Source organism: Lutra lutra, chromosome 5 (genome assembly GCF_902655055.1).
Source record: "Lutra lutra chromosome 5, mLutLut1.2, whole genome shotgun sequence".
Classification (NCBI taxonomy): domain Eukaryota; kingdom Metazoa; phylum Chordata; class Mammalia; order Carnivora; family Mustelidae; genus Lutra; species Lutra lutra.
Window position 1 is genome coordinate 93,611,506 of NC_062282.1, and position 144,179 is coordinate 93,755,684.

General features: G+C 36.7%; 1 long non-coding RNA gene across 2 annotated transcripts; it reads left to right on the forward strand.

Moving 5' to 3' along the window:
- The first annotated feature begins 10,646 nt into the window (after positions 1-10,646).
- LOC125100945 (uncharacterized) lies at positions 10,647-77,284 on the forward strand. Of its 2 annotated transcripts, XR_007127710.1 has the most exons (5): positions 10,647-10,697; positions 59,077-59,127; positions 69,071-69,121; positions 74,238-74,309; positions 76,625-77,284. It is a non-coding gene; the product is annotated as an uncharacterized LOC125100945 (long non-coding RNA). The 2 variants fall into 2 exon arrangements; XR_007127709.1 differs by lacking the exon at positions 69,071-69,121.
- Positions 77,285-144,179: the final 66,895 nt, after the last annotated feature.

A 144,179-nucleotide genomic window follows, 5' to 3' on the forward strand; every position in this document is an offset into this window, starting at 1 on the left:
TTGTAAGCCTTTTTGTATAGCCTGTCATTCTGTCATGTGAAATAGACAATTTTACTTGTTTCCAATTCTGATACCTTTTATTTACTTTTTTTTTTTAAAGATTTTATTTATTTATTTGACAGAGAGAAATCACAAGTAAGCAGAGAGGCAGGCAGAGAGAGAGGAGGAAGCAGGCTCCCTGCTGAGCAGAAAGCCCGATGTGGGGCTCGAACCAAGGACCTGGGATCATGACCTGAGCCGAAGGCAGCGGCTTAACCCACTGAGCCACCCAGGCGCCCCTTATTTACTTTTTTTGCCTGACTGCTTTATTTAGGACTTCCAGTACTAAGTTGGATAGAAGTGTTGAGAATTGGCACTCTTGTCTTTTTCCTGATCTTCGAGGAAAACTTTGCAACTTTTCATTATTGAGTGTGATATTAGCTGTAGAGTGGTCATATGTGGCTTTTATTTTGTTGAGATATGTTTCTAACAGACCTGATGTATTAAGAATTTTTATTACCAGGAATAAATACTGCTATATGCCAACAAACTGGGCAATCTGGAAGAATTGGACAAATTCCTAGAAACATAAAAACTACTAAATCTTAAACAGGAAGAAATATAAAATTTAAACAGACCCATAACCAGCAAAGAAATAGAATCAGTAATGAAAAAATTCCCAACAAAGTGCAGGGACGGATGGCATCTCAGGGGAATTCTACCAGACATTTAAAGTGGAGTTAATACCTATTCTTCTCAAATTGTTCCAAAAAAAAGGGAATACTTTCAAACTCATTCTGCAAGATCAGCATTATTTTGATTCCAAAACCAAACAAGGACCCCACTAGAAAAGAGACTTATAGGCCAATATCCTTGATGAACAAAGATGCCAAAATTCTCAACGAGGTACTAGCAAACCAAATCCAGTGGTACATAAGAGAATTATTCATCACAATCAAGTGGAATTTATTCCTGCACTGTCAATCAGCATGATACACCACTTTAATAAAAGAAAGAACCATATGATCCTCTCATTAGACCTAGAAAAAGCATTTGACACAATATAGCATATATTCTTGACAAAAACCTTCAACAAAGTAGCGATAGAACCTCAGCATCATTAAGGCCATATATGAAAGACCCATAGCTAATATCCTCCTCAATGGGGAAAAACTGAGAGCTTTTCCTCTATGGTCAGAGATCATTAGGACTGGGTACTCTATTCAGTAGCAGATGGGGCTACGAATAGCTTCCAGGCCTTGGCAGGGTTGCAAATCCAGATCCAGGGTGTAGAGCTCATTTCAAGGGCCAGAATTTTACTTTTGTGTGCACTGAATTTCCTAGTCACATGAGGCCACTGTTTTTTCTCTATAGACAGGGGAAGTCATAGCTATGCTCTATTTTCTATTGCCACTGTATATGGAGCTATTGAATCAGCCTAATTACTTCCCAAAGGATCTTTTTAGGGTCCCTGGTCAGACTGGCTAAAGGCTAAATTCAATTTTGAGCAGGGCTGCAATTAGATTCCCTATCTTGGTGCTGTGGGAGAAAGAGCTCTAAAGTTCTTACAGCTCTTTGTTGTCCTAATGAGAGCCCCAGCCAGTGCCATGTGGACTTAGTACCTTGCCTGGGTGGCAAGGGGTGGGGCTACCTTGGGCTATTACCAGTTTTCCAAACAGGAACACCATTTCAGAAGGGCTGAGCTTTGCCTATGACTGTATTCTCCTCCCTGTGCATAGCACACAGGAGCCCACTATTCCAGCTCTTGGCTTTGCTCTGGAGGCAGTCGGTTCCCTCTACATCTCGGGTCAAGTATTGCTGGGTTGCACTACATCCAGGAATTGTTATCAGGCTTTCTGGTTGAATAAGTCTGGCAGTCACTCTCCAAAGCTGGTGGGGCTGTGACTCAGTGCCTTGCCTGGGCATGGGCAATGGGCAAACCAGGCTGTAGGGCTGGCAAAACTCCCCACTTAAGGCTCTCAGACAGGTAAATCAACATCCTACCAAGTTCCCTGGTCAGAATGCATCCCTCCCTTCTGCAGATGAGCAAAAACTATTGTTTGGGATTTCTCCTTGGGCACTACAGGTACGAGCTTGGTTTACCAAGATCCATGTGCTGGTTATTGCACGTCCTTTCCCTTCTCTCTGTCACAGTGAGATTCTCCGTGGTTGAACTGCCCAGATTCCCCTGTGGTCTCCGTGGTGTGAAATTAGAGTACAGGCTACCAGAAAATGACCCACAATACCCGGGGTCTGGTTGTCAGTCCTGGGTTTTCTTTTTCTGTTAGAGGTATTGGGTGTTCAGGGGCGATCTCTCTACATGGTGCTGTACGGGCCTGGATGAGGTACAGTGCGGTCCACGTGTGGCCAGGCCTCTTACCCTTGTATGTAGTCTGTCTTGGTCTCTGAGGGCAGGGCAGTGCTTCAAAGATTTTCTCAGTGCTGTCTTGTTCGAACAGTTGTTTGTTCCTCTTGTGAGGGGAAGCAAAGTCAGGAACAACCTGTATCTCCATCTTGGTCAAATTTAGTGTCTTTTGACTTGAATATAACACATGGCTATTTTTTTTTTCTTTCTGGATTCAGAATATTTGTAGAAAAAGCTCTTCACCCTCTGCCTAAAACACTTTTAAAATAAGATACTTCTAAGCTCAATTTCAAATTGGTTGTGATTTCTGTAAACTTTTTTTTTTCTTCATTAAGGACCTTTTAAAACTGCGTCATGTTGCAGGAGTCTAGGAGTTAGGATAAGCTCCGGGAAGAGACAAACCAGTACTAACCAAGTAATTTAGACGGCTTTTCTCCACCCTTTATAATAAGAACTCTGCTCAGAAATCACTTGGTGTACCATGGATTTCAACCTTTTGGCTTCCCTCTGAAGGATTTTATTATTGGAGAAATCAGAATGATCTCAGTACAAGCTTTCTTCACTAACACCATGCTCCTTAAGTTAGATACCACTTCATTCCGACAGTCTCATACCACTTCAAGGACTGCTTTCTCTACCTTCCAGGTGTTTGTCATCAGTTGCATCCTATTTCTTTAATTTTAGTATATATCATGGTGATTTTGCACCACAGTGGGTCTGCTTTTCCACACTTAAAGTTGAAAGATAGTTCTAAGAATGTTCCCTAGTTGACACTTAACTGTCAGTTAAATATTTTTCTGGCCTAAATTATGCAAAGCTCACATTATCTTCAGCCCTAAATATGGTTTATCGCTGGTTTGTATTCCCAACTGGTGCTCATTGCTCATGCCATAATTGCTTTCCCTGCTAGAGTTATAGATTTGAATCATGGTCATAATACCTAGTTATTTACGGAAATGAAGGTAAAGTATGAAAGTCTGATTATCTAAAAAAGAAGATCCAATAATTAGGCTATAGAAAAGCTGGGATTGTTTGCAGAGAAACTTTTGCCCAAATAAGAACTCAAAAGTTATTTATCTTTAAGGTTTTACTTTTTTTTTTTTTATTAAAAAACAGCAACAGCAAAGCTCAGAGCACTAATTCTTCCTAGCTCTTGGTTGTTTTAATGATTTACTTTATGTCACTCTAACCTCTGGAGAAAACTCAAGATTATGCAGTTACCACTGAATTAGCTTGTTCATAACTTGCAATAAAACAAACACCTCTGTTAAAATTAAATACAAAATGAAGACTGGACTTGAGAAAATCCTGAGCAGACAGACCATTTAAACCACATAAGCAGAACTAAAGATAGCTGATTTTATGATCATAAGTGCCTCTGACAATTATAAAAGAAATTTATCTCCTATATGTTTAGAGACATCACTTTAAACCTATCCCTGCCATCTGGAAATTCCTATTGTATTAACCAATCATTGTAAAGGTTAACAGCTTCCTCACTTTGATTTAATAAGTCATCCTATAACTTCATGCCCCTGAGCTTCATGTCCTTATTTTTAAAAGCTCCCAGTTTGTGACATGTGTCATATGCACAAAAATCTCTTACTACTATTTGTTAATGAGGTGGTTTTCCTTGTGATGTTTCTAGATTTCTAACAACTTAAACTGAGGCTTATTCATGAGTAAAAAGGGGAGAAATGTTCTGTCTAAATTCATCCTGCTGAGATTTATCCTGATTCCTTCCTTTTGCTAGAATACAATCCACAATGTCATTGTATTAAAGGTAACAGTAATTTTATTACAGTTTAAATCAAATATCAGGTAAAAGTTATACATAGTTTTGATATCAGAAAATAGGTAAATGAGACAGTGTGGTTCCTATTAGAAACAGGAAGCATTTAGGAAAGAAGAGGTCAGATAATCTGTCAAAAGTCACAAAGCCAGTCAGAGCATCTTACATTACTCATTTAGCTTAGTCCAATTTGAAAACATGATTCTACTTAAACATGTTCTCTTTGAGGCATGTTCTCTTTCCTTCTAAGCTGGAATCACTCTCTTCTCTTGCTAGGTCTCCAAAGTTTCATAGTAAATTCAGATTCATACATTCATTCCAGAAATAAATAGCTTTTATTCTATAAACAAAGGATACTGATGTCCAGCCATGTGCTAAGTACTGAACAGGTGTGAACAATCAAATAATCTCATGAATAAGTAATTATTAATTGTGATATAGATTTTGAAAAAAAAATGCTTTTAGGCTAGGGAGTGAGGATTTGATGAATGAGCTGATATGGGGAAAGTTTAAGAATGAAAAGGTAGGGGGAGGAGGAGGAATATTAGGCAGATGGAACAGAATACTCACTTTCTTAAAGTAGGAGAGAGCATGGGTTATTCCAGGAGTGGAAAGAAGGCCGAGTTCTTGTAAATGGAAGGGAGAAGAAAAAGCAGAACATGATGAGGCTTGAGGCAGGGAACAGTACATTCAGGTTTTAGTCTTTAGACTGAGAGTGTTATGGCAAGAATAATGGGAAGGTTTTGAAGAGCGAAAACAGAAAAATGTCAGAATTTCATTTGTTTAAAGAAGATGATTCCAGCACGGTAAGGAAGATTAACTAGAGAGGAGCAGAAGGGAAGCAGAGAAACTAGTCACTTATCTACGGCACAGGTCAAGAGAAATGATGGAAGCATGGGCCAGGATGGGGATGGCACAGAAGACAAAACAAGAGAGAAGTCCGTGGTATTTGAGTATTGGCACTGAATAAATTTTAGGGCAGTTAAATGCTTCTCACAAATTATATATTTATGATGAAGCAGGCACTGTTAGAAGTATAAATAAATATATCCACTTGGGAAGGTAATTGGTACAGAACAAAACCTTAAAGTACCCAAGGCTTCTGTGGAGAGAGAGGTTTCCTAGTGCATTCATTACTTAGTAGTAAAAGTAATTACTTAACGTATTCAAATCCAGAAAGATTAATTTAAATAATTGATTTAATCCATTACGCCTTTCTAGTTTTTAAATAATTTCTTACATTGAAAATGTCTTAATCAGAAAAATTACTTTTTGCTCCACATCACTCAGCATCAGGGAAATACAAATCAAAACCACAATGACATACCACCTCACACCAGTCAGAATGGCTAAAATTAACAAGTCAGGAAATGACAGATGCTGGCGAGGATGCGGAGAAAGGGGAACCCTCCTACACTGTTGGTGGTAAGGCAAGCTGGTGCAACCACTCTGGAAAACAGCATGGAGGTTCCTCAAAAAGTTGAAAATAGAGCTACCTTACGACCCAGCAATTGCACTACTGGGTATTTACCCTAAAGATACAAACGTAGTGATCCGAAGGGGCATGTGCACCAAATGTTTATAGGAGCAATGTCCACAATAGCCAAACTATGGAAAGAACCTAGATGTCCATCAACAGATGAATGGATAAAGAAGAGGTGGTATATATATACAATGGAATACTATGCAGCCATCAAAAGAAATGAAATCTTGCCATTTACAACAACGTGGATGGAAGTAGAGGGTATTATGCTCAGTGAAATAAGTCAGTCGGAGAAAGACAACTATCATATGATCTCCCTGATATGAGGAAGTCGAGATGCAACATGGGGGTTTTGGGGGTAGGAAAAGAATAAATGAAACAAGATGGGATCAGGAGGGAGACAAACCATAAGAGACTCTTAATGTTACAAAACAAACTGAGGAGGGCCAGGGGGAGGAGGTTAGGGAGAGGGAGGCAGGGTTATGGACATTGGGGAGGGTATGTACTATGGTGTGTGCTGTGAAGTGTGTAAACCTGGTGATTCACAGACCTGTACCCCTGGGGCTAATAATACATTATATGTTTATAAAAAAATTAAAAAAAGAAAAATTACTTTATAAGGGCGCAGTGTCTCATCAGCTATCCATAATATTATGTTTAATTTAAAACACCACACTTAAGTTTTAATGCTTTACCTTTAGTCTGCAGTTTTCAAGGATTGGGTGGATGCTAAAGAAAAGTTAAGACTTAAGGAAGAAACCTTGCTGAGAATATTTTATTAACCATAAAACAGTAAGCACTGATAAATGGGTATCTCTCTTTAATGGCCCAATTGCAAAGTCTGAGGTGTGCAGCAAGTGTATATAAAATACTCATGAAGGTGTATGAGTACCTAATAGATTTTATGGAAAGCCAAGTAAATGACAATTTGGGCCTGATGACTGACCTCCAGTTCTGTAACAAACCCCCTCTCAACTCTCACCCTCCCTGAGGTAGGTACCAGATAAAACTTTCATTTAAAGTAAGAGTTTTTTCTTTTCTGTTTATATCTTGGAGCTCTTTTTTAATGTTCATTTAGCCAGCATATAGCGCATCTTAAGTTTCTGTTGAAGTGTTCAGTGATTCATTAGCTGCGTATAACACCCTGTGCTCACCCCAACACATGCCCTCCTTAATACTCACCACCTGGTTACCATGCAAGGAAAGATACAATTGAAGTCCACAGTCTGGTGGAGGGTCAGCAAGGCTAAGTGGAACAATAGGAGGAAGGCAAGGGGCATAATATTGCACAGAATATAATGCATCCCATGCATTTGGCATTGTCTCTACTGGGCATTTTTATACAGCTCTAGGGAGAAGAAAATATATAAAAAGAGTTAAGTACACAGAGTTTCTGTTGTATATGTAAGATTGGAGCATGCACAGGAGCTTTAAACAATAAACAATATCAAATTCTCTTACTTGAGGATTAGCTTTTTATCTTGATGTATATGTGATGGATTACAACTGCTGGGCTATATAAAATTGTGAAACTTCTGTCTTCTCAATCTCCTCATGATTGCCTCTGATGTACTTCACATGCTGGTGTGACACTTCTTCTGTTTCTCAAGTAATTGTGACCATGAGGAAATCCAGTTTAAAGATGAAGCCAACCTCTGGAGAAAAAAGAAGAATTTAGAAAATTACAGAATATTGGAACTGATGACTTGTTGAATATTTTGATTTCCTTTAAACTTAATTATATCAGCCACGACATTCCCTTAATGGTTGAACCTAGACTGAACCCTTAAGAGTTCAAGCCAGATTCAAGTAGGCATCTTGTTGCCCATAATTGAAAGCATTTGGGGGCAGTCCTCATATATATTTATCAAATGGGATGAGAATGTGAAATGCCTGTGCACATCTTGCAGGGTTGAGGTTTTATAGAACACATTTTAGGAAATACTTTTTAAAAATTTTTTTTAAATTTCTTTTCAGCATAACAGTATTCATTGTTTTTGCACCACACCCAGTGCTCCATGCAATCCGTGTCCAATACCCACCACCTGGTTCCCCCAACCTCCCACCGCCCCGCCCCTTCAAAACCCTCAGATTGTTTTTCTGAGTAGTTTTTATTTTGAAGTTATACCATTATTTAACCACTTCACATTTTACACAGTACTGATTTTTTCCTACTATTATAATCAACCTACACTTACAGCCTTTTGTTGTTTTGCATTTCCATATGCACATCAGTGACTTTGTCCTCAGGATAAATTTCTAATCGTGAATTTACTTTATTGAGGTAAAATTGATATATGACACCGTACTACATTATAACTTGATATTTGGTATAAAGGTCTCATCACTAGAAAAAAATCTGGAAGTATAAAATGTGACAAATGTCAACTAGATTATTATGGTGATCACTTCAGAGTTTAAAAAGTAATGACCACAATAAATGTACCTACTGTCACCTTCCAAAGTTACTGAATTTGTATTTTTTGTGATAAGAACTTTCAGCATTTACTCAGTAAGCAATTTCCACATAGGCAATCAGTATTTTTAATAGTAGTCATGTTTTATATCACAGTCTTAGGACTTAATTATTTTATAACTGAAAGTTTCTACCTTTTGACTCCTTCATCCATTTCACCCACCCCGTCTCTAGCAACCAGAAATCTCTCCTTTGTATTTTTTTTTTAAACATTACACATAGAATTGAGGTCATACAGTATTAGTCTTTTCCTGCCTTTGTTCACTCAGCATTTTGTCCTCATGATACATCCATATTGTCACCCATGGAAAGATTTTATTCCTTTTTAGGGCTGAATAAAATTACATTGTATGTGTGTATATATCATGCTTACTTTATCCATGCATCCATAAGAGGGAACTGAGGGTGTTTCAAAGCCTTTGGCTATTGGAAATAATGCTGCATTTAACATGGAGGGAATACATCATTTCAAATTATTATTTTTGTTGTTTTTAGATGAATACCTAGAAGTGGAGTTGATGGATAATTGGGTGGTTTTTCATTTATTAAGCAATGGCTATCCTGTTACCCATTATGGCCATGGCACGTTACACTCTCACAGGTTTCTGTTTTTTTCCTACATCCTTTCTTGTCTTTTGGATAATAGTTGATTTTAATTGATGTGATACCTCATTGATGATTAGTGACCTTGAACATCTTTTTGTTGTTGTTGTAAGTTATAGGAGTTCCTTATATATTTTGGCATAACTGCTTATCAGATATATAATTCACAAGTATTTTCTTTCATTCAATAGATGGCCTTTCATTGTGTTTGCTTCCTTTGCTGTACAGAAGCTTTTTAGATTGATGTAGTCCCATCTGTTTTTTTGCTTTTGTTGCCTTTGTTTCTGGTGTCAAATAAAAAAAAAAAATCATCACTAAGACCAATGTTAGGGAGGTTACCGCCTTGTGTTTTCTTCTACAAGTTTTACGGTTCCAAGTCTTAAATTCATTGTGTATCCATTTTTAGTTAATTTTTGTGTAGGGTATAAGATAGTATTCCAGTTTCATTCTTGTGCATGTAACTGTCAAGTTTTCCCTGCACCATTTTCCTTATGGTATATACTTGGCATTTTGGTCATAAATTAATTTAACATGTAAGTGTCAGTTTATCTGTGGACCTTCTATTCTGTGCTGTTGATCCAGGTGTCTGTGTTGAAGTCAATACCACACTGTTTTGATGACTATACCTTTGCCATGTAGTTCGAAATGCCAATGTACTTTGAAATCAGGGAGCATGATGCCTCCAGCTTTGTTTTTCTTTCTCAGAATTGTTTTGGCTACTAGAGATTTTCTGTGGTTCTGTACAAATTTTAGGATTGTTACATTTTTATGGAAAATGCTATTGGAATTTTTATAGGGATTACACTGAATCTGTAGATGGCTTTGGTTAATATGAATATTGTAACAACATTAATTCTTTCAATCCATATGCATAGACGATCTTTCCATTTATTAATGTCTTCAATTTTTTTAATCAATTATGTCTTACAGTTTTTAGTTTTCGTATGCCTAGGTTTTTTTTTTAAGATTTTATTTATTTATTTGACAGAGATCACAAGTAGGCAGAGAGGCAGACAGAGAGAGAGAGGGGAAAACAGGCTGCCTGATGAGCAGAGAGCCTGATGCACGGCTTAATCCCAGGATCCTGGCATCATGACCTGAGCCGAAGGCAGAGGTGCCCCCGTATTTTTTTTAAAGATTTTTTTTTATTATTTGACAGAGAGAGATCGCAAGTAGGCAGAGAGGCAAGCAGAGAGAGAGAGGGAGGAGGAAGCCGGCTCCCTGCCTAGCAGAGAGCCCGATGCGGGACTCGATCCCAGGACCCTGAGATCATGACCTGAGCTGAAGGCAGAGGCTTAACCCTCTGAGCCACCCAGGCAGCCCACCCCCGTATTTTTTTTAATCCTAGGTCTTTTATTAGGCACCCCTGGTATTTTTTTTAATCCTAGGTCTTTTATTCTTTCTGGTGCACTTATAAATTAGGATTGTTTTTCTTAATTTTCCTTTCTTTTTTTTTTAAAATATGTAGAAACATAAGAGTGCTGTATTTTGACTTTGTATCCTACAACCTCACTAAATTTATGTATTAAATCTAAGAGGTTTTGGTGGAGCCTTCAGGGTTATTTTAATATAATGGATCATGTCATTTGCTAAGAGTGAAAGTCTACTTCTTCCTTTCCAATTTCAGTGACTTTTTAAAATCTTTTCCTTGCCTAATTGCAGTGGCTGGGACTTCCAGTTCTTTGTTGAATAAAGGTAGTGAGACTGGGCATCCCAGTTTTGTTATTGATCTTAGAGGAAAAGTTCACTGCTGAGTATGATATTAGTTTTGGACCTCTGATTATGGCCTTGGTTATGTTGAGGTACATTCTCTCTATTCTTATGTTGCTGAGAGTTTTTATAAAAAAAAATTATTTTTGTCAAATGCTTCTTCTGTGTCTACTGAGATAATGATATGGTTTTTAATACTTCATTTTGTTAATAGGATGTGCTATGTTGATTTTTTTGCAGATGCTAACGTATCCTTACATCCCTGGAACACATCACACCTCATCACCAGGTATGTTCTTTATAGTGTTATTGTTGAATTCACTTTGTAAATATTTTGTGGAGAATTTTTGTATCTCTGAACATCAGAGATCTTTGCCTATAACTTCCTTTTCTTGTGGTATCCTTGTCTAGTTTTGGAATCATACTAAAGCTGGCCTTACAAAATGAAGTGTTCCCTCCTCTCCTATTCCTGGAAGAGTTTTAGAAGGATGAGCCTTAACTCTGAAAAGTTTGGTAGAATTTACCAGTGAGGCCCATCTGGTCTAGAACTTACTTTGTTGGGAAGATATTGATTACTGATTCTCCATAATAGTAATTGGTCTCTTCAGATCTTCTATTTCTTCATGGTTTTTGGAAGGTAGTAAGTTCTTAGGAATTGCTTTATTTCTTGTAGGTTGTTCAATTTGTTACCATAAAATTCTTTATAGTAGCCCTTTAAGGACACTCATACTTCCTTGGTATCAGTTGTGATACCTCTTGCATTTCTAGTTTTATTTGAGTCTGTTTTTTTCTTGATGAATCTACCTAAACACAGATGGATTTTATTCATCAAAGAAACAGGTTTTGTAGCTCTTTTCTATTTTTTAAATTTCATTTATGTCTGCTACATTTTTTTGTTGCAGCCGTCCTTCTACTGATGTTGAGATTTGTTCTTCTTCTCCTACTTGAGGTATAAAATGAGGTAGTTATATTTGATAAAAATTTTTTTTCAGGTAGGCATTTATTAATATGACCTTTCCTCTTCAAACTGCTTTTGATGTATTCTGTGAATTTTGATATGCTGGATTTCCATTTTCATTTGTCTCAAGGCATATTCTTTTTTACTCAATTTTTTTATCAACCCATTGGTTCTTCAGTATCATGTTTACCATGTTGTTTAATTTCCACGCCTTTATTTTCTAGTTTACTTCTTGTAATTAATTTCTAGTTTCATACCATCATGGTCAAAAAAGATGCTTGGTAGGATTTTGACCTGCTTAACTTTATTAAGACTTGGTTTGTGGCCCAGTGTATGACTGACTGTACTGGAGAATGATTGTGTACTTGAAAGAATGTGTTCTGGTCTTTTCAAATGGAATATTCTGCACATATCTTTTAAGTCCATCTGTTCTAATGTGTCTTTTAAAGCCAACGTTTCCTAATTGCTTTTCTGTCTGGATGATCCATTTATTGATGTCAGTAGGATATTAAAGTTCTCAACTGTTATAACATTGTTATTTCTTTAGGTCTATTCATATTTATAAATATTTATATACTCAACATGGGAGCATCTAAATATATAAATGCTCTCTTCTTGGATTGACCCCTTTAACATGATGCAATGCCCTTCTTCGTCTACTTTTAGTCCTTGTTTTAAAGTTTGTTTTGGGTAAGTATAGCTGCCCCAATTTTCTTTTCCTTTCAGTTTGCATGGAATATCTTCTTCCATCCGTTGACTTTTAGACTTGTGTTTCCTTGAGTGTGCAGCTTGTAGGCAGTATATAGAGGAGTATTAATGTTATCCATTCAGCCATTCTTTTTAAAGTAAGTATTTATAAGGATGTAGTTCTGGGGCTTTCATTGTTCTCTGGCTGTTTTGTACATCTGTTTCTTTATCTCTTTCCTTCTTCCTTCGTGGTTTTATGACTTTGCTGAGTACTATGTTCAGATTCCTTTCTCTTTTGCCTATCTGCCATAGGTTTTTGCCTTGTGGTTATCATAAAGGACATATATAATAATGTGTAACAGTTTATTTTAAGTTGATAACAACTTAGGATGTATTCACTTAAGGCTTTATATATATATATATATATATTTTTTTTTAATTTTATAAACATATATTTTTATCCCCAGGGGTACAGGTCTGTGAATCGCCAGGTTTACACACTTCACAGCACTCACCATAGCACATACCCTCCCCAATATCCATAACCCCACCACCACTCTCCCAACCCCCTCCCCCCATCAAACCTCAGTTTGTTTTGTGAGATTAAGAGTCACTTATGGTTTGTCTCCCTCCCAATCACATCTTGTTTCATTTACTCTTCTCCTACCCCCTCAACCCCCCATGTTGCATCTCCTCACCCTCATATCAGGGAGATCATATGATAGTTGTCTTTCTCCGATTGACTTATTTCGCTAAGCATGATACCCTCTAGTTCCATCCACGTCGTCGCAAATGGCAAGATTTCATTTCTTTTGATGGCTGCATAGTATTCCATTGTGTATATATACCACATCTTCTTTATCCATTCTTCTGTTGATGGAAATCTAGGTTCTTTCCATAGTTTGGCTATTGTAGACATTGCTGCTATAAACATTCGGGTGCAGGTGCCCCTTCGGATCACTACGTTTGTATCTTTAGGGTAAATACCCAGCAGTGCAATTGCTGGGTCATAGGGTAGTACTATTTTCAACAATTTGAGGAACCTCCATGCTGTTTTCCAGAGTGGTTGCACCAGCTTGCATTCCCACCAACAGTGTAGGAGGGTTCCCCTTTCTCTGCATCCTCGCCAGCATCTGTCCTTTCCTGACTTGTTAATTTTAGCCATTCTGACTGGTGTGAGGTGACATCTCATAGTGGTTTTGATTTGTATTTCCCTGATGCCGAGTGTTATGGAGCACTTTTTCATGTGTCTGTTGGCCATCTGGATGTCTTCTTTGCAGAAATGTCTGTTCATGTCCTCTGCCCATTTCTTGATTGGATTATTTGTTCTTTGGGTGTTGAGTTTGCTAAATTCTTTATAGACTTTGGACACTAACCATTTATCTGATATGTCATTCCCAAATATCTTCTCCCATTCTGTCAGTTGTCTTTTGGTTTTGTTCACTGTTTCCTTTGCTGTGCAAAAGCTTTTGATCTTGATAAAATCCCAAAAGTTCATTTTTGCCCTTGCTTCCCTTGCCTTTGGTGATGTTCCTAGGAAGATGTTGCTGGGGCTGAGGTCGAAGAGGTTGTTGCCTGTGTTCTCCTCAAGGATTTTGAAGGATTCCTTTCTCACATTGAGATCCTTCATCCATTTTGAGTCTATTTTCGTGTGTGGTGTAAGGAAATGATCCAATTTCATTTTTCTGCATGTGGCTGTCCAATTTTCCCAACACATTTATTGAAGAGGCTGTCTTTTTTCCACTGGACATTCTTTCCTGCTTTGTTGAAGATGAGTTGACCATAGAGTTGAGGGTCTATTTCTGGGCTCTCTATTCTGTTCCATTGATCTATGTGTCTGTTTTTGTGCCAGTACCATGCTGTCTTGATGATGACAGCTTTGTAATAGAGCTTGAAGTCCGGAATTGTGATGCCACCCACTTTGGCTTTCTTTTTCAATATTCCTTTGGCTATTCGAGGTCTTTTCTGGTTCCATATAAATTTTAGGATTATTTGTTCCATTTCTTTGAAAAAAATGGATGGTCCTTTGATAGGAATTGCATGAAATGTGTAGATTGCTTTAGGTAGCATAGACATTTTCACAATATTTATTCTTCCAATCCAGGAGCATGGAACATTTTTCCATTTCTTTGTGTCTTCCTCAATTTCTTTCATGAGTACTTTATAGTTTTCTGTGTATAGATGCTTAGTCTCTTTGGTTAGGTTTATTCCTAGGTATCTTATAGTTTTGGGTGCAATTGTAAATGGGATGGACTCCTTAATTTCTCTTTCTTCTGTCTTGTTGTTGGTGTAGAGAAATGTAACTGATTTCTGTGCATTGATTTTATATCCTGACACTTTACTGAATTCCTGTATAAGTTCTAGCAGTTTTGGAGTGGAGTCTTTTGGGCATTCCACATAGAGTATCATATCATCTGTGAAGAGTGATAGTTTGACTTCTTCTTTGCCGATTTGGATGCCTTTAATTTCCTTTTGTTGTCTGATTGCTGAGGCTAGGACTTCTAGTACTATGTTGAATAGCAGTGGTGATAACGCACATCCCTGCCGTGTTCCTGACCTTAGCAGAAAAGCTTTCAGTTTTTCTCCATTGAGAATAATATTTGCGGTGGGTTTTTCATAGATGGCTTTGATAATATTGGGTATGTGCCCTCTATCCTTACACTTTGAAGGGTTTTGATCAGGAAGGGATGCTGTACTTTGTCAAATGCTTTTTCAGCATCTATGGAGAGTATCATATGGTTCTTGTTCTTTCTTTTATTAATGTGTTGTATCACATTGGTTGATTTGCGGATGTTGAACCAACCTTGCAGCCCTGGAATAAATACCACTTGGTCGTGGTGAATAATCCTTTTAATGTACTGTTGAATCCTATTGGCTAGTATTTTGGCGAGAATTTTTGCATCTGTGTTCATCAAGGATATTGGTCTGTAGTTCTCTTTTTTGTTGGGATCCTTGTCTGGTTTTGGGATCAAGGTGATGCTGGCCTCATAAAATGAGTTTGGAAGTTTTCCTTCCATTTCTATTTTTTGGAACAGTTTCAGGAGAATAGGAATTAGTTCTTCTTTAAATGTTTGGTAGAATTCCCCTGGGAAGCCGTCTGGCCCTGGGCTTTTGTTTGTTTGGAGATTTTTGATGACTGTTTCAATCTCCTTACTGCTTATGGGTCTGTTGAGGCTTTCTATTTCTTCCTGGTTCAGTTGTGGTAGTTTATATGTCTCTAAGAATGCATCCATTTCTTACAGATTGTCAAATTTGTTGGCGTAGAGTTGCTCATAATATGTTCTTATAATTGTCTGTATTTCTTTGGTGTTCGTTGTGATCTCTCCTCTTTCATTCATGATTTTATTTATTTGGGTCCTCTCTCTTTTCTTTTGATAAGTCTGGCCAGGGGTTTATCAATCTTATTAATTCTTTCAAAGAACCAGCTCCTCGTTTCGTTGATTTGTTCTATTGTTTTTTTTTTGGTTTCTATTTCATTGATTTCTGCTCTGATCTTTATGATTTCTCTTCTCCTGCTGGGTTTAGGGTTTCTTTCTTGTTCTTTCTCCAGCTCCTTTAGGTGTAGGGTTAGGTTGTGTACCTGAGACCTTTCTTGTTTCTTGAGAAAGGCTTGTACCACTATATATTTTCCTCTCAGGACTGCCTTTGTTGTGTCCCACAGATTTTGAACCATTGTGTTTTCATTATCATTTGTTTCCATGAATTCTTTCAATTCTTCTTTAATTTCCTGGTTGACCCATTCATTCTTGAGAAGGATGCTGTTTAGTCTCCATGTATTTGGGTTCTTTCCAAATTTCCTCTTGTGATTGAGTTCTAGCTTTAGAGCATTGTGGTCTGAAAATATGCAGGGAATGATCGAATCTTTTGATACTGGTTGACACTTGATTTACGACCAAGAATGTGATCTATTCTGGAGAATGTTCCATGTGCACTAGAGAAGAATGTGTATTCTGTTGCTTTGGGATGAAATGTTCTGAATATATCTGTGATGTCCATCTGGTCCAGTGTGTCATTTAAGGCCTTTATTTCCTTGTTGATCTTTTGCTTGGATGATCTGTCCATTTCAGTGAGGGGAGTGTTAAAATCTCCTACTATTATTGTATTCTTGTCGATGTGTTTCTTTGATTTTGTTATTAATTGGTTTATATAGTTGGCTGCTCCCACGTTAGGGGCATAGATATTTAAAATTGTTAGATCTTCTTGTTGGACAGTTCCTTTGAGTATGATATAGTGTCCTTCCTCATCTCTTATTATAGTCTTTGGCTTAAAATCTAATTGATCTGATATAAGGATTGCCACTCCTGCTTTCTTCTGATGTCCATTAGCATGGTAAATTCTTTTCCACCCCCTCACTTTAAATCTGGAGTTGTCTTTGGGTTTAAGATGAGTTTCTTGTAGGCAGCATATAAATGGGTTTTGTTTTTTTTATCCATCTGATATCCTGTGTCTTTTGATTGGGGCATTTAGCCCATTAACATTCAGGGTAAGTATTGAGAGATATGAATTTAGTGCCATTGTATTGCCTGTAAGGTGACTGTTACTGTATATCGTCTCTGTTTCTTTCTGATCTTCTACTTTTAGGGTCTCTCTTTGCTTAGAGGACCACTTTCAATATTTCCTGTAGAGCTGGTTTGGTATTTGCAAATTCTTTCAGTTTTTGTTTGTCCTGGAAGCTTTTAATCTCTCCTTCTATTTTCAATGATAGCCTAGCTGGATATAGTATTCTTGGCTGCATGTTTTTCTCGATTAGTACTCTGAATATATCATGCCAGCTCTTTCTGGCCTGCCAGGTCTCTGTGGATAAGTCTGCTGCCAATCGAATATTTTTACCATTGTATGTTATAGACTTCTTTTCCCGGGCTGCTTTCAGGGTCTTTTCTTTGTCACTAAGACTTGTAAATTTTACTATTAGGTGATGGGGTGTGGACCTATTCTTATTGATCTTGAGGGGGGTTCTCTGAACCTCCTGGATTTTGATGCTTGTTCCCTTTGCCATATTGGGGAAATTCTCTCCAATATACCTTCTGCTCCCCTCTCTGTTTCCTCTTCTTCTGGAATCCCAATTATTCTAATGTTGTTTCGTCTTATGGTGTCACTTATCTCTCGAATTCTCCCCTCGTAGTCCAGTAGCTGTTTGTCCCTCTTTTGCTCAGCTTCTTTATTCTCTGTCATTTGGTCTTCTATATTGCTAATTCTTTCTTCTGCCTCATTTATCCTAGCCGTCAGAGCCTCCATTTTTGTTTGCACCTCATTAATAGCTTTTTTGATTTCAACTTGGTTAGATTTTAGTTCTTTTATTTCTTCAGAAAGGGCTTTTATATCTCCCGAGAGGGTTGCTTTAATATCTTCCATGCCTTTTTTGAGCCCGGCTAGAACCTTGAGAATCGTCATTCTGAACTCTGGATCTGACATATTACCAATGTCTGTATTGATTAGGTCCCTAGCCTTTGGTACTGCCTCTTGTTCTTTTTTTTGTGGTGAATTTTTCCACCTTGTCATTTTGTCCAGATAAGAGTATATGAAGGAGCAAGTAAAATACTAAAAGGGTGGCAACAACCCCAGGAAAATATGCTTTAGCCAAATCAGAAGAGATCCCAAATCATGAGGGGGGAGAAAGCGGATAAAAAGGGGTTCAGAAAGAAAAAAGAAAAAAAATAAACTATTAAAAAAAGAAAGCCAATAAAGAAAAAATATAAAAAGAGGAAAAATATATATATATATTAGATAAACTATTTAAAAAACGTTATAAAAAAGAAAACGGTAAAAGTTAAAAAATTTAGCAGAAGAAGAGAAAAAGAAAAGAAAATGAAAAAGAAAAAAAATTAAATTAACTGCAAGGCTAAAAAATCATGGGGAGAAAGCCATGAGTTCCGTGCTTTGCTTTCTTCTCCTCTGGAATTCTGCCACTCTCCTTGGTATTGAAACAGCACTCCTTGGTAGGTGAACTTGGTCCTGGCTGGGTTTCCCGTTGATCTTCTGGGGGAGGGGCCTGTTGTAGTGATTCTCAAGCGTCTTTGCCCCAGGCGGAGTTGCACCGCCCTTACCCGGGGCCGCGCTGAGTAATCCGCTCGGGTTTGCTGGGTTTGCTTTCGGGAGCTTTCCGTAGAGTTCTGGAAGACAGGAATGAAGATGGCGGCCTCCCGGTGTCCGGCCTGGAGGAGCCGAGAGCCCGGGGCCCCACTCCTCAGTGCACCGTCAGAGAACAGTGCCCAATGACTCCCGTCACCCTGGCCTCCGGCCATGCTCCGAGCTGACCGAGCCTGGGACCGGTTCAAGGCAACCCCGAGCTGAGAGTCACTCCTCGGTTCTGTCTCTGTAGCCGGCTTCCCGTTCTAATACCGGCAAGCTCTGCGACACTCAGACACCCCCGATCCTTCTGCGACCCTGTGGGACCTGAGGCCGCGCTGACCCCGCCCGGGCTTCACCCCAGTTAAGCCTCTGGAGGGATGTCCCTCAGCGGAACAGACTTTTAAAAGTCCCGATTTTGTGCTCCGTTGCTCCGCCACTCGCCGGGAGCCATCCCCTCCCCCTGCGGTCTATCTTCCCGTCGCTTTGGATTCACTTTTCCGCCAGTCCTACCTTTCAGATAGTGGTTGATTTTCTGTTTCTAGAATTGCTGTTCTTCTTGTCTTCAATCTCCCGTTGGATTTGTAGGTGTTTGTAATCTTTAGATAAGCTATCTAGCTGATCTCCTGCTACCCGAAGTAGTCTCAGCCTGTTACTTTTCCGCCATCTTGACTCCTCCTCCCTCAAGGCTTTATATTTTTACTCTTTATTTTATTTACTTTATTTTGTTTTCTTTGTCCAGTTTTACATTTTTATTTTTAGTAAGTGATGTAGCAAGTTGGGGCTCAGAGCAAATGGTCAAGAACAATATTATTTAGACATGTCAGAAAGGTGGTTTTATTAAAGCCCAGGGACAGGACCTGTGGGCAGAAAGAGCTACACTGGGGTTGTGAGGCAATTATATACTTTCAAGGTAGGAGGGGATTATGGATATGAGGTTTCTAGCACCCTCAGAGGGCTAGTTATTGCTAGGAAAAAGTTAATTATTTCTGTTAAGTAAACATAAGACCCTAGTGATATATATCAGGGGGCCACATATCGGGATGAGGATTGCTAACATATATCTTGGGGGCTAGCAATAAAATAAGTTTCCAAAAGAATTTCCTTCTGTTTAAAGTAGATTCACAGGCTCCTGGAGGTCAGGATAATGTTAAGATTGCCTTTTGCCCTTACTCAAGTGTCAGCATTGAGGCAGCTGAGCTATCAGAGGAAAGGCACTCTGCCTCTTTTTAGGTCTTGTCAATGGGCTGTAGGCAGTAAAGAAATTTAGTTTTTTCTTTTGCCTTTGTATCCCACATCACTAACTTTCTCTTTTAATCTTTATACCAAATTTGTAAGTGATTAAATCCACTACTTTTGCTGATTTACCTTTACAATGAGATTTATACTGTAATAATTTTTTTTTACTAATTAACACCATTTCTCTGCAGCTTAAAGAAGTCCTTTTTATATTTATTTTAAGACTGCTGTAGTGCTAATGAACTTACTTAGCTTTCGTTTGTCTGGAAAACTGTTCAGTCTCCTGAATTTCTGAATAACTTCCCTGGGTAGAGTATTCTTAGTTGGGAATTATTTCCTTTGAACACTTTAAAGATATCATGCCCCACTCTTCGGACCTGCAAAGTTTCTTCTGAAAATGGCGATTCTCTTGTATGTAGCAAGTTGTTTTTCTCTTCCTTTTAAGATTGTCTCCTTGCCGTAAACTTTTGATATTTTAATTATAGTGGGTCTTTGTGTAGGTCTTGTTTTATCTTTCCTGGTACTCTCTCGGTTTCCTGGATATGGATATGTTTCCTTCCTCAATTTAGGGAAGTTTTCAGCCATTATTTAAGTAGGTTTCCTGCCCATTTCTCTGTTTTCTTCTAAAAGTCCTGCATTGTGAATGCTAGTATGCTTGGGTAATTCTCTTTGCCTTTCTTTTGCTGCATCTACTCTATTGTTGAACACCTGTCTTGTGTTTTTCAGTTCGGTTGTTGTATTTCTGAGTTCTGTGACATCTTGTCAGCACTTCCATTTCTATCTCTTTGTTCAACTTTTCACTGTGTTCATTCATTCTTCTCCTGACTTTGGTGAGTATCTTTTTTAAATATTTCATTTGTAACACATTTCTCTATTCACATTGCTGGACTTTGTGTTGGCTAATGTGCATTAGATGAAACTGCCTTCTTTTTCAGTCTTAAAACCTGGGCCTTGAGTAGGAGATAAACCTGGCTATTCAACCCTGACTCAGTTCTTGGTTGTACATATCCAAATAGTCAGTTTTAATAGTTCCCAGGAGTTGAGTGTGTGCCAAATTAGTCAGTGTTGTAGGTGGGGATCTTAGCTTCTACATGGAGCTTGGTTGGAATTCAGGCCCTCAGGAAGCAGCTTTTAAGGAATGTAAATATATGCAATCCTGTAAGACCACAGTGGAATACTACTGGCCACCAGAGAAAAGCAATTTAGAAATAAGCACAAGGCAGTAGTCACAGAAATGGAGCTTCAAACTGTAATGAAACAGAGAGAGCATAAATGTGATGTCCACTGGTTCTGTTCCCTGCGAGCACCTCCTATTGCTTCTGGATGTGTGCCAATTCTAAAGTCTGCCCCAAAGCCAAAATTCCAGGACAAGCGATTAGGCCTCTTTCACAGAAAGGCTGGTGATATAACAATAGCCATCAGATCTAGATGAACAGGGGGTATTCCTTGGGTGGCAACTGGAAAAACCAGAGCACCAGACACATTGAAGAACTTTTCTCCAAGAGATACTGGTGCCAAGGCAAGTGGTAGTGGGAGAATGGGAGGATCGTACCCACTTTGCAAGGTCTATGTAAAGTTTATAGTCAGCCCTTAGATGTATTTTTAATGAGAAGCCTGTCCCTCAGATCACAGCTCTGATGATAAGTTCATAGGCCTCTTTCACAGAAGCCTGAGTTCCTGCATCTGTTGCTTCTTTGTGTATACTGAGGGTAGTAGCTCTTTCAGAATCTCACCATGGGCTTTAGCAAGTCAGAAGAACAAGAAGATGATGCCGACCAGCCTTCATCCCTGTAGAGTATAGCAGACTAATACCTTAAAATTCTTAAATGAGTCTTTTGCATATAAAATCTAGGTGCTTCTCAAAGGATTGATTTGGTGTTGAGCACTGGAATATGTGAATCTGCATATAAGCACTTTATGACCACAGGTGTCCAGGATATGTGTCCTGTTGGTTTTCAAAGCCAGACGTTTTGGGGGACTCTCTCTCATGTGCCAATCTTAAAAGTTGGGGTGCCTAATGTGGGTTCCTATGCCGGCTGTGGGGTTTATAGCAAACCTGTGTCTCAGCCCTTCTTACCTGCTTCTATGTATCTCCACCCCTACCCCATCTCAAGGACATTGCTCCATAGATAGCTATAGGCTTGGGGTGTCTGTTGGAGGAGGTATTTAAAGTTTTCTGGCATTACCATCTTGAACCAGAACCTAGAGCTAGATTTATTAGACTGGAGGATATACAAACTTTCATAGCTTCTTGAATATACATTTTTAAATATCAGGGGAAAATTGGACTCTAGTATTAATTCTCATGACTCAGTAGCCTAAGACCATTAGGAATTAATGTTGAGCACATTAACATGGTAATATACATTTTGCTATAATAAAAGCATGAAAAAATGAACAATGCAAAAATAAAGTAGTAAATAATCCCCTTAGCTATTCTGCATTTAGGAAGCCTGGGTTTATATGTTTACTGGTGATCCTCTCAGTGTATAGTGCCTGCTAATTTGGTAAGAGCATAATCTGTTTTATCGATACCTCAAATATTTTATTTTTGCACAATCTTTTCAGAAGGGCTGTAGTGAACTGGATCAATATAACAATGCTGTTTTTTTTTCTATTTGCTAATCAAAAATAAAAATTAATAATTTTACCCATATCCTCTCAAAATGATACTTCAGGAATTTCAAGATTTGCTTTAATTTATGAGCAATTAAAAACAAATGTGTGTTCATAGTGAGACAAACATAAATCACTTGATGATAAACATGGTTCTGTTCTTTACCCGTGGTTTTGGGAATAGATTTTGAATGGAGCTGTAAGTTAGTTAGAATCTTTGCTGCACTTAACCTATCACAATGTATACCAAAAGTGAGCACAAAATACAACAAAACGTCTCATCCTGCCCAAGTGAATAATTTTGGTGAAGTGAACAGATATAGTCACAAGCCCAGTGGTTAGTGGCAGTTTTTAGAAACAAATTTATCATGGTCATGAGACTATTAGCTTTCAGTTCTTTGGTTAACCTCTATGCATCCTGTTTTCATACCAATATATAATGAGGGTGTGGAACGCTAATTTTTGAGGGCTTTTGTCTTCATTTTTCTACTTGGTTCAGGAATATAGATGAAGAAAATAGAAATTCTATCAAGGATATACTAGGAAATACAGAGGAGATGGGAGCTATGTTCATTATTGAAGAATGTATAGGATTTTAAGGGGCACAGGTATACATGCATAATCCCTCAATGTGAATAGATAGAACTAACACAAATAGGTGAAAATGCTAGTTAAGGGAGGAAATAGCAAAAAGAAACAATAATCTTTGTTGGAGATTGACGGTAGTATTCCAGGTTGTTTTAATTTTTAATATTTTCTTGGTTTTCAAAGCTTTTAAAATTATGAAATCATACATTATTTTTATAATCAGAAAATAAGTAAAACAACAAAAATATTAATTATTTATAATTTATGAGTTGTATTTCCAATCTCATTCTGGAGGGCTGTGGTAGTGTTACAAACAGCAGCAGCATTACCTGAAAACTTATAGAAATGCAAATGTTTGAAATCCCCTGAACCAGACTCTCTAGGGGCATAACCCAATAATCGGTGATTTTACAAGGTTTCCAGGTGATTCTGATGCATCTCAAGTTTGAGAACTATTGTGAAAAGGTATCATTGGTTTTTTTTAAAGATGAGGCAAATGGAACTCAAAAACAGTGGGTAACTTCCTAAGGTCACTCAGAAGGCAAGAGATAGAGCAGGGGTTACAAATTAGCCTAAGCATGTGCATTTCCTATCAAGCCCCATTACCTTCAATATGAGTGTATTTTTTTTAAAGGAAGCAAGCAGATGTAACTATTACTGGCCTAATTTTGACATTCTATCCATAATTTTACAATTTCTGGAATGGGTTGTTAAATGAGGAATTAAAGTTTCCTTACAATTATAACTTGCACAAGGAAGGTTCAAAAACTGACCTGCAGAACATTTAGTATATTCCTGAAAAGTATAATGAAATGAATAGGAAATTATCTTGTCGGTTTGGGCTACTGTAACACAGCACCCTAGACTTGGTGACTTTTACAGGAAAACCCCAAAATTTCTTTCTTAACAGAGGTGGCACCTAGAGGTCCAAGATCAGGGGCCAGCATGGTTGGGTTCCAGTGAGGACACTCTTACGGGTTGTATATTGCCCTGTTGACTTTGGTTATCCTGCTAGCTCTCCCCACTCTCTTCAGTACTAAGGTCTCTACCATCATGATTTAACCACTTCTCAAAGTGGTTAATACCTCTAAATGCCATCCCCTTGGGGGTTAGATTTTGAATATGAATTTGAAGGGAACACAAGTCTCCACCCTGTACTAAGTACTTAGTACACACTTTATATTCCTTACAGGCTATCTGTGGGGACCATGAGATTAAGAATTGGCCTAATAGTCCCAGTAAATCCTTTATAGGAGCTGGATGACATAATCCATAAATGTGGGTGGATGTGAATGTGGCAAATTTTGGCCAACAGGAGAATACACATGGGAAAGAGCTTGCAGTTAATACCTTGCCTTCTTCCTCCGCCCACAAATGGCTCCATGCAAACATGCTAGAGATGTCTGTCCTTTGAGACTGGGCATAAAATTTAAATTTCTTAACACGTAGTAAAAAAAAAAAACTGTAAAAAATTATGGGTAAAGATCTATTTCAGATTTGTTCATAGTCCATCTCTTTGCTATGTAGAAGCAAAATTTGTAGAAATTGCGTTCTAAAATATGCATACATGCAAGTAAAATCCTGAGTTTGTAATTCAGTCAGATTTAAGAAGTAACCACTGTCCTAATTCTAATCAGATTTCATAAGCTCAAATCTACTAGATAACTGAGAAATTTAATTAAGCTTTGATGCTTACCCAATATGTTCATCATTAGCCTTATCAGTATAATTCAGTATTCAGGGATATAGAATAAAATATATCTCATTTTTAAAACATAGTTAGAAGGGAATATATGTTTCTTGATTACGAGTCTATACTAGTTATGAGTTTTTAGACTAATTGTTTGCACAAGTGGCAGGAAGACTTGCATTTTCCCATCCCTTCTGCTTTGTGGGGAAAGCTATTTAGAATTTATGAAAAATACGTTATTATTTTTCCCTTTGTCCTGCATTTCTGATTAGAAACCTTGTGTGACTGTAGTACAAGACTTCATTATAGTCCCCACTGAGGGATGATTTTCCTTCCTGTCATTTTGAAAAGGGCAAGATCTAAGGACTTCTGACCTATGAGGTGACAGATTGAAATAGCTTGGAATGACATGGGTGTCTCTAGGGTGCTTCTCTCAAAGACTCTTCTTTTAAGATGACTGAGAATATAAACAGTATCCTAATTTATGCTGATTTATTTGTATATACCAGGAAAAAGGTTTATCAATAGATATTGACCCTGCTTTCAACTGCTAGAACAAGCAACTAATATTAAACTAAAATCATTTTTTCAGGTATTCTCAAAACTACATTGGCTTAGATACTGCAACTCTATACAGAATTACACTTCATGTTGGAAGGCTCAGAATTATTTACTAAAAAATAATTTTGGCCCAGCTTTCATGCCTCTCAATTGATGAATCCCAAGGAGTAAGATAAATGATCATTTTCAAAAGAATATACTGTAAAAAGAATATAGCATTATCATTCCTTTACTTGCATTATAATTTTGAATATTGACATACAAGCAGCATTACAGAATACATATCACTGTAGCTTTTCACTGAACCATAGGCCTCCAAGATCTGTCTACCTTGTCCTCAAAACCAGTCATGAAGATTACTATTACTGTCATCTGTAAATATTTTTTGTGGAATTAAGATTTATTCTGATAAACAAAAAACATATTAAAAATGGCAAATATATCATTTGGGAAGGTAGAGTGGTAATATGGTGGCTTATATTTGCAAAAAATGGAAGTATAGTAATCTTATTTCCTGTGTTCTTTATAGGTCAGTAACTATCTTAAATTTTTTTTTCTGTAATGGCTATCTCCAAAGTAATGTATTACATGTAACGATCCAAGAATAAAATAAATTAGGGCTAGTAATTAAATTGAGTTCAAAGTTCCCAGTAGTCTTATAAAAATAATCTTCTAATTTCCTCACTGTTTGAGAAAGTACTTGAAAGGATCTTATAACCAAGACCCCAAGAGACCCAGAAGAGAGGATGTTTGACATACTCTTTTGTGGTTCCTTTTCAAAGAAAATTTCAAAACTCTCAGCATAGCAATCAGCTTGGAAATTTACCAAACCTGTTTTTATACGAAATGGTAAATCTATAATTAGGAGGTGAGGACCATCATTTTATGGTTTGCCCCATTGCATACCCTGGCATGATCCCTTTAAATTATGAACTGGGACTGTGTGTGAAGTAACATGACAGATGATTACACATTGTCTCTACTAGTCTTATTTCAGGTTAGTCTCTACTAGCCTGTTTTTTTTTTTTAAGATTTTTTTATTTATTTGACAGAGCTCACAAGTAGGCAGAGAGGCAGGCAGAGAGCCTGATGCGGGGCTTGATCCTGGAACCCTGGGGCCATGACCTGAGCTGAAGGCAGAGGCTTTAATCCACTGAGCCACCCAGGCACCCCTAGCCTGGTTTATTTTTTTAAGGAAATAAAACATTGTACATACATCTGAAGTTCCTTATGTTCCCCTACACAAACCAACTTTCTCTACTCCTTCCTTCAGAGTGAAACCAGTATCATTAGTATACTGATGTCTAAATTTTAAAATTCCTATTATATATTCATGAAAAGATAGCACTCTGCTTACTATGTTTTTAATGTATGTAATGGTATTACATTCTGCACATTATATTGTAACATGGTTTTGGTTACTTGACATCATGTTTTTTAATTACTCCATGAAACATCTAGATCAAGTGACTCTCACTTATTTTGGTTACTATCCAGTATTACATTGATATATGCACTATGGTTTAGTTTTCCATCGCTTTACTGATAGATATTTATGTTGTTTCATTTTTCTCTATCACAAATAATGCTCTTGGGTACGCTGTGCATATTTCCTGCACACAGGTATGAGAGAATGCTAAGAAATGGAATTGTTAGGCTGTAGGATATGCTTCTTTTCAACTTTAAGAGATACTACCCTCCATATCCAGTTTATACTCCCAGCAGCTAGGTATCAGATTTCAATTCTCATATCCTCTGAAAATTTGAAATTTTAACTCTTGTCAACATAAGCGTTTGAAATGATAACTTGTGTTTTCTGTTTTTTCACAATTCTATTAGTATTGTGGTTTCTGTTTCATCCTTACTTGCCTAATTGTGTTTTCTCCTATTACCAGTACATATCCCTTGCCCATTTTCTCCTGGATTATTATATTCTTATTAACTGATTGGAATTATTTTGGGTTTTTCTATTGCCTGTAGTACATATTGGTTGTATTCTCTAGGTTACTGTGGTTTCTTTAATATTATGGTTTCTTTTTACTTTTGAAGTTACAAATCTTAGAGTTGGAATTACTGATCTCTTACTCTATTATTTATATCTTTTGGAAAGAAAACCTCCCCTGTCTAAATGTTAGAATACTGTTAGTCTTAAATTAGAGTTTTAAAGTTTTTCCCTTCATGTTTAGTCTATATCATATACATAGTATATATGTTTCTTTTCCTAATATATATAACAGTCCCACAAAGTCTCTTGAGTGCTTTAGTTTTTCCTATTGATATGTCTTTCCCTGAGCAAAGCATATATTTTAATAAGCTTAGCTTTATAGGAAGGCTTGATATTTTATTAAAGCAAGTCCCCCTTTAGCTCTATGATATAAATATTATAAGTCACTTGAGAAATTATAAGAAATTTTGATTATAATTGCACTGAATCTTGTAGCTAATTTGGAAAGAATTTTCATCTTTAATCATACTTGTCACCTAAAAGTTGCACAGATATCTTAGCATTTATTTAGGCATTTTATAGGTCCCATATATATGTTTTTACCTCAAGTTTACTGACGTATAACTAATACAGAGTAAAATACATCCCTTGTTCAATTTTGACAAATGCGTAAAGTCATGTCACTACTACCTCATAAGACAGAACATTTTCATCACCTCCAAAAGTTTCCCTGGAGGCAGCTGTACCTACTGTGCTCCCCACCCACTTCCCCTTAGCAATGACTAATATGATAGCTGTCCCTAGTGTTTCTCCTTTTTAGCACTAAATATTATTTCTTTGAGTGAATTTACTATGATCATCCATTCACTTGCTGATATACATGTGGGTTGTTTCCAGTTTAGGTGATTATAAATAAAGCAGTCATGAATATTGACTTACAAGCTTCATGTGGATGTATTTTTGCACTTCTGTTGGGTAAATATCTATGTACTGATTGGACTGCTGTGTCATAAAGTAAGAGTATTTTTTTTAAAAATCTTAGTTTCATGATTTATAGTCTCACCCCTGCCACTGAAAAATGCAGTGGGGCGGGGGGGATTCTTAGGAGCTATGAGCAGATTCATCTACTCTGGGGCACAGAAAAAAGGCCATGATTTGAAAGAGCAACTAAAATATAAAGGAACTCACTGAAGAAATTTGTTAAATAGCAGGGAAACAGCTAGAACTATCTCTAGGGTTTGGGGGAGCTAGCAACTGCTAGAGTTTACTCCCCACTTCTACCGCCAGAGCTCAATGATAACACTGAAAATAGCAACATCTGGGATCCCTCGCCAGCCCCCTGTATTAGTAAGCTTTGGGCACTTACCCTATACCAGCTACAGCCATTTCACTAGGAGGGCTGTAGTGAGGCACAGAAGGGAACTTCCCTGAACAGTGCTCACTACAGCTCCAACTATCTCACCAACATGACATATGCACAAAGCACACCAAAACACTCCAGGCCTGTGTCATTTCAGGTCCAGAGAACTCACATGCTTCATTTGTCCCACCAGACTCCAAACCCTTCAGCACCCAGAGACAAAGACTCTAAAAAGAGGCAAAGGCATTATATAATGGTAATAGGGTCTAGACAAGAAGAGAATATAACAGTTATAAATATCTATGTACCCAACAATGGAGCACCTAAATGTATAATGCATGTGTTAACAGACGTAAAAAGAGAAATTGACAGCAATACAATAATAGTAACGAACTTTAACATTCCACTTATATCAAGGGATAAATCTTAAGGAAACAATGACTTTGAAAGAAACATTAGCCCACATGAACTTCACAAATGTATACAGAAAATTCCCTGAAAAAACAGCAGGATACACATTCAAGTGCACACAGATCATCCCCCAGGTAAGTAAATTTCAAAAGATTGAAATCATATCATTTCTGACCACAACAGTATAAAACTAGAAATCAATTGCAAGGAAAAAAACCCACAAAAACACATAGAGGCTGAATGACATGCTACTAAATAACCAGTGGGTCAATGAAAAAATACATGGAGACAAATGAAAATGGAAACAAAATGGCCCAACATTTTGGGGATACAGGAAAATCAGTTCTAAGAAGTTTATGGCATTACAGGGTCTACTTTAAGAAACAAGAAAAATCTCAAACAGCCTAACTATACATTTAAAGAAACTAGGAAAAGTTCAAAGCAGGTAGAAGGAATGAAATAATAAATATAACAGTAAAAGTAAATATAATAGACACTAAAAAGAATACAATCAATGAAACCCAAAGATGGTTCTTCAAAAGGTAAACAATTTTAATGAATCTTTATCCCAGACTGACCAGGAAAAAAGAAAAGAGGATTCTAATAAATAAAATTATATGTGAAAAAGAGAAGTAACATCCAACACCATAAAATATAAATTATGATAGACTAGTATGAAAAATTGTGTGCTAACACACTCGACTACTGAGAAGAAATGGATCAATACCTAGAAATACACATTCTTCCCAAAGTGAATCAGGAAGAAATAATCTGAAGAGGCTAATTACCAGTAACAAAATTGAATCAATAATCAAAAAACTATCCCCCCACCAAAAAAAAAAAAAAAAAAAACCAACAGATAAAAGTCCAGGACCAGATGGCTTTATAGGTGAATTTTACTAAACATTTAAAGAAGAGTTAATATGCATTCTTCACAACTTATACCAAAAAGAGAAAAATATTTCTCTATTAATATTACAAGGCCAGCACTACCATGATAGCTAACAAATTCAGATAAAGACATTACCAGAGAAAGAAAATGACAAGCCAATATCCCTGATGAACAGATTTCTCAATAGCAAATTAGCAAACCATGTTCAACAATACATTAAAAGAATAATTCACCAAAATCAAGTGGGATTTGTTCCAGAGATGAAGGACAGTTCTCTGTATCTATACAACCATCAGTGTTACACATCACATTAAAAAATTAAAGGATAAAAAACATCAAAATTCAACATCCATTCATGATCTCAACAAAATAGATTTAGAGAGAACATCATATAACAAGGCCATCTATAATGAACCCATAGGTAACATCACAATGGTGAAAATCCAAAAGATTTTCCCATGCAGTCAAAGGACAAGATAAAGATGTCCACTCTCATCAGTTGTATTCAACATAATATTGGAAGTCCTACCTACAGCAATCAGACAAAATAAATAAAAGGTATCAAATTTTTAAGAAGAAGTTAAAATTTTACTCTTTGCAGAGAACATGATATCAATGGAAAAAAGATAGTCTCTTCAATAAATGGTGCTGGGACAGTTGGACGGTCAGATGCAGAATGAAATTGGACCATTCTCGTATGCCATACACAAAGATATACTCAAAATGTATGAAATACCTAAATGTGATACAGAAAACCATCAAGATCCTACAGGAGAACATAGGCAGTAGTAACCCCTTTGACGTTGGCCCCAATAACAACTTCCAAGATACATCCCTAAAGGTATGGGGGAAAAAAGCAAGAAATGAACTATTGGGACTTCATCAAGATAAAAACCTTCTGCACAGCAAAGGAAACAGTCAACAAAACTAAAAGGCAACTGATGGAATAGGAGAAGATTATGTGACATATCACATAAAGGGCTGGTATCCAAGATATATCAAGAACTTATCAAACTCAACCCCTCCCCACAAAGCAAACAATCCACAAATATGTGGAATATAAGGAACAGTGCAGAAGACCACAGGGGAAGGGAGGGAAAACTGGGAATAAATCAAAGGAGGACACAAACCTGAGAGACTCTGGACTCGGAAACAAATTGAGGGTTGCAGAAGGGAGGGGGCGGCAGATGGGGTAACTGGATGATGAGTATTAAGGAGGGCACATGACATGATGAGCACTGGGTATTATACACATCAAAAACTAATGATGTACTATATGCTGGCTAATGGAACTGAATAAAAAATATACAAAAATAAATTCAAAATGTATTGTTGGATTTGGTTTCCTAGTATTTATGCAGCCATATCCATCATAGATATTGGCAGGTATGCCCCATTGACTTGAAACGATAATACTCCTAAGAAAAAAACACAGGCAGTGTGATCTGGGACATCAGCTTTAGCAACATTTTTCTAGATATGTCTCCTCAGTCAAGAGAAACAAGAGCAAAAGTAAATTGTTGGGACTACACCAAAATATAAAGCTTTTGCACAGTGAAGGAAACCAGCTACAAAATTAAAAGGGAATCTATTGAATGAGAGAAGGTATTTGCAAAGGACACATCTGATAAGGGCATAATATTAAAAAATATATAAAAACAACACAGACAACCTAAATTGTCCAATCAAAATGGGTAGAGGACATTGGTAGACATTTTTCTTTTTTTTTTTTTTATTTCTTTTCAGCATAACAGAATTCATTGTTTATGCACCACAACCAGTGCTCCATGCAATATGTGCCCTCCATAATTTTCTAAGGAAGACCTCTAGAGGGCAAGGAGACACATGGAAAGATGCTCATCATCACTCATCCAACAGGGAAATTTAAATCAAAACCTCAATGAGATACCACCCCCACACTAGGTAGAATGGCCAATACCAGAAAGAAAGAACAAGATGGGAGAGGATATGGAGAAAATGGAGCCTTCATGCAATGTTGGTAGGAGGGTCAAATTGTGCAGCCACTGTGGAAAATAGTATGTAGGTTCTTCAAAAAATTAAAATCAGCAATAGTCCAAAATTCACAAATTCCACTACTGGATGTTTACCCAAAGAAAAAGAAAACACTAATGAGGGGAGGAGTCAAGATGGCGGAGAAGTAGCAGGCTGAGACTACTTCGGGTAGCGGGAGATCAGCTAAATAGCTTATCTAAAGATTGCAAACACCTACAAATCCAACGGGAGATTGAAGAGAAGAAGAACAGCAATTCCAGAAACAGAAAATCAACCACTTTCTGCAAGGTAGGACTGGCGCAGAAGTGAATCCAAAGCGACGGGAAGATCGACCGCGGGGGGAGGGGCCGGCTCCCGGCGAGCGGCGGAGCAACGGAGCAAAATCAGGACTTTTAAAAGTCTGTTCCGCTGAGGGACATCGCTCCAGAGGCTTAACTGGGGTGAAGCCCAGGCGGGGTAAGCGCGGCCTCAGGTCCCGCAGGGTCGCAGAAGGATCGGGGGTGTCTCAGTGTCGCAAGGCTTACCGGTATTAGAACGGGGAAGCCGGCTGCAGAGACAGAGCCCAGGAGTGACTCTCAGCTCGGGGTTGCCTTGAACCGGTCGCAGGCTCGGTCAGCTCGGAGCGCGGCCGGAGGCCAGGGTGACGGGAGTCATTTGGCGCTGTTCTCTGAGGGCGCACTGAGGAGTGGGGCCCCGGGCTCTCGGCTCCTCCGGGCCGGAGACCGGGAGGCCGCCATCTTCATTCGCGCCCTCCGGACTCTACGGAAAGCGCTCAGGGAACAAAAGCTCCCGAAAGCGAACCCGAGTGGATGACTCAGCGCAGCCCCGGGTAAGGGCGGTGCAACTCCGCCTGGGGCAAAGACGCTTGAGAATCACTACAACGGGCCCCTCCCCCAGAAGATCTACGGGAAACCCAGCCAGGACCAAGTTCACCTACCAAGGAGAACGGCGGAATTCCAGAGGAGAAGAAAGCAAAGCACGGAACTCATGGCTTTCTCCCCATGATTTTTTAGCCTTGCAGTTAATTTAATTTTTTTTTCTTTTTCAATTTTTTTTTCTTTTTCTCTTCTTCTGCTAAATTTTTTTTAACTTTTACCATTTTCTTTTTTTTAACGTTTTTTAAATAGTTTATCTAATATATATATATTTTTTCCTCTTTTTATATTTATTTCTTTATCGGCTTTCTTTTTTTTAATAGTTTTTTTTTTCTTTCTTTCTGAGCCCCTTTTTATCCCCTTTCTCCCCCATCACAATTCAGGATCTCTTCTGATTTGGCTAAAGCATATTTTCCTGGGGTTGTTGCCACCCTTTTAGTATTTTACTTGCTCCTTCATAAACTCTTATCTGGACAAAATGACAAGGCGGAAAAATTCACAACAAAAAAAAGAACAAGAGGCAGTACCAAAGGCTAGGGACCTAATCAATACAGACATTGGTAATATGTCAGATATAGAGTTCAGAATGATGATTCTCAAGGTTCTAGCCGGGCTTGAAAAAGGCATGGAAGATATTAAAGCAACCCTCTCGGGAGATATAAAAGCCCTTTCTGGAGAAATAAAAGAACTAAAATCTAACCAAGTTGAAATCAAAAAAGCTATTAATGAGGTGCAAACAAAAATGGAGGCTCTCACTGCTAGGATAAATGAGGCAGAAGAAAGAATTAGCGATATAGAAGACCAAATGACAGAGAATAAAGAAGCTGAGCAAAAGAGGGACAAACAGCTACTGGACCACGAGGGGAGAATTCGAGAGATAAGTGACACCATAAGACGAAACAACATTAGAATAATTGGGATTCCAGAAGAAGAGGAAACAGAGAGGGGAGCAGAAGGTATATTGGAGAGAATTATTGGAGAGAATTTCCCCAATATGGCAAAGGGAACAAGCATCAAAATCCAGGATGTTCAGAGAACCCCCCTCAAAATCAATAAGAATAGGTCTACACCCCGTCACTTAATAGTAAAATTGACAAGTCTTAGTGACAAAGAAAAGATCCTGAAAGCAGCCCGGGAAAAGAAGTCTGTAACGTACAATGGTAAAAATATTAGATTGGCAGCAGACTTATCCACAGACACCTGGCAGGCCAGAAAGAGCTGGCATGATATATTCAGAGTACTAAATGAGAAAAACATGCAGCCAAGAATACTATATCCAGCTAGGCTATCATTGAAAATAGACGGAGAGATTAAAAGCTTCCAGGACAAACAAAAACTGAAAGAATTTGCAAATACCAAACCAGCTTTACAGGAAATATTGAAAGGGGTCCTCTAAGCAAAGAGAGACCCTAAAAGTAGTAGATCAGAAAGAAACAGAGATAATATACAATAACAGTCACGTTACAGGCAATACAATGGCACTAAATTCATATCTCTCAATACTTACCCTGAATGTTAATGGGCTAAATGCCCCAATCAAAAGACACAGGGTATCAGAATGGATAAAAAAACAAAAACCATCTATATGTTGCCTACAAGAAACTCATCTTACACCCGAAGACACCTCCAGGTTTAAAGTGAGGGGGTGGAAAAGAATTTACCATGCTAATGGACATCAGAAGAAAGCAGGAGTGGCAATCCTTATATCAGATCAATTAGATTTTAAGCCAAAGATTATAATAAGAGATGAGGAAGGACACTATATCATACTCAAAGGAACTGTCCAACAAGAAGATCTAACAATTTTAAATATCTATGCCCCTAACGTGGGAGCAGCCAACTATATAAACCAATTAATAACAAAATCAAAGAAACACATCGACAAGAATACAATAATAGTAGGGGATTTTAACACTCCCCTCACTGAAATGGACAGATCATCCAAGCAAAAGATCAACAAGGAAATCAAGGCCTTAAATGACACACTGGACCAGATGGACATCACAGATATATTCAGAACATTTCATCCCAAAGCAACAGAATACACATTCTTCTCTAGTGCACATGGAACGTTCTCCAGAATAGATCACATTCTTGGTCCTAAATCAAGTCTCAACCGGTATCAAAAGATTGGGATCATTCCCTGCATATTTTCAGACCACAATGCTCTAAAGCTAGAACTCAATAACAAGAGGAAATTTGGAAAGAACCCAAATACATGGAGACTAAACAGCATCCTTCTAAAGAATGAATGGGTCAACCAGGAAATCAAAGAAGAATTGAAAAAAATTATGGAAACAAATGATAATGAAAACACAACAGTTCAGAATCTGTGGGACACAACAAAGGCAGTCCTGAGAGGAAAATATATAGCGGTACAAGCCTTTCTCAAGAAACAAGAAAGGTCTCAGGTACACAACCTAACCCTACACCTAAAGGAGCTGGAGAAAGAACAAGAAAGAAACCCTAAACCCAGCAGGAGAAGAGAAATCATAAAGATCAGAGCAGAAATCAATGAAATAGAAACCAAAAAAAACAATAGAACAAATCAATGAAACTAGGAGCTGGTTCTTTGAAAGAATTAATAAGATTGATAAACCCCTGGCCAGACTTATCAAAGAGAAAAGAGAGAGGACCCAAATAAATAAAATCATGAATGAAAGAGGAGAGATCACAACGAACACCAAAGAAATACAGACAATTATAAGAACATACTATGAGCAACTCTACGCCAACAAATTTGACAATCTGGAAGAAATGGATGCATTCCTAGAGACATATAAACTACCACAACTGAACCAGGAAGAAATAGAAAGCCTCAACAGACCCATAACCAGTAAGGAGATTGAAACAGTCATCAAAAATCTCCAAACAAACAAAAGCCCAGGGCCAGACGGCTTCCCGGGGGAATTCTACCAAACATTTAAAGAAGAATTAATTCCTATTCTCCTGAAACTGTTCCAAAAAATAGCAATAGAAGGAAAACTTCCAAACTCATTTTATGAGGCCAGCATCACCTTGATCCCAAAACCAGACAAGGATCCCATCAAAAAAGAGAACTACAGACCAATATCCTTGATGAACACAGATGCAAAAATTCTCGCCAAAATACTAGCCAATAGGATTCAACAGTACGTTAAAAGGATTATTCACCACGACCAAGTGGGATTTATTCCAGGGCTGCAAGGCTGGGTCAACATCTGCAAATCAATCAATGTGATACAACACATTAATAAAAGAAAGAACAAGAACCATATGATTCTCTCCATAGATGCTGAAAAAGCATTTGACAAAGTACAGCATCCCTTCCTGATCAAAACTCTTCAAAGTGTAGGGATAGACGGCACATACCTCAATATTATCAAAGCCATCTATGAAAAACCCACTGCAAATATCATTCTCAATGGAGAAAAACTGAAAGCTTTTCCGCTAAGGTCAGGAACACGGCAGGGATGTCCGTTATCACCACTGCTATTCAACATAGTACTAGAAGTCCTAGCCTCAGCAATCAGACAACAAAAGGAAATTAAAGGCATCCAAATCGGCAAAGAAGAAGTCAAACTATCACTCTTCGCAGATGATATGATACTCTATGTGGAAAACCCAAAAGACTCCACTCCAAAACTGCTAGAACTTGTACAGGAATTCAGTAAAGTGTCAGGATATAAAATCAATGCACAGAAATCAGTTGCATTTCTCTACACCAACGACAAGACAGAAGAAAGAGAAATTAAGGAGTCCATCCCATTTACAATTGCACCCAAAACTATAAGATACCTAGGAATAAACCTAACCAAAGAGACTAAGAATCTATACTCAGAAAACTATAAAGTACTCATGAAAGCAATTGAGGAAGACACAAAGAAATGGAAAAATGTTCCATGCTCCTGGATTGGAAGAATAAATATTGTGAAAATGTCTATGCTACCTAAAGCAATCTACACATTTCATGCAATTCCTATCAAAGGACCATCCATTTTTTTCAAAGAAATGGAACAAATAATCCTCAAATTTATATGGAACCAGAAAAGACCTCGAATAGCCAAAGGAATATTGAAAAAGAAAGCCAAAGTGGGTGGCATCACAATTCCGGACTTCAAGCTCTATTACAAAGCTGTCATCATCAAGACAGCATGGTACTGGCACAAAAACAGACACATAGATCAATGGAACAGAATCGAGAGCCCAGAAATGGACCCTCAACTCTATGGTCAACTCATCTTCGACAAAGCAGGAAAGAATGTCCAATGGAACAAAGACAGCCTCTTCAATAAATGGTGTTGGGAAAATTGGACAGCCACATGCAGAAAAATGAAATTGGATCATTTCCTTACACCACACACGAAAATAGACTCAAAATGGATGAAGGATCTCAATGTGAGAAAGGAATCCATCAAAATCCTTGAGGAGAACACAGGCAGCAACCTCTTCGACGTCAGCCGCAGCAACATCTTCCTAGGAACATCACCAAAGGCAAGGGAAGCAAGGGCAAAAATGAACTTTTGGGATTTTATCAAGATCAAAAGCTTTTGCACAGCAAAGGAAACAGTTAAAAAAACCAAAAGACAACTGACAGAATGGGAGAAGATATTTGCAAATGACATATCAGATAAAGGGCTAGTGTCCAAAATCTATAAAGAACTTAGCAAACTCAACACCCAAAGAACAAATAATCCAATCAAGAAATGGGCAGAGGACATGAACAGACATTTCTGCAAAGAAGACATCCAGATGGCCAACAGACACATGAAAAAGTGCTCCATATCACTCGGCATCAGGGAAATACAAATCAAAACCTCCATGAGATATCACCTCACACCAGTCAGAATGGCTAAAATGAACAAGTCAGGAAATGACAGATGCTGGCGAGGATGCGGAGAAAGGGGAACCCTCCTACACTGTGGGAATGCAAGCTGGTGCAACCCCTCTGGAAAACAGCATGGAGGTTCCTCAAAATGTTGAAAATAGAACTACCCTATGACCCTGCAATTGCACTGCTGGGTATTTATCCTAAAGATACAAACGTAGTGATCCGAAGGGGCACGTGCACCCGAATGTTTATAGCAGCAATGTCTACAATAGCCAAACTATGGAAAGAACCTAGATGTCCATCTACAGACGAATGGATAAAGAAGATGTGGTATATATACACAATGGAATACTATGCAGCCATCAAAAGAAATGAAATCTTGCCATTTGCGACGACGTGGATGGAACTAGAGGGTATCATGCTTAGCGAAATAAGTCAATCAGAGAAAGACAACTATCATATGATCTCCCTGATATGAGGGAGAGGAGATGCAACATGGGGGGTCGAGGGGGTAGTAGAAGAGTAAATGAAACAAGATGGGATTGGGAGGGAGATAAACCATAAGTGACTCTTAATCTCACAAAACAAACTGAGGGTTGATGGGGGGAGGGGGTTGGGAGAGGGGGTGGGGTTATGGATATCGGGGAGGGTATGTGCTATGGTGAGTGTTGTGAAGTGTGTAAACTTGGCGATTCGCAGACCTGTACCCCTGGGGATAAAAATATATGTTTATAAAGCTGTAAAAAAAAAAAAAAAAAGAAAGAAAGGATGAATCCCCAAGTTTTGTAGCAACATGGATGGGACTGGAAGAGATTATGCTGAGTGAAATAAGTCAAGCAGAGAGAGTCAATTATCATATGGTTTCACTTATTTGTGGAGCATAACAAATAGCATGGAGGACAAGGGGAGATGGAGAGGAGAAGGGAGTTGAGGGAAATTGGAAGGGGAGGTGAACCATGAGAGACTATGGACTCTGAAAAACGATCTGAGAATTTTGAAGGGGTGGGGGGTGGGAGGTTGGGGGCACCAGGTGGTGGGTATTGTAGAGGGCACGGATTGCATGGAGCACTGGGTGTGGTGCAAAAATAATGAATACTGTTATGCTGAAAAAAATAAAAAATTAAAAAAAAAAAGAAAACACTAATGAAAAAGATAAAAAGCTTCTGCATAGCAAACAGTCCTTTGCTGTATGGAAACATACAATAAGCAAAATGGGTCAAGGGGAGTGGGAGACATAGGCTTCCAGTATGGATTGTGTAAGTCATGAAGATGCAACATACAGCCTAGCAAATATAGTTAATATTATAATTACAGTATTGTATGATATGTTATGCACAGTTTACGATACAGAGTTGTTGAATCACTATGTTGTAAAACTGAAATTAGAATAACACTGTATGCCAACTACCCTTCAATAAAAGAAGATCAGAAACAAGGCAAGGTTGCCTACTCATACCACTACTATGTAGTACACTACTGGAAATCCTTGCCCAGCAGTCAGAAAGGAAAAAGAAATAAAAAGCATTAGAATTGTACATGAAGAAGTTAAACTGTCACTATATGAAGGTATGGTTTTACATATAGAAAATACTAAAGTCCACACCTAAAAACTGTTTTATCTCTACAAACTCAGTGAAGTTGCAGGAAACAAAATTATCATGAAAAAAGTAGTGTTTTTATACACTAACAATGAAATATGTGAAAATGAAATAAAATGATCCCATTTATAATAGCATAAATAAACCTATATAATCCTTAATAAAAAACTTAACCAAGGAAGTGAAAGATCACTACTCTGGAGACTTCAAGATATTGCTGAAAGAAAGAAGACATGAATAAATGATTGGTAGTCTCTGTTTATGCACTGGAAGAATTAGTATTGTTAGAATTTCTATACTATTAAATATACTGTGTAGATTCAATATAATCTTTGTGGAGGTTTTTTTAAAAAAAGATTTTACTTTTTTATTTGACAGAGAGAGAGTACAAGCAGGAGGAGCAGCAGGGAGAGGGAGAGGCAGACTCCCCACTGAGCAGGGAGGCAGACACTTAACCATCTGAGCCACCCAGGCACTCCTCTATCAAAATTTTAATTGAAATTTTTACAGGAGTAAAAAATTTAGTCCTAAAATAAAATGAAACCATAGCACCCTGAAATAGCCAAAGTCATCCTCACAAGAAGGAAGAAGCAGGAGACATCAAACCTCTTGATTTTAAGCTACACTATCAAGGCATAATCTATTAAAACAGTGTAGTACTGCTATAAAAACAGGCAAATAAAGCAATGGAATAGAATTAAGAGCCCAAAAGTAAATCCAAGCATATATTATCAATATTTAATAATGGAGCCAATATAGTTCAATGGAGAAAAGACAGTCTTTAATAAATGGTGCTAAGAAAATTAGGTATTCACAAGTAGAAGGATAAAACTAGAGCCCCATCTTATGCAACTAACAAAAATTAACTTGAATTAAATGTGAAACTCTTAGAGGAAAACAGGAAAAATGTTCTTTGCTATGGGTCTTGCCAGTGATTTTTTGGATGTGACACCTAAAGCATAAGCAGCAAAGTAAGAAACAGTGAGACTACATTAAACTAAAACTACTGCATAGCAAAAAATTATCAACAAACTGAAAAGACAATCTACAGAGTGGGAATATATATTTGCAAACTCTGTATCTGAGGGGGGGATAAAGTTTAAAATGTATAAAAAATTCATGCAAATAAAAATATAAAAGTAAACAAATAATCTACTTAGACAATCTAAAGGGGAAAAGACCAGAATATACATTTTTCCAAAGATGACTTACAAAAGGTCTGCATGTACATGAAAAGATATTCAGTAACAGAATCATCTGGGAAATGCAAAATAAAAATACTATCAGAGATTTCCTTATGCCATTACAATGGCTATGATATATATATATATATGTGTATATATATATATATACATATATATATATATATGTGTATATATATATATATACACACATGTAGTTCTGCCCATCATTGCACCTACAATAGTTGAGACTGGCAGTGCAGTCAACCAGGGTGGGGGCCAGCCCCACCTACCAATGTGCCCACACTAGTCACAGATCATTCACAACAGGAGAGTACATGCAGCCCATGGGGGACACTCTCAGAGCATCTAGTACTCATGACCAGTGGATATGGTGCTCCTAGGCCACACAGGAGGGCTTCTGTAGAAAACCACTACTTTCAAGATCAAGAGGTGTAGCTGGCATGCTTAATGCAAAGAAACAAACACAGAGGATGAGATGGATTAAGGAGACAGAGAAAAATGTTCCAAATAGAAGTATAAGAAAAAACCTGAGAAAAAGATCTAAATTAAGTGAATCAATCTACTAAAAGAGAGTTAAAAGTTATGACCATAATAATGCTTATTGGAAATGAAAGAAGAGGGGTGCCTGGGTGGCTCAGTGGGTTAAAGCCTCTGCCTTCAACTCAGGTCATGATCCTAGGGTCCTGGGATTGAGCCCTGCATCAGGCTCCCTGATCAGCAGTGAGCCTGCTTCCCCCCTCTCTCTCTGCCAGCCTCTCTGCCCACTTGTGATCTCTGTCTGTCAAATAAATAAATAAAATCTTAAAAAAAAATGAAAGAAGAATGCATTAAGTCAGGGAGAAGCTAAAAAAAAAACAGAAAAATCAGGGGCACCTGGGTGGCTCAGTGGGTTAATCCTCTGCCTTTGGCTCGGGTCATGATCTTGGGGTCCTGGGATCGAGCCCCACATTGGGCTCTCTGCTCAGTGGGGAGCCTGCTTCCCCCTCTTTCTCTGCCTGCCTCTCTGCGTACTTGTGATCTCTGTCAAATAAATAAAATCTTAAAAAAAAATCATAGCTGAAAAATACACTAAATGAAATTTTAAAAATACACTAGAAGAAAACCACAGCAGAGTGGAGAAAGCAGAAGAATGGCTCATCAAGCTGGAAGACAGGAAATAGGAGAATGGAAATCACCCATACTGAACAGGGGAAAAAAAAGAAAGGTAATAGGTTAATGGATTTCCGGGACAATATCAAGTGTACTAACATTTGCGTTGGTAAGGGTCCCAGGAGAGGACAGAGTAAGGCACAGAAACCTATTTGAAGAAATAGCAGCTTTAAACCTCCCTAACTTGGGGAAGGAAACAGACATTCATGTTTAGGAAACAGAGAGCCCCAAGTAAGATGAACCCAAGAAGGTCCATACAAAGAGACAATAATTAAAATGTCAAAAGTCAAGAAGAAAATCTTAAGAGCATCAAGAGGAAAGCAAAGATTTATGGATAAGCAAAACTCAACTATCAGCTGATTTTTCAGCTGCAACTCCATAGGCGGTAAGAGAGTGACATGATCTATTCATAGTGCTGAAAGGAAAAAATCATAAAACCAAAAATACTCTACCTGTAAGACTGTCATTTAGAATTAAAGGTGAGGTAAAGTAGTTCATTACCACTAAAAAAAGGAGAGTTAATACATACCCTTCACAAACTATTAAAAAAATAGAAGACAAAGGAAAGCTTCCAAAGTTATTCTATGAGGCCAGCATTACCCTGATTAAAAAAACAAAAAAACATTCCCACCAACAGTGTAGGAGGGTTCCCCTTTCTCCGCATCCTCGCCAGCATCTGTCATTTCCTGACTTGTTAATTTTAGCCATTCTGACTGGTGTGAGGTGATATCTCATAGTGGTTTTGATTTGTATTTCCCTGATGCCGAGTGATGTGGAGCACTTTTTCATGTGTCTGTTGGCCATCTGGATGTCTTCTTTGCAGAAATGTCTGTTCATGTCCTCTGCCCATTTCTCAAAATGTTGAAAATAGAACTACCCTATGACCCAGCAATTGCACTGCTGGGTATTTACCCTAAAGATACAAACGTAGTGATCTGAAGGGGCATGTGCACCCGAATGTTTATAGCAGCAATGTCTACAATAGCCAAACTATGGAAAGAACCTAGATTTCCATCAACAGACGAATGGATAAAGAAGATGTGGTATATATACACAATGGAATACTATGCAGCCATCAAAAGAAATGAAATCTTGCCATTTGCGACGACGTGGATGGAACTAGAGGGTATCATGCTTAGCGAAATAAGTCAATCGGAGAAAGACAACTATCATATGATCTCCCTGATATGAGGGAGAGGAGATGCAACATGTGGGGTTAAGGGGGTAGGAGAAGAGTAAATGAAACAAGATGGAATTGGGAGGGAGATAAACCATAAGTGACTCTTAATCTCACAAAACAAACTGAGGGTTGATGGGGGGAGGGGGGTTGGGAGGGAGGTGGGATTATGGACACTGGGGAGGGTATGTGCTATGGTGAGTGCTGTGAAGTGTGTAAACCTGGTGATTCACAGACCTGTACCCCTGGGGATAAAAATATATGTTTATAAAAAATAAAATTTAAAAAAAAACCAGAAAAGATACTACAAAACAGAAACAAAAACAAATGAAAAAACTATAGGCCAATACCCTGATGAAGATAGTTGTAAAAATCCTTAACATAATAACAAACCAAATACAATATAATAAGAATCATTCATCATAACCAAGTGGCATTTTATTCCAGTAAAGGATGGTTCAGTACTCACAAATCAACATGATTCATCATGTTTACAAAATGAGGGATAAAAACCATATGGTTATCTCAATAGAGTCAGAGAAAGCATTTGACAAAATTCAACATCCATCCATGATAAAAATGTTCAGCAAGGTTGATTTAGAAGGAACATACCTCAACATAAGAAAAACAATATATGATAAGCCCATATTTAACATCATACTGGATGGTAAAAATCTAATAGCTTTGCCTCTAAGATCTGGAGCAAGACAAGGATGTTCATTCTTGCTAGTTTTATTCAGCCTAGTACTGGAAATCATAGCCTAAGCAATCAGAAAAGAAGAAGAAAGAAAAGGCATCAAATCAATAAGGAAAATGTTAAATGATGAGTAGTAGCAGATGACATAACATTATATATATAGAAAACCCCTAAAGATTCCAGAAATAACTATTAAAACTAGTAGTGAACTCAGTAAAATTACAAAATATAAAATTAATATATAGTAATGTATTGTTTCTATATAATAGTAATAAACTATGAGAAAGAAATTTAAAAAAAATATTTACAATTGCATCCAAGGAATAAAACACCTGGAAATAAATTTAACCAAGGGAATTAAAGACTGTAAGACAATGATGAAGGAAGTTGAAGATAGAGGTGAGTGGGTGTCTTAGACTCTTTGTTTTGGCTCAGGTCACGATCACATGGTTGTTGGATGTCAGGTTCTACACTCAGCGGTAGACATAAAATTCCAGTTATCAAATATGTAAGTCATCCCCATATGTAGCACAGGGAATATAGTAAATAATCTTTAAATAACTATGGTAAGAGATGTTACATATACACTTACCATGATGAACATATTTCATAATGTATGTAATTGTCCACTCACTATGTTATATACCTGAAATTAATACCTCAATTAGGTATATATATTTATATCAACTATGTCTTAATTAAATATACATCTATCTTCATATATACACACATATATACACAGAAAAGATAATAAAGGCTGGTGTGGTGATGGATAAAATAAATTCATATACTTCTGATGGGACTATAAATTGGTACAGTTACTATAAAAAAAGTATGGAGGATTTTTCAAAAAAATGAAAAGCCAAATTACTCTATGATCCAGTAGTTCAACTTCAAGTAATATATACAAAGGAAATGAAAACACTACTTTAAAAAGGATATCTGCTTCCCTATGGTCATAGTAGCATTATTGACATAACCAAGATATGGAAACAACTTAAACATCTACCAAGAGATGAATGAATAAAGAAGTTGTGGTGTATATACAATGCAGTATCACTCAACTATTAAAAAAAAAAAACAAATAAACAAGGCTACCCTGCCATTTCTGATAACATGGAGGGACCCTAACAACATTATGGTAAATGAAATGTCAGAGAAAGACAAATATTGTGTGATCTCTCTTATATGTGGAAACCTGGACTCTTAGAAAGAGAGATCGTATTTGGAGTTACCACAGGCATGGGGTGGGGAGAAGCAAATCAGAGAAAGCTGATTGAAGTGTATACACCTCTAGTTAAAATATAAATAAGTATGATGTCTGTACTTAACATGATCTAGGTATGAAAAAGTTAAGAGACTAAATCCTGAGAGTTTCCAATAAAGATTTTTTTTTCGCTTTCTTTTACTTATAGGAAGTGATGGAGGTCAGTAAACTAACTGCAATAATCATTTTACAATATCAAATCATTATTTCTATATACCTTATACAATAGTGTATCTTAATGATATCTCAGTAAACCTGGGGGTATAAAAAAGAAGTGCCATGAAACCATGAGGCAGATTCACTCCTGTTTGGGAGAAGAGGGAAGAAGGAAGGTGGAGCAGGAAAGACATTAAGACTAGAGCACAGTTCTAAAATAATCTTGGCCGGGAAAAAAACTGAGGGTTTTAGAAGGGAGGGGGGTGGGAGGATGAGTTAACCAGGTGATAGGTATTATGGAGGGCACAGATTGAATGGAGCACTGAGTGTTATATGCAAACAATGAATCATGGAACACTACATCAAAAATTAATGATGTACTCTATGGTGACTAACATAATAAAAAAGTTAACTAAATAAAAAATAATAAATAATAATTTTGGCAAAGCTGATAAGGAGTCTTCAAGCCAGTTTTCCTGTTACCATAATCCTGTATCTCTCAGGAGTGTCTTCCTCAGGGTACCTGCGAAGCTTGGTTACTGGATGGAAATAGCCTTTCAGAAGCATGGCCTTGGCACTAACTCATTGGTGGATTTCAGAGAGAATCACTAGGGCCCAGTTACTTACACTTCCTGTGGTGGGAGAGCTGAGAGCACATTTTCTTCTTCACCACATTCATTTGTTTTGGCAAGTGAGGCAGATCTTGTGAATCAAAATAAGGTATCAGCTCTGCCTATATTCTTCTTAATGTAGCTGGTGAAAGATAACACACTCTGACAGTTCTAGAAGGCTCTACTGACCCTTTTACCTACAAGAAAAGGGAATGTTCTCCTCCTCCTGGAGAGAGCATACGTTTCCCTACTGTGGAACCACAACTGGCACAACTACCAAAATCCAACATTGTTCCAGCTCAGCTCTAAGAAGTATCTAGAAACACCCTGGATCCCGAAACAGGAGAACCTCAGAGGAGTAAACTCTATCCACAAGGTTTATTTCTATATCCGGAGCATCTAGCCATTCACATAATACATGTTTTGCTGGCACTCACCCTACTATTAACACTCTTTTGCCCCTCAAAAATGTCCTTTTCCTACATTGTTTCCTGGATTCTTCAGCAAACATCCCTCATCTTTACAACCCAGTCTTGTTAGCTATTACAGAACATCTGGTATTTTAGCTTCTCCCATTCTAGTTGGCTTCCATTGGCCCCCACCACGTAGTTGCTTCCTGCAGTGTTTTGTGGGGCTCTGGAGATGCCAAACATGTGTGAATGCTTTGGTGAAAAACAGCCACCATGTATTTTTGTAAAAATGAAGAGAATGGCTTTCCCTTTTGTAAGTTGTTCACCTACTGTTTTGAATATTTTAATTACTTTGTAAATATGATACCTAGACGAATATGTAAGTATTAGAATACCTAGATTTTATACAGATTTCAGTGACAAAGCTTTTACCAGCACTTCAGTATCATTCCCTTTCCTCTTTATTAGATGGAGATATGAGTTCATTTGGAATTAGACCAAAAGCCTCCTCTTGGGAAAGACACCATACTGTAACTCATGATTGCCTTTCCCTTTGTTGACTAACTCTTACGGGGCCAGCCTTATGTGCCCTATTACCTCTTTGCTGAGAGTGACTTCTGCCCTAGGAAACTTCCCAGTCCTTGGTGCAAATGTATCCTTGCTAGCCCATCCTACTAGTTTGCTAGCCATGCCCTGTCGTGCTACAGTCCCTGTGGTAGATAGGCTCCAGAAGCACTCTTTGCTATATATAAGCACCTCCAGGGACTATTCTAGACAACTCATATCCTTTCCTATCTGGGGCAGCATTTCATTTCTTCCCATAAAGAGCTCATTTTTTTTTTTTTTCCAACCAGAGTTATCAGAGCATTCACTAACTGATTATTTCTCTGAGCACAGTGATAAAAATGTATTCTTAACTCAAAGGGAGATAACCCATGTCAAATTGATTCTACTTTAATATATTTGGTGCTCCTTTTTTGTCTATGCCCTCCTGGAGATATCCAGTCGAATTCTTACATTCATCTTAAAAGCAATGGAACACAAAAATGGGAAAGTAACAGTTGGTCACTCATCACATAAAATTGAGCAAAATGTATAGTGTACTTTGGGCTCAGATCATTGTATTTTTATGAAATAAATGCCAGTAGTCATGATGATGAGAATAGCAGGTACCTTTTTCTGATCTCTCCTTTGTGCTGGGTGCCGATGCACATTTTATATGCACTATTCTAATCGTTAGTGTTACCCTGCAAGTTTTAGGTGAGATGATCATCCCATTATTCTAATGTGGAAATGGAGGGCTACTTCTCCCAACTTTGCAGTTGTTTATATGCTAGTATTTGGCTTGTTCTCCAGTCCTTCACATTGTTTTATTTAATAAACACTAGGCACCTAGGATGTGTGAGGCAAACTGAATAAACTACAGTTGAATTACCCTGAAGATCTTTTTCAAGATTGATAGTCCAATTGCTGGTGAGTTTCAATTTGTGTTTTACAGAATCCCTGGGGTCTACTGAGGTATCTTGGGAAGCTGCCAGGGTCTAAGGGACACATTTTGGTGGAGTATTCAGTGTTTTGTACTTACTACTTCAAGTAGACAGCTCTAGTTTTTATTTAACCTAGTATGTATATTTATTTATATTTACTACAGTGAGGGTCCACTTATTTCATTTTAAAAATCTGAAAGCCACTGATAATATGCAATGTATTACAAAAATTTAGAGAAAAAAAAATCTCAAAATTATTTCGGTTTTTCTCTAAAATTTGTATCTCATTTTGTTTGGTGTCCCAATTATACAAAAAAGAGTCTTCCACATTCAAATTCCCTCTCTCTTGTTACCTACTAACTTGCTGGATGAGAGATTTAGGTAGTGGTGAAGAGCGCAAGTAATGTATTACACTGTATTAGAAGCCTGCCTTTACTACTTACCACTCTGTGACTTGAGCAGTTCACTCAGCCTCCCTCCCTCACATGTAAAAAGGAGTTAATAATAGTACCTTTGTCACAAAGTGATTGTAAGGATTAAATGAATATGAAGCCAATATCTCTTACATTTGGTAAGCAATCATTATTTATTAAATGTCTGTCTAACTCCAACTATCACCTTGAATAATGTCTGAAGCATTAACACACAACAGTAAGGCCATCTTCAATAGGCATCAGTAGACCTCAGTTTCAGTATTGCATTGGATTACTTTGTGGTTACAGGATATGTGCTTTCATTGGTATCCCAAACTGATAGAATTTGCTTTCCTATTGCTCTCATTGTAGTACACATACCTATCTTACTTTGAATGTAAATGGACTAATGTTCTGATCCGGAGACATAAAGTGACTGAATGAATAAGAAAGCAATAGCTATGTATAGCCTGCCTATAAAAGACTCACTTCAGAGCCAAAGACCCAGGCAGACTGAAAGTGAAGGGGTAGAAAATCATTTATCATGCAGATGGAAGTGAAAAAAATGTAGAGGTTAACAATACTTATATCAGACAAAATAGACTATAAAACAAAGACTGTGAGAAGAGACAAACGGAAGACTGCATAGTCATAAAGGGAACAGCCCAACCAGAAGATATAACAATTTTAAGTATACCCAATATGGGGGGGACATAAAGAAAAGAAAATGGTAGTGATGTAGTAATAGTATGGGATTTTAATATCCCACTTACATCAATGCATAGATTATCCAGACTGAAAATTAACAAGGAAATTGTGGTTTTGAATGACACATTGGACCAGATAGATATAACAGATATGCTCAACATTCCATCCCCAAACAGCAGCAAACACATTCTTTTCAAGTACACATGTAACATTGGTGAGAATAGATCACATGTTAGGCCATAAAAACAAACAGGCAAAACAAATCTTAACCCAATTCAAAAATACAACTTTTCTAGTATAAAACTAGAAATCAATCACAGGAACATGTCTGGACAGAGTACAAACACATGGAGGCTAAAGAACATGTTACTAAACTATTGGGGTATCAACCAAGACATCAAAGAGGAAATAAAAAAACACAAGGGGGCAAATGAAAACACAATGGTCCAAAATCTTTGGGATGCAACAGAAGATTTCCTAAGAAGGAAGAATACAGCAATACGGGCTAACCTCAAGAAAAAAGAAAAAACTCAAACAATCTAGCCTTACACCTAAATGAGTTCAAAAAAGAACAAAGCCCAGAGCCAGTGGAAGGAAGGAAATAATACATATTAGAGCAGAAATAAATGAATAGAGACTAAAAACAAAATAAACAAACAAAAAACCCCCAATAGACCAGATCAATCAAATCAGGAGCCAGTTCTTTAAAAAGATCTACAAAATCAATAAACCTTTAGCCAGACTCATCAATAAAAGAGAGAGAAAGGCTGAAAGAAAAAAGAGAGCTCAAATAAATAAAATCCAAAATGAAGGAGGAAAAGAACTGATACGACTGAAATACAAAGGATTCTAAGACAATGTTATGAAAAATTATATGCCAACAAATTGGACAACCTAGAAGAAATGGATAAATTCCTAGAAACATATTACCTTCCAAAACTGAAGCAAGAAGAAATGGAAAGTTTGAGCAGAATGATTATTAGCAATGAAATGGAATCAGTAATTTAGAAACTCCCAACAAACTTAAGAAGAGGACCAAATGGCCTTACAAGTGAATTCTACCAAATATTTTTTTTTAAGATTTTATTTATTTATTTGACAGAGAGAAATCACAAGTAGGCAGAGAGGCAGGCAGAGAGAGAGGAGGAAGCAGGCTCCCTGCTGAGCAGAAAGCCCGACGTGGGGCTCGAACCCAGGATCTGGGATCATGACCTGAGCCGAAGGCAGCGGCTCAACCCACTGAGCCACCCAGGCGCAACCTCTACCAAATATTTTAAGAAGAGTTAATACCTATTCTTTTCAAATTATTCCAAAAAATACAAGAGGAAGGAAAGCTTCCAAGTTCATACTAGAAGGCCAGCATTACCCTGACACCAAACCCAGGTAAAGACTACAAAAGAAGAAAAAGAAGTATGTGCTTTATTGTAATATTCTGTATAATTTCCTTGTCATATTTATAAGCACTTTAGAAATATGAATAACATTCCTTCAATTTACATTCAATCTCTAGACAGGTGGGCACATCATTTAGTAACTATAGATCTCAGTCTTATTTTTTTTTCAGACTTCTGTCTTATAATCATTTACTTCAGATACTTTTTTTTTTTCTCCCAAAATACTATCTTTTAAAGAGAGATTCGTTGGAAATGGGCTGGATATGCTTCACAGTTATTCACTGTTTAATGGAAGGTCCCTGCCTAGGAGAACAAGATGGTGATTGCTTGACAATAATCCAGTATGTCTTCTAGTAGTGGGGTTTCATTCAGTAAAAGCAGAAACAAAACAAAAACCCCCTTTACTCTTAAAAGATATTTATTTAAAAAAACTTAAAATTTTTTAAATGTTTGTTTTTCATTTGAGAACTTGCAGCTTCATTTTCTGGGGCTCTATGTATAATGCTTCTTCCTAGGCCTCCTGAGTTTTTTGCATTTCATTCCTGAACTTCATAGATATACTCCTATTTATTTTGTGCTTCTGAATACTGCATTAAAACAACAGAACCCAATTGCCACACTATTTTTCTTAGAAAATACTATCTCATATCCCAGATCATCTACTTTCCCACATGCAATCATTCAGGAAAAAAAAAAATTTTTTTTGTTAAGAACCATACCCATTGGATTTTAACTTTCAAATCATTGAAAAATCGTCTAAAAAATGTTAGAATTAAAATGAGCTCTTTTACTTATTGTCTTATTACCTATCCTTTTGTAAGTTCATAGTTCTATTTCTTTTTTTTTTAAGATTTTATTTATTTATTAGATATAGGGAGAGCACAAGTAGCCAGAGCAGCAGAAAGAGGCAGAAGGAGAGGCAGGCTCTCTGCTGTGCAGGGAGCCCAATGTGGGGCTCAATCCCAGGACTGGGATCATAACCTGAGATGAAGCCATTTAACCTACTGAGCCACCCGGGCACCCTTGTAGTTCTATTTCTTAAGCTAAACTGGTACTAATTGTTATTTGGGGAATTGCTCTTATTTTTTACTTTAAAGATGGTGTATCCCACTGCCTAACATACCTACATGTACCAGCCTTTTTCATGATCCTGTTATACGCATCAAGATTATTCTTGGTTTGGTGATCTACCAACACAGGATAATGGACTTAAAACATTTTTCCTTCTGGCTACTATTTGTACACATAGGAAGATTTTCTAAGCACTAAGGGAAGCTTTAGTAAATAGGTAAAAAGACCACATTCTTTTTTTTTTTAAATTTTTTTATTTTTTCAGCATAACAGTATTCATTATTTTTGCACCACACCCAGTGCTCCATGCAATCTGTGCCCTCCACAATACCCACCACCTGGTGCCCCCAACCTACCACCCCCCCACCCCTTCAAAATTCCCAGATCGTTTTTCAGAGTCCATAGTCTCTCATGGTTCACCTCCCCTTCCAATTTCCCTCAACTCCCCTCTCCTCTCCATCTCCCCTTGTCCTCCATGCTATTTGTTATGCTCCACAAATAAGTGAAACCATATGATAATTGACTCTCTCTGCTTGACTTATTTCACTCAGCATAATCTCTTCCAGTCCCGTCCATGTTGCTACAAAACTTGGGTATTCATCCTTTCTTTCTTTCTTTTTTTTTTTTTTTTACAGCTTTATAAACATATATTTTTATCCCCAGGGGTACAGGTCTGCGAATCGCCAGGTTTACACACTTCACAATACTCACCATAGCACATACCCTCCCCAGTATCCATAACCCCACCCCCTCTCCCACCCCCCTCCCCCCATCAACCCAGAGTTTGTTTTGTGAGATTAAGAGTCACTTATGGTTTATCTCCCTCCCAATCCCATCTTGTTTCATTTACTCTTCTCCTACCCCCTCGACCCCCCATGTTGCATCTCCTCTCCCTCATATCAGGGAGATCATATGATAGTTGTCTTTCTCTGATTGACTTATTTCGCTAAGCATGATACCCTCTAGTTCCATCCACGTCGTCGCAAATGGCAAGATTTCATTTCTTTTGATGGCTGCATAGTATTCCATTGTGTATATATACCACATCTTCTTTATCCATTCGTCTGTAGATGGACATCTAGGTTCTTTCCATAGTTTGGCTATTGTAGACATTGCTGCTATAAACATTCGGGTGCACGTGCCCCTTCGGATCACTATGTTTGTATCTTTAGGGTAAATACCCAGCAGTGCAATTGCAGGGTCATAGGGTAGTTCTATTTTCAACATTTTGAGGAACCTCCATGCTGTTTTCCAGAGTGGTTGCACCAGCTTGCATTCCCACCAACAGTGTAGGAGGGTTCCCCTTTCTCCGCATCCTCGCCAGCATCTGTCATTTCCTGACTTGTTAATTTTAGCCATTCTGACTGGTGTGAGGTGATATCTCATGGTGGTTTTGATTTGTATTTCCCTGATGCCGAGTGATATGGAGCACTTTTTCATGTGTCTGTTGGCCATCTGGATGTCTTCTTTGCAGAAATGTCTGTTCATGTCCTCTGCCCATTTCTTGATTGGATTATTTGTTCTTTGGGTGTTGAGTTTGCTAAATTCTTTATAGATTTTGGATACTAGCCCTTTATCTGATATGTCATTTGCAAATATCTTCTCCCATTCTGTCAGTTGTCTTTTGGTTTTGTTAACTGTTTTCTTTGCTGTGCAAAAGCTTTTGATCTTGATAAAATCCCAAAAGTTCATTTTTGCCCTTGCTTCCCTTGCCTTTGGTGTTGTTCCTAGGAAGATGTTGCTGCGGCTGACGTCGAAGAGGTTGCTGCCTGTGTTCTCCTCGAGGATTTTGATGGATTCCTTTCTCACATTGAGATCCTTCATCCATTTTGAGTCTATTTTCGTGTGTGGTGTAAGGAAATGATCCAATTTCATTTTTCTGCATGTAGCTGTCCAATTTTCCCAACACCATTTATTGAAGAGGCTGTCTTTTTTCCATTGGACATTCTTTCCTGCTTTGTCGAAGATGAGTTGACCATAGAGTTGAGGGTCAATTTCTGGGCTCTCTATTCTGTTCCATTGATCTATGTGTCTGTTTTTGTGCCAATACCATGCTGTCTTGATGATGACAGCTTTGTAATAGAGCTTGAAGTCTGGAATTGTGATGCCACCAACTTTGGCTTTCTTTTTCAATATTCCTTTGGCTATTCGAGGTCTTTTCTGGTTCCATATAAATTTTAGGATTATTTGTTCCATTTCTTTGAAAAAAATGGATGTTACTTTGATAGGAATTGCATTAAATGTGTAGATTGCTTTAGGTAGCATAGACATTTTCACAATATTTATTCTTCCAATCCAGGAGCATGGAACATTTTTCCATTTCTTTGTGTCTTCCTCAATTTCTTTCATGAGTACTTTATAGTTTTCTGAGTATAGATTCTTAGACTCTTTGGTTAGGTTTATTCCTAGGTATCTTATAGTTTTGGGTGCAATTGTAAATGGGATGGACTCCTTAATTTCTCTTTCTTCTGTCTTGTTGTTGGTGTAGAGAAATGCAACTGATTTCTGTGCATTGATTTTATATCCTGACACTTTACTGAATTCCTGTACAAGTTCTAGCAGTTTTGGAGTGGAGTCTTTTGGGTTTTCCACATATAGTATCATATCATCTGCGAAGAGTGATAGTTTGACTTCTTCTTTGCCGATTTGGATGCCTTTAATTTCCTTTTGTTGTCTGATTGCTGAGGCTAGGACTTCTAGTCTCAACCGGTATCAAAAGATTGGGATCATTCCCTGCATATTTTCAGACCACAATGCTCTAAAGCTAGAACTCAATCACAAGAGGAAATTTGGAAAGAACCCAAATACATGGAGACTAAACAGGATCCTTCTAAAGAATGAATGGGTCAACCAGGAAATTAAAGAAGAATTGAAAAAATTTATGGAAACAAATGATAATGAAAACACAACGGTTCAGAATTTGTGGGACACAACAAAGGCAGTCCTGAGAGGAAAATATATAGCGGTACAAGCCTTTCTCAAGAAACAAGAAAGGTCTGGTACACAACCTAACCCTACACCTAAAGGAGCTGGAGAAAGAACAAGAAAGAAACCCTAAACCCAGCAGGAGAAGAGAAATCATAAAGATCAGAGCAGAAATCAATGAAATAGAAACCAAAAAAACAATAGAACAAATCAACGAAACTAGGAGCTGGTTCTTTGAAAGAATTAATAAGATTGATAAACCCCTGGCCAGACTTATCAAAAAGAAAAGAGAAAGGACCCAAATAAATAAAATCATGAATGAAAGAGGAGAGATCACAATGAACACCAAAGAAATACAGACAATTATAAGAACATACTATGAGCAACTCTATGCCAACAAATTTGACAATCTGGAAGAAATGGATGCATTCCTAGAGACATATAAACTACCACAACTGAACCAGGAAGAAATAGAAAGCCTGAACAGACCCATAACCAGTAAGGAGATTGAAACAGTCATCAAAAATCTCCAAACAAACAAAAGCCCGGGGCCAGATGGCTTCCTGGTGGAATTCTACCAAACATTTAAAGAAGAACTAATTCCTATTCTCCTGAAACTGTTCCAAAAAATAGAAATAGAAGGAAAACTTCCAAACTCATTTTATGAGGCCAGCATCACCTTGATCCCAAAACCAGACAAGAATCCCAACAAAAAAGAGAACTACAGACCAATATCCTTGATGAACACAGATGCAAAAATTCTCGCCAAAATACTAGCCAGTAGGATTCAACAGTACATTAAAAGGATTATTCACCACGACCAAGTGGGATTTATTCCAGGGCTGCAAGGCTGGTTCAACATCCGCAAATCAATCAATGTGATATAACACATTAATAAAAGAAAGAACAAGAACCATATGATACCCTCCATAGATGCTGAAAAAGCATTTGACAAAGTACAGCATCCCTTCCTGATCAAAACTCTTCAAAGTGTAGGGATAGAGGGCACATACCTCAATATTATCAAAGCCATCTATGAAAAACCCACCGCAAATATCATTCTCAATGGAGAAAAACTGAAAGCTTTTCCGCTAAGGTCAGGAACACGGCAGGGATGTCCGTTATCACCACTGCTATTCAACATAGTACTAGAAGTCTTTTTTTTTTTTTAAAGATTTTATTTATTTATTTGACAGACAGAGATTACAAGTAGGCAGAGAGGCAGTCAGAGAGAGAGAGAGGAGAAAGCAGGCTCCCTGCTGAGCAGAGAGCCCGATATGGGGCTCGATCCCAGGACCCTGGGATCATGACCTGAGCTAAAGGCAGAGGCTTTAACCCACTGAGCCACCCAGGTGCCCCCCAAAAGACCACATTCTTAGATAAATAGACCACATTCTTAAATCAAAGGTGCATGTATCATGATACTGAGGCAAGGCAAGAATGGAAAGAGTAACATGTTTAGAATGAGTATAGAAGAAATCAGTGTCATAAAATCCATAGTTTTGGGTATACCAGGGATGTATAGTAAGAAAATTGCAAGGACTACAAACCAGGAAAATAACTGGGATTAGACAACAGAAGAGTCAACTATCAAGAGCCACTTGCATGGTTTGATTGCCAGAAAGCTTGTTAGACTACATTTAGTGATTGCCTTTTTTGAATAGGGGCATTCCAATTTGGTCATTCCAGTGTTTGTTTGTTTTTTAATGTGTTTTTATTTCTTATTTTTACTTAAATTCTATTTAGTTAACATACAGTCCAATACTGATTTCAAGAGTAGAATTCAGTAATTCATCACTTACATACAACACCCAGTGCTCATAAGAAGTGCCCTTCTTAATACCCATCACCTATCTGGACCATTCCCCACCCACCTGCCTCCATCACCCTTTCCTCATTCTCGTTTCTGTCGCCTCTTAAAAGTAACCCTGGGTTATTGAATCAGAATCAGTTATTTTTTCAGACTCATTTTAAAGGAGTTCTAGTCTTTAATCCCTACCAGTCGTCTTCTAAGCCAGTCTTTTTCACTAATGAGAGCATTCTTCTTAATCAGTGCTATTTTTCCATCCTGACAATATCCTTGACAGTGCAATAATGGCAACAACTGTAGGGCTTCAGTTCAGCCTTATATTCAGAATTCACATTAAAATAATGGTGCCTAGAGATCTCCATGTCTATAGTAACTAATACAGATCTGGGACTTAAGTGCCATAGGCTTTGAAAAACAGCGGGAAGCAGTTGGAATCACAGTGTGAGGGACTCTGTTACAAATCAAAATTCCCATTGGTGGCCCAGAAAATTAATATGGATTCTTGATCAGTGTTCTTAATCACTCTCTGTAAAACCATAGGTGTAGATGCCTGGGGTAAACTGCAATAGCTTTGCATTGGCTATATTAATCATGCATGACAGAATTACGTGGGTCAGCAAATTTACTTTAGAGACTGTATTTATGTGAACAGTTACTAAATTTTCTTCATGCAGTGTGGATCACAGTGATTTCTCATCTGAAATAACCATATTTGCTTATGAAAAGAAATTTCATGATCAGGTAACTCATACCAACCCTAATAACTGACATGAAATTCTCAATTTGTCTACTACCACCATATCAACATCCCATGATTTGGGTATAAACTTACTTGTGTAATTCAATAAACCTACCAAAACTTTAGTAATGTAGATACAACAAAATCAACACCTGGCAAGGTAGATGACATTGGATATTTCAATCACGTGTTGCTTTTTCCTGACATAAATGTATACAAACGGTGTTCATACATACAGGCAGGAGTCTCCAGCTGATGGGTTTAATGGCAGTATTTTCTTTATAAAAAGGGAGTGATCATTAAGAATGAAGAGACATTGTCTTAGCATATATGTCTCATTTCTAAGAATAACAAAAAGGGATTTTTTTGTTACTGCTTTTCTTTCAAACAAAAGCATTGTTAAACAGTATTGATAAGATTAAGTGCCTATGAATATTCAAGCATTTTTTCTAGGTTCTAGCAATATGTATAAAATGCTGCTTTCAAGCAGCTTATAGAAATAAAATCATTAACTACCTGAACCATTACAGTACAATGGCAGTGGATTAAGACCACAGGTTAGGTACAGTAAAAATTGTGATGGGGCCAAGAAGGGAAGCTTCTGGGGTGAGGAAGTTGTACATGAGCTAAGTCATGAAAAACTAACGGGGGTCATCTACAAAAAAGAGGGTTGTATGGATGGTGGTGTAGCGGGAGGCACACCTACAAAAACAGAAGTTAAAAGAAAGTAGGGTACAATGAAAAATGTAAAAGTTGGTTAGCGTTAAGGAACATGGGCATCCCAAAAGCTTTCTTAAGTATAGAGAAAGTACTTAATAAAACACTGAATATCCTTCTTAAAACTGGAATACCTAAAACGATTAGCTGTAGGTAGCACTGACAAAAATCTGAAGAGCAACAGAAATTCTCAAAGGAGAGGCTTTAACTTAGAAGAGAAAGGCTGCTTGGATTTCTTTTTAGTGGCTTTATTTATTTATTTATTTAGTTAGTTGAGAAAGATCAACAGGTGCCCCCAAAAAGGACTTCAAGGAATTTGTAGACATCGTATCATGAATAAGGGTGGATTTTAGTACCAGCGTATGAAATGACTTTAGAATCTCACTTAAATATTCCATGTTAGAACTCACAAAGTTCTTTGACAAAGTATCACCAGTACAAATAATATTTTTAATTCTATTCCACAAAAGCATTTATTGAACACTTGTGCAGAAAGTATGCCAAAGACAGAGATACAAAAGGACACAGTATATGGAAGTTTCTTCCTCAGGGAGAGTTAATAGCAAGAAAGAGAAGAATAGTACATAATATGTAGAAGTAAAATACATGAGAAATGAGTAAATGCTATTAGAGATTTGGGAAGACTTAGAGAGGTAGCGTTTAAATTTAACCTTGGGGGACTTTGAAAGGCAAATGTTGGGACCAAAAACAATTTTAGGAGTATAAACAGAGGTTCCAAGATTGATTAATTCTTATTTTCTATGTAGCAGCCAAAGTTGCATGAAACATTAATCAGATAATATTGCCCTTCTTCTACAGAAGAAGGAGAAAAGAGATGAAGGAAACTTTGTTCTGAATCATAGATAGCTAAATTTTTCAGGTTCTTATGCATCTGTTAGGGACAAAATTTCATTTCTAGTTTTAGATAGAGTTAAAACCCAGAATCCAATGGAGCAAATTAAACTTTTACTTAAGTCCACAATTGTTTGCAGCTAGGACTTCCTAATAGTCTGAATGCCTTTGACAAAGATGACCAGGAGAATGTTTGTTCTTTAATTAGCTTTTGTCATACTGAATGTTCAACAGCACAGCTTCCAATAATACTAGTGGAGCCAACACAGACAAAACTCCAAAAAGTTTTGATCCTTTTGAACTAAGTTGAAAATACGGCACTACTCAGAAATGTTTGTCTAAATCACCTTGTGAATGTGATTCTCCTTCCAATCCCCACATAGTTAAGTGAAAAATTAAGACCATTAGGCTCTATATAATGGAAACAACCTTCACAACTTGCGACTATTTTAATGGATTGTAAAACACCTCCTTGCTTCAAGTGACACTATCTACTACAGAAATGACATTATGTGCACTTAAACTGGGAAAGCATTCATGGACACAAAGTTTCACATCTTAAGCAGAGAATGGCATTTCTAAATGGATCTGTGAATATTCTACAGCATTCAATTCTTGTTGCCATGAACTTTCTACTAGAACATTTCAGGAAACATTTGCCTTAGAAGATATTCCTTTAGTCAATGACATATATTGATTGGTATGGTCTAATTTGAGGTATTATAAATATTAAATTTGATTAGAAAAATTTCACATATCCAACCTATCTATGAAATCAACAGTTCAAAATACCTAAGGAATTTCCAGATTTCTTGTTGGAAGATGGAACAATACTGTGATAGAAGCAGAACTGCCTTAGAGGTCTTTTTATTTAAAAAAAATGTATTTACTATGTTCAGTTAGCCAGCATATAGTATATCATATGTACCTGATGTTTCTGATGTAGTTTTCAATGATTCATTAGTTGTGTATAACACTAGTGATCATCATAACATGTGCCCTTTTTGATACCCATCACCCAAGGTCTTTTGATTTTTAACTGATAAGTCACTAAATCCTGATTCTTGGTATAAGTGAGGAATGTATATTTAGTTATCTTAGATTGTTTAAACATTAAAGTTAGGACCATATATGACATTACTATTCAGAGAACAGCTATTTTCAAGGATTCTTTTCTGCATGCTTGCAGAAAGAAAAAAGGTGTCAGGTGTACGAACTACAGGAAAGAGTTTTTGCAAAACATCTCTTCAATAATAAAAGAGTATCTCCTTAAAATAAAAGAATATCTTTCATGGAGATAGGACTTTATTTTTACAAAGTATTGTACAGTATTTACTATTCAAGGCATACATTAAAAATGAAAAAAATTAAAAATTAAAAAGAATTGAATGAGATGAAGTGATTCACCTTTGGACTAATTACTAGTAAGCTGTATTTACTGGTACTAGAATTTAAAGTGTTTTCTTTAGAAAAGAATGTTTCTAAAGCATTGTTTATGCTTTAAAATGTTTGTGCTTTAGCATGTTTATTTTTAAATAACCCATATTTCTCCAGCTTCTGTGTTTCCTTAGCTTTAACAGCCTGCACCTGGGACTCTGGAGGATGCCACAAGGCTATAGGAGGTACTTTCCCTGCATAGAAAGCAAAATGTGGGGGATTTTATGTCTCTGCTGGGATGGTACAGAGTCAAGGACTAGGGCAGGGAGCCCAACCCCGCTCCTTACTTGAGTCAGGAAAAACTGAGTCATAATTTCTTACTCTAGAGCTCTCTGTGAGTCAGAGTGATGCTAGGACTCTTTCTGTAATCATAACCTTGGCTTTTTCCATTTCTTAGTTCTCTTTCCACCAGCCCTTACTGTATGTTGTTGAGAGTGCTTCCTTAATAAATCATTTGTATAGAAATCCTCATCTCAGAGGCTTTTTTTTTTTCTTCCCCAGAACCTAGGCTAAGAAATTAAGTAGAAATTAAGTAGAAATTGAGAAATGTCAGGTTTTAATAGCCAGTCTGGGAACACATATTTCAAACATGAGGGAAATAAAAATCAAGCTTAAGCACCATCATTTTTCTTTCAGTTGGTTCATGACAAAAGACTGGATATGGGAGTTGAAGTTTTTACTTTGCCATAAATTTACTTAACCATTTTAGGCCTGTATGTTCATCTGTACACTGGGAGATAATAGCAATTTCTCAACTGTTGAAAATAGGTATTGTAATGATCAAATAAATAGAAAAGTATTTTATAAACTGTAAAATATTCAGTGGTCCTCAAAAGTTAAAAACAAAATGTACGTTCCTGGACTCAAAAAACCCTCTCCTCAAGATTCTCATTCACAGATACTATAGATTCGCATTCAGATACAGTAAAATTAGGGAACCTGCATTTTTAACAAGCAATTCAGCTCAAGAGTGTCCCAAGGTACATACTTTTAAAAACACTAAACTATGGAAGATGACGTGGTATCATCATCATCATCATAATCTACACAGAATAGTCTTAATCTCCTTCAGACTTCTCTGTATAAAATCTCATGTTTTGTTACAGTGTTTTAACATTATTAATTGATTTTCCCCATCATCTTCCCTTTACTTCTTAGCTGACACTAGCAAAACTTTTGTATGTTACCAAAATAGGTAAAATAAACAAATCCAACAGGATGACTAAATGAACATATCAAAAAACACTTGAAAATGACCAGAAGGAAGTTCTTAAACATTAGTTTTGAATTATTTTTCATACAGATGGTGCTTACTAATGAGCCATTAATATTAAAACATTTAGTGAAAAATAGCACTCTTCCAGTTTAAAAAATAAATTCACCTATAGCTCTCATCAAGTCAGGAACATAGTCATGCAAGAGTTAGATAAGAAATATGTACAGCTTGCATTAATTATAGTTTTGTATCTTGTGCAACTTCTGTAATTCAAACTTACTCAGAGAATTTATATTGACATTAGGATTACCAGTTAGAAATAATAACTGCCTGGCTATTATTGCCAACTGGTGCTTTCTGTCCTTCTATATACTAAAGAAAAGTAGGTTTATGTTTACTTGACTTCAATTCTTTTTTTTAAAGATTTATTTATTTACTTTAGAGAGGGAGAGAGAGAGAGCACAAGTCCGGGGAAGAGCAGAGGGTGAAGAAGAATGTTAAGCAGATGCCCTGCTGAGCATAGAGCCCAGTCTCACAACCCTGAGATCATGACCTGAGGCAAACTCAAGAGTCAGATGCTCAACTCACAGAGCCAGCCAGCCTAGTTGACTTCATTTCTATGTATCCGAACACCAAAAACACTAAGAAAAATATTCGAAGGTCTACTTGCAAATATATATATATATATATATATATATATATATATATATATATATATATATTTAAATTTACATGTGATACAAATTATTCCAGTTAGTAAAATTTTGAACTGTTAAACTGCAGTGCAACAATTTAAATTTTTTTTTAAAATATTTATTTGACAGAGAGAAATCACAACTAGGCAGAGAGGCAGGCTCCCTGTGGAGCAGAGAGCCCGATGTGGGGCTCGATCCCAGGACCCTGAGATCATGACCCAAGCCGAATGCAGAGGCTTAACCCACTGAGCCACCCAGGCGCCCCAACAATTTAAATTTTTAAAGGGGAATAAATGCAGTATATACTGTTAGACAAATTCAGTGATTTCATGCTTTTTCCATGCTGACGCCTCCCAAATTCCTATGTCCAGCTCAGAATTCTGTATTCCAGACTCGTATAACCAACTGCTTAAATAATGTGCATTATAGGCATCTCAAAACCAGCTTGTCCACAACTGCTACATGTAACATCATTCTACCACTTGATCATGACCAACTGAAAAGCCAAATGAAGGAAAAGCCAAAACTAATAAATTTGGATTCTTCAGTTACTCCCCCCTTTTCTCATACTGAATAATTTATCTTATTATCATGATCTATTAAAATATGTAATACATATCATGCTGTTTCCCAAAACTTTTCAGTGACTCCCCATTTCACTCAAAAGAATCATTGTAATGATCTACATATCTCTCAGTGATGCAAAACCATGTCCTCTATTGCTTTTAAGACTTTATCATCTATGACTTTCCAAATGAACTGACTACTGGCCCTCCTTACCCAAGTCTTCTTACATGTTATTTCTCAACATATCTATCACTATAGTATTATTTGATTACTATTATATATTCAATGATCCTGTATTTTCATCTGTAAACTGAGATAATAGCCTCTCATCTTCCACTTTTGCTTTTTTCACAATAGCTTGATCATCTTTTCACATCCTACAGAATTATGTTATCATATTTGTTGTTTACTTTCTGCCCACTTCTTTCAAATATAAATTGATTGAGGAAAGGGATTCTTTTTTTAAAAATCCTAGCTACTGTATTTTTAAGCACCTAGAAAAATGATTAGCACATGATAACTAATCAATGAATATTTATTGAGTGAATGAATTCATGTAACTAAGGAACTAAAGAATTCATGGAAATGAAGGAACACCATACATTTGAGAAAAGCAAGTAATGATAGAAGAGGTCCAGAATAAATAGAAGAATTTGTTCTGATGGAAATGGATAATCTGGGTAATATAAAAGAACATTAAAATATTCTAATTAAAATCCTTAGTTGTCAGATATTATTTAACTTATCAGTATTGGTAAGCTTTAAAAGGACCAAATGAGAACAAGAAAAAGATCTTGAAATAAACTACAGATGAAATTAAAACAAGCTAAAAAAAAAAATCCAGAAGAATTTGAGGAAACGTTATTGAAAACTTCTCAATATAAAGCTGCACAATAGGAGAAGCAAAATGTAATAAAAAATTAAGGAACACAGAAAATGAATTTAAAAGGTCCAATTTTCATAAGAGGGGTTCCACAGAGGGGACAGAGGTGAAAATAAAAGGAAGGAAAATGGGTAAGACTTCCACAATGGAATATAAAATAATCAGATTGAAAGAGGCCAGAGAATTTTACTCAGGATAAAGATACATAGCACCTCTTGAAAATTTTCAGAACAAAAATTATCTAATGCATACTCTCTCCCATTATCTATGTATATATCATCTATTTTACACTTGCACTAAAAAGAGTACTTAGGAATAAACTTAGGAGGTGAAAGACCTGTACTCAGACAACCATGATACATTGATGAAAGAAATCGAAGACAACACAAATAAATGGAAAGATATAACATGCTCATGAATTGGAAGAATAGTGTTAAAACGCCCATAATATACAGAATAATCTACAAATTCAATGCAATCCCTATTAAAATACCAACAGAATTTTTCACAGAACTAGAACAAATAACCCTAAAATTTGCATGAAATCACAAATGATCCTGAATAGACAAATCAGTCTTGAAAAAGAAGAACAAAGCTGGAGGTTTCACAATCTCAGATTTCAAACTACACTACAAAGCTGCAAAAATCAAAATAGTTTGCTACTGACACAAAAACAGACACATAAATCAATGGAACAGCATAGGAAACTCAGAAATTATTCCACAGTTACATGGGCAATTAATGTGCTAGTAGGAAACAAGAATAAGCAATGAGAAAAAGACAGTCTCTTCAACAAATGGTGTTGGGGAAGCCAGAGAACTACATGCGAAAGAATGAAACTGGACCCCTCTTTACACCATACACAAAAATGAACTCAAAATGGATTAAAGACTAAATGTGAGACCTCAAACCATAAGATTCCTAGAAGAAAAAAAAATGCAGTGATCTTTTGGACATTGGCCTTAGCAACATTTTTTTTTAGGTATGTCTCCTCAGGCAAGGGAAGCAAAAGCAGAAATCAACTATTGGGACTATATCAGAATAGAACACTTCTGAAGAGCAAAGGAAACCAACCACAAAATGAAAAGGCAACCTACTCAAGAGGAGAAGATATTTTCAAGTTGATATAATCAATAAAAATGTATAAACTGTACAACTCAACACCAAAATAACACATAATCCAACTGAAAAATGGGCAGAAGACCTGAATTATCAGAAAATATGAATAAAAACCACAATGAGATAGCCCCTTAAGCCTGTCGGAATAGCTAGAACCAAAGAGGCAAGAACTAAGTATTGGCAAGGATTTAGAAGAAAGTAATTCTTCTGCCCTGTTGATGGGAATGTGAATTGGTGCACTGTGGAAAACAGTACGAAGTTTCCTCTAAATATAGAATTACAATACGATCCAGAGATTCCACTAGTAGGTATTTACCCAAAGAAAACAAAACATTATTTTGAAAACATATATGCACCCTTATGTTTATTGCAACATTATTACAAAAGCCAGGATATGGAAACAACCCAAGTACCTAATGTGTTTAGAACACATTAAGAAGATGTGTAAGAATTTTATGTCTTCTTAATGTGTTCTAAACATACAATGGAATATTACTCGGCCATAAAAAGAATGAGATCTTGCCATTTGCAACAATATGGATGGACCTAGAGAGTATTATGCTAAGTGAACAAAGAGCAAGGCAATACCAGATGATTTCACTCATATATGGAGTCTAAAAAACAAATGAACAAACAAAATCAGAAGCAGATATAGTACAGTGAAACTGGTGGTTTCCAAAGGGATATGGTGACAGGCAAAATGGGTAAGGGATGGTGGGAGATACAGGCTTCCAGTTATGGAATGAATGTCACTGACATGAAAGGGACAGCATAGGCAGTACAGCCAATGTTATTATAATAGTGTTGCATGGTGACAAATGGAGATACACTTGTGGTGAGCATGGCATAATGTATAGACTTGTGGAATCATTCTGCTGTACACCTGAAGCTAATGTAACACTGTGTGCCAACTATACTTAAATAAATCGAAAGAAAAAAATAACAAAGTATCTTTAAAATCCTTAAACAACAAAGCAGAATTACATACTCAGTGAAGATTTCTTCTAAAAAATTAAGGTGAAATAAAAATTTTAGGAAAATCTAAGGAAATGTATGATTAATAACTAACACTACAAGAGATAGTAAAGTTCTTTCAACTGAGGAAAAATGATTCCAGATGGAAGCCTAGATCTTCAGAGATAAACATTACTGGAAATTCTAAATATACATATTTTTTAAGACTAATGATTGCTAAAACACCAGTAATACTAGTGGTATATAGTTTATAAATGTAAGATAAAATATAAACAACAATAAGATACAGGCAGGAAGGTAGTTAAATGAAATTTTACTGTTATAAGTCTTTATGTGTTATGTAGTAAAATATTAGGCAAAATGTCCTCTAATACATAAAGGATGTATTTGCAATTTCCATAGCAACCTAAATATAATACTTATCCAAAACACTAGAAAACAAAAAGATTGTAAATGTAAGCTGGTGCAGATCAGCAATTACATAAAATGGTAATTGTGATTATGCACTGATGACATAATTTTATACAAAGAAAATCTATATGTATCTAGAAACATAGTAAGTACAGTACTCAAGGTAAATAGATTTTTAGGTTGGTACAACAAAAATATTTGAAAACTGAAAAAAATCACATCTGACAGCTTCAAATACTCTTTCAAATACATGAACATAAGTTTAAGAAATGGAAAAAACTTTTACACTTAAAACTCCAAAAAATTGCTGAATGAAATTAGAGAATATTTATATAAATGGAAAGGTATTTTATGTTCATGGATTGGGAGAGTCAATATTATTAAGATGTTGATTTTCCCCATACTGATTTGCAGACTTACCCTACAATCCCACTCTAAGCCCCAGAAGGACATTGTTTTGTATTAACAAACTAAAATTTATATGGATGCATAAGGGACCTAGACAAAACAATAATGGAAAAAAGAAATAACTGAAGGTCTTACACTACATGATTACATGATTTCAAACAGTCTGTAAAGCTACAAGACTATATAATTGGCAAAAGGATACTTATATAGATCAATAAACAGAATGGAGCCCAGAAATAGACCACAAATTATCTTCAACATAGATTAAACAAAACTATTTAAAAGAAAAAGTAAAGGACTATGTGTATGTGTATGTAAACACATAACTTTGCTTGTATCATATGTAAAAATAATTTTACCTACATCTGAAAAAAAAGAATATATATTCTAGATATAAACATAAGTGAATGTTTTTCTGACCATCAAGCAGGCAAAGATTCTTAACACAGAAGAGATACCATAAAAGAGAAAAATATGAAAAATTATAATTTACAATTTAGGATTTCTGTAATCTGAAGACATATGGAAGAGTGAAAATGCAAGCTACAGACTGGACATTATATGAGATACAGGATATGAAACAAAAAAGTGATACATAAAATACATAGCAAATTTCTACCAATTAGGAGAAAACAAACACCCTAAATAAAAAAAATAGTGGAGAAAAATATCCACATAGGTACTTCAGAGAAGAAAATGTTCAAATGGTCAAAGAGCATATGAAAATTTGGTAAGATAGAGCAGAGAAGTGAGTTGGGGAAAACTGGAGGGGGAGACAAACCATGAGACTGTGGACTCTGAGAAACAAACTGAGGGTTTTGGAGGGGAGGGGGAATGGGGTTGGGTGAGCCTGGTGGTGGGTATTAAGGAGGGCACGTATTGCATGGAGCACTGGGCATGGTGCATAAACAATGAATGCTGGAACCCTGAAAAGAAATAAAATAAAATGGAAAAAAAAAAGAAAAAAGAAAATTTGGTAAGCATTATTATTCATCAGTGAAAAACAAAGCCACAGTGAGATAATGTTATATTAAAAATTCTGATGAGTAGAAATGTGGAACAAAGGAAATTCTCATAAACTGGTAATATTGTAAAATGCTATAGACTTTTGATAAACTAGTAATTTCTTTCAAGCTTACATACAGACATGCTCTATGGCACAACAGATCCACTCCTACGTACTGGAGAAATAAGTCCATTTGTCTACAAAAAGACATGCATGAGAATCTTCTCAGCAGCTCAATTTGTAATAGTCTTTGACCTGAAATAACCCAAATGCCCATCAATAGGAGAAAATATACATGAACTTTGGATATTTGTAACAAAGGATGACTTGTCAACAATACCACAAAAAAAAGGTACTATTGATACACACATAGCTGAATTTCAAAAACATGTTGGATGAAAGAAGATAGACATAGAAGAGTATGTATTATATTATTTCATTTTTAAGATGTTTAGTAACATGCAAAATTAATTTGTGAAGACAGAAATTAGGCTATTGGACCAAGTAACAAGGATGCTTTGTGAAGTGATTTAGATTTCTTTCTTTTGTGTTTTGGGTAATGGTTTTATCATGTGTACATTTCTCAAAATTCTTCAAGCTTTACACTTAAGATCTATGTATCTAATGAATTATAAATAAAAACTCAAAATATTACTAAAACAAAAATGATATCTAGAATTACTTATCACATGCTATCTGTGAAGAACTCTAGAATTAAATGTCAGACCTAAATACTTTATAAACTCTTAGGAAGACAAATAAGAAGGGTAGCTGTAGACTTTGATAGAATTCTAAGGTGGTCCTTCCCCCAGCTTCTGCTCTGATTTTGTTCTAGGCATATTTAGGGTCAAAAGAGGGCTGAATTTTCTTTGGAAGTATTTGGAGTATGGCCCTGAGAATTAAATGAATTTAATATTTGGTCACTGTAAGGTCATCAGGAGACTCTCATTTTAACCTTGATATCAAAGAGAAATTTCCAGTAATTTTTCTCAACAAAACATTATTTTCAGGTACTTAAAAAAAAAAAAGAAACAAACCAACAAACAAAAAAACCCCAAACTTAAACTAACTCAAACTCAAATTTTTCTAAGGCTTTTTCCTGTTGGTTCATACCCAAAATTTGAATTTAAGAAGCATTTAAATATTTAGTAATAGACACATGTATCTTAGCTTGGAATTATTCCTCAGTTTGTGGGTACTAATTTATAGGAGGGAACATATATTTTCAGTCTCTGACACTATTATATCTCTTGAAATTTCTTGTTATTCTTTATGTAGACCAAAAAAATTCACCTTGATGCTATGGGGAAAAAACCTTATTATTTACTCTGTTTTTCTGATAGTTGCTGAGCAACATTTGTTAATAATAGATACTGTTTCTTTACTCATCTCTTTTCTACTTAGAGTGGGAAGAAAATGCTTTACATCTTCACAGTCTGGGGTACTGGTTCTCCAGACACAACTGGTAGTAATTATTGTAAGCAGCTCTAGTGCATTTCAAATGTCAGTGTTCCCCAAAACTGTTTTCTGAAAACCAGCACTGTTGACTTAGCTGCTTGCCATTCATTTCTCATGGTTTTGTCAAGGTTTGTAATCTCTCTATCACATTTCAAGGTCAAAATCATATTCTTTTCTTCTAGATTTCTTACACAGATTATTTCAGAGCCTATGAGGTTCATTATCTCTTACAAAGTAAAATATTTTCCTGTTTATTGATGACAATTAATGGCTAGGACAATTCTATGAAATGCAATTCAAACTTAACACAAACTGAATTCATACTTATACCAAATCCTCTTTCTCTCTTTCTCTTGGTTTCTTCACCTACTGAGATAGGTCTGACTATTGTTAAGAGTTTCAACAAAGCTTCAGGGTAAAGACCTCCAATCTAGAAATGACATGGGAATCAACACACTCTCCTTTCCCCTATCAACCATGTAGAGTGTAGAGAAATCCCTAGAAGAGATAGAGAATAATACAGATTCATTTTTTTATTCCCTAGCTACTTATAACTGTTGACACAGAGGCTGTCTGCTGAAATTTACCAGATTGAGATAACTGATTAATGGTATCCCTAAAGAGAACACTGCTTGTTTAATCTACGGGGAAGCAATGGTGTTTAAGAATTGGTCAGTGCCTACGCAGCAGCTTCCAAGTAAGACCACTACAAACCTCATTTTCCTTTCCTTTCATTCAGTAGCAACTTACAGGAATAAGACAGCCGTAGAAATGATACTACCTCACACTCCATCTTGAATTGCCCTGCAAAGCTGTTCATCAAAATTAAAGTAAAATTAAATCATACACTTAACAGCCTAATCACCTAAGCCACTGAATCACAGTTAAAAAATTTTAAGCATACCCAAGGTGATCTCATTATAAAACTTGAGGTTTCTTGGGGATATATTAACACTTTGATATTTGTAGGATACATCAACTCCTTTACTCCTGTTCTTATTAAATATGAATATACATGACATCAGTGTTTTGAAAATATCCCATGTGTTATAAAGCAAATAAGGGGTTTCTCCAAAAGGAAAGCATTACAATAATTCGCTTAGAGAAATTACGGTTATGGATTTTTAAAAAATAAAATTAAATCCATGTATTTAATCTTTTTTTTTTAAAGATTTTATTTATTTATTTATTCGTCAGAGAGAGAGAGAGAGGGAGAACACAAGCAGGCAGAGTGGCAGGCAGAGGCAGAGAGAGAAGCAGGCTCCCCACTGAGCAAGGAGCCCGATGCGGGACTCGATCCTAGAACCCTGGGATCATGACCTGAGCTGAAGGCAGCGGCTTAACCAACTGAGCCACCCAGGCGTCCCTACCATGTATTTAATCTTTATAGAAATGGGCACCAGAGTGAAAACAGGGAGACAGGAAGCCAGTCAAGAGACCGGTAAGTGCCATTAGATGCAATGTAAGACATGCAGTGAAGTGAATGGGTTCAAGATATATATATTGTGGCCAAAATAGCTTGCTATTGAATATAACACAGAGGATGAGGAAAAGAGGATTCCTGGTTTAGGAATTGGGAAGACTAAAACAAAAACACTTTGGATGTGACACATTTATAAGCTGTGAAGAAAGGTTTTCTTTTTTAGATCACTTCATCTCTGAGGACTCATCAAGTTCTCCAGCAGGCTACCAGCCTTTCATTAAAGAATGGGAGAGTCAGGGTGCAGTCTGAAATACATAGACTGGAGCCCTGGATTCAGCTGTGGGAACTTGAGGACACATTTTACCACTCAGCCTTGTTTCCTCACCTGTAATACAGGTCAATGACCATGTCTCTACAAAGCTCTTTGTAAAGGTCAAAAGAGACAATGCATGAAAAAATGTCATTTGATGGAAGTTAAAGTTGTAATAATTGTGCCTTTTAACTTTCCTGAGTACTGCTTATCATATTGTCATATCCAAACAGGGACTTTTTGAATGTTCAGTTTATTTTGATGTAAACATTTTAGTGGTATTAAGGTATATAAATTCACTTAAAGGATATATAATTATTTTATATTACTTATATGACAATATACATAAACAAGTATTTGTGTAGGCTTATACAAACTAACCAAAAACAACAGAATGAGAAATAAATTTAACCAAGGCTTTTTTTTTAAATACACATAATACATCCAGAAATAAATAAGAAATATGGTAGCAAAGATAGATCTTTTTCAGAATTATTTATTCTTTTCAATGCTAGATTGGTCAAGGAATGCCTAAAGTTTTACAGCTAGCGTCTCTGGAGCAGATCAATTTTCTGATCTCCTTTACCGCCCCCCCCTCCCCTGCTAAAGCCTGTGTCCATGGAGAAAGGCAAAGGCCTCATTTTTCATACTGACCTGATCATTCATTTGAATCCGTAGCACTATTTAAATAGGATTCAAGAGAGTGAAAATCAAGAGAGCTTCCAGTTGGAAGAATTTTTTTGTTTTGTTTTGTTTTTCTGCTTTATCTCCAGTAGCAACATATTAGTCACTCTCAGTACTTTCCACTGTCATTGTAATATACATGTGCATGTGTCCTATCACACACATATACATATGTGGATATGTATGTATACCCATTCTATAGCACATGTATTGTACTGTGTATGTTAACGTTCTTTATGTATACCATCACTTTCTAAGTTAATACTTTCTGTAATAATCTAGCACCTGTTTTATACTGAAAGGTCAAATTTATTTCAGATGAACAAAAGAATTACTGATCACATGGATGGCTAGATAGATGAGTAAAATATTTAGGCAAAACTCAAAACAATTGGAAAATATGCTGATTATGTTATTTTAATGGTATTTTATTGCCTCTCTTTAACCTCATGTTTAGAAGACTTTTTTATAGCATTCACATTCATTAATTCATTCAGTAAATATTTTTAAATAAATGCTATGTCCAAGGTACTCTGCTAGATATTGGGAATAGTAAAAATAAAAATAGTTTCTGCCTTCATATTATCATCTTTCAAGATATGTCCTTGACCTAAAGTGTGGTTTGCAAAATAAGCTAATCAAAGATACCCTTTGCTTGGACTGTCCTCCCTCACCCCTGCCACACCTTCCCAATGACTACTCCTCAAAGTTTGTGGGCCAGGTTGACATCTGCATTGCCAATGCACAATTATAATATTTACTTATGAGTTTGAAGGTTTGCCTTCTCTCCAAGATACAAATAAAGTAAACTTTTCCAAACTTTAGGAACATTACTAATTTTTCTTAAAGTATTGGAGGTAGCAGATGAAATAAACTAAGTCACTTCATTATCTCCTATCCTATGTAAATGATTTTTAAAAGAGTAATATATTAGGTGGAGTATGCTTCATTGGATACTTAGAAGAAGTATACTACATATTTTCCTATCAAAGGAATGAGGCCACAATGGTTTAATGTTAATAAGGGTTTAAAATGTACACAGTAAGTTTTAAAGCATTTCCTCTAATAGACCATAAAATTAAAAGTTATTTGTCTCAATGGCCTAGAGGAGTCAGTGAAGTGAGAAGGTTGTATGGCAAGCAATTTATCTTAATCCTCTCTGGCCTAAAAATAAGTTACATGGGCTGATTCAAATTTTACCTAAGATTTTTTTTTAACTTCCATTAACTTTCATTGCTTTTATGACATTATTTGTATAAACCAAACATCTTGGAAAAAATACGTGAACCAAAAATCAAGGTAGGAAAAAGGCCAAAAAGCTGTTAGAACTTCAATCAACGTGTACATGAATGGTAAGGGAGTAGAGGCAGAATGATTGTATTGAAAATATCTTGGAGCCAGGCAATCAGAAAATATGGATTTAAGTCTTGACTTAGCCATTTTCCCAGTGGTTTTAGCCTAATCACAAAATCTCTTAGCCTTTGTTAGTTCACCTATTCACAGAAGGTGTGACACCATTCACTGTATTGCTGCAAGGGTAAACAGGGTAAAGGGTTAAGTGTATATAAACATCATTTGATAAACTTAGTAGAAATAGTAATTATACCTTCAAGAAGCTTTCTACTAATGGGGAAGTGAGAGCTGGCAAAGAAGCTCAAAATTTTAAAAACTTTCTAAGTAGGGGCTATGTGTTAAATTGTGTCCCCCTCCAAATACCTATGTTGAACTCCTAAACTCCAGTACTTATAATGTGACTATATTTTTAATAGGGTTGGGGCAGATGTAATTAGTTAAGATGAGGTCATACTGGAATACAGTGAGCTCTGACTGTTGTCCTTACACAAAGGGGAATTTGGACACAGACACACATACAAGGTAGATGACAGGAAGACACACAGGAGAAGATAGCCATCCACAAACCCAGGAGAGAGGCCTGGAACAGATCCCTTCCTCACAGTTCTCAGAAGGAACTAGTTCTGTGGTTGTCCTGACTTCTGACTGCTACCCTCCAGAACTATGAGACAGTAGACTTACGTCGTTTGAACTACCAGTTTGTGGCACTTGGTTAAAGCAGTCTGAACAGACTGATACAAACAGAAAAACCTAGGCCATTCTATAGGGTGAGGAAAGTAACCAAAGAATTGGAAGAGAGTGTCCTTCCAATTTCATTTTATTTTTGTCATCATTTTTAAATAGTGACTAAAAATAGGGGATGGTTACCCAATAAAATCGACTGCAATATTTCAGACATGACACAATCTCTGCTGAAGCTATCTACCTACTGTGCTATAGTAATTGAAAAGTTAAAAAAAAAAGGAATAACTTAAGAATAACAATACAAAAAGATTCACAAATATGAAAAAAGAAAAAATTTAAGTTTTCACATCAGTCTATTTTATAGAAAAAGGAAAACTATTAATATTGCAAAATGGGCACCGGGGAGGCACAGTGAGCTGAGTGTCTGACTCTGGGTTTCCACTCAGGTCATGAGCTCAGGGTCATGAGACTGAGCCCTGCACTGGGCTCCATGTTCAGCATAGAGTTTGCTTCAAAGTTTCTGCCTCTCCTTCTCTGTCTGCCCCTCCCCACACCTGCCCTCTCAAATATCAATCCATCAAAATTAAAAAGAATATATATCCCAAGAAGAGTCTTAGAAAATCAGTTCCTTTGCCCTATTCCTGTGGTAAATTGCTTACCATGGTGCCTTAGTTGAGGCATTTGTCCTCCCCCCCCCTTTTTTTTTCTTTTTTTCTTGGATATAGGAAGTAAACAATATATTCATATACTGCTGCCATCCCACCACCATTATTGTAAAGGTGATTACCTATGGCAGGAGAATAGAGCCAGTTATTGTAGCTAATGAATGCTGGTTCACTCAAATTATCATTCTATGAATAAGAGTTAGACTGGGAAAATCAAGGTCGTATCTTTTGCTACGAGGACACTCACATCACCGACTACGGACCAATCTCAGCATTTCTTGGCTGTCATCAGTAATGAAAAGTGGCTGCACCAGTTAGGTATGGTAATTCTAATCAAAGGAGTCTATTGAATGATGCATTTGCTTTCTATCAGGGCACCTAGTGCAGCATTATAGGGAGTTAGACTTTGCTATTCTGTCGTACATCAAAGTCAGCTTGCCAGTGTTATATTTATTGACCTGTCCAACTCTTTTTCCATGATTGATCACTTTTGCCACCCAAGGGTTTTCCCTGTTGCCCTGTCAGAGCAAAGTTCTCAACAGTGCTTTAAAAATTTAAAGTCTCTTTATTTTGTCCCTGGGAAAATCTCTAATTTCATAGCAGCTAGGGACATCCACTATTGGAGCAGACATTGCTTTTGCTCGTCACACACATTCCCCCTTCATCACCACTGAAGGAAATCCCTGTGTTGTCGAAGGATGCAAGGTATTCACCTTCACATCTAATTTTTCAGACTTTTTTTTTTTTTTACAGATTATCAGTAGTTTTGTGACCTAATTCTGACCAAAATAATATAAAAAGTGTTCCATTGGCTGGAGCTTACAGAAAAGGATTGGTTTCCTCATAAACAAAGGACAAATCATTCATTCACCTTTGAGTTCACTGGGCCTACTTTTTTTCCCTGGCATGTGAACATGATACATTTTAGAAAAACAATTTTGTGAACATGAAAATGGAACCGCTCAGTAGAGTGGCTGATGTTAAGTCCCTATGGTACTTCCAGGAGCCAACCTATCAGCTCTGGAATGGTTACCTCTGATCTTGTCAAATGAGAAAAATTGCTCCCTGTTACATTTCAGTCACTGGCACTTGAGTTTTCTGCTACAGACAGATGAACACGGTGCTAAAGGAGTTCACAGACTCAGTGAGTAGGAGCAACCATTCTAGAACAGTTGGGCTTTGTAATGATATTTTTATCAGGCAATAATTTTTTCTGCCAATCAATTTCAAGATCGAAATATCATATTTTAAGAGTTAAAACTTGTAGGTTTTGGGGAAGAATTGTATATGTAGAGCATTAGGTCTGTTTTCCTCTTTCCTTGTATAATTAAACATGTCACAAGAATCTGAAGTCTTAATACACAGAGCATAGAAAATGTTAGTTCTACTGACCTTCAGCAAGATACTAATATGGTGTGCTGGTCTTCCTTCTCTCCAGGTCCCAAGGCACTCTCTAGCTATAATTTAGTCCTCAGAGAGGTTCATATTGATGAATTCCACAGTATGAAAGGTAAGAGGGAGGGAAGAAAGAAGCAACAAGCAATAGACTGTCCACTTCCTCAGTTTCAGGAATTCGCATTAATAAATCTTGGCAACACATGGATATATATGTCATGCATATGCATATAATGCTATGTATAATATATAATATGTATTATGTATAATATATAATAAAGCATTATTATTTTTATGTGCTCTTTTATGGAGAAACAACTCTTCTCTATGTCATATTGCTTTACTTTCCTAACTAGTTCACATATGTTCAGTGGCACAAACCCAGGGAAATAAGCCATAGGCATTTGCTGATAAAAATAAATATATCTTGACTTCTTCACTGGTAACTATCTCCAAAAGATAGTTTCTTAATTCTGACACCTGAAAAATGACTATAACAATTTTTTTTTCTAATGTATGTATTGGTAAGTAGAGTTACCACTACCCATTTTATTACATCCCTGAAAGCAAAGCTAATTATCGTGTGGGTCCTTTAAATAGATGGATAATTAAATATATATGTAAAATTTACAGATAATGATCTTCATATTAACTTGAAATTCTCTTGAAGATTTATGAAAATGGTATTTTTTTCAACTTAGATAGAATGCTGGAGCCACAGACTTTCCAGAAAATAACTGATATATTAATGATAAGGAAATGAAACCAGTGAACTGATTCAGTCTCTAAATGACCACGCTGGAACGTAAACAGGTAAACTTATTACCGCCTAGCTTACTTTTTATCAGTCACTCTGGGCACCCAACAAGATTAGATACACATAGAAATAATTTCAAAGAAAGAATAAACACCATGATGGATGTACAAAATTCTCTAGGAATTAAAATAATTTGTTGATTCTTAGTATGTCCTCCTAGGAGTTTCACTTCTCTTTACGTGGCTATTGAATGTAGAACAGAATCTTACAAACTTAGGAGGTTTGTGAATTTTACATTTAATTTCTCCCAGTTCTTTGCCCGTTAGATGCTGTGGTCTCCTTTTTTGCTTTGCTTAGAAATATAAAGCCTGAAATCTAACACATACTCTCAGATCCTTCATTCCAGTTAAGGTAAAAATGGTTGATGGTATCTAAAAAGTTTCTCTCCTGGGGGTACTTACATTTTAACAATAACTAAAATCTAGACTGAAATGGAAAAAAAGGTATTTCAGGCAAGGACACCGAAGTGGCTCCAGACCAGCACCAATGAACATTTTTAACACGAAAAGTAAAGCAAAGGAAGGGAGAATCTTTTGCTAGCATAATACTTATCATTCAACTCATAAACAAAGAGATTTCATTCAGTGTCCATAATAAATATTTATCATCTTATTACCCTATTGCTATGTAACTGCCTTCAAGTGTAGAAGTTTAAGACAATTTATTATTATTTTTCACGGTTCTGTGGTTGATTGGCACTTCTGGGTGATCTGTCTTAGTGACTCTCATGCAGTTGTAGTCAGAGGGACAATGGAACTGGAGATATCCTAAAGCTTAAATGGGGTGCATATCCAGAATGGGTCACTGATGTGGCTAATGATTACTATTCACTACATACCTAGATGGGCTTGTTGACTCAAGAACTTACATATGCCTTCTCTATGTGCCTTGGACTTTTTAAAAAATTCTTTATTTGAATTCAATTTAGTTAACATTTACAGTATTAGTTTTAGGGGCAGAATTTAGAGATTAATCATTTGCACATAACACTCAGTGCTTATCACATCAAGTGCCCTCCTTAATGTCCATCACCCAGTTACCCCAACCCCCCACCCACCTCCCCTCCAGCAACCTTCTGTTTGTTTCCTAGAGTTCAGCTTCTCTTACAGTTTGCCTCCCTCTCTATGTTCATCTTATTTTTCCTTCCCTTCCCCTATGTTCTTCTGTTTTGTTTCTTAAATTCCACACATGAGTGAAATCATATTTCTTGCAGGAAGATGGCTTAGTTTCCCAACGGTGGTCCCAAAAATGAGTATTCCATGAGACTTAGGAAGAATCTCTAAAGGTTCTTATGACAGCATCAGATGTCACAGAAAGTCCCTTCTTCTACCTTCTATTGGTCACATATCCCAGAGTCAGATAAGCTTTTAATTCTATTTTTGGATGTGGGAGTGGCAAAGTGACATTGACAAGAGGGTATGGGATGAAGTACAGACCATCTTTTGAAAAGGCAGCCCCCATATCCTCTATGACAAGACGGTCATTGCTTCACAGTTTCCATTCCGTCATTACATTATAAAATGGATTTCTAGAATTATAACTGGGCCCATAAGTATTTCATTAGAAACAGTATTTTCTAGTTTTGGGTTTCTTTAAATTTGTTTGTTTTTTAGGCTCACTATAGATATTAGATCAAGTTCCAGGCAAGGAATGCGAGTGGAAGAGATATATGCATGTTCCAGACCTTCTTAAAAGGGACACTGCTTGTTTGCCATGGACTTCTCTTACACAGTCTCTCCTAACTTGAGAATGATGAAGAGCAGAGCAACATTGGAAGCCTCATTTTGGTAACAGGAGTGTCTCCCTAACAGCCTTGAGCTCTCAATCTTGGAATTATTCCATGGGAGAAAAGTAAAGTAGCTATTGTAATTAAGTCACTGTATTTATGCGTCTTTCATTATAGCAGCTTGAGCCAACTGTAGAGACTGTACCCTCATATACTACTTTCCAAATCCCTGGAAATAATACATTATAAAATGGCTACTTTACTGATTTGTGCCTAAATCTTCTAATGCAAGAGAGAGTGATATGGTGGGTAATGGAATGTGTTACTGAACTATTAAGTAAATTACATATATGCTTAGTCTTAAAAGAAGTATGGATGTCCTGTATCACTGATAAAATCACTGGTCCTTTTTCTCACCAATAATAAATAACTTTATTTTTTTATTTTTATTTATTCTTATTTTTTTGTTGGTAACAGTTTCTCCAAGGATCTAGGTGAGTGTGGCCTGTGCAGACATGGAGAGAAAGGGGATAGATAAAATGGGAACTGCTTTTGATCTTTGTGTATCAATTATACCACAATAAAGCTATTTTTAAAAGGTCCTTCAGTGAAGCAAGAAACAAAACCATGGTAATAGAAAAGAACGAACATATCTCAAACCTTAATAGTGTTAGAAGGGGGAAGGTGAGAGAAGATGAAGAATCATCTTATATCTTTATATCTTTATATCTTGTATCTTATATATCATCTAATATCTTTATGAAGATCATAAAAAATTAGTCCCAATTTTTCAACCTTCCCTGGATCCTTACAGTTGCTCTGCACCATTTCAGTGCTCTCACATTGCGACTGGGACATTCTGCCCTAACTCTCTAATCATGGCTTACCTCCCAGTCACAAACACAATAGCTCTCTTTCACACACAAAGATTGAAGACAAGCATCAATTTTAGAAACTAAAAACTATGATTTTGTTTCAACTGTAAATAATTATTACTGTTCTTTCTGTTCACAAAATCTTTTTTTTAAGATTTTATTGATTTATTCAATAGAGAAAGAGAGAGAGATCACAAGTAGGCAGAGGGCAGGGCGGCGGGGAAGCACTCTCCCTGCTGTGCAGAGAGCCTGTATGTGGGGCTCGATCCCAGGACCCTGAGATCACGACCTGAGCTGAAGGTAGAGGCTTAACCCACTGAGCCACCCAGGTGCCCCTGTTCACAAAATCTTTGAAACAAATTCTGTTTATGTATATTTCTCACAATTACAATTTTCATCAATAAAGCTAAAGCACTGTATGTATGACTTGCTAATATTTCAGTTGTACTTTAATTTTTCCCCATACAACTTCTAATTTTCTCTGTCAAGGGTATTAACAAGAGAAGAGCTTTCTGGACTCCACTGCTGAAAAAAAAAATCTGTTTATTCTAACTGTAGGAAATGTGCTTTAGAGATACCAGCCCACATTTTCACTTATGTCATTTAATCCATAAATATTTCAATTCAATATTAGAATTTTTTAAAAAATAGGGAATTTCCAGAGAACTGCTTTTGTCCTTGGACTTCTGAGTATATATATCAAATTAACAAGGAAGGATACCTATGTGCCTTCCATTCTATATGCTGCCTATACGTACTCTAATTTTCCCAGTCACAAACACAATAGCTCTCTTTCACACAATAAATTATACTTATTAATCCTTTTGGCCAAATCACATAACTTGGGTAAGCCACGATTAGAGAGTTAGGGCAGAATGCCCCAGTCACAATGTGAGAGCACTGAAATGGTGCAGAGCAACTATAGGGATCCAGGGAAGGTTGAAAAATTGGGACTAATTTTTTATGATCTTCGTAAAGATATTAGATGATATATAAGATACAAGATATAAAGATATAAGATGATTCTTCATCTTCTCTCACCTTCCCCCTTCTAACACTATTAAGGTTTGAGATACGTTTGTTCTTTTCTATTACCATGGTTTTGTTTCTTGCTTCACTGAAGGACCTTTTAAAAATAGCTTTATTGTGGTATAATTGATACACAAAGATCTGCACATATTTAATGTGATGAATTTAGGTGAATATGTAAACACTCATGATACCACAACCACCATCAAGGTAATAGATATATCCACCTCCTAAAGTTTCTGTGCATTCTTTTTCCTTTAATTGTAAGAACACTGAACATTAGATCTACCCTCTTAACAAAACTTGAATTATATTATACCATCAAGTTTGTTCTCCAAAACTTTTGTCAAGAAATGTGCATAGAAACTGTATTAAATTGGGAATAAATGTCATAGGATACACATTCTTCCTTGAGGAATTAATAGGTACAGATCCCATCATTTCCTAGCACTCAGAATTGCTACTGAGAAAAATCTCCCTAGCATTTTTAATCACTGAACTACTCATAAATACTTCAGGCTCTGAGAACTTTAGGTCAGGACCCAAGCTGTTTCAACACGTACAGTTGGAGAAAAGCCTAGAATAAACAAACTTGTTTCAGTTCTTCTTATTGTAAAAACCAGAATCTATAGATTATTAGCTGAATAACAAGAACATTTGGGGTATTCCTCCTCTTATTTCCTGATATCCATATATCTTGGATAACGTTCATGTGCCATCATTTTTATTTAGTTTTTAAAAAGATTTATTTATTAACCTCAGAGACAGAGAAAGAGGGAGAGAGAGAGAGAGAGAGAGCAAGCAAGCGTGCCACGGAAGGGGCAAAGGGAGAGGGAATCTCAAGCAGACTCTCCTCTGAGCACAGAACCCTATGTGGGGTTCAGTCCTGTGACCCCGAGATCATGACCTGAGCAGAAATAAAGAGTGGGATGCCAAACTGACTGAGCCACACAGGTGACTCTAATTTTTAACTAAAAAGTATTTACTGTCAAAGACTTATCCTTAGTTTCCTAAACTTATTTTTTTCCTGAGCTGAATTTTCTAGGAAGGGGAGAGGGTACGAATCATTCCTGTTTCCAGTACCAACAGTTGCTGATGGATCAGCTGCTTCATCGCGTGTGTGTTCTTTCTTTTCAGTCTATTACCTTGCTGTTCCAGGCCCAGCAACCTGTAACTAACTGTAGAGGCCCCCACATGCACACAGATTAAGTGTTATCTTCTAAGGTCGCTAAGTTGTTCAAAATCTCTTAGTAGACTTTCCTCTTTTAATTCAGTTGTATTTTATCTGACCATCTGGGAGAAGAACTGACAGATTTGTTTTGTGTTTTTCATTGTTAATTTTTATTCTCCATCCACATGCTTGTCTTTCTATGTTTATTGATGGGTTTTCAAAAAAGGAGTGTGTTTTCCCTTTGCCGCTTCCCTAGCTGTGGTTTTTGAAAAGCATTTGCTTTACCTGGTTTCTGCAAGAAAATTTTGTCTGAAGTAGAAAGTTTTACCTTGGCAAACTGCACACAAAGTCTATCATTTTATAGTCCCATCATCCTCTAGAGGAGCTGAAAGCATGGTATTAATTAAGACTGAGCTGATTCTTACATCAAGATTTTAGAAATCTATTTTATTGGCTTTAACAATTGAAAAACTTCACTATACATGGTATACCGACTTTAAGCAATCACCAGTTTAGGTTCAGGACTTGTAGAAGTTTAGCCAACTCTGGGTCTAAACTTATTTTGTTCTTATTGTATATGAAGTTATCTTATCCTACTGAAAAATAGAATATTTAAGGTATCAAGAGAATACTTGACTATTTTTTAGAAAAGCATATAAAATTGGGAAAACCATACCATTTACTTGTTGTGAACTAGGCTAATTTTTCACGAGTTTATAAAGCTAATCTTTTTCTTTGGATGAGTTTCTTGTAATATTGTTATTGTTAAAATTATCACATCATTTCCTACATTGAAAGAGAATTATACTATTATAATTTCTGGGTGCATTTTCCAAGAGTTCAGTTTTGAACAGCAAACCAATATGGAAATGCTTTCAATTACATAGGGCAAAAAGTTAGAAAATGTCTACTAAAGTAAGAATAAGTTATAAAAATTACAGTAGTCTATTCACACAGGGAAAGCGGACAAGTGATATACCACTATCTCGAACTCCGATCGCAGAACCTCCGATCACAGACATGGCCTCTAAGAGTCCAACATGATTCCTTCTTTGAACTGTTATCCAGAGAAGACAAGGTAAATGCTTGAGCCCCGTCAACTCCTAATGGAACAGAAAGCTTGGCTCAGCAGTGGGCTATGAAGCAAGAAATGTCGTCTGTGACTGCAACAGCTAAAATGGTTGCCTTTTCTCAATGCTAAAAGAGTAAGAACAATAACAAGGTACCATGTTGCCTTATTGAAAGTATTCCTAACATTAGTGAAAATGCCAAGCAAGAGCCAGAAATCCTACTTTTACTTCTCATAGGCCAAAATCTCCTGATTTATCCATTTTTATCCTTTATCAGCTCCTTCCAAAACAAATGACCTCAAAGTGTCAAATGGTAGTTTCAGGCACAAAGAGATGCAAAATCCAGGAAAAAGATAATTGTGACTTTTCAATAAATGTAGGTCAGTAGTGTATTTAGCTTAGGAAAGAACCAGTTTTTATTAATGAGTGCAACTTTGAAATGTGATATTCATTTTGTCTTTAATGTTACTCCTTGAAAGGTGACTACCTACTCAAGCACAGTGTGGATACAAATGATAATAATACCTGGAACTGGTCATCTAAGCTGCTATCTTCTTAGATCACTGGCCCTGCCACTAATTCTCTATCAATGAATATAAATGCCTTTTAACATAAACACTCCACTGTCTTTTCAGGAAGAAAGAACTCGATTTCCTTATACTTCCTTATTGAGTTCCTACAATGCACCAGCAAGGGGCTGAAATTATGGCTCCAGTTCTATCTGGGTACACACGTTGATAATCTAGAATCCGAGCAGACTTAGGTATCCTTTGGGGCAATCCTAACATCTCTACCTTAGTAAAAGCCCTCTTATTCATCAGATGGGAGGGAAAATTGCCTCGAAAACTCTTCAGTGACACTGACTTTTAGGAACCTGATCACAAAAACTAGCGAAATGCTCATGGATACAAAGAAGAACCTTATCTCACAGATGCTGTAACTGCCTAGTAGTAGTTCTTTTAGAAAGCTTCTACCTCCTGTTTGAACTCTGTAGCTGCAGAGGGTTTCAGACAGGTCTGTAATTTCTCTGGTCACTGTTTTCCACAGATACTTCTATAAACCTAAGTTCTCACAGTTAAAACCTGGATTTGTGCACAGGGTGAGGAAGGCTCTCATGTATGTGCTGAGACTTGACAAGATTTAGTGACAACAGAAACTACACAGCCAATCATTGCAAGGTCACTTGATAGTTTGGCCATTTCTGAAGAAATGAGAACTGACATAAAATAGACAACTCATTCTAAAATCGTATTTGGGAAAATAGTTATGATGCATGTCTCATGTGAAACAGAAAACTTTTCAACTTATTCCCCCTATGACGTTTTGTGTAAGCTAGGAATTTAACAGTTTTTCCTCCCAAAGTTAAATGGATTTGAAATGACACTGCCTTATGTGGTTCTTCTTGTTAATCTATTTTATTCAACACTACTAAGAAGCAACGGGTGTATGCGTTTCAGGGGCATAGTAAAAACACACACACACACACACACACACACACACACACACACACGAAATAAAGGAATAATGGGGAAAGCAACAAGTAATAAACAGGTAACTAAATATCACATAAGTTCAGATAGAGAAACTTTTCAGTTAGAGACCAATGCAGAGTAGGAAATAAAGACAATGCCGTGTATGAGTTCAGTGCGTTGTCTGTGATGATTTTTTGACAAAGTATCATTCAAGCAAAGACCTGAATGATAACTAAGAGCCAGCCAAGCAAAGATCTGCGTGAGTTGTATTATAGACAGAGGGAATAGCAAATGCAAACAACAAACCACATTCACGTTGCCTGAAGGTTAAATTAAATGTAACCTATTTCCCTAATAACTAAACCTATATAAATAATATAAGCCCTATAAAAATGCCTAAGATTCTGAAAGTGAAACCAGACTCTGCCTCCCTGGTATTAAGTCACAACACACTGAGAAGCCAAATGGGGGAAAAAAACCCTGGTATTAAGAGCACTTGGCCTTGTAAACTTCACATCTTGTTGTTTTTAAAGTTGATGGGAAAGTCAGGGTGCTCTTCTTTAGTAACTGCTCTTTCAATACTATGGATTTTGCTTTAGACATTTTCCCTAATCTGTCATTCTCTGTCTTTGGAAAATGAAAACTCTGGAGGATTCAGCACATTAATCTGTGTTTTTTTCCCATTAATTTATTGAGTTATTAAACAGGAACAGTGTTCCACTTCAGTTAAAATAAAGCATTTATGTTACTCAGCAATACCTCTTAACACCATCACTGTATAAATAATAGATATACCACTCAAGAAAGCATCTTCCTCTACTGACATTTGCCTCTTACCAGGTTTTGATGCAAGACCAAAGACATGGAGTTGTGTGTATATAATTACATGTTATAGAGAATTTACTGGAAGTAAGATGTGCATGTTCCTATAGTCAAAATGATTTGGACACACAACAGGAATAAAATAGATATTCAGAAATAATACTTAGAGTTTCATAATCAAGCTCTCTGTTAAGGAAGTACTCTTTGAAACATGCATATTGGTATTTGGCCAAGAAAAGAAAAAGAAAAAAAAAAAAACTCCAGCAGTAAGTGGGTGTTTCTAAACTTGATTTTGAATATAGCTTTGAAAAGGTGGCTGTAAACACTAGGGACTATATTGTTCAAAAGCAGTCTAAAAGCCACTTTGGAAACAATGTAAATGTACTAGGGAGACTGGTTGTTTTTAACATTGACGTATATATCACATGGTAACTTGAAGGAAAAATCATGGTTACACTCAGTAGGTTAAAGTAGAAATCTCCTTCTCAAAGTAACATGATAGGGTAATTTCAGAAAGTTACCAAAGTGTTTAGAAGAGTAGAGGAACAGAATTTGTTCTTTATTTTTTTTCCTAATTAGCTAGAATTTTCAAGTAATCCAGTAAATTTTATGGAGGTGGTTTCTAAAAGATCTTCTCTTCTAAGAACATAGGGATCCCAAGCCAGAGGGAGAAGAAAATGAAATCCAAATAAAGGATTACTGGGGGGGAAGCTAACATGTTCTTTTATTCCTTCTGGCAGGAAGAGTGGGAACCACCGTGGGCGAATTTGGATGGGCTCACCTACATGCTAGTGGGTATATTTACATCCAGTTAAGGGAAGAACAGTGCTAACAGGTAATGTAGAGGTGAATTTGACCCTCAGGACTGAGCACAGGGACAAAATCCACTTTACTAGACTAACTGGAAACAAATAAAGTTGGCTGTGTAACAAAGGATGTGTACTCTATTTTGGGGTGGGGAAGAAAAGTTACTCTTGGTAGGTAAGTCAAGTTTTTATTTCAATGCTACTCACAGTCTTTGCACACGGATTTCAGGGGACTTATTTGCATAGTTCAAAAGAGAGAGGGTGCTGTGTTAAATATATGTCATTTAATCTTTTATTTCAAAATACATTTCATAATTTACTATGATTATTCTGTAATCTGTGTTGATCGCTCTGAAGATTCCTGGTTACTGATTCTGGGCACAGTGAGACATTCACCTGAGTAGGCAGGAGAATATCCCTAGATGATGAGAAAGGGGATGCATGTGCCTAGGGAATTCCACAGACATGGAGAACAGCACAGCATGGAGCAAAAGGGAGAAGCCAGAGATCCCCTTGTTCTGGGACCCACATGATTCCTAAAACCTGCATTCTACCTGTAGCATTAGGCTAAAACTGAGAAGCATTTTTATTGCCCAACATAAAATCCCCATTTTGTATCAGTTCCCAGATACTCCAGGTTTTTCTTTAACAGCTAGCCCAATTCATGTATTTAGGTTCCTATGGCTGTCCAGTTTGTAATCTGTTTGAGAAGCACCTAATCCCTATGTTAGCATGTCTGTACCCCAGTGGGCTAAACCTTGTCAGTTATCCAGCAGAGGGCATTCTATCCCTGCCTGTGTTCCGTAGTAGCCTGGAAGACTGAAGGTACCATCAGACCTCTGGAAGGTAAGTAACTGGAGTCCTGAGTGAAGCAGGCCGAATATTTCTCAAATAGAATAATGTCACCAGATAGAAATAATGCAATTATATAATGTCAAATGAAACATTTTTTTATTTCTACCTTTGACTTTTTCCCTAAGGTCCAAACGTATTTGACAACTTACTTGACATTTCCACTTGGAAATATAACATGTCCATACTTAACATACCAAAAAATGGAATTGCTACCTTCTTCCTAAACCTCACAGTCCTCATGTCAGTAACAAATTCACCATGTATCTGATTGTTCAAGCTGAAGACCTCAAAGTCTTCCTTGATTCATCCCTTTACCTCAAACCAATCTAACCTTCCTTCATATCAAATTCACCTATAAGTTTTATTGGCTGTGTCTCCAAAATAGATCTTTTTTTTTAAGATTTTATTTATTTATTTGACAGATGGAGATCACAGAGAAGTAGGCAGAGAGAGAGGAGGAAGCAGGCTCCCTGCTGAACAGAGAGGCCGATGCGGGGCTCCATCCCAGGACTCTGGGATCATGACCTGAGCCGAAGGCAGAGGCTTTAACCCACTGAGCCACCCAGGCACCCCCCAAATAGATCTTAAAACCATTTACCATCAAGGCTAACCTGTCTTGGTCTCTCACCTGGACTACTGCAACAACTCCCTAACTAGTGTATGTTTCCATTTTTGCCCCTTTAGATACCAATTCCATAGGCACTTTTCCATAGAAGTCATATAGATGACTAAAAGACCCATGAGAAGATGCTCCACATCACCCATTAACAGAACTACACTAAGGTATCACCTCACCCAGTCAGAAAGGCTAAAATCAACAACCCAAGAAACAACAGGCATTGGTGAGGATGCAGAGAAAGGGGAATCCTCCTACACTGTGAGTGGGAATGCAAGCTGGTGCAGTCACTCTGGAAAACAGTATGGAGGTTCCTCATGATGTTAAGAATAGACCTACCCTATGACCCAGCAATTGCACTACTGGGTAATTATCCAAAAGATACAAAAATGCTGATTTGAAAGAATATATGCACCCTGATGTTTATAACAGCTTTATTGACATTAGCCAAATTATGTAAAGACCCCCAAATGCCCATCAACTGATGAATGGATAAAGAAAATGTGGTATATACATACAATGGGCTGTTACTCAGCCATCGAAAAGCATGGAATTTTGCCATTTACAACAACATGTTGCAGCTGGAGTATTACACTAAGTGAAATAGTCAGAGACAAACGCCATATGATTTCACTCATATGTGGAACTTAAGAAACAAACCGAATAAACATAGGGGAAAGAAAAGAAGGGTAAATCAGAAAACAGACTCTTAACTGTAGAGAACAAACAGGGTTGACAGACAGAGGTGGGTGGGAAATGGTCTAAATGGGTGATGGGCATTATATACACCACTTGCTGTGAGGAGCACTAGGTGTTATATGTGAGTGATGAATCCCAAAATTCTACTCCTGAAACTAATATTACACTGTATGTTAACAAACTGGAATTTAAATAAAAATTTGGAGAAAGAAGAAGAAAAGAAAGAAAGAAATAAAATAACAACCAGAAAAAAGAGATATATATGGACAGGAAAATGAAGAATGCAAATCAGGATCACTAAGTGATCTCTTTAAAGTACAGAAAGCAAAAGAAAAAAAACTATGAAATTAGAATTCTATGCCCTCCAAAAATATGTTTCAAGAAGAATTCAGAATCATAAAGACAATGAATCTAAAAGAAAGCAGGAAAGGAGAAGAAAAGAATTAACAACATGTGAAAATACAAAATAAATACCACTGTGATTTACTTCAACATAATTCTACCATTAATCATGTTAAATGCAATTTTTAATACTTCCCAATTAAACAGATGTTGTCATGGTGAGCACTCTGGACTCTGAATCCAGAGACTCAAATTAGATATAGAAGCAAGATCCAATTAGCTATCTATAAGACATTGGTTACATAAAAAGATATAAACAAAGGTTAAGCATGGAAAAAGATATGCCAAACTAACTGTTAAAAGAGACCAAGTTCAACTATTTTATATAAGACACAATACATTTCATAGTAATAAATGGTATTAGGGATAAAGAAGGTAATTCATAATAAAGTTACCAATTTATTGGGAGGACATAATAGTTCTTAATGTTTATGGGGCTAATGTCAGTGCTTCAAACTACACGAATCAAATACTGATAGAACTGCAATGACAAGTTCGCAATTATAGATACAGATTTTAACACTCTATTCTAAATAACTGACAGAACAAGTACAAAGTATAGCATATGTGGTCAACACTCTCAAACAAACTGACCTAGAACACTCAGCCAAAGAACAGCAAAATACACATTCTTTTCAAGTGCACAGGGAATATGTACCAGTATAGACCATATGCACAATCATGAGATCTGTATAAATATAAAAGGATTCAAATATGCCAAATATATTTTCTTTTTACAATGGAAATCAATTAAATAACAGTAACTTAAAAATTGGAAGATCTAAAATATTTGAAAAGACATGTCTTCATAATTACAGATCAATAAAGGAATCAGAAAAGAAATAGGCAGTATTCTGAGCTGAAAGAAAATGAAAACATGAAATACCAAAATTTATGTGCATAGCTATAAGAATGGTTATCTTATTTTAAGATTTATTTGAGACAGAGGAAGCAGGGGAAAGAGCAGAGTAAGAGCGAAGCAGACTCCCCACTGAGCAGGAAGCCCAACATGGGGCTCAATCCCAAGATCCTGAGATCATGACCTGAGCCAAATGCAGATGCTTAAGTAACTGAGTCACCCAGTCACCCTTACAGGAATGTTTAGAGGGGAATTCTGTTAATTTCTTCTATTACATAAGTAGACAGGTTTAAAAGGAATAACCTAAGTTTCCAATTTAAGAACCAAAAAGCAAAGAAAAAAAAAGACAAATCTAAAGCGTGTAGAAAGAGTATAAAAGAACACCAAATTAATTCCAAACAATAGAAAACAAGGCCATGGAAATTTAAAAAAAAATAGAGGAGATAAAGAAAAATCAAAGCTATTTTTCTGGAAGAATCTATAAAAATTGATAAATCTGAAGGCAGACTGATCAGGAAAAAAACCCAATACCAATATTAGAGATGAAAAGAATAATTGCTACAGATTTTACAGACATTAAACTGATAATGAGGGGATTTTTATGAACAACCTTCCCAATAAAATTGAACAATTTTAATAAAATGGATGAATTCCTTGAAAGACACCAACTATTAAAATCTAAATAGCCTTTTATCTATTAAAGAAACGGAATATGTTTTTGAAAATATTTTTAAAAAGGAAACTCTCAATAGAGATCTCACAGGTGAATTCAGTGAAATATTTAAAGAAGGGGAAAAACATTACTTCTACACAAACACAAACCTTTTCAGAAAGCAGTAAAGGGAGAGAATATTTCACATGTAATTTTATGATACCAATATTATTCTGATTAAGAAAAAACAAAAAATTATAGAACCATTGAACTTTATCTGCTCCTGAGCTAAGATACAAATACTCTTAAAATTTTATCAAGTCACATCCAGCAGTGGATTAAAAATACTATATCCTGATCAAATGGGATTTATCCTATTAAGGTTAAGTTAAACCTATAAGGTTTAACATTTAAAATTTTATATATTTCACCATAGAGGTTAAAAGAGAATAACCCTATCTTAATTGGTTCAGAAAAAGCATTCAACAATTTCTAGCATCCGTTCATGGTGAAAACTCTCACAGCACTAGGAATAAAAGTGAACTTGATTGACGCAGTAAAGGAATCCTATAGAAGAATCCAATTAGCCCTCAATTGGTGAAATGGTGAAAGAATGGATGTTTTCCCCCTGATATTAGGAAATAAACAAGAATAACAGTTGTCACCACTTCTACTCTACTAGATTGTACTGGAAATACTTACCCAGTGCAATAAAATAAAAATTACAAAGAAAGGAAGCAAAGAAGGAAACAGAGAAAGGGAGGCAGAAAGAGAAGAGGAAAGAAAGAACAAGAAAAAAATTTAAAGAGACAAAGAAAAAGATACACAGAATGGAAAAGGAAATGTCAAACATATATTATAGATGACATAGTAGTCTATGTAGAAAATATTAGCTAATCTAAAAAAATATACAAAACTAAGAAGTAAATCTAGAACATTTGTAAGATTAAAAGTAAATATACAAAAATCAATTGTTTCCATAGCAATGAAAAAAATGAAATAAAATATAGGTTATTATTGCATCAAATATGAAGTGATTAAGATAAATCTGACTTAAAAATTTCAAGACAGACAAGAAGAAAACCACAAAACACTTCTAAGTGAAATTAAGCAAGTGAATAAAATGAGACATATACTGTTTATGAATTGAAAGTCTCTATGTTTATGCCACCAATTCTCCCCAGATTGATCTCTAGATTAGAAACAGTCTTAAACAAAATACCAGCATATTCTTTCTATAGAGATTGATACTCTAATTCTAAAATTAACAAGAAATTCAGAACCCAAATACCCAAAACGTTGATGTGGAAAAACAAACTTGGAGGACTTATACTACCCTGATTTTAAGACTTAACATAAAGCTACAACAAATACACACTGGTAAAAAGTGTATATTGGGATAGAGAAATACATATTAAAAATACACATTAAAAAAAGATATACACATAGATTAGCTGAAAAGCCGGGTTTTGAAATTGACCTGTACATATATAGTCAATTTGTTTTCTATGAAATTTCTAAGAGAATTCCATGGGAAGGGGTATTTTTTTAAATAAATGGTTGTGGAACAAACTGCAGAAAAAGAAACAAAACAAAAAACCGTCAATCTTTACCTATAGCTATATAAAAGTTTACTTAAATGGATACCAAATCTAAAGCGAACAAACTATAAAACATCCAGAAGGAAAACTAGGAGAAATCCTTTGTGACCATTTGGTTTGGAAAAATATTTCCTAAATAGGAAACCAAAGTGATCAACTATATAAAAGAATACTTCTTTTTTACTTAGAAGTAGTTTCTCCTCTAAATACACCATTTTTTTGAAAATGAAAAGGCAAGACTCAAACTAAGGAAAATATTTGCAAAGCACATATCTGATAAAATGCCTATGCGATATTATACTAATGACTGTCAAACATCAGTGATAAGGAGAAAACCAATGAAATCTGCAAAATATTTTAACATATTACCAAAGGAGACATATAGATGGCCAATAAACACATGAAAAAATTCTCAAATTCATTAGTCATCAGGGAAATGAAATTAAACCAAAGTGAGAAACTGGTACACACCCATTTTTCAAATTTAAATTCAATTAATTAACATGTAGTGTATTATCAGGTTCAGAGGTAGAAGTCAGTGATTCATCATTCTTATATAATACCCAGTTCTTATTTCATCACATGCCCTCTTCAATGTCCATCACTCAGTTACCTCCATCCCTCCAGCAACCCTCAGTTAGTTTCCTATGATTAAGAGTTTCTTAGGGTTTGTCTTCCTATCTGATTTGGTCTTATTTTATTTTTCCCTCCCTTCCCCTAGGTTCATCTCTTTTGTTTCTTGAATTCTACATATGAGTGGGATCATATAATAACTTTCTCTGATTGACTTATTTTGCTTAGCATAATAGCCACTAGTTCCATCCAATATTTTTTTTTTCGATAGCCGAGTAGTGTTCCATCATATATATATATACCAACCTTCTTTATTATCCATTCTTCTTTGGACATCCAGGCTCTTTCCATAGTTGGGCTATTGTGGACATTGCTGCTATAAACACTGGGGTGCAGGTGCCCCTTCAGATCAACACATTTGTATCTTTGGGGTAAATACCCAGTAGTGCAATTTCTGGGTCATAGGTATTTTCAACTTTTTGAGGAACCTCCACACTGTTTTCCAGAGCAGCTGCACCAGCTTGCATTCCCACCAACAGTGTAGGAGGGTTCCCCTTTCTCCACATCCTCTCCAACACCTGTCATTTCCTGACTGGTTACTTTTAGCGATTCTGACTGGTGTGAGGAGGTGGTATCTCATGTACACACCCATTATTAACGGCTAGAACTAAAAAATCTAACCACACTTGGTGGACAGGGATGTGGGGCAACTGAAAATCTCAAGCACTGCTGATGGAAATATAAGACTGTACGACTTTGGAAAAGTGTCTCTCTCCACCTACCATACAACCTGTTTATTCTAAAGCATTTATTTAACCAAGAGAAATGAAAGCATGTGTCCACACAAAGAAGTGGTCAATGAAAGAAAATGGATTAAAAAATATACATTATGTAATTCAATTTCATAAAATTCTGTAACACACAAACAGCTATGAGTGTAAGCATAGTAATTGCTAGAGAATTAGGATGGGCGGTGGCAGGCAGGAAGAGTTATATTACAAAATGGCAGGAGAACACTCTTTAGAGTGATGGATACACGCATTTTCTTGATCATAGTGACAGGCTTACAGGTGTGGACATAGATTAAATTCATGAAGTTTTATACTTTACATATGTGCAGTGTACCATATGTCATTTATGCTGCAATAGGCCTGTGAAAAAATAGTAAGCCACAATTGAGTACCCGGTAAAGGAAGTGGCCTCACTGTTCAGTTCCAACTCCTTGAAACAAACTATCTTTTGCTGAGCAAATGAAGGATCACATGAGAAAAACAGCTCACATGTTGTTATTAGCATTTTGCGAGCTTTTAGTGTAGGTAAGGAACTCTTCTAAATGTCTGTCATAGATTATGTTTTCATCTTTATAATCACGGATGAGGTAAATTCAATCATTACCTTCTCAGATTTGATTATTAAAGTGTATTATTAACTTCCAAAAATGGGTATCTGACCTGTTGAAAGTCACAGTCCGAAGGAAAGAGACTGGGATTAAATACAGACAATCACATACTTAATAACAATATTCAATTGCCTTGGGCTGGGGGTGAGCAAGATTAGGCTCCAAAAAATGTGTTGCCACAAAAACCACTGTCAGAGCAAAGACCTTTAAAAGCAAAGTAGGAAACATTGCTTCTGTTCCTTAAATAAAAGATGTTTTTACAACAATGATGACAGCCCTGGAGCCCCCAAGAGGTCAGGACAAGACTCTGCAGCCTGCCAGTAAGAAATGATGAGGAAGCAAAGCTGAGTCTTGTTGTAAATTGTTAATAGAGTCCCAGCTGTTGACATAAGGACTCCCCTGCCAATCACTTATGTCAGTGCGATTCAGGGCAGAAAATGACAATGAAACAGACAAAGGTTGGGCATTAAAGAAATTGGTGTCAAGAGAAGAGAAGAGTAGGATGTAGTATAGGCAAATGTTAATTGGCTCTAACACTAGAGTTGGCTTAATGTAATTAACTTAAGAAGGAATGAAGTGGTAATTGGAAGTGTATCTGTCCATTTAGTTCAATTCATATTCATCCAAAAATTCTCTAGGTATTTCTTACAGCTTGGTCATCAGCTATAACAGCCAATTCCTTTATTTTGTATGTGAAGAGAGAGATGTTTCAGAGAGCCAAGGAAGTTGGTAAGTTATCTCAAACCAGGACAGGAACCCCAATTTGTAGGCTTTCAACCAAAGATAACTCATCACACATTGACACATCAGTGTAAATGAGTTTCAATTCCTTCTTAATGATAAGCTTTTTTACAGAAGGAGCATAAAGATTATAAAGGCTGGAGCCATGAAAGGGTTAACTCCATATCAAAACCTCCTACGTGCACTGTCTAGCTGAGGACTTGGACACTGGTCTGCACACATTTCCCAGCTTCCCTATGATGTCACTGGCAGTGATGAAAAATCCCACATCCTTAAATTTAAGATTTTTTTTTGATACCACAGAGATCTTCATTATTGATGAATGTAAGAAAGAAAGATACTTTGTTCAAATGTCACCTAATTTACCAACACAATTTCTCTTTTATGTTTTAATGACTAAGGCAAAACTTCCCAACAAAGATAGAATGGCAGTAGATACTAGTATCCCAGTTAGATCTTTAAAGAGAAGTAAAGGACCAGTGGAAGAGAAGTTGTGAACCAAAGCTTATGAAGTGATCACTCTATTGTCACTAATATTCTTCCTGTGCACAATGGCCATTGGTATTGGAGTTGGCCAAAACGGAATATTTTAGGTCTTTCCTACCTATTATTTAAAAACAGCAGTAGTATCTAGGTTAAGATTTCATAATTTATAAAGTATCTTACAATTATTTCATTTCATTCTGATCTCATGTCATTATGTACTTGTCTTGCTTTATAGTTAAAGATACCAAGATGTAGAGATAAAGTAATTTGTCATTATTTACATATATTAATTGGCAACAACCCCATATTAATTGATACAGATAAAAGAGGAAATCCAAATTTCACCCCAAGTCCTATATTCTTTCAAAAACACCAATTCTTCCCATTCTTAATTGTATATTATTAATTCTTGAAACTGCTTCATAGGTTATAATTCCCATTGAATTAGGTATGTAAAAGAAAAGCTTCAATATCAATTTAAAAAATTCTAATCAATAATTTTTATGTGATCTTTGGTACTCATTTCCCTCTCTTGGAATATTCCCCAAGGACACATATACTTTTCTTCCACCTAAAATCCTCTTCTCCTTTGCTTAAATGTCCTGATCCAAGAAGCCCTCTGGCTACCCTCACTCATATAACCCCAATGTTTTGGGGTTTATTAATTCCATAGCCTGCTTACCATGTGGCATTATGTTTTGCATATTTGTTGACCTAAATACTGTTTCTGTCCTCTATTAGTCTCTGTGATCTATTGGCTGTCTCCCCAAAGTGTGGGTTAATGTTGCCACTCCTTTAAAACATGAATGACTGTGTAGTCTAGGAATTCTCAAAGGTACTTCACCATATAGCCAGTTCTGCCTGGGCAGTGCAGCAAAGGGGGCACTCTGGGGAGAGAGGCAACACACATGCCTTTGGAGAAGGCCTAACGCTTGCTAGCACATAGTAAAAGTTTTGGTATTTTTTATGTGATTTCTCAATCGCATGTCACCACTCATACTGATCCCTCTGGCACATTGACTCAAGATGGCTTGGAATGTAATATTCTGACTTAAGTCAAATAAAGTATTTTTTTATTAATTTGCACCCCAAAAAGCTGTCAAATTCAGAATTTTGCTGAGCTAATGTTAATCTCCCATCTGTGCAGAATGTGATTCACAGTAAGTTCCTGGTTATTAATAACGTTGGATTTATGTTTTGGAAAATACACTTGACACATTTGCAGAAAGCACACATCTTCCTGGCATAAAGTTTAATAGCATACAATATAGAGCCATGAGCTCTAGATAGGAAAGGAGTTTGCTGATTTTATGAGTTTTTTTTTTCTTCACCTTTTCTTTAACTTTTCCCTAGTATATCACATAAAGGAGTCAGAAACATAGAGTCACTGAAGTTAAAAATCATTTCCATTCTCCTTGTCCAGCTCAGCTTTGCTCTCCATGTCTAATCTAATGGGGTGGGGGCTTTCTGGTGTTAATGTTACTTCTGGTAAGTGTCCAGTGCCCTACCAAAGACTAAGAGGCTAACAAAGGTAAATGATTGATGGTGATGATGATGGCAAAGATGGAGGATGGATGTGCGCACTGCATATGCTAACTGGCTTCATTAACAGAAATTCAGGTATCCGAAGCAATAGTTGGAAGTATAAATGCATGCTCTCCAAATGGTCAGGGAAGAGGTTCAGATTGCAAATTAGGAACTAATTCTCGAGTTGCCTAGACCCTAAGAAGACCTGATATTCAAAGAATAAAGAATAGACATAAAGCTCTCATAAGCTAGGAACCTGAGGACTGCATGAGAGTTAAATCTTTCTTAGTAATCAGGTAAGATGAAGACATGGTCAGTTAAGAAGAAAATGCTGATGGGAAAGTCATCTTCAGCCACAACGTGGCTAGAATCTTCTGATCAGACAATTCTAGAACTGAGCAAGCTCTAAATGTTCCTTTTAAATTTCAATGGTGATAAAGTAGATACTGAAAAGAGAAGAAATATGAAGATCCCCTTTCTGTGAGGTCAAAGTCACTATTTAGGTAATAGCACCATAGAAAAAGTGCTTTGCATTTCTCATGATGAATGCTCAGAGACATGTGCAAGTGCGACATGGCAGAACCAAACTTGGTCTGTCCCAGGATCCCAGCAGCACTGAGAGAGATCCAGATGACATGATGTGAGGTCAGTGGCAACAAAAAGTAGCGTTTTTCAGGGGAATGACACACACTGGTGTGGCCAGCCCCCTCCATAATCTGAAATGAGAAGATTAGTCTGGGTAAGGAAAGGACACCTGTTAGTAACCAAGGATGAGGCTGAACACAGTGTAGGAATCCACACAAGGGTAAAAGAAGCCCTCCACATGAGGCCACATCACAAGGAATTTTTAAGACTAGCAACTGGAAGGTAGACATTAAGGACTCAAAATATTAAAATCAAGAAAGAAAAAGCGGACATTCATTTTGTCCTTAGAAGAAATGAAAATAAGCAAATACTATAGATAACTCTAATTCAAGTCATATATATAAACTAGATGAAATGATGAAATGAACTCATTAAGACATGAACTACATGAAAATAGAGCTACCCTATGACCCAGCAATTGCACTACTGGGTATATTACCCTAAAGATACAAATGTAGTGATCCGAAGGGGCATGTGCACCCGAATGTTTATAGCAGCAATGTCCACAATAGCCAAACTATGGAAAGAACTTAGATGTCCATCAACAGATGAATGGATAAAGAAGATGTGATATATATATATATATATACATATATATATATATATATACACATACACACACAATGGAATACTATGCAGCCATCAAAAGAAATGAAATCTTGCCATTTGCGATGACGTGGATGGAACTAGAGGGTATTATGCTTAGTGAAATAAGTCAATCAGAGAAAGACAACTATCGTATGATCTCCCTGATATGAGGTAGTGGAGATGCAATGTGGGGGGTTTGGGTGGTAGGAAAAGAATAAATGAAACAAGATGGGATCAGGAGGGAGACAACCATAAGTGACTCTTATTCTCACAAAACAACCTGAGGGTTGCTGGGGGGAGGGGGAGAGGGAGATGGTGGTGGGGTTATGGACATTGGGGAGGGTATGTGCTGTGGTGAGTGCTGTGAAGTGTGTAAACCTGGTGATTCACAGACCTGTACCCCTGGGGCTAATAATACATTATATGTTTATTAAAAAATTAATAAAAAAGAGAAGAGAAAGGACGCAAATAAATAAAAAAATTTTAAAAAAGACATGAACTACAAAAATTTCTTTGTGATGATGTACCAAGTCAGAATAAAACAATAATAAAGTTTATTAAATTAGTTATAAAAATTTCTTGCAAAGAAAAATCTAGACCCAGAAGGCATCACTGTCAAGTTATGAAATATTTAAGGGCAACTTAACAACTATCATTCAAAAAGGACTTCAGAAAAAAAATAGAAGAAGAGTAAACACTTTCCCACTCATTCTATGAGGCAGTATTATCAATATCAAAGTCCTTAGAAAACTATAGGGGTGCCTGGGAGACTCTGTCGGTTAAGCCTCTGACTCTTGATTTCTGCTCAGGTCGCGATCTCAGGGTCACGAGATCTAGCCCTGGGACTGACTCTGCACTCAGCACAGAATCGCTTCAGATTCCCTTTCCTCTCTCTCCCTCCCCCCACTTGCACTAAATCAATCTTTAAAAAAAAAAACAAAAAACAATATCTTGTATGAACAGAGTCACAAAAATTCTCAAGAAAATACTAACAAACCAAATATTTAAGTACAAAAAAAAAAAAAGACTATATACACTGCAATCCACTGGGATTTATCCTAGAAGTGCAAGGTTGTTTCAACATAGGACAATCACCATCCCTATTGGTGCCCTAATTTAAAAACTGGTCTCTAGACGGTAAAAAACCTGCCTTGTTTTGGGACAAATTTTTAGAAACTTACAGCAGCAATAGAAAATTTATACAGACTTCAGTGCTGATTGTGGAGTGCTACTATAACAAATATTTGAGCTAGGAGAATATCCTGGATTGTTCAGGTCAATGTTAAGGGCTCCTTATAAAAGGAAGACAGATACAGGGAAGCCTGGGAGGCTCAGTGGGTTAAAGCCTCTGCCTTCAGCTCGGGTTGTGATCCCAGCATCCTGGGATCTAGCCCTGCATGGGGCTCTCTGCTCAGCGGGGAGCCTGCTTTCCCCTCTCTTTCTCTGCCTGCCTCTCTGCCTTCTGCCTACTTGTGATCTCTGTCTGTCAAATAAATAAATAAAAGCTTAAAAAAAAAAAAAGAAGACAGATACAGAGATGCAAGGATAGAGGCAGAGGCAAGAGTGATTTGATGTCATGAAGCCATGAATGCAGATGGGCTCTCGAAGTTGAAAAACTAAGGAAACAGGTCCTCTCCTATACACTCCAGAAGGAGTACAACCTTGCTGACACTATTTTTAGGACTTCTTACCTTCAAAATTTTACCCGTTTTAAGGCACTTAATCTGTGATGATTTGTTATAGTAGAAACAGGACATAGGAAACAGGTACCTAACCTACTGAGTTCTGTCCACTAAATAACCAGTTAAATGTACTGATGGTTTTGCACTAGATTTTGTTTTTTTTCTTTAATATTTAATGACTATCAAAAGAAGTCTTAGAGACAAAACATTTTAGAAAGAAGTGAAATTTAGAATAAAGGTTTACAAGAGAGTCCAGGATTTATCAGGACTGAGTCAATAACAACAACATAAAATGTAACAGTTATTTATAGGAAACATATGCCAAATTTCCTGAGTTTAATTCTGTACATGATAGAAAACTATAAATTTCTTCCCAAGATTATTATAACTGAAAGGTTTTTCAGATATACAGGCATTAGCTTTGCAAAATTTGAGGGGATAGGGTCAAGTAACAAGAAAGCCTTAACATATCTTTTATGTTGGTGTTTAGAACTAGATGGGATGAATTTGCTTTTTTCCATTTGTTTCTATTTTTTGGTTTATCTCAAAGTTTAAAGTGCTTTCTCCTTACCTCCTGATTATAGAACATAATGTACACATGCTTATAATGGCAGGAGAACAAAACACCAGTTTTTCTTAGAAACAATTTGTCATAAATATTTTAATATCTATCTATCCATCTATTAATTTCACTACTTTTGATGCCCATACAATATTCACTTACATGGAATGAGCATCATTTGTTTTCTCAACTGGCCATTTTTGAACATTTACATTGTTCACAAATTTTGGTATTAACAATTCAATGCGTATCCTTATAGTTAGATTTTTGTGATCATTAACTCTTATTAACTGTTAATTTATAAAAGATTTTTAAAAGCTGACGTTTGAAGCAAACAGCATGTCAATGTTTATGCTTTAATTCTTCTGTACTTATGACCTCAATATTCTAATACATCCTAAAAAAAAATATTGACAGATTAGGCAGTTCATACAGTTAATTTAGGGAAACTATCCTAAGTTTATTCCTTTTCAGTTATTTTAAGACTTTTTACCCAATTTGCAAACTAATCTAGTCTCCCATTTGTCCTTTGCTATATTGATTTTAGCTTTTGGGTCATCGTCGTACCTGCCATAGGGCTAGTACGACAATGGGCTAAAGAAGGAATTATGCTAAGTTTAGACTACTGAATATCAACGCTTGTAAAGTTTTCCACTAATACGGATTAATCAGCACCCAGAAAGAAATTTCAGAATCTCTGCATTTCTTCTCTCAGTGCTATGTCTCTGGGCCATAGACAAAGCCTATGAACATTTTTTTTTTAGTTATTGTTTGGTAGAAATAACTAATTATGTGGGTAAGGTAAATTAATTACTCAGGGAATAATCCAGTTGTTTCTCAGTAATTGACCGTTTCTTCCATTATTTGCTACTGAATGAATAATCTTAGTTGAGATTAGCAGTAAAGATGTGGCAATTGTTAGCCTTAGGGCTAATAAGCTGCTCTGGAGTGCTTGGGGTCATGAAGGTTTTCCAAGTCTTAATTAGCTAAGAGGTGATATCAATTAAGACATAACTCGGATAGTTGCCGTTAAATGAGAAAGGCTACTTAGTGTGCAACAGAGTAAATGTCTTTTGAGTTGGGTTAAATAAGAATATGAAAGTCTCAACCTACATGAAATGTATCACATTTCCCCAAGTAATACATACTCTACTTGGTTCTATCTCTATATCCCCAAAGCATTTCAGTATTCTGGTGGAACTGCTCAAGAAACTGACAAGATATTAAATTAATTAAAGAGGCAATTTGATCAAAACTTTTAAAGAAATTTCAGTGAGTAAGTATACTCTATGGGAAAGTAAGTTTGAAACGGTTAAATTACAGCTCCTCCAACCTGCCAACAACCAGTGGGGGCAGAGGGAGGTGGGTGTTTGATATGGGATGTAGGCATTAGAATGTATGAATAGTTTTATTTTTAGGAAAATACTCTTTTTTTTTTTTAAAGATTTTATTTATTTATTTGACAGAGAGAAATCACAAGTAGGCAGAGAGGCAGGCAGAGAGAGAGAGGAGGAAGCAGGCTTCCCGCTGAGCAGAAAGCCCGATGTGGGGCTCGAACCCAGGACCTGGGATCATGACCTGAGCCGAAGGCAGCGGCTTAACCCACTGAGCCACCCAGGTGCCCCAGGAAAATACTCTTCTAAATATAATTACACTTACCCCTCCCCAAATGGAAGGAAACCTGTATCTCTCCCACAGATACAGAGATTAGAAGGCTAGATGGTATTTTTAAATCATCTGAATTTGAGTCACTGTAGGAAGCAAAGTCATTTCTGGAGACAGGCATTCCAGTGAGAACACTTTGAGGTACAAGAAAATCCTTTAAATCTTAGTAACTTAAAAATTTTACCAGGAATTTCCAGGCACTGTGGATGGGTAGTAGTAGGTTAAAGGCTGCTTTAGGTTCTAAGCTTTATCAATATAATTACTTATCATTTTGTCTTAAAGCCAGATATTTAAGTAATTTTAGGCAGAGAGATTAGAAATTCTCTACAATTTGAGGTCAACTGATATAAAATTAATATCCAGGGGTGCCTGGGTGGCTTAGTCAGTTAAGTGTCTGTCTTCAGCTCCAGTGAGAATCCCAGAATCCTGGGATCAAGCCCCAGGTCGGGCTCCCGGCTCAGCAGAGAGCCTTCTCCCTCTCTCTCTGCCCGCTGCTCTGCCTACTTGTGCTCTCTATCTGTCAAACAAATAATTAAATCTAAAATAAATTAATATCCTTTCAGAAACTGATTTGCATTAAAGAGTAAATCAGTGAAGAAGAAAATGGACATCCATTACCAGACAAGAAGTAACATTTATACAGGTTTTTTTTTTTTTAAAGATTTTATTTATTTATTTGACAGACAGAGATCACAAGTAGGCAGAGAGGCAGGCAGAGAGAGAGAGAGGAGGAGGCAGTCCCACTGCTGAGCAGAGAGCCCGATGCAGGGCTTGATTCCAGGACCCTGGGATCATGACCTGAGCCGAAGGCAGAGGCTTAACCCACTGAGCCATCCAGGTTCCCCACGTTTATACAGGTTTGAAGAAAGACCCGTGGCTCTGTCATGAGGAGGAATAGAAATTTCATCATAATGACAACATATAATATTTTTGCTTTTCTATGTACTAATATTCTTCACTAACTATAAACTCTCTATAAGTCTTACTCCATTGTGTGGCAAACATAAAATGTGAATGGTTAGCAATCACAATACATCTTCTGCTTGTTTTTTTATCCCCCCCCCCCAACACAAGTCTAGGGTCAAAAAGCCTAGGCATTTTTATACATCTTGAAAAAAAATCTTGAAATAAACATTTCAAAAAATATCTGAGTTCCTACTATGTGTCTAGAACTGCTGATGCTTCAAACCCCGTCCTTGCTTTCAGATATCCAGAGAAGAGTATTATATGCTATGTCAGATAACTCTCCAAAACCATTGACTTTTCTAAGAAATGCAAATTTTCAAGATTTTGAGTGACTTGAGATACTTCAGCAGCCAGCACAGAAATTCATTTCTGTCACACAATAGGCTTACAGCTGTTAGCTGTCTGGTTATTTTCCCCTATTGTTTCCTAACTCCTATCAAGAAAGCTCAGCTGAATTATAAACATTTAACCAGCTCCCTAACTTGTTCAGTCTTTCCCTGTAACATGTAGGGCCAACATTTTCAAAGGATCATGTGGTCTACATTGTTGTCCCTTCTCTTTTGGAGCCGGACACTTATACTCTTAAGAAAGTTGTCCAGATTCTGCTGTGTCCTGTTATCTGATGATGTGTGAGTCGCTGTTCAAATGTGCCACATTGTCACCACTTTGAGAAGATAATTAGACCTAGATGTCCCCCTTTCCTAAATCTGAAATGTAATCTATGGCTGATCTTGATGGAGTTTCCAATCTGACACCTCTTCACAGTTCTTGTCACTTTATCTTCTGCTAGGAACCCAACTATAGAAAATTTGCTAAATATATTCCCTCGTAACTGGTACCATAATGACATCCCAATCTACACCATACGGTTTTGAAACCCAGTTAATTATGCCAGAAGTAGTGTGGGCTGACTTCTCAATCTTCCTCTTTCCACTATACCAAATAATCTGTCAACACCTAGTGTTCAATAATTTCAATTCTTTTTTCTGTGGACGACTTTTATGAATGACCTCATATCAGTCTTGAAGGTTTCCCTTTACGGTTTGCTTTGTTTACTTTTAAAGATTCTGATCCAGAATTCTGGCATCTGGGGTACACCCTCTTCCAATTAAATCAGAATTCTGGAAGTGGGATGCAGGGATCAGTATTTTTCCAAGATCCCCAAATGGGTCCAACATACACTAAAGTAGGGGAACCTATAAGTTACACATTTTTACTCTATATGCTCTATTCGCATAAGGTGAGAGGAACTCCTTTACAAAAATTTGAGAGGAAGGGAAGAATTTCTTTTCTGAAACACTGAACAAATCACTTAATTTCTCTGGGTCTCATATGCATTATACGCAACCGACGAATTATTGAACACTACATCTGAATCTAATGTACTATATGTTGGCTAATTGAATTTAAATTTAAAAAGTGGAAATAATAGTATCTTAGAGAGTTCATTTAATAATTAAACTACTATGCAGTAAAACATCCTGCATATAGGAGGTGTTCAAAAGACATTTCTCCTTCTTGGAAGAAGAGAAGGTATAAATCATTATTTAAATAAAAAATCAAGCATTGCCTGTGAATGCACCCTTATTCATCTGTCAGCAAACGTATATTTCTACACCTTTTGAATTCTCACTATGCCTTATCAGAACCAGATGGTGTAATCTAAACTCTACAACTCCATTGGTTTTAGGATTTAACAGCTTATGTGTTTCCAACTCTATCATCGGTTATCTACTTTATGCAATTATAAATTCAAAAGTAACCATAAAAACAACATAGGGGATCAGACAAATTACATTTCTGAAATATCTTATTTCAGTTATGTTTTTGCATTTTATAACTTAAAGTAAAATTTTTAGAATGTATTCCAAGGTATAGATAGAAACCAATCATATCCTTCATACAAGTTCAAGCTGTTAAAGACACTGTGTTCATTTTAACTGGTTAATCCAATTTGTTAGCTGCACTTGAGAACTGCTTTAAATAAATTAAAAAAAAATAACCTTCAATTTCGATTTCTCCTTGTGTTCCCTAGCTTCAGATAAAATGTGGCATTCACTGAAATCTGGATGAAACTTTTCCAAGTCCTGGGGAGGGGGGGGAGCCAATGCCAAAATTAATAAACATGCATCTGGGCACTTGTGAATTATGATTAAAAATAAATTATTTCAATTTAAAGATTTTCTTATGTGAGAATAAGGTATAACAGAACAATATTAAAATTTCTGTCAATCAAATCACTCCAATAAAATGTTAAATATTATAATCGTGACTGAAACAATCATACCATTCTATACATTCTAAACAGAATTTTAATCTTTAGCTTTCCTTAAAAACAATGCTTAACACAAATACACAACTAAAAAGCACCAAATGGCTATTTCTTTATCTAATCAATCTTGCATATTGGCACTTTGGTGCTGAAAACCTGTTATCAAGCTCCTTTTAACCCCCATTGGTTTACTTTACAGAAACCTTAGATGAGAAGTAAATGGCACTCTGCTTTCTATTTTTCATCTTCTATAAACCCACCTTTAAAGATACATGGAAACAGGAATTCAAGGTTAAGTAATGTAAGTTCTGTCACCTCCCTGATTTTCTACCCCAGAGACCACCTACATGTATGAAGGCTTCTTTCCCACTGAGTCAGGTCAGGGTTCAGTGTTCTAGGACCTCAGTGCCAGTGTTTAAGGTCTGGCCCAAGAATGAAATGGATGTGTCATTACAGAACTACACAAAAATAACTCTCCAAATTTATGTTGCAACTTACACTTGCAAATGTACACATCATCTCTTTCAATCCCAACAACAAGTACATGAAATGCAGTTATTAATTCATTAACACATATTAATTTGGTCCAGCACTGTGCCAGGTGCTGGGTTATGATGGAACATAAGACAGTCCCTACTCTTAGGGGATTTACAATCAACTTTTGCATGGAGGGTATATCAGTTTTCTAATACTGTGTAAAAATTACCACAAAATCAGCAGCTTGAAGCAAGACCCACTTGTTAGCTCGCAATTCTGTAGGTCAGAAATCTGGGCAAGGCTCATCCCTCCTTAGAATTTCAGAAGACCAAAAACAAGGTGTTGCCAAGATGTTCTCTTATTTGGAGGCTTGAGGGAACACTCTGTTTAGAAGATGGTTTGAGTTGTTAGAATTCTATTCCTTGAGGCTAGAGGACTGACATCCCTGTTTTTCTCCTGGTTGTTGGGGTCCCCACTCTCCTGAACACTTCCTGCATGGCTTGTCTCTTGACCTCCTCTATCTTAAAGCCTGCAAGGACATGCTGAACCCTTGTCATATTTGGAAATCACTCTGGTTTCCATTTCTGGCACCAGAGAAAACTCTCTGCTTTTAAAGGACTTGAATGATGAGGTTAAAGCTGCTCAGATAATCTACCTTTGGCCATGTAATGTAACCTACTCATGGGAGTGCTATCTCAACATATTCCCCAATTCCGCCCATACTAACAGGGTGAAAGTCCTGTGGAGAGGGGTAATATCAAAATTCTGCCTTTCAAAGCAGAACACAACAATTTGATAGACAATTTAACAGTAAATAATGAAATGCTATGGGACATCTGAGTGGCTCAGTAATTTAAGCATCTGCCTTCAGCTCAGGTCATGATTTCAGGGTTCTGGGATCCAGTCCTGTGTCAGGCTCCCTGCTCAGTGGGAAGCCTGCTTCTCCCTCTTTCTGCTGCTCCCCCAGCTTATGCATGCTCTCTCTCTCTCTCTGACAAATAAATAAATAAAATCTTAAAAAAAATAATGAAATGTTATTGAAGGGTTAACTATAGGGTACCGTAGACACAAAGTATAAAGACCTAACCCAGTATTTAAGGCTTTGGAAATAGATTTATGATATATTTTTAAAGGAAAAAAGTTACAAAACAATATTGCTATATGTATGTGTGTGGATACTCAGAAATACTTAGGGTAATTAACAAAACTTGATGGAATTAATTTAAATTTTTTACCTTAGCTATATTTTCTAGATTGTCCATATTAAACATGTGTACCTAATACAATGAACAAGTGTGTCCTGTGGAATGGCATCATAGATAATTTTCATCTCCCATTTTTCCTTTTAATTTGCTAAGTGGCACATGTTATTTCTATTGGCCAAAGGCCATAATGTCACAAAATACTGTTTCTACTTAGTAATTCAAATATCAAAATACTGAAATTATTCAGTTTTATCTTCCTCCTTCCCTAAGAACTGCTATAGGCTAGGAGTCCTACCCTGGAGAAGACAGTGAGTATGGTTGGCAACTTCTTTCCTTCTCTGCCTGGTGTTTCCACACCCTCCGTCCCAGCTGGATCAGTGAGGTTTCTGCCCCTTCTATAGTGTACAGGATGGGAAGACAGGGAAAGAGGGGAAGAAATGTAAGACTGGCGTGATAACTTTTAGCTAATTAACATTAAACCTCTGGGCTTGGAAAAATGCTTAAAATAAGGGTGCCTGGGTGGCTCAGTGGGTTAAGCCTCTGCTTTAGGCTCAGGTCATGATCTCAGGGTCCATCGGGCTCTCTGCTCAGAGGGGAGCCTGCTTCCCTCTCTCTCTCTGTCTGCCTCGCTGCCTACTTGTGATCTCTCTCTCTGTCAAATAAATAAAACCTTTGAAAGAAAGTCTTAAAAATGCTTAAAATTTATCTGTTTTATAGACGCTTTCTGGGTCCTCTGGAGAATTTCCTACATTAGGGGAAGGTCTCTGATTTCCCATTCTCAGCAAGTAGAAATCAGGCAATTTATAACTTTTTTCTGCTGAGTTTTCTTCACCCATAGTAGAAGACTGGGATCAAAGAATACAAGCAACTGTCCCCAACACTGTAGTTCTCGAATCCTCTTCTAATCTCCAGAAACCTCAACTTTTTAAACCCCCAATGTGGATAAAGAATTTAAAACTCATTAACCTGTTTTTGGTTTTTTGAAAAGCTTATATCTTGCCCAGGCACATCACTTTATTTATTTTATTTTATTTTTTAAAAAGATTTTATTTATTTATTTATTTATTTATTTGGCAGAGAGAGATCACAAGTAGGCAGAGGGGCAGGCAAAGAGAGAGGAAGGGAAGCAGGCTCCCTGCTGAGCAGAGAGCCCGATGCGGGGCTCGATCCCAGGACCCCGGGATCATGACCTGAGCCTAAGGCAGAGGCTTAACCCACTGAGCCACCCAGGCGCCCCAGGCACATCACTTTAGAATGTCCTGTCTATAGTATCTTCACACCGACACACAAAAATCAGTCACAATTTCCAATTTAATATTGTATAGATTATTACCATAGTAAGATTCTTTTTAGAGGATAAATGAGATTAAAACCCTCAGCAATGCAGCCTAGGATTTAAAAAATACCCAGAAAGAAGAGTAATAGGAGAATAGAAGTCACTGGATAGGTCTTAGATCTATAGCGCTTTCTCAGGAGAACAATGGGAATAAAAAGTAAAATGCAGAAGGATAATGAGGAATAGATTTAAAGAAATGAATGTGGCTTCCTTCCTACAGTGGCTACAGGAGTCCTAATTTCACATACTGTTAAACACAACAGACCCTGCCAACAGGTCCTGAAGTAGATTCCAGACTTACCGGTTCCACTCCACCTCTTGTCTGCCTATTCGGTTCCACAACCCATCAGACAGGGGTTTGTAAATGGACTTCCTACCTTTATCAGAAACATGCAGGCTGTTGCTGTACACAGAAGGAATCTTCTTCCTGACCCTATACCACCTCATTAAACACAGTCTGAAGGAAATCAACAACACCAAAAGTCCAGCCGTTCTGCACCTGAGAATTCTTTACAAAATACTTTTGAAACTAACGTTTCATTAGATAATCATTACAACTGGTCTGGAGAAGTGTTTGGAGGAGGGAGTAAACAGAGGATGGACCTGATAACTGGTGTGGAAAACTTTTTTTTTTTTTAAGATTTTACTTTATTTATGAGAGAGAGAAACAGAGACATAGTATGAGCAGGGGAAGGGGCAGAGGGACAAATGGACTCCATGCTGAGCAGGGGGCCTGACACTAATCTCCATCCCAGGATTCAGACCATGACCTGAGACGAAGTCAGAGGCTTCATCGACTGAGCCACCCAAGTGCCCCAGGAAAAACTTGATTTTAACAGAAGTAGAAGCTGAAGGAGAATGCTTCCCTTAGAAAGAGACTCGGTAAAGCCGACAGTGGAGACAACCGTCATGTGGGCTCCTTCCCTCTGTAGAGCCTCTTTTTCTCCGGAGTCGCAGAGCTTTCAGGATGTTTTTCCACATGAAACACATAGGCATGCGGAAGAATTAAGTGGGTCAGAACAAAGGCTGAAATTCAGGTTTCTCCTAACGTTAGCTGCCTCTTCCCAGGGAAGCAACACGTTATTTAAGCGAATGAATTCCTGACATATATGCAAAAGAATGATCTGGGGGGGGACTTCCAGGTTATTGATGCTGTGAGGTATTTTTTCATCTTTTTGATATAAGGTATATCCTAAGGCCATTAGAGGTGAAAGAATGTCAGAGTGAGATTAATTAATGTGGGCCAAGTACTCATAAGATATTTTACAAATTAGTTTTCTATCATTTCTTCCTCCCACTCGCGAACCTCCCTGTGAGCTCGCAAGGAGTTGCAGGGTGTCTAGAAGCCTCTATTTTATCTCACCAAAACACATAAAAGAGAACTATTTTAAACCGAGGGAGGGATTATCTTATTTCCAAGTGACAGAAACATATACCAAAAGAGGCTCTGAGGGAGGGGAGCTAGTGTGTTTTTGGGCTCAAGTTTTCATATCCTATCAAAAGAAGCAGAGTTCAGCATGGCATTTCCCAGATCACAAGATTTAAATTGTTGCTTTGGCTCATGCAATCAGTGCTTTCACAGGCAGTTGTTGCCAGAAAAACACCCCCTCAGCTCATTAACTTTTATATTGTGTTTTCTACCATGCAAGGCACCCCTTCAATCAAAGCTACTCCCTGTGGTTGAAAGTTTGGGAAACAAATAATCCCATTTTGGTACCAACATCCAAAGAGCCACATTTACCTGTTTGTGAAAGCAAATTTCAAAACCACAGAATGGGAGAGAAATTCCTTCATTTACACATCCCTTCATCCTTTCTCCTATTTTAAGCAAACTCTTTTTTCTTTTCTTTTTTTTTTATTGAAAGATTTTATTTATTTATTTGACAGAGAGAGAGTGAGAACAAGCAGGGCGAGCAGCAGAGGGAAATGGAGAAGCAGGCTCTCTGCTGAGCAGGGAGCTCGAAGCAGGGCTGGATTCCAGGACCCTGAAATCATGACCTGAGCTGAGGGCAGACATTTAATTGACTGAGCCATCCAGGCACAAACTCATTTTTCAATTCTGCTTTACAACTCCTGAGAATTTCCAACGTGTGACCCATTCCAAGGTTGCCAGACTCACAAATTCATTAAATAAGATTTGGGGGGTTTCAAATGATGTTATCTGAAGCTCTTCTGTGAATAGATCATCAAAAGAAAAAGTATCCTGTTGTATTTATGAAATGTAATAGCACATATTACATATTTATGATATATAGATTTATATGTCTAAAATATGTATGATATGGATATATCATATGAAAGATAGCAAAATATGCCATCTCAAAGTATGTCTCTTTGGTGTAAGGATTCTTTAGAGCTCATTATTTTTGAGAAAAAGGAGCTACAGGAGAAAAACTCTGAAAACACAATAGTATTCACCCTTTTGTAAAATTTCGTTAAATTTACATTTATAAGGGAAATTTCCATTTTGAAGCATATTTTTCTGTCTGTACCTGGAAGAAAAGGATGACTCTAAATCACAAGAAATTCTGATCAATAAAGAACATGCCAGAATTCACATAGATCAGCATTTACATAACCACCTTACTATATTTTTCCTAATAACCTTTCATAAGTAACCTCATCATCCCCCAACATCTTTCTTCTGTCTTTAGCTGAAGATAGTATTTAAGATGATGACTTGGGCCATTTCAGGGACTTTTGCTCAATTTTCCTGGGAATATACCATGTATATATAAGGTGTACATGTAATTTAACTTCTGTTTTTCTTCTGTTATCTGTCTTATATCACAGAAAGGTCTCATCCACAAAATATAGAAAGGAAGAAAAATCATTTTTCCTTGCCCCACACATACATATATAAACATATATAGAAGAACACAAAGCAGTATATAGAGATCTTTGTGCTTATATATGTATAATGTATAAATATGTATCAATATGAGTGTATGATATCTATGTATAGATATGATACAAATATATTGACGTGTGTGTGTATGTGTGTGTGTGTGTACGCACACAAATAAAATGTTCATATACTGTTCATACCAGCTGACCATTCTTTTCTTCCTTTAATAAAGGAATTGCCAAATTTTAGGTGGGCATATGGCTACTGGTAATAAAAGTAACAGGTCCTAGCCTCCCAGGTAGTTGAACTTATATCATTAGAAGAAAACATGTGAGAATTTTGCTTTTATAATTGCTGGCTATAGAAGCTTTTCTAATACAATACAACATCAAAAATTCAGGAAGAAAACAGTGATGATATAGGGAGAGGAAAAAAACTGACAAAATGAAAACAATCTGAGAAAACTACCAATCATAGAATGTAAAAAAAAACACATTTTTCTTAACATATTAAAAACTTCAACATGTCAAGGACATCATGTTCAGCAACTGTTTTTTGGTGGACAAACTGGTAAGAAAATGCCCAAGATTCTTAAACCTATGCGTAGAAGCCCAATCCACGGTACTCCTGAAAGAAATTCGAATTTACCAAGATGTGCAAAGGGAAAACACCTACTGGTTTATTTTGGCCAAGGTATGGGGAACTCTACTCTCAGAAACTGCTGCTGGAATATAAACTGGCAAAACTTCTACTGATGTGATTTTTAATATCTACTGAAGAATGTAAATGTTCATCTGTGTTTACCCAGCAATTGTGTTTTTCGGTTAAATTAAACAAGAAAGCCACTCACCTGAAGGGACACTAATGCCACCGGAGACTGAGTAACAAAACAGACTCTCAGCCTCTAAATGCCTCAAGGTTACAAAATGGAAACCTAAGTACAACCAATCATAAACAGCCAAGGAGACTTTATCTAAAGCCAGTCAATAATTTCCTTGCTTTTCTTCCACTTTCTCTCTATAAAAGTCTCTCCCATTTCCCTCCTGTCAGTGGGGTGCATCTAACCACTTCTCATGGGGTACTGTCCAATTTGGACTGCGTTTTGGTCCAATAAACTCTTCAAATTTTTATTATGCCTCAGTTTACCTTTTAACAATGCCGTTATAATTTTACTACTGCAAAAATGTGTGCAAACAAGAAAGCATATTCCAGAATTTTATAATCGAGAAAGTTTAAAAATGCCCTCAATGCCCATTATGAGGTAAATGAGTAGCAATCTTATGATATGTTCATATTATGCAGTAGTCTGTAGCATTGGAAAAGCACGAGGAAGGCTTACATAGAAAGATTTTCTAAATATACTAAGTGAAAAAAATTAAGATATAGGGTACTGCATGTGTGTGTGTGTGTGTGTGTGTATAATGTCACCAACTGTTAAAAATAAAATTATCTACATAAGACATAACATTTTTTTTAGTGTGACTGAGGCATAGTGATAAGTGGGGAAATTACTTTTAGCTACATTTTTTTGCCTTTAATAAATTTGCCATGAACATATATACTAACTATTCATCAATTTTTTAATTAAAATTTTTTCTTCCTAATCACTGCTACTCTCCTCTAGACTATCAATTTTAATATTCCCTCAGAGCCTCTGTCACTTTAATGTTCATTTGGATTACTAATGCCAAAGAGAAAGAGAAGGTAAACTGACATTTCTTTTTTCTTTTTCCCTTTATTTTTAATTTTTTATTTTTTTTCAGCATAACAGTATTCATTATTTTTGCACCACACCCAGTGCTCCATGCAATCCGTGCCCTCTACAATACCCACCACCTGGTGCCCCCAACCTCCCACCCCCCACCCCTTCAAAATTCTCAGATCGTTTTTCAGAGTCCATAGTCTCTCATGGTTCACCTCCCCTTCCAATTTCCCTCAACTCCCTTCTCCTCTCCATCTCCCCTTGTCCTCCATGCTATTTGTTATGCTCCACAAATAAGTGAAACCATATGATAATTGACTCTCTCTACTTGACTTATTTCACTCAGCATAATCTCTTCCAGTCCCGTCCATGTTGCTACAAAACTTGGGTATTCATCCTTTCTTTTTTCTTTTTTTTTTTTTTTTACAGATTTATAAACATATATTTTTATCCCCAGGGGTACAGGGCTGTGAATCGCCAGGTTTACACACTTCACAGCACTCACCATAGCACATACCCTCCCCAATATCCATAACCCCACCCCCCTCTCCCAACCCCCTCCCCCCATCAACCCTCAGTTTGTTTTGTGAGATTAAGAGTCACTTATGGTTTGTCTCCCTCCCATTCCCATCTTGTTTCATTTACTCTTCTCCTACCCCCTTAACCCCCCATGGTGCATCTCCTCTCCCTCATATCAGGGAGATCATATGATAGTTGTCTTTCTCCGATTGACTTATTTCGCTAAGCATGATACCCTCTAGTTCCATCCACGTCGTCGCAAATGGCAAGATTTCATTTCTTTTGATGGCTGCATAGTATTCCATTGTGTATATATACCACATCTTCTTTATCCATTCGTCTGTTGATGGACATTTAGGTTCTTTCCTTAGTTTGGCTATTGTAGACATTGCTGCTATAAACATTCGGGTGCACGTGCCCCTTCGGATCACTACGTTTGTATCTTTAGGGTAAATACCCAGCAGTGCAATTGCAGGGTCATAGGGTAGTTCTATTTTCAACATTTTGAGGAACCTCCATGCTGTTTTCCAGAGTGGTTGCACCAGCTTGCATTCCCACCAACAGTGTAGGAGGGTTCCCCTTTCTCCGCATCCTCGCCAGCATCTGTCATTTCCTGACTTGTTCATTTTAGCCATTCTGACTGGTGTGAGGTGATATCTCATGGAGGTTTTGATTTATATTTCCCTGATGCCGAGTGATATGGAGCACTTTTTCATGTGTCTGTTGGCCATCTGGATGTCTTCTTTGCAGAAATGTCTGTTCATGTCCTCTGCCCATTTCTTGATTGGATTATTTGTTCTTTGGGTGTTGAGTTTGCTAAGTTCTTTATAGATTTTGGACACTAGCCCTTTATCTGATATGTCATTTGCAAATATCTTCTTCCATTCTGTCAGTTGTCTTTTGGTTTTGTTCACTGTTTCCTTTGCTGTGCAAAAGCTTTTGATCTTGATAAAGTCCCAATAGTTCATTTTTGCCCTTGCTTCCCTTGCCTTTGGTGATGTTCCTAGGAAGATGTTGCTGCGGCTGACGTCGAAAAGGTTGCTGCCTGTGTTCTCCTCGAGGATTTTGATAGATTCCTTTCTCACATTGAGATCCTTCATCCATTTTGAGTCTATTTTCGTGTGTGGTGTAAGGAAATGATCCAATTTCATTTTTCTGCATGTGGCTGTCCAATTTTCCCAACACCATTTATTGAAGAGGCTGTCTTTTTTCCATTGGACATTCTTTCCTGCTTTGTCGAAGATGAGTTGACCATAGAGTTGAGGGTCCATTTCTGGGCTCTCTATTCTGTTCCATTGATCTATGTGTCTGTTTTTGTGCCAGTACCATGCTGTCTTGATGATGACAGCTTTGTAATAGAGCTTGAAGTCCGGAATTGTGATGCCACCCACTTTGGCTTTCTTTTTCAATATTCCTTTGGCTATTCGAGGTCTTTTCTGGTTCCATATAAATTTTAGGATTATTTGTTCCATTTCTTTGAAAACAATGGATGGTACTTTGATAGGAATTGCATTAAATGTGTAGATTGCTTTAGGTAGCATAGACATTTTCACAATATTTATTCTTCCAATCCAGGAGCATGGAACATTTTTCCATTTCTTTGTGTCTTCCTCAATTTCTTTCATGAGTACTTTATAGTTTTCTGAGTATAGATTCTTAGTCTCTTTGGTTAGGTTTATTCCTAGGTATCTTATAGTTTTGGGTGCAATTGTAAATGGGATGGACTCCTTAATTTCTCTTTCTTCTGTCTTGTTGTTGGTGTAGAGAAATGCAACTGATTTCTGTGCATTGATTTTATACCCTGACACTTTACTGAATTCCTGTACAAGTTCTAGCAGTTTTGGAGTGGAGTCTTTTGGGTTTTCCACATATAGTATCATATCATCTGCAAAGAGTGATAGTTTGACTTCTTCTTTGCCGATTTGAATGCCTTTAATTTCCTTTTGTTGTCTGATTACTGAGGCTAGGGCTTCTAGTACTATGTTGAATAGCAGTGGTGATAACGGACATCCCTGCCGTGTTCCTGACCTTAGTGGAAAAGCTTTCAGTTTTTCTCCATTGAGAATGATATTTGCGGTGGGTTTTTCATAGATGGCTTTGATAATATTGAGGTATGTGCCCTCTATCCCTACACTTTGAAGAGTTTTGATCAGGAAGGGATGCTGTACTTTGTCAAATGCTTTTTCAGCATCTATGGAGAGTATCATATGGTTCTTGTTCTTTCTTTTTTTAATGTGTTGTATCACATTGATTGATTTGCGGATGTTGAACCAACCTTGCAGCCCTGGAATAAATCCCACTTGGTCGTGGTGAATAATCCTTTTAATGTACTGTTGAATCCTACTGGCTAGTATTTTGGCGAGAATTTTTGCATCTGTGTTCATCAAGGATATTGGTCTGTAGTTCTCTTTTTTGATGGGATCCTTGTCTGGTTTTGGGATCAAGGTGATGCTGGCCTCATAAAATGAGTTTGGAAGTTTTCCTTCTATTTCTATTTTTTGGAACAGTTTCAGGAGAATAGGAATTAGTTCTTCTTTAAATGTTTGGTAGAATTCCCCCGGGAAGCCGTCTGGCCCTGGGCTTTTGTTTGGAGATTTTTGATGACTGTTTCAATCTCCTTACTGGTTATGGGTCTGTTCAGGCTTTCTATTTCTTCCTGGTTCAGTTGTGGTAGTTTATATGTCTCTAGGAATGCATCCATTTCTTCCAGATTGTCAAATTTGTTGGCGTAGAGTTGCTCATAGTATGTTCTTATAATTGTCTGTATTTCTTTGGTGTTCGTTGTGATCTCTCCTCTTTCATTCATGATTTTATTTATTTGGGTCCTCTCTCTTTTCTTTTTGATAAGTCTGGCCGGGGGTTTATCAATCTTATTAATTCTTTCAAAGAACCAGCTCCTAGTTTCGTTGATTTGTTCTATTGTTTTTTTTGTTTCTATTTCATTGATTTCTGCTCTGATCTTTATGATTTCTCGTCTCCTGCTGGGTTTAGGGTTTCTTTCTTGTTCTTTCTCCAGCTCCTTTAGGTGTAGGGTTAGGTTGTGTACCTGAGACCTTTCTTGTTTCTTGAGAAAGGCTTGTACCGCTATATATTTTCCTCTCAGGACTGCCTTTGTTGTGTCCCACAGATTCTGAACCGTTGTGTTTTCATTATCATTTGTTTCCATAAATTTTTTCAATTCTTCTTTAATTTCCTGGTTGACCCATTCATTCTTTAGAAGGATGCTGTTTAGTCTCCATGTATTTGGGTTCTTTCTAAATTTCCTCTTGTGATTGAGTTCTAGCTTTAGAGCATTGTGGTCTGAAAATATGCAGGGAATGATCCCAAACTTTTGATACTGGTTGAGACTTGATTTAGGTTTCAAGGTTTCCCACCCCGGGGATTATCAGACCCAGATCAGCAGGTGCAGAGCGCGCAGTCTCCTTCCCAGCATGTGTCCTACAATAACCTAGAGCTTCATTATATTTACACGTGGTTTCAACTCCCTTCCCTCTCTCCAAGGAGGAAGGTGGTCATGACAGTTCTGGCAAGCACCTTGGTTGTCAAAGACTCTTCCTCCTGACCCATAAGAGGAATCCCTTAGGTAACTGTAAAAAACCTCAATCACAGACAGCCCTAGCTATACCCATAATCAGTGCAAGCATGAAAAGATGGCACAGTTGTCACCTGTGGGCACCAGTGCACTTGTCACCCGTGCGCCTGCCCGTTCTCTCATCTTGAGAGTGCACTGTCCTTAATAAACTGCTCTGTGCTTGCTACTTCCCTTCTGGCTGCCTTTACTGGAGCAAGGATTTTCATGAAAATCTTTTGTGGGGAAACCAAGAACCGGACCTCCCCTGACACAATGCCAGCAACCACTAGGAACATATCTTTTTCCTTCTTTTACTTTTATACTATGCATGTCTTTATATTTACAAGTACATTTCTTATAAAGGACATAACTGTGTCTTACTTTTTATTACATGTGATAATGTGTCTTTTAATTAGCATATTTACACTGCTTTTCCTTAGTGTTATTACTGATACAGTCTACTTCAAATGTACCATCTTGCTAGCTACTTTCTATTTATTACATTTCTTCTTTGACTCCTTTTATACTGTTTAAAATTATTATTTTTATTCCATTTTACATCTGCTATTGACTTATTATCTGTACCTTTTTCAAGAAATTCAGTGGTTTGCTAAAGTGTACAATATGTCTCTTTAGTTAATTGTGATCTATAATAGAAATAGAACTCTTTCTTAGAAATGAATTCAAGAAACTATTTATGAGAAGGTATGGAACAGCTTTCTCATTGGTCCAAGAAAGAAAAGAACCACATAGCCCAGATATGGATATTACCTACAGCCAAGCTCATCTGAGCTTGATTACTTTGACTGCCTGATGTACGAAATAAACTTTTTTTAATGTCACCGAATTTTACGGATGATTTTGTCACCCCATGTTATCAAGACATTAGCTAGATAGAAAGTAAACAGTATATAAGAATCACCTGAGTGTTGGCTATACTTGTCTTTCCCTCAAATCAAAACTATTATTGAAATTTTCAAGTGATGGCTATACATTTGTCATAAGGTAAAGTATTTCCTGTCAGACATAAAGACTTAAGGATCAAGTAGCTAAGAGTATGCAGTATTTGTATAGGTATCTACAAATTGAACCATAAACTAGTCTGGAAGTAGAATCACACATATAGGGATTTATATATGGATATCATAGTAATAAGCAGGTTGAGGATATACTATCAAGTATTAAAAAAAATTCAGGATTTATGATGAGAAAATGTTACTACTTAATATACATAAAATCAACTTCAATCCAGGTTGAAAACCTAAATATAGAAACAAAATGTATAAATCCCTTAAAGTACTGAAGAATATCTTATGACACTGAAGTAGAAAATAATTTCTTAAGACATAAAGGCAGATGTCCTAGGGACATCTTGGTAAGAGACAAACTTGGTTAAGAGTCAAATGAAAAATGCCACTGTCTATAGTATGAAAACAAAAGAGCCAAATTTGGAGGAGGTATGTGTACCCTTATAAATGACATATGATTATTAATTTGATTATATAAATACTTCAAATAAGAGATGAAGACCAACAACCCAATTTAAAAACAACCTAGAGAAAGAGATATAAAACAGTAATTGACACAGTGAAAAATGAAACATGATTAAAAATGTCAAAAAGCATGCTTACAAATAATCACACACATTAGAATTAAAAAAGATATAATTCATATATATAAATTGACAAAATTTAAAATGTTCTAATACCAAATACGAACATGCTGGAAAATGGGGACTCTTATGTAATAATGCTTATAGTCTACATTTGTACTTCCACTTAGGAAGAAAAATATTTCTCAGGAGTTAGTATAATTTAACACATTCATAATATTGTATCCATCCAGACCTCTTTCTATTATCTACCCCATAGAAACCCCAAAATGAGTGCAACACATACAAGGCGCTTCAAATGGGCTTTTCTCCCCTCTCTGATAGAAGTAAAATACTGAGAACACCACAAATGTCCTCAGTAAGAAACTAGAAAAACAATTAATTCATAGGATAGATTGTTACATGACAGTTAAAGTATATGAACTTGAATTATCTATGAATTCTACCTGCCAGTTCTATCCAGTTGGATAGAAAGGGAAGTTAAAGGGCTAAAATGTATGACTTTAATTCTATAACTTAAATTGTAATACAAAAAATGAATCAACACAGGTATGTCAGTATTCTTCATGGTGCGCACATAGAAATCTCTCATTCTGTACTTTTCTGTATGTTTGACATATTTCATAATCAACATAATTTCAAACAAAAGAAAAAGGTCTTCTTATGATAGTAATCATTTAAATTATCAGAAACCAATTTATATAAAATAACAACTTACTGAATGTGCAAATAATGGTGCTTCGATATGAAGAACCCAAGTGGAAAAACAAGTTTTATTCAAATAAAGGAGATTTAAAAAAAATTTTTTTCCCAAACATCTAGAATCAAGTAAAATTACTGATTTTGCTAGCTCTGTCATTTACTAGGTATGGGATTGGGGAAATTTCAGTTCATTCCTGTGAACCCATCTCAGTTTTCTTATCAGTCAAATGAAAATGTGGATCATAATTTTGAAGATCCTTTTAAGTCTAATGAATCGATTAAGTTATTATATAAATACCTCCTCTATGTTATGTGTTTCATGTAGAAATTAAATATGTAACTGAGGGCAAATAAGACATACAACACATCAATACTACTTTAAGATCTTCGCATTTGTTTAGGATTCCAAATGAAGTCTATAAAAGCACAAAAAAACAAAGAAACTGATGAGAAGTAAATCTGAGCTAAAACCCCATTCGGCCACTTAATATCTCTGTGTTCTTGTGTCTAAGGCTTTTTTTCTTTAATCTATTCCATGGGAATGATATCTATCACACCTTTTAGGGCTCTTAATATAATAAGTAGAACTTAATATAATACATATAACACGTCTATCCTCATTCACATTTTGTTTTGTTCTATTTTCAGTGATCAGTCTTGAAACTGGGTGGTACTTCAGAGAAATTCATTTATCACTAACTGATTGTGTTTTCAGCAAATTGCTTAGCCATTCTAGGCAGAAGTTCCTCATCTATTAAATAAAAATATAAAGCCAGGTTGTTTATATCTTATAGCTCAAAGATTAACAAAATTGCAGTAATTAATTAATTAATTAATTAAAAAAGATTTTATTCATTCGACAGAGAGAGAAAAATCACAAATAGGCAGAGAGGCAGGCATAGAGAGAGAGGGGAGGAAGCAGGCTCCCTGCAGAGCAGAGAGCCCGACGCAGGGCTCGATCCCAGGACCCTGGGACCATGACCTGAGCCGAAGGCAGAGGCTTTAACCCACTGAGCCACCCGGGCGCCCCCCAAATTGTAGTAATTTAATTCAATTATTCAAATGTCTAGCTTAGGTTCCTGTGGTGATTGGACTTACCAAAACTTTCTCAGACACAGTGGAATTACTTAATGCTATAGTCTTACTGTATATGGCAAGCAAACTCTTTACAAAACTGTAAGAGCAGGACCTAGACTTGAACCTTTTAGATATTAAATAAATCACCCTTTCCTTAACCTAGCTGTCAGTGGTAATAACATCAGTAATTATACTGAGGAAAATATGCAATTAAAATTAAAGTAATTATAACAATATTTTAATACTAAAAGTCAAGGGTTTTTTTTCATTTCCTGCTTATCTAGATTCTGAGAGAACTGGATTCGTTTACTATGTGGAAAACTTCAACTATTTTAATCCCCTAGAGTACCATTTAATCACAGTTGGAAATCTTACCATAAAAGGAGTATTAAAATCTTGTGGAAGCTGATTTCACTGTAAACCCCAATTTTAAAAGATCAACTTCTGTCTGGGATTTTATTACAATTATTATAATCTGATGACTTATCGCTAATGAAGAGTCACAGAATACAAAGTTATCTTTTAAAATAAGTGGGCTCTCCATGTTGGTTTTTCTCTGTAATTTGAATAGCGGTGTAAAATCTTCATGCTTCCTAATTATTAAATTTCAAAAATTTCACTGATAAATTTCCTAGTTTTGGTCTGAAGCTGTAAGCAAAATGAAAAAATAGTAAGTTAAGGAGCACCCCGGGGGCAGGCAGTCGGTCAAGGGTCTGACTCTTGGTTTTGTCTCAGGTCATGATCTCTGAGTTGTGAGATGGAGCCTCACATTGGGCTCTGTGCTCAGCATGGAGTTTGCTTGAGAGTCTCTCTCTGTTTCTCCTGCTCATACTCTCTTCTCACCCTCTCTCAAATAAATGATTATTTTTTAAAAAAAGATAATGTTTGCTCACATAATATTATAGCTATCCCAATAATAAAATAGTTTTTCCATTTTTTTGAGGACTACCATGTTTGGACTCTTTATTATATTTAGTCTTTGTATTATAATAGTTATTCAAATGAATGATATTATTCTCTTATTACTATAAAAGAAACTGGGACTTCGATGTTACTTTTTTACTGTGATCGCTTAGTAAATAGCATAAGAACAACAAGAAGCTAATACTGTTTAGCCATTTTTATTTAAATTTCATACTCTTTCCATGGTTCCATGTAGCCTCAAAATGATGTCGCATTTTAGTGACAAATGCTAGGATTTTCCAGAGAGTTGTATCAAAAAAAAAAAAAAAGTGAGATGGAAGGTCACTCTTCTGGTTTGAGAACAAGGAAGAATGCCTGTCTGTAAGGAAATGGTGCAAAAACTCACACCAGATTAAAAAGACTATGTATTCAGGGTTGAGACTCAATACATGTCTACGGCAGGAAGGGAATGAATCTGGGCTGGATAAGTCGGGACTCTGAAGAAGTGAAAATGAGATGTGACTCAGTGGTAAAGTAAACAAATGAGTGAATGAACGACCACACAAATTAATAGGACTGGAAAAAAATTGTAGTTCTCATGAAGTAAATTTTTCTGACTTTGCCAACTGAGGTAGCACCTAGCCTCCTTGGCTTCTGATGACAGAGAAATGGTAGACCCTCAGTTTCTTCTGTCTTTTCCCTTCTGTTCTTTTTCTTCAGTATTTACCTCTTGTTATCTTTTTATTTTCTCTCCTAGGATTTCTTCATAAAACACAGTTTATGTGAAAACATCGTATCTTACTAATTCAAATGGATTTTTCTCACCCTGGTTGAAGACCGTATGTCAGAGAAAGAGAGACCTCTTGATTATACTGTCATACTGGTATTTTCTCAGCATTTTCTAAAATTCTACTTTTTCTTAAAAAGAGAAAGAGAGAGAAAGACCGACCAGGTCAGGGCTTCCCAAGTTCCTTTTGTTTTTGTTTTTGTTTTTTTAATCTAAACATACCTTTATTAAACATAACATTTCACCTAGTACTTTAAATATATTTATTTCAAAATAAGTAAATATAATGACTAAAAATAACATCAATGATTGAAATTGACATTTGAGATTTTGGGTTTTGTTTTGTTTTTGTTTTTGTTTTCAGGTAAGAGACACATTTCCCATATTTTGGCCTTGAAGTTGAGACTCCTTTGTGGGTAGTATAAACTTGGCATGAAATGTCCACAAATAACTTGGGAGGCCCGAGAGTCTCATTCTCATTGTAGCATCCATTGTGCTCTCAACAGCTCCCCATTCAAACTTTTTAGTAAAAGCAGATTTCTTTTTTGCCCAGGAATGAAAGACAAGCCCCAAAACATCTGGCTTTGAGGATCAATGGGGCTCAGTGTAGAGAGCAAAAATGGAGTCTCTCATGCCAAACAGGGGCCTGTGTTAAGCGATGACACGAGCAGTTAAGGTAGGGGCTCCGAGATCTCGCCAGCACCCACGTCAGCCTACCCCCCAGAACAGATAATGAGCAGAAACAGAGGAGGTCTGCAGAGACCAAAAACAAATGAAATCCCTTTAAAAAGGGAAGGACTTTGGCAGCAAACCAGCAGACTCTTCAGACCTGAGCCCTTGATGTCTGACCACTTAAAAAAGGCAACAGCCGCCAAAGGTTTTGCCTGATGGATCTCCGAACAGAATCGGGATCCTTTGCTGCTGCAACAGGGGAAGCAGCATGTGCAAGCGTCCAGAGCTGACCCAACCAGACCGAGGCCTTATCTCAACTGTGTGCCCACAGACGGACTTCACATTTGGTTCGTTCCTTTCCTGCACCCTTCTGTTACCTTGTGTGTTGTGTGGCTTGTGTTCTGTCCTGCTCTGTGTGCTGCTGCGTAAGAAGCCAAGTTTAATTGCATGGTGAACCGTCACTGAGTGTGGGACCCTGAGCCTGCTTTGTAACTGTGATTAACTTTGCTTTATGACTATATAAAGCTGACATTGTGGAGAGACACACCTCGCGTGTGTGCCCTCATAGCGTGCTCGTGACACGCAGGCTCAGGACACCAGCTGGGCTGCTGCATCTGAGGAACTCACATGCAGACCCACCCATCCCAAGGCCCGGTGCTGAAACAATCCTTTGAAAAAAGGCCAGTCTTTATATGAGATATTGTCTGCGGACTGGTGAGGGACAACTTCCACATAGGTCAGCTGCCCCAGTTTCTTTATCTTATGTTAGTTTTTTGTGGCTGCCATCCAAGGAATGTCCTGTGACTACCTTGCTCTAGAGGCTGAGGGACACTTGGATTCTAAGTCCCCATGCAACTAAGACAATCTGAGATTCTGAATGTTCTTGGCAGACACCACTCCCAGGGCACTACGCAGATAGCCAACTGAAGTACACGCCTAGTCTTTCTGAGAAAGAGGCCTTATTTGCTTTTTCCACCTCAGGGGCAAGCTTCTGGTTTGGCGTGGTGATAAGGACTTAGGGAATTGCGCTGGCAGAATGGAACCTGGTAGGTACAGTGTTTGCACCCGTCCTCTGTTATCTTCCCGAAGGAGCATATATACTTCTCTGGTCTCTTCATGGTTAGAGCTGCTGCAAGGGGACATCTCTCTACCATGTGTCTCTGGTAGCCAGCGAAGCTTATGCTCAGGGGTTACAGAGGACTATAACCAATGACGAGTTCTTAAACATCTACCACCTTTAGGGCAACGGGACAAGGAAGCAAACCCAAAGCTCAATTCTTCTTTGAAGGAGGCCTATTAGCTTATCATGGCTGAGCCTGAGGGACAGGCTTTTAATTAAATAGGCACCTAAGGGCTGACTGTTAACCTTTCTCTGTGACCTTGGAGGGTGGGCCCTACCTTTGCACTCTGCCTCTGCTGTGCTCCAGAGGGACAGAGTCTCTAGAAGGGGAGCTCTTCCATGGCTGTGGTGCCCTGTGTCTGCACCTGCTCTCCAGGAATACTCAGTCACCCTCTGGCCCCAGTGGGGAGGGGTGAGGATTTGTCAAATCCTTCAAAAAATAGAAGAGAAGGGGACATTTCCTCACTTATATTTCAAGGCATTGCACTAATACCCAAATCAGGCAAGGACATCACACACATGCGCACACACACTTATTACAGGCCAATATCCCTGATGAATACACATACAATAATCCTCAACAAAATACTAGCAAACCAAATTCAATACTATATTAAAAGCATCATATATCATGATCAATTGGGACTTATTCTAGGGGGGCAAGTAGGGTTCAACATCTGCAAATCAACACTATAGACTACAGTAACAATGTGAAGGATAAACAGCATGTTATCATCTCAATAGATGCAGGAAAAAAAACCCATGTGACTAAATCCAACACCGTTTTTAATAAAAACTCAATAAAGTAGCTATAGAGGGAACATACCTCAAAATAATAAAGGCCATATAGGACAGGCCTTGAACTAACATCATACGTAATGGTGAAAACCCAAAAATTTCCCTCTAAGATCAGGAACAAGACAAAGATGCTTATTCTCATCACTTCTATTTAGCATAGTATTGGAAACCTAGCCACAGGAATTAGGAACAAAAGAGAAATAAAAGGCATCTAAACTGCAAAGAAGTAAAACTGTTACTATCTGCAGATGACATGACATGTGCAGAAAACCCTAAAGTTTCTTAGGATTAAAACTCTACTAAAAAACTGTTACAAGTAATAAATGAATTCAGTAAAGTTGCAGGATGAAAAATCAATGTGATGAAAGAAATTGAAGAAGACATAAATAAATGGAAAGATATTCTGTGCTTGTGGGTTGGAATAATTAATATTAAAATGTCAAGCAATCTACAGATTCAATGTAATACCTATCAAAACTTCGATGGTATTTTTCAGAGATATAGAACAAATAGTTATATAATTTGTGTGGAACCACAAAAGACCTTGAATATCCAAAGCCATCTTGAGAAACAATAACAAGACTGGAAACACCAATTCCCTAATTTCAGTATATATTACAAAGCTATAACAATCCAAATATTGTGGCTCTGGCATAAAAACAAACATGGTGATTGATGGAACAGAATAGAAAGCCCAGAAATAAGCCACACATATATTGTTAATTGTTCTATATCAAAGGAGTCAAGAAAATACAATGGGGAAAGGACATTCTCTTATGTTAGCAGAATTGGACGACCACAGGCAAAAGAATGAAACTGGATCACTATTCTACACCATAGCCCCAAATTATCAAAATGGATTAAAGACTTGAAGGTAAGACCTGAGACTGTAAGACTCCTAGAAGAAAACACAGGTAGTGAGCTTCTTAACACTGGTCTTTTGGGACTTGACACCAGAAGCAAATACAACCCAAGAAAAAAGCAACCTGTGGGACTACATCAAACTAAAAAGCTTCTGTACAGCAAAGGAAATCCAAATATAAAATAAAAAGGTAACCCACTGAACAGGACAAAATATTTTCAAATCATATATCCATAAGGTGTTGATATCCTAAATGTATAAAGAATGCATACAAATCTGTGGTAAAAAAAAAACAAACAAAAACCAATCTACCTGATTTAAAAATGGGCAGAAGGTCTACATAGACATTTTCCCAAAGAATACATACAGATTGCCAAATCAGTATATAAAAAGATACCCAAGGTTATTAATCATCAGAAAAACATAAACCAGGGGCACAATGAGATCTCATTTCACAGCTGTCTAGATGGCTAATATCAGGGAGACAAGAGATAATAACCACTGTTGACCAGGATATGGGAAAAAGGAAAACCTTATGCACTACTGTCGTGAATGTAAGTTGGTGCAGCCATTATGGAAAACAGTATGGAGGTTCCTCAAGAGATTAACAGTAGTATCACCATATGATCAGGCAATCCTTCTTCTGGCTATTTATCCAAAGGTGACAACATCACTGTCTCAGAGAGATACCTGTACTCACATTTTTAGTGCAGGATTGATTATTCACTATAGCCAAGACAGGGAAACAAAATAAGTACCCATTGGTGGGTAAATAAAGAAAATGTGGCATATTTGTACAATGGAATATTATTCAGTCTTAAAAACAAGGAACTCCTTCCATTTGTGGCAACATGGATGGAACTGGAGGGCATTATGCTAAGTGAAATAAGCATGGTGAGTTAAAGACAAAACTGCATGGTATCCCTTTCATGTGGAACCTTAAGAAAAGAGAGAAAGGAAAAAACATTGAACTCACAGAAACAGTAAACAGAATGGTAGTTATAAGGGCTGGGCGTGGGGGGATAGGCAAGCGTAGGTCAAAGGGTGCCTTCAATTATAAGATGAATAAACTCTGGAAATCTAAGGTATACCACAGTGAATATGGTTAGTAACACTGTTGTATACTTGAAAGTTGCTAAGACAGTAGACCTTAAATGACTTCATCACACACACAATAAAAGTAAATATTTGTGGTGATGAATGTATTAGATAACTTGATTGTGGTAAACATTTCACAAATTATAAATATGTCAAATTATCACACTGAACACTCTGAATATATAATTCAGTAAAGATGAAAAAAATTTTTAAAAAATTAAGGTATAATGGAAGCACATTAGTTTCAGGCATACAACATAATGATTCAGTATTTGTATAAATTGTGAAATGATCACTACAGTAAATTTGGCTAATATCTATCATTATACGTAGTTATAATTTTTTTTCTTGAGATGAGAATGTTTAAGATTTACTCTCAGCAACTTTTAAATATTCAGTACAGTTGTTAACTATAGTCACCATGCTGTACATTACATCCTCGTAACTTATTTTAAAAGTGAGGCTTGTACTTTTTGACTTCCTTTTCCCATTTTGCCCACCACCTACAACTCACCCCTGGACACCACAAGATGATACATTTTACTTAGCATATTCCCTCAAAGTCCATCCATATTGTTGCAAATGACAAAATGTCATTCTTTTTCATTGCTGAGTAATATTCCCTTGTGTATATGAATAGGGATGACTAAAGTAAATTTCTATATTCCATTGTGTGTAAGTGTGTGTGTGTGTGTGTGTGTGTGTATACACCACCTTTTCTTCATTCATCTGTTGGTGGACAGACTATTTTCCTATCTTGACATTATGAATAATGCTTCAGTGAACATGGGAGGGAGCACCATTATCTTTTTGAGTTAGTGTTTTTCTCTTCTTCAAATAAAAACCTAGAAATGGAACTACCAGATGACATGGTAGTTCAACTGTTACTTTGATGAAGAAAATCCATACTGTTTTCCATAGTGGTTCCACTAATTTACATTCCCACCCACAGTACATGAGGGTTCTCTTATCTCCACATTCGCACCAACACTTCTTATTTATCATTTTCATGCACCTGTTGGATACATGCATGTCTTCTCTGGGAAAATGTCTATGCAGGTACTTCTCCATCTTTAAATAGGATTGTTTTCTGTGTCTTTGTTTGCTCTTGAGTTGTGTAAGTTCCTTATATATTTTGGATATTAACCTCTTATCTGATATATGGTTTGCAAATATTTTTTTTTTCCCTTTACAGAGGTTATCTTTTTATTCCATTGATGTTTTCCTTTGCTGTGCAGAAATTTTTAGTATTTATGTGGTCCCACAGGTTGATTCTTCTTTTTGTTGCCTTTGCTTTTCATGTCCTATTCAAAAAATCATTACTAGGCTCAATGTCAAGAAGCTTTTTCCATTTTCCACTAGGAGTTTACATTTACATTTTCATTCTAATTTTGAGTTAACTTTTGAGAAGTATAAAAAGGGGTCCAATTTTTTTTTTACATGTGGATATCTAGTTTTCCTAACATCAATTTGAAGAATTGCCCTTTTCCCCATTGCATGCTTTTGGTTTCCTTGTCATGTATGCATGAGCTTATGTCTGGGCTCTGTATTATAGTCCATTGATCTGTGTGTCTGTTTTATACCAGTATTACACTGTTTGGATTACTAAAACTTTGTAATATAGTTTGAAACCAGCTTTATTCTTCTTTCCAAAGGTCATTTGGGCTATTTGGCATCTTCTATTGTTCCATACATATTTTAGGATTATTTTTCTCTATTTCTGTAAAAAATGCCAATGGGGGGGCACCTGGGTGGCTCAGTGGGTTAAGCCCCTGCCTCAGGTCATGATCTCAGGGTCCTGGGATCGAGCCCCACATTGGGCTCTCTGCTCAGCAGGGGGCCTGCTTCCCCCCCCCCTCTGCCTCTCTGCCTACTTGTGATCTCTCTGTCAGATAAATAAATAAAATCTTTAAAAAAAATGCCAATTGAATTTTGATAGGGATTGCATGGAATCTAGAGTTTGCTTTGGATGGTATATATTTATTATGAATGTAAATGTAAAAATCCTTAACAAAATACTAGCAAAGATAATTCAAGAGCACTTCAAAAGGATCATATACCACGATCAAGGTGGATTTCTAAAGGATGCTTTAGAACACATGCAAATCAATTAATCTCATATACAACATTAATGGAATGAAAGATAAAAATCATGTGACCATTTCAATAACATCTAACACTCAATTCAACATTCTCTCATGATAGAAACTCTCAACAAACTTGTTATGGAAGGAATGTGCCTCAACATAATGAAGGCCATAAAGGCCAAAAACATAGCTAATGCCCCACTCATTATTAAAAATTCAAAGTTCTTCCTCTATGATCAGAAGTAAAACAGGGATGTCCACTTTCTGCACTTCTACTTAACATAGGACTGGAAGGCCAAGCCAGAGAAATTAAGCCAGAAAAAGAAACAAAAGGTATCCAAATTGGAAAGGAAGAAATAAAATTGCCTCAGGTTGCAGATGACATGAACTTATATAGAGAAAACTCTTAAGACTTGATTAAAAACATGGGATGCCTGGGTGGCTCAGTTGGTTGGACAACTGCCTTCCGCTCAGGTCATGATCCCCGGGTCCCGGGATCGAGTCCCACATCGGGCTCCCAGCTCCATGGGGAGTCTGCTTCTCCCTCTGACCTTCTCCTCGCTCATGCTCTCTCTCACTGTCTCTCTCTCAAATAAATAAATAAAATCTTTAAAAAAAAAAGACTTGATTAAAAACAGAATAAATGAATTCAGTAAAGTTTCAGGATACAGAATCAGCATACAAAAATCAGTTGTTCTTTTACAGACTAACAATGAAGTATCAAAAAGAAATTTTTAAAAAGCGATTTATAATAGCATTTAAAACAATAAAACACTTAGGAATAAATTTAATGAAGTGAAAAATCTGCCCACTGAAAACTGTAAGACCACGATGAAGAAACTGAGGAAAATAGAAATGAATGTAGATATATCCCATTTTCATGAATTATTAATAATACATATGTACATATGTAATATATATGTATAATATGTGTATAAGGTACATATCTATAATACTGTTAAAATGTCCATAATAATGACATTCTTCATTAGCACATGTTCTTATGCCTCTGACACCACGACACATACCTTGTATCTTCCCTCTAGGTACATAACCTTCATCTATTTATTCAAGCCTCCTATGCACCATGGGGTTCACAGGAGCCACTCAGACGCACAAATCCTAACCAAGTAATGTTATGGCTTTATGGGCTTCCTCTACTCCCCCAAATCACACTGTTTCATTGTTAGATATGCACATGATAATTTTTTTACTTATTTATTTCTCATAATTTATACAAGCTTTAAAGAGGTAGATCTTTGAGAGATAGGAAAAGCAAATAAAATACTTGTAACTGGCCTAAAGATGAAATTTATTAGGAATGGATGAGTTGAGAAACCTTTAATTTTTTGAGCACAGATGTTTTTAACATCTCTGTCTGCCAGCTGCCAAACTTAAAGCAGAGAGAGGAGCCACCTCTTCCCAAATTCACCTTAAAAATTCTTGATGCTCAAATCCATTAGACACAATCTTAGTTCTTCAAACTCTGACATCAAAGTATTGAGCACAGGTGTTCATGGCTCCTCATAATTATATTCAAGTTTCTATGGAAGAGCATCTGCTTCGCTTGATAGACCTTTATACACATAGATTTGTTATATGAGAGAATGAGACAGATGTGGGCATGAGCACATTCATGGTTGACAAGTTTAATTTCTCATTATCAGTAACACCACTCCTTTACCAGAAGTGATGATGTGAAGAGCACACTCCCTTTGAGGACCTAGTTTAAAGGGGATAATGATGTTTGTCCCCAGGATGGATGCACTGAGCTCCTGAAATGCTGCAAACTTTATGGAAAATGCTAACTCTGCTTTAGTATGCAAGTTGCTTGCCTATTTCAATTAATCATACAGTTCCATTCTAGTAAGTGTTTCTCAAACTTTTCTCATCAAATCCCAAGGACAGGGTTTTCTGCTCGTAGATTTTAATTCTGGATCTAGGTAAAAAAAAAAAAAAAAAATTTCAACAAGCTCTGAAAGTGATTCTGATAAAGGTAGTCTTAGGACAACAACCTGAAAAACATAGTTACTGTTTGTTAGACTAAAATGTTAAATACAGGATATGAAATGATGGAGAGCAACAATGAAGCTTTAAACTGGTTCTTCATGCAAATAAAAATAGCACAAAAGAACTGAAGTTATTTTATAGGAAAATAGAGACTAGGTACTAGTTCAGGTTTTACTTTACTTATATAAATTAACACCCATTACTTTCACTTGGTGAGTGTTGCAAACTGAATTGTAACTCACCCCCCCCCTGCAAATTCATGTGCTTAAACTCTGTCCCCTAATGTGACTCTATCTGGAGTTGGACCCATAAGGTTATTTAAAATGAAATGAGGACATAAGGGTGCAGCTCTCATACAATAGGTTTAGTGTTTTTATAACAAGAGCCAGTGGAGAACTGATTTACTCTCTTGGCACTATCATAGAGAAGAGGTCCCTTGAGCACATAGTGAGATGGTGGCTGCCTAAAGTCAGGAAGAGCAGCCTCACCAGAGACTGATAATACTGGCACCCTGATCACAGACTTCCAGCCTCCAGAACTGTGAGAAAATAAGTATCTGTTGTTCAAGTCATCCAGTCTCGTATTTTGTTACCACAACCCAGCAAACTAAGACAGTGAGCAAAATAGATTTGGTTTATCACTGTATCAAAAGAAAATACAACGGAATTTAGGTCAATAAAATTATATAAATTTTTTAAAAATGGCCACTAGATACTTGTTGAATAAGTGAAAAATACGAGTGAAGGCATGTTTTAAACAAGGTCTAAAAATTTCAATGCTATGTTGTACATTTGATTTCTGTAGCATATCTTTACTTGTAACTTATCCACTTAAAATATTCACTGTGTAGAGGGAGGAGTCAAGATGGCGGAGAAGTAGCAGGCTAAGACTACATCAAGTAGCAGGAGATCAGCTAGATAGCTTATCTAAAGATTGCAAACACCTACAAATCCAACGGGAGATTGAAGAGAAGAACAGCAATTCTAGAAACAGAAAATCCACCACTTTCTGAAAGGTAGAACTGGCGGAGAAGTGAATCCAAAGTGACGGGAAGATAGACCGGGGCAGGAGGGGCTGGCTCCCGGCAAGCGGCAGAGCAGCGGAGCACTAAATCAGGACTTTTAAAAATCTGTTCCACTGAGGGACATTACTCCAGAGGCTAAACTGGGGTGAAGCCCACGTGGGGTCAGCGTGGCCTCAGGTCCCACAGGGTCACAGAAGGATCGGGGGTGTCTGAGTGTCACAGAGATTGCAGGTATTAGAACAGAGACAGAGCCAAGGAGTGAGCTCTCAGTTCCAGGATACCTTGAACCGGTTGCTGGCTTGGTGAGCTCGGAGCGCAGCCAGAGCCCAGGGAGACGGGAGTAATTGGGCGCTATTCTCTGAGAGCACACTGAGGAGTGGGGCCCTGAACACTCGGCTCCTCCAGGCTGGAGACCGGGAGGCCGCCATCTTCATTTCCATCAACCAGAACTCTATGGAAAGCGCTCAGGGAACAAAAGCTCCCCAAAGCAAACCCGAGTGGATTACTCAGCCCGGCCCCTGGTAAAGAAGGTGCAATTCCGCCTTGGGCAAAGACATTTGAGAATCACTACAACAGCATGGAATTCATGGCTTTCTCCCCATGATTCCTTAGTCTTGCAGTTAATTTTATTTCCAATTTTTTTTCTCTTCTTCTGCTAAGTTTTTTTTAGCCTTTACCCTTTTCTTTTTAAACATTTTTTAAACTAGTTTATCTAATATATATATTTTTTCTTTTTTATTTTTTCTTTATTCGTTTTCTTTTTTTAATTGTTTGTTTTTTTTTCTGAACTTCTTTTTATCCCCTTTCTCTCCCCCCGCCCAAAATTTGGGGATCTCCTCTGATTTGGTTAAAGCATATTTTCTTGGGGTCTTTGCCACCCTTTTAGTATTTTACTTGCTCCTTCATATACTCTTATCTGGACAAAATGACAAGGCGGAAAAATTCACCACAAAAAAAAGAACAAGAGGCAGTACCAAAGGCTAGAGACCTAATCAATACAGATTGGTAATATGTCAGATCTAGAGTTCAGAATGACGATTCTTAAGGTTCTAGCCAGGCTCGAAAAAAGCATGGAAGATATTGGAGAAACATGTCGGGAGATATAAAAGCCCTTTCTGGAGAAATAAAAGAACTAAAATCTAAACAACTTGAAATTAAAAAAGCTATTAATGCGGTGCAATCAAAAATGGAGGCTCTCACTGCGAGGATAAATGAGGCAGAAGAAAGAATTAGCAATATAGAAGACCAAATGACAGAGAATAAAGAGGCTGAGCAAAAGAGGGACAAAAAGCTACTGACTGGACCCTGAGGGGAGAATTCGAGAGATAAGTGATACATAAGATGAAACAACATTAGAAAATTGGGATTCCAGCAGAAGAAGAAAGAGAGAGAGGAGCAGAAGGTATATTGGAGAGAATTATTGGAGAGAATTTCCCTAATATGGCAAAGGGAACAAGCATCAAAATCCAGGAGATACAGAGAACACCCCTCAAAATCAATAAGAATAGGTCCACAACCCATCACCTAATAGTAAAACTTACAAGTCTTAGTGACAAAGAGAAAATGCTGAAAGCAGCCCAGGAAAAGAAGTCTGAAACATAAAATGGTAAAAATATTAGATTGGCAGCAAACTTATCCACAGAGACCTGGCAGGCCAGAAAGAGCTGCTATGATATATTCAGAGCACTAAACGAGAAAAACATGCAGCCAAGAATACTATATCCAGCTAGGCTATCATTGAAAATAGAAGGAGAGATTAAAAGCTTCCAGAACAAACAAAAACTGAAAGAATTTGCAAACACCAAACCAGCTCTACAGGAAATATTGAAAGGGGTCTCTAAGCAAAGAGAGACCCTAAAAGTAGTAGATCAGAAAGGAAAAGAGACAATATACAGTAACAGTCACCTTAGAGGCAATACAATGGCACTAAATGCATATCTCTCAATAGTTACCCTGAATAATAATGGGCTAAATGCCCCAATCAAAAGACACATGGTATCAGAATGGATAAAAAAACAAAACCCATCTATATGTTGCCTACAAGAAACTCATTTTAAACCCGAAGACACCTCCAGATTTAAAGTGAGGGGGTGGAAAACAATTTACCATGCTAATGGACATCAGGAGAATACAGGAGTGACAATCCTTATATCAGATCAATTAGATTTTAAGCCAAAGACTATAATAAGAGATGAGGAAGGACACTATATCATACTCAAAGGATCTGTCCAACAAGAAGATCTAACAATTTTAAATATCTATGCCCCTAACGTGGGAGCAGCCAACTATATAAACTAATTAATAACAAAATCAAAGAAACACATCAACAATAATAAAATAATAGTAGGGGACTTTAACACTCACCTCACTGAAATGGACAGATCATCTAAGCAAAAGATCAACAAGGAAATCAAGGCCTTAAATGACACACTGGACCAGATGGACATCACAGATCTATTCAGAACATTTCATCCCAAAGCAAGAGAATACACATTCTTCTCTAGTGCACATGGAACATTCTCCAGAATAGATCACATCCTCCATCCTAAATCAGGTCTCAACCGGTATCAAAAGATTGGGATCATTCCCTGCATATTTTCAGACCACAATGCTCTGAAGCTAGAACTCAATCACAAGAGGAAATTTGGAAAGAACCCAAATACATGGAGACTAAACAGCATCCTTCTAAAGAATGAATGGGTCAACCAGGAAATTAAAGAAGAATTGAAAAAATTCATGGAAACAAATGATAATGAAAACACAACGGTTCAAAATCTGTGGGACACAACAAAGGCAGTCCTGAGAGGAAAATATATAGTGGTACAAGCCTTTCTCAAGAAACAAGAAAGGTCTCAGGTACACAACCTAACCCTACACCTAAAGGAGCTGGAGAAAGAACAAGAAAGAAACCCTAAACCCAGCAGGAGAAGAGAAATCATAAAGATCAGAGCAGAAATCAATGAAATAGAAACCAAAAAAAACAACAGAACAAATCAATGAAACTAGGAGCTGGTTCTTTGAAAGAATTAATAAGATCGATAAACCCTTGTCTAGACTTATCAAAAAGAAAAGAGAAAGGACCCAAATAAATAAAATCATGAATGAAAGAGGAGAGATCACAACGAACACCAAAGAAATACAGACAATTATAAGAACATACTATGAGCAACTCTACGCCAACAAATCTGACAATCTGGAAGAAATGGATGCATTCCTAGAGACATATAAACTACCACAACTGAACCAGGAAGAAATAGAAAGCCTGAACAGACCCATAACCAGTAAGGAGATTGAAACAGTCATCAAAAACCTCCAAACAAACAAAAGCCCAGGGCCAGATGGCTTCCTGGGGGAATTCTACCAAACATTTAAAGAAGAACTAATTCCTATTCTCCTGAAACTGTTCCAAAAAACAGAAATAGAAGGAAAACTTCCAAACTCATTTTATGAGGCCAGCATCACCTTGATCCCAAAACCAGACAAGGATCCCATCAAAAAAGAGAACTACAGACCAATATACTTGATGAACACCGAAGCGAAAATTCTCACCAAAATAATAGCCAATAGGATTCAACAGTACATTAAAAGGATTATTCACCACGACCGAGTGGGATTTATTCCAGGGCTGCAAGGTTGGTTCAATATCTGCAAATCAATCAATGTGATACAACACATTAATAAAAGAAAGAACAAGAAACATATGATACTCTCCATAGATGCTGAAAAATCATTTGACAAAGTACAGCATTCCTTCCTGATCAAAACTCTTCAAAGTGTAGGGATAGATGGCACATACCTCAATATTATCAAAGCCATCTATGAAAAACCCACCGCAAATATCATTCTCAATGGAGAAAAACTGAAAACTTTTCTGCTAGGGTCAGGAACACGGCAGGGATGTCCGTTATCACCACTGCTATTCAACATAGTTCTAGAAGTGCTACCTCAGCAATCAGACAACAAAAGGAAATTAAAAGCATCCAAATCGTTAAAGAAGTCAAACTATCACTCTTCGCAGATGATATGATACTATATGTGGAAAACCCAAAAGACTCCACTCCAAATCTGCTAGAACTTGTACAGGAATTCAGTAAAGTGTCAGGATATAAAATCAATGCACAGAAATCAGTTGCATTTCTCTACACCAACAACAAGACAGAAGAAAGAGAAATTAAGGAGTCCATCCCATTTACAATTGCACCCAAAACTATAAGATACCTAGGAATAAACCTAACCAAAGAGACGAAGAATCTATACTCAGAAAACTATAAAGTACTCATGAAAGAAATTGAGGAAGACACAAAGAAATGGAAAAATGTTCCATGCTCCTGGATTGGAAGAATAAATATTGTGAAAATGTCTATGCTACCTAAAGCAATCTACACATTTCATGCAATTCCTATCAAAGTACCATCCATTTTTTTCAAAGAAATGGAACAAATAATCCTAAAATTTATATGGAACCAGAAAAGACCTCGAATAGCCAAAGGAATATTGAAAAAGAAAGCCAAAGTGGGTGGCATCACAATTCTGGACTTCAAGCTCTATTACAAAGCTGTCATCATCAAGACAGCATGGTACTGGCACAAAAACAGACACATAGATCAATGGAACAGAATAGAGAGCCCAGAAATAGACCCTCAACTCTATGGTCAACTCATCTTCGACAATGCAGGAAAGAATGTCCAATGGAAAAAAAGACAGCCTCTTCAATAAATGGTGTTGGGAAAATTGGACAGCCACATGCAGAAAAATGAAATTGGATCATTTCCTTACACCACACATGAAAATAGACTCAAAATGGATGAAGGACCTCAATGTGAGAAAGGAATCCATCAAAATCCTTGAGGAGAACAAAGGCAGCAACCTCTTCGACCTCAGCTGCAGCAACTTCTTCCTAGGAACATCACCAAAGGCAAGGGAAGCAAGGGCAAAAATAAACTATTGGGACTTCATCAAGATCAAAAGCTTTTGCACAGCAAAGAAAACAGTTAACAAAACCAAAAGAAAACTGACAGAATGGGAGAAGATATTTGCAAACAACACATCAGATAAAGGGTTAGTGTCCAAAGTCTATAAAGAATTTAGCAAACTCAACACCCAAAGAACAAATAATCCAATCAAGGAATGGGCAGAAGACATGAACAGACATTTCTGCAAAGAAGACATCCAGATGGCCAACAGACACATGAAAAAGTGCTCCATATCACTCGGCATCAGGGAAATACAAATCAAAACTACAATGAGGTATCACCTCACGCCAGTCAGAATGGCTAAAATTAACAAGTCAGGAAATGACAGATGCTGGCGAGGATGCGGAGAAAGGGGAACCCTCCTACACTGTTGGTCGTAAGGCATTCTGGTGCAACTACTCTGGAAAACAGCTTGGAGTTTCCTCAAAAAGTTGAAAATAGAGCTACCCTACAACCCAGCAATTGCACTAGTGGGTATTTACCCTAAAGATACAAACGTAGTGATCTGAAGGGGCACGTGCACCCGAATGTTTATAGCAGCAATGTCTACAATAGCCAAACTATGGAAAAAACCTAGATGTCTATCAACAGACGAATGGATAAAGAAGATGTGGTATATATACACAATGGAATACTATGCAGCCATCAAAAGAAATGAAATCTTGCCATTTGTGATGATGTGGATGGAACTAGAGGGTATCATGCTTAGCGAAATAAGTCAATCGGAGAAAGACAACTATCATATGATCTCCCTGATATGATGAAGTGGAGATGCACCATGGGGGGTTAAGCGGGTAGGAGAAGAATAAATGAAACAAGATGGGATTGGGAGGGAGACAAACCATAAGTGACTCTTAATCTCACAAAACAAACTGAGGGTTGCTCGGGGGAGGGGGGTTAGGAGAACGGGGGTGGGCTTATGGACATTGGGGAGGGTATGTGCTATGGTGAGTGCTGTGAAGTGTAAACCTGGTGATTCACAGACCTGTACCCTTGGGGATAAAAATATATTATATGTTTATAAAAAAAAACGTTCACTGTGTATAGATCTTTATTAATAGTTAAAAGCTTTTGAAATAATCCTGTAGGCTTTACCTACAAAATATGAAAGTCTTTTATATATGAATTTGTTTTAAAAACATAGGTAAGTAAGCCCAAATCTTCTTTGAAACTCTTCTACCTTGGGTTTTCTCTCCAAGAGTAAGGGTTCCAAAAATCTTTCCCTACCTGTCTTTAAGTAGTTTGTTTTTGTTTTTCTCTTATGGTGACTACAAAAATAAACACAGGTTTTCAGCAACAACTTCTATGAAGAAAAAAAATATATTCTAATTCAATGCAATATGTCATTCTGATAGTGAAGACTTATTGGTTTCAGAAGGTCTTCCTGCAGCCCATGTAGTGGGAATTTAAAGATTGATTTAGAGGCTCAGTTATTAAGTAGAAGTGTAGTTAAAAAACAAAACAAAACAAAACCCAAACCTCTTCCAACAGCTGAGTGTGTTTAAATGCAATAATTCCAGAGATAAACAATTGGCAGGGTAAATCTAGGTGCCTAAAATTTAGGTAGTTAAGTCTCCTCAATTTGCATCAAGGAAGAGTAAAAAATGAAAATAGGGTGATAAGACCAATGTGAGGAACTAAGATCAATACAATTGTGTAGGGAAGGAGGTAAGGTTCTCCAAGAGTCTCAACCAAATTAAAGAGACAAGAGAAGGAAATGTAGAAGGAAACCTTCCAATTAGATTGGCATTCCTATGTCTCCATGGGGGGCTCAATCTGGTAAACCACTGCTCTATGACAGAAGGAGTGGTTACTCATCAAATGATTCACTTATTTATTCATCTCTTCAAACGTATTTATTGAGTAACTGCCATGTGCCTAGAAGTGTTCTAGGCAATGGAATACAGCAATGGGCAAACAGAAAGTCTATGTTTTCATTGAGATTATAGTCTAGTGGTGATATATGGGTGACAGAGACCATAAGCACTTGCATAAATGTATAGACATCACTGTGGGAAAGCAGACCAGGGTAGCTAGATACAGAGAGATGAAAAGAGAGAACTCTAAGTTGGTTGAGAGAAGGGGAGGTATCGGGGATGTCTTTCTGAGTACAGATCATAATAAAATGAGGAATCGGAGAGACCTTCAGAAGAGCTTCCCAGAAATAGCAGTATACTATTTCTACTTTTCCCTCAAAGGGATAGGAGATGCTAAAGCCCTGGATGGGAACTGTGGAGGACTGACAAAGTTCAAGGAAATTAGTGTAGCAGGAAAAGGAAAGGCAAAGGACAAAGTGTTAGGAGATGAAATCTGAAAGGCAGTGGAGGGCCAAATTAAGTAAATATTTGTAGAATTTTTTCCTGCTAGGTTGGGAAGCCATTGATGATTCTGAGTGGAAGAGTAGTATGATCTATTATTTTAAACAGAACACTTTGGTGTTCTTACCCTAAACATAAAATAATCTGGGATTATTCTTCACTCTCTAGTTTGCTAACTCATGTCTTTCATATTTGTCTTAATAGTCAAATACAGCTGGACCTTCTATCTTTATTTTCATATTGCGGCTAGTCCTCTTGATTTTTCACATCTCAAGCATAACAATGACCTGTGTCAACCATTCTACTGTGTATATTTGAAAGAACCTTGGACAACCTCTTAAACTCTTTTAAACTAGTTTTCTTTACTTGTAAATTGAAGTTAATTTTTCATCTTTTTCACAGAGATGTTCCAAGTTTTGATGAAGATAATGTAGGTAAAGTATTTAGTGTATTATCAGGCATAGAACAATGCTGCATAAATTTTTAATGAAATTATTATTAATATTCTATCTCATTTATCTAGTGATACCATAATCTATCACCTCTGTGACAGAAAGTACTGTCACACCATCTAAATGTTTCTCCAGATTCTGGGGCACCTGGGTGGTTGAGTCAGCCACCTGACTCTTGACTCACAGCCTCTTGACTCATGATTTTGGCTCTGGTCATGATCTCAGAATCCAAAGATCAAGCAAGCCCCATGCTGGCTCCACACTCAGCAAGAGTCTGCTTGGGATTCTCTCTCTCTCTCTCAGCCCCTTACCCCCACTCATGCTCTGTCTCCCTTTCTCTAAAAGAAATAAAATATTTTTTAAAAATTAATGTTTCTCCAGATTCCATGTATATTTTTAAATTTTTTTTTTTAACTTGACAGACAGAGATCATAAGCAGAGAGGCAGGCAGAGAGAGAGGACAAAGCAGGCTCCCCGCTGAGCAGGGAGCCCGATGCAGGGCTTAATCCCAGGACCCTGGGATCACGACCTGAGCTGAAAGCAGAGGCTTTAACCCACTGAGCCACCCAGGCGCCCTTCCATGTATATTTTTATACAGCCCAATATTCACACAGCAGATACAACAGTAATCTTCAAAGTGGGAAAGTACTCATATTATTTCCCTTGCAATGCTTTAGTAGCTTACTAATATATAGGAACAAAATCCAAATTCATTATATTGTCTTTAAAACACCCTGATTGATTTTCTTTGTCATCGTGCACCACTCTCTTCTTCATACACCTAGTTCCAGCTATCTTGCCTATATTTTGGAACCTGACAAACTCTTTTCCACCCCAGGAGTATTGCCACTCATGCCTTAAATCTTTGCAAAACTGGTCCCTTATTATTCAGAGCTCAAGTCAATATTGCTTCCACAATGACTTCACCCTGACAGAATTATCTGAAATAGTTCCTACCCTACTCAGTATATACTATTACAATATTTAAAAAAAAAAAACTTTTTCTAAAAAAAAAAAATGATTTTATTTATTTGAGAGAGAGAGAGCACACAAGCCAGGAGAGGAAGAGAGAAAGAGATAACTAGATTCTCTGCTGAGTGCAGAGCCAATATGGTTCTTGATCTCAGGCCCCTGAGATGACCTGAGCCAATATCAAGAGTTGGACCTTTGGGGTGCCTGGGTGGCTCAGTCATTAAGTGTCTGCCTTCGGCTCAGGTCATGATCCCAGGGTCCTGGGATCGAGCCCCGCATCAGGCTCCCTGCTCAGCGGGAAGCCTGCTTCTCCCTCTCCCACTCCCCCTGCTTGTGTTCCCTTTCTCGCTGTGTCTCTCTCTGTCAAATAAAAAAATAAAATCTAAAAAAAAAAAAGATTAAAAAAAAAAAAAGAGTTGGACCTTTAACCGACTGAGCCACACAGATGTCCCGCAATATCCTTTTGCGCTTTTTCCTAGAGCTTGACTATATAAGTTTATTTAATTATTTGTTAATATGTTTATTAGCTCTCTTTGCCCATTGCAAAAATAAGTTGTATGAATACCAGAGCATCTTTTGCCTTCCTCAGTGTTCTGTATCCTGAAACAAGGATAATACCAACACACAGTAAAGCTAAGTGAATGAAACTGATACATGGTAAGACCTAAGTAAATACTTGAATGGAGAAACAGATGAATTTGCCTCACATGACACATTCTTGTTCTTTAGGGAGGAAAATCAAGGGACCTCAAAAGTTCTAGTAAGATTTGTCACCTTCACAAACATCTCTGAGCTATCTGTGTGCATCCCAGTCTTCCTGCCCACTCAGTAATTACTCAGTGTGTGTCTTCAAAAAAGATTCTCAAATGGAAAATTCAGAGTCCTAATTTTATTTCTTAAAATAACATTACTATCTAAGTGAATAAATCAACATCAGTTGATATTTCAGTATATTTAACAACAGCCTGTACATTTTTCCCAATAAACATCTATTAATACCTTGAATCCACTTAATCCTATTCATTTAGAGTGTTAAAAAGATTTCACAAGCAAATCTTTCAAGTCTATTCAATAGTAAAATGCATCTTAAAAAAGTGAGACATCCCGGTCAGTCACCTTGTGAGTACATTAGAGTTTATTTTAAGTTGTTATCCACAGGAAGAAATACGTTTTACATTGATAATTAGTACACAAAAGTATTCCTTTATGTATGTTATTGAAACAAAACTTATATACCTTTATTCTATATGACACACTTTGATATTTTTTAGTCTAGTAATTCCCTTATTTAGAAAAAAAGGTAGCAGGCCTCTAAATTGATTTTGTGACCTACTAATGGGTCATGACCTACATTTTGATAAACCTCAACAATTTTAATCAAAAAATGTGGAAAGACCTAATTAGAAAATAATATAGCTATGAAATGGGATTTTCTTGGTATGTATGTTGTTCATTCAACTATTGTCTTAGGTTGGGTTGCTCACAACAAAAGTCAAGGCAAAGATCATAACTTTCTTTTTTTTTTTTTAAGATTTTATTTATTTCCCAGAGAGAGAAAGAGAGTACACACAAGCAGGCAGAGAGGCAGGCAGAAGCAGGCTCCCTGCCGAGCAAGGAGCCTGATGCGGGACTCCATCCCAGGACCTTGGGATCATGACCTGAGCCGAAGGCAGCGGCCCAACCAACTGAGCCACCCTGGCGTCCCAGATCATAACTTTCAATGTTTACATGACTTTAATAGTGCAGACCTTGTTTTGTTTTCCAAATCTCATGTATACACACTGTGTGGTTAAAATATGCTTATTAAAAGAGAGTTGATACAAATTTTGGCAAAATACACACACATGCACACAGTTAAAGAATAAAGTGGAGAAAGAAAAAGAACAGGAGTGGGGAGAATAAGGAAGAGGAAAGGAGAAGAAGAACTTTCCAAATGGAAATAAATCTTGAAATGGCTTTATTCTACAGGTACTTAGCTAGAAAGATTGATAAGCAAAATTATTAAATGTATATGATAGAATGAAATTATATATTTGTACTTAGAAAGGTTTTAGAGCATTTCTCATGTTCATATGTGAAATGTTCATGTGTAGAAAATCTGAGTTTTGGCAGGACAGAATAAAATGTACTCATGAGCCCCTGCAAAAATGTCTTCTGCGTACACAGAGTACTTTCTCGTAACAGTTATGTCTGCTGCTCCCAACAAAGCTCCAGTTCACTGTTACCTGGGGGTTTGAGTGGCTGACTCCCTGCAGGAGTTCAGGTCTTTGAGCTTGTTGCTTTCCTTTACCTTCTGATAGCCTTTGACTTTGAACTACTCTTCCATTATTGTGTAAGGTGATCATATATGTTTATACTAAGCAAGGTGATCATATATGATCATATATGTTTATAGACTTCCCTATTTAGGTTTACTAGAATTGTTTACACACTCCTTTGTATAACCAAAAGTGGCAGATTTCACAGTAAATTATATGGGTATTTACTCTTTTGGAAAACATACTCTCCTCCCATCTCCACTGTGTTTATAATTTAAAAAGCTCTTACATGATGAGTTGTCGAATGCTTTCAACATCTATCTCATTTTATTCTTCCTGTATTACTATGAATTGGATGTTATTATTTCCACTTCACAAACTAGAAAACCAAGGTTCAGAGATAAAGAAATTTTGTCAAAGGGACATAATCAGCCACTGGAGGAGCAAAGATAAAACTGAGATTTCTGGGACCATGGAGTGCACCTTCTTCTGTCTCCATCTGACTGGCAAAAGGCTACAGCAAGGTGATAAGACTGATTGCTCAGAGTATTCTTTATTCTATGCAGCTGTGACTGAGCACATAATTGGAATCTGAAACATATTTTTCCAGTGACTTTACCAAATCATCCTTTGGTAAGTCTTTTTAAAGGAAAATACACTTTATGTAGTGGTTATTTTTTACTTTTACAGTACTAATATACTTGGGGTTAAGTTCACAAATTAATTTTTGGAGTAGTCTTCTATTTTTAATCTTAACATGATTCTATGGGAGAACACATTACAATTACAGACTTACTAATAAATATTTAGGAAAAAGGTCAATATAAATATGGAACTATTTCCAATCTCTGATGTGTATGATGAGTTTCCTAAAGATACGCAAAGATCTGGTGAATTTTCTTAAACTTAAAACTGATTGTTCCAAACAAACTGACTTAAACCTCACCATATGGGGGATGAATCATTTTTTTGGTCATTATCTTTTTCTAGACAAACAAAAGAGTGAGTATGTTAAGTTGATTTAGAATATGGAAAGTGATTCACATGCTACTATTGGATCAAGGAAAGGGTACACCAAGCAAGACGGTAGTACATTAAATCAGAGCTCAATGGCCCAGTGTTCATTAAAAAGACTTTCTCTTCTTAGATATGTAAGGTATATTTTCTTAACTTCAATAAAGTGAACCTAGAACACTTTATTTCTCCCTTTCTTGGAACAACCAGGACTTTTATTAAGGGAGATAATAAAAAAGCATATACTTATTTTAAAGTTGACATCAAACTCCTCAGATGGAGAAATGGAAGTCTTTGTCATTAGCTCACTGCTAAACATGTAGAAAATTTTTGTTTGAGGAAAGGAGTCATTGAACTGAACTTTTTCCTATAATAGTTGTTTGTTTCCTATAATATTACCAACTTTAGCAACTAATAATTGGAAATTATTTTCAGTCTGTCTTTAATCTCATGTCAAGTCATTATGGTATTTGAATGGAAATTATAAACCAGCTTTGATATGGTGTTAATCCCTTTCTTGTGACCCCAATTAAGGACTAACTTAACCTTTTATGCAAAAAGGCTAAATTATCATTCCAGTGGTAGGTTATTGGAAATGCAGTCCCCTAGTGGCACTTTGAGAGACACAAGTATTTTAAGTGCCTTATATATGTATAGATTACATGTTATTATATTAATCTAAAATAATAAATTGCCTTATATTCCTGGTTATCTCCAAATAACTAGTAAATGCCTTTCACTCTGCAAACAGGTAGACAAGTAAAATTACCTATAGAATAATTATTTTCAGATATTTATTCAAAAGCAAGTGCAGGATTGGGATCACTGAGACAATGGAAACAAATAAGGTAAGTCTTATGATCTCCCTGGCTCTCTTTCTGGGTGTACTTGGTGGAAAGTAGAGAAGCAGAATTTGGCATTCTTAGTTATTTGAGAAGATGGAAAGTGGAGTTTGGGGTAGATTGCATGAGGAATCTAGTTTATCTCTGTGAAGAGATAAACTATATTCTATGTCACAAAATAAGTCTGAATAAATTTAAAGGGAATGAAGTAATATAGACTCTCTGACTTAACTAAAATCAATAATAAAAAAAAGAAAATGACCTAATATTTGGAAATTAAAATAATTTGTTTTAAAATATTAAGGTCCATTAGAATATATTCTGAGCTTTATCATAATGATAAAAAGACATGTTGAAATTTCTGTAATGCAGCATAGAGGGAATGCATAGAAGGAAACTGATAGTCTTATATATTTATTATGTTAGAAGAGTCTTAAATTAAATGATCATTCTTCTATTTTAAAATTATTAAAAGAGCTAATTATAGTTACTATTGGAAAAATGGAAAAAAAAATAAGACAGCAACCAATAAAAGAGAAAATGAATAAACACTAAAGAAAGTCAATGACACTTAATCCTGATCCTTTAAAAGATTTTTAAAAACTAAAGTCTAACTAGACTGACCAAAAAAATAAAAAGGCCTGATAGAAATTAAGGTGGGTAACAAAAAGGAGTTGTCACTGAAATTATTACAGTTATTAAAAAGTTAAGAATGGACTGTTAAGAACTTTGATAATGTTGACTACTTAGATGAACTGAAACACCTTAATAAGACAGAAGACATCATTTACTATAAATTATATCATGGGGTTTTTTGGTACCAGATTTTGGTAGCATAAAAATTCACAAATCCAAGGTACAGAAATTCAAAGAGAGAAATTGACAAAAACCACCAAATAATAAAAAAAAAAAAAGGGAAGGGTGATTTTTAAAATATATCTTATCCATATAATTAAAATATACCCACATATTTAACATTCACAGAACATTTTTAATGATGTGGGAAAATGTTTTTGACATATTAAAAATGGCATGAAAAGTTACATAAAATACAAATTTATGCATAAAGTATGGTCTCAACAAAGACAAGTAAGACCTTCAGTTTTTAATCTCATGGAGTTTGTTCTAGTTAATATTCTGGCATTTTTTTTTTAGCCCTGGAGTTACTCTCTAGGATTATGACCATGGAAACAAGGTTATTATTCAACATATTTAAAAACATCAAAGACACTAACCATACACATCAGATGCTCAAACTCATCAAAATAGAAATCAGTTCTAAATGGGTACAACTGTATCACTGCAATGAAATAAGACCATAAACTTTAAAAAAGTGTATTTCTGGAATAATCTCTTTAGAATAAACCAATTAAAAATATACTATTCAGTACGTCAGTAAAATTTATAATTTTAGGGATATAAACTAATTAAAATTCTAGAAACTTTTAATTTTAGTATAATTTAAAATTCACAGAAGTATTTCAAGAACACTTTAAGCAAAGTGAATGCTAATTACCCAGGTTTCATAATGTTTACATGTTATCTCATATACTTTATTATATCCTCTCTCAAAAAATACATGTATACGTATGAGAGAGGGGAGGTAAATAACTTTTGGATCAGTTGAATGTATATAAAACTAGAAAAACACAAATTTTTAAACTTTTTTTAAATTATTCTGAATTATTGTTTGGTTGGTAAGTAGGCAATTTTTATAGATCTTTAACTCTGAGTTTAGTGGCAATTTTTACAGATCTTTAACTCTGAATTTAGTGGCAAGATTCAAGGTTGAGGCATTATTTACTACAACTTCATATTGTGTTCGAACAGCTTAATCATACTGTGTTCCTTTCTACAAAGGCCGGAGGGAAAAGAAAACCAATACAAGCTCAAAATAATCTTAAGTTTTTCTTGACAAATTTCTCTTCAAGTTAATAAAGAGTGAAATAGTGACTAATAATGGGATAGCCTTTCCACAAATTTACTTGAAATTCATATAAAAGATTTTCTTAAGGAATTCAGACATACAATTTGTCAAGGAAAGAATCTGGTAAAAAATAGGTTCAGTGTTATAAAATAATTGATGAATAATCATGGTCTTATTTCATTGCTGTTTCATTGAGAGACAAATGATTTATTTTAATCTGCATGTCATCATGGACAGACTT